Source organism: Macaca nemestrina, unplaced genomic scaffold, assembly GCF_043159975.1.
Source record: "Macaca nemestrina isolate mMacNem1 unplaced genomic scaffold, mMacNem.hap1 Scaffold_59, whole genome shotgun sequence".
Taxonomy (NCBI): domain Eukaryota; kingdom Metazoa; phylum Chordata; class Mammalia; order Primates; family Cercopithecidae; genus Macaca; species Macaca nemestrina.
The window spans coordinates 171,455-311,862 of NW_027257758.1; the positions used below are offsets into that span (position 1 = coordinate 171,455).

At 47.3% G+C, this 140,408-nt stretch overlaps 1 protein-coding gene and 1 long non-coding RNA gene across 2 annotated transcripts; one reads left to right on the forward strand and one right to left on the reverse strand.

Moving 5' to 3' along the window:
- The first annotated feature begins 13,450 nt into the window (after positions 1 to 13,450).
- On the forward strand, positions 13,451 to 101,095 carry LOC139361548 (disco-interacting protein 2 homolog C-like). Its single transcript, XM_071090135.1, has 9 exons — positions 13,451 to 14,826; positions 15,972 to 17,302; positions 17,922 to 18,088; positions 18,191 to 18,279; positions 19,144 to 19,269; positions 33,494 to 33,703; positions 36,196 to 36,330; positions 95,997 to 96,071; positions 101,049 to 101,095. Exons 5-9 carry the CDS (start codon positions 19,248 to 19,250, stop codon positions 101,093 to 101,095), a joined length of 489 nt encoding a protein of 162 aa, XP_070946236.1. The 5' UTR covers positions 13,451 to 14,826; positions 15,972 to 17,302; positions 17,922 to 18,088; positions 18,191 to 18,279; positions 19,144 to 19,247.
- LOC139361542 (uncharacterized) lies at positions 55,194 to 59,975 on the reverse strand. Its single transcript, XR_011619102.1, has 3 exons — positions 59,872 to 59,975; positions 59,255 to 59,611; positions 55,194 to 55,625 (listed from the first exon to the last, which is right to left on the reverse strand). It is a non-coding gene; the product is annotated as an uncharacterized lncRNA (long non-coding RNA).
- Positions 101,096 to 140,408: the final 39,313 nt, after the last annotated feature.

Below are 140,408 nucleotides of genomic sequence, written 5' to 3' on the forward strand. Positions count from 1 at the left end.
TTGCAGTGAAGCTGCACGGAAGAGGTTTCTAGGCTTCCATTTGACGTTTTCAACAATGCCTGAGTGTTACAGGACCGTCTTGCTTGTTAAAAAGCACCAGATGAAAAAGGCTACTGGTTAATAAAGGAGACTTTTTACATTAGCACAGAGAGGGTGGCTTGAGATAAATTCAGCGTAACGTAGGTGTGTTGGTAAGCCATCAAAAGGACCATCTCTCTGCTGGTGACACATGTTTTCCGGTATTGGTTTTGTTCTGTAAAAGGATGACTGGCATTCGGCAGAGTCATTCCAGAATTCACCTGGAAGGCGTCCACATGGTGCCTTGTTTTCTCCTGACATTCTGGGCACCACGAGGGATTATTCCTGTCTTCAGCACTAGCAGGAGACTTTTCCTGAACACCTGCTCCTCTTTGGCGTTGTGGGTGTGAAGGGGTCAGACTGAGCCTGTCTTCATGGAGTTTTCAGACACCATGGGGATAGTGTGGCACGAGTGTCGGGCTCGGGTGGGAGGGAGACTTTCCCCAGAAAACAGCTGCCATTTCCAGGACGGCCCTCGACCCCTCCTCCCTCTGTTCCTCTGCGTTATGTCTGAATTAAGGCTGTTCTATCGTAGCGGGGGTGTCATGTTAACTGGAAGTGTGCTTTTTTACTGGGCAGTAAGTAAATTAATGGTACATTTGCCAAGGACAGCGAGGTTTGATTTGATGAATCCAGTGGGGGAAAGGAGAAGGGGCTTGGCTGTGTGGGGATGTATGTGATGGGAGCAGAATGGAGTAGCCATGCAGGCTGTTGGGATGGAGGGGCCACGCCCACATTTCCATGGGATCCGTCGCTGTTTGTGCCACTAGACCTGAACCTCTGTCTCTACTTCTAACACCCGTATAGTGAGGAAGCCCCTGATGGGCCTGAGTTGTTACTTCCCATGGCCATCGCTGGGAAATGCCCCAGACGCCTCTCCAGGCTGGTGACGGCCCTGGGGCTGGACACTGGCTTTGTCCTGAGTTGTTTCTTCTTGTGGCCATCGCTGGGAAGTGCCCCGGACACCTCTCCTGGCTGGTGACGGCCCCAGGCCTGGACACTGGGTTTGTCCTGAGCTCTGAGAGGGGCTTTGGCTCCACGTGCAGCAGGCATCTGTGCATCCCTTTGGATGTGAGATGTTGGCGCTCGGCTTGGAGGCCAGCGCAATCTGGGTGTGGTCAGGATCCAGTTCATCCTTTGGAGAGAGAGCACCTGCCCAGGGACCCCTCTGAGGTACATAGTCATGCAGTGCCCTCACAGGATGCCCGGTCCCCCGAGAACTTCCCGCCATTCCCCTGGACTCTCAGGTATGGGAGTCAAGTGTGGTGTGTGTGTCACAGGCGGGGGTACTGAGGACACCACGTGCCTGCTCGTGTGAAGACCTGAAGTGCTGCGTGAGCTCGTTCCCAAGGGGCCGTTGGCATCTGGGGGCCTGTGGGTGTCTTTCCACTGGCAGGAAATAATGGGTGGCCCATGTTACCTTTTGTGTCTTTTTTTTTCTTTGTCGAAAAGCCCTAATGCCAACGTCGCTGTCCTGCTATTGGAACCGCCCACCTCAGGCTCAGTGGCCCTCCTGTTTCTGGGCTGCTGCAGTGTTGTGTTGGGGTAACTGTATTAACTTCGTTTGAATTTTCTTCCTGTTCTTTTGGAATAAGTGTTGATAGTTTGTGCTGCTTGTTCACCCCAGAGGCGAGGATGTCCTTTAGGCCTGGAGGAGCACAGCCCCTGGAGGGAGGTGCCGGGCCTCTACCTCTCATGTCATCAGCAGCCCTCTCCACACGTCTCCTCTTCACTCCTCGTGCCCACGGCTGGGGTCACGGGCCGCTCGCTCTGCTGTTTGAGATCCTCGGAAAAGATGTTTGCCCTGAAGGGAGATTGGGGGTGTGTGGCTGATTTTAAATAGGAGGAAATGATTGTAACAGAATGAGCAGTGCCTAGCACTTAGTCTCAGGCTTGAGAAATTGTGTTTTAGAAGCAAGGTATCCCCAACTCCGGTTTCCTTCAAATTAAATCTTTTAAAGAGTCCACAAATATAAATAGTTAAAGCCTAAAACTATGCAACAGAGGGCCTAGAGCCCAAGCCACTGCCACCTCTGACTCCAAGACACCTCAAAAACTTGGCCCTCCTCCTCAGAGAACCCCCCTTCTGCTCCTCCTTCCACACTGCTCCCTCCACAGTGCTCCCTCCACACTCCTCCCTCCACACTCCTCCCTTCACACTCCTCTTCCGCCCCACTCCTCTTCCGCCCCCTCCCCTTCTTCCTTCCCCTTCCCTTCTTCCTTCCTTCCTCTCCCCTTCTTCCTTCCTTCCTCCCCTTCTTCCTTCCTTCCTCCCCTTCTTCCTTCCTTCCTCTCCCCTTCTTCCTTCCTTCCTTCCTTCCCTCCTCCCTCCTCTACCTCCTCCCTCCTCTTCCTCCTCTTCCCCCTCTTCCCCCTCTTCCCCCTCTTCCCCCTCCCTGTCCTTGGGCAACCTCCATGGAACTCTGGTTCAAAGTCACTGGTCTGTGGGGCCGCCCATTTGATAGACGACCCCGCTGGGGATCAGACACAAGTGACTGACTCAGACCAGCTCGCATGTCGTCTCCTGCCTCCCGTAACACCTGGTTGTCCCTAATGGAAGAGAATCAATGATGCTGCTTCACTGATCTCCAGGGAAAACAGGTTGATAACAGGTTATAAACATGGGAATGTTTTGGAAAAAGCGTCGTTCACTTGTCAGCTCCATCTCTCCTGCCCGGAAGATGTAGGGGAAACCTGCCTTCAGCCCACCCTCATCCCATAACAGGACAGAGGACAAAGGGGCAGAGACCCAGGTCCTGTCGGTGCCCTCAGGAAACCCCCCATTTCCTCCTCATGGTGGAAGTGGAAACCATCCCACTGGACTAGATTTTCCCGGGAAGCCCCTTCACCCCGAAAGCAAGGAATCTGGTTTGAGCACACACCATTCTCGGTGCCATGACTTTCTGCTGCTGAACCCTGCATACGTGGCCCATTGATCTTGCTAGTCCAGTGTTACTGGGTCCTGGGAGTTTCTGTGGGCTGATGGCAGGTGTTTACCATTGTGTTTAGAGGGGAGAACAGAACTTTATTTGTCGAAATCAGATGATAACCATTGCCATGTGATTCCTTGGGTTGGTTTGGGTGGGGGGTGCTCAATGCTTTTCCTGAGGGCTAAGTTCTAGTTTGAGACCGTCTCTCTTTGTTGCCCAAGCTGGAGTGCAGTGGTGCGATCTTGGCTCACTGCAACCTCTGCCTCCTGGTTTCAAGCAGTTCTCCCTGCCTCAGCCTCCCAAGTAGCTGGGATTATAGGTGTGTGCCACCACGCTTGGCTAATTACAAAAATATTTAATATAGGCTGGGTTTTGCCATATTGGTCAGGCTGGTCTCGAACTCCTTGCCTCAAATGATCGGCCCACCTTGCCCTCCTAAAATACTGGGATTACAGGCTTCAGCCACTGTGCCCGGCCTGATCCTGACATCTTTTAAAGCTGCCTTCATGTACCAAAAGCCAGTCTATGTTGGAAAATCAGTCTTGAAGAGCCTAGGAGGAGAGGGATAAGCTTCAACTAGGTGAATAACTATGCATATGTTAAAAATATGGGCCAAAATCTACCCCAAATGTTAACTCTTCTGCTTTGCGTATTATATCCATTTATAGTTATTTCAGCACTAAGATTTTTAAAGACTCTTTTGATAATTATGGACAAATTACTATTAAAACTCAGCTGCATTTGTAACACTTCAAAGAACTAATTGGATGACATCATTTTTCCCAGAGGCATTTTGGATTGTTACATAATTAATGTTTATCTCTTTGCCAGAAATCTTTTTTTTTTCTTTTCCAGAACAGATACCTGAAAAGAAAATTTCCTTTGCATTAAGTGTTATTTCACTGTGTGACAATCAATTTTTGAACGTGAGAACAAGATCATCATGTATTTTTGGGATACTTCTTGCTTAATAGTGATAATGCTAAGTGTTAAAATTATGCAACAATTTGTTTCTTTGAAAATTACTATTTGCCTGCTCACCAGGTGGGAGCTGATGAGAACGTGGATGTAAAAATTAAATTGTATTTAGCTTGTATAAAAGAAGTTTAAAAAAAAAAAGCTTTTTTTTTTTTGTTTTGTTTTGTGCTACTACTGAAGTTGCTTCGTTGTGGAAATGAGGTTATTGCAGGCACCTAGAATTTTATCTCCTTCACTTGTACAATGGGAAGAAATTCTCCAACAAGCACAGGAATCTGACTTTCTGATACTGAGACTCCTAGGCATCAAGCCCCGTGGAAAGGTTGGTGATTACGTGAGCGTTGGCGTTGATGTGGGTACCCTCCAAGCCGGACGCAGGGAGCAGGGAAGGGCAGAACAGGCCCCTCAGGAGCCATGAGAAAATCAAGTGTTGGCAGCAGTGGTGAGGGTTGATGTCAGGGGCCAGGAGGAGGTGGTGAAGGGAGCATGTGCCTCAAGGCAGCCCTGGAACCCGCGGTCCCTGCAGTGAGGTCTGATCTGCAGGGGACGTGGACGGCCACGTGGCAAGGCCCACGGACAGCCTGGACTTGGCTGCCTCAGAACTCTGGTGGACGTTGCAAACGGCCCCACAGGGTTGCAGTGCACATTCCTCGGACAGAGAGAAGACGCTTGTAACTGTTCTCGGCACGAAGCCAGCGCCCTGTGAACAGTGGCCACTGCTGTTGTGACTGAGTGCCGTCCAACTGGAGGCATTTGCTCTGCTCAGTTCACTTAATTGGGCCAGGAATGGGGTTGCCCTGCCTTCAACAAGCTTGACGCATTGAACGAGGACTCAGTAAAGTACTCTGTAAATATGCTCTCCTGGCTAGAGTGAGCAAAGCCCAGGGAGAGAGTGGTTCCTCAGTATTAGACAGGTGTTTGGCGGGGCCAGCTGTGTGGCTGCCAGAGCGAATGTGACCAGGAAGCCTCTGTTCCCCCGGAGGTGGCCAGCGTAACTGTTACACGTGCCGTAGGTAGAAAGTGGGCACTGCTGGGAAACTTGCTCATGTTGCTGTTTCCTGATTGGAAATTCAAGGTTTCTGAGCATCCTACATCGAATTTGTACATTGCTGAGACTGTACACCTTTCAACACTTGTTTTTTCCTGCTTTTCGGATCTATACAACCTGATATTTGGCCGTGGCTTCCAGAACAGGCTGGATGCAGAGTGAAGTCCTCTCCTCACTGTCAATCTTTGCAGATGTCTTTCTTGAGAGTCTCAATTAGGTTTTTACTTAACTAGACTTTTTAAATTGCCATGCACATAACTCTACCAGTTACAATCGTGAGCTAACATGGGATTTTGGTTTTACTTTGATGAATGTTTAACATTTGCATGCTGGATGTAGGGGTGGAGGTCATTTATCTGCTTTTCATTTCCTTCTTGGTTATACTTAGTGACTTTTCAGGTACGGTGTGGAAAGCCTGGTACAGGGTGAATTGCAGGCTGCAGTGTGGCGCGGTGGACGAGAGGCGTGGGCTGCAGTGTGCACAGTGGATGAGAGTGAAGCTATTTCCATCCTGGAGGGAAACACACAGGAAACAATTTAAAAAACTGATCATCTAGCTTGAATGAGGTCCAACAAATTCAGTTTGCAAAGTTTAACTTCCAAGTTAACTTAGTAACTTTTCCCCTAAGTCATTAATTTAGTAGCTTATGTTTATTGCCTAAAGCATAATAGTCATAAATTCTAAAATGAATGACTAAACATGTAATAATTTAGGCATACAGCACCTGAAGGGAAAACTGCCAGTATGCTAAAATATTGGATACAGATGCTCAAAAAATATAATGTAGCATTCTTACAATGCATGTGCTTTTAGCATGTAACTTGGTGAGTAGTTTTGAGCTATATTTGTAGGAATGTGTATCTTGAATACTTTAGGACACCACTGGAGATGTGTGCTTGAGAGGTATAAATACTGAATGTTCTTCTCCCTTCCTTTAAATGAAAAACATTAGCTCCCTTGATTTTTATTTTTATTTTTTGAAGTGGACTCTCACTCTTGTTGCCCAGGCTGGAGTGCAGTGACGCAGTCTCGGCCCACTGCAACTTCCGCCTCCAGGGTTGAAGTGATTCTCCTGCCTCAGCCTCCCCAGTAGTTGGGATTACAGGTACCCACCACCATGCCCCGCTAATTTTTGTATTTTTATTAGAGATGGGGTTTTGCCATAGTGTCCAGGCTGGTCTCAAACTCCTGACCTCAGGTGATCTGCCCACCTCGACCTCCCAAATTGCTGGGATTACAGGCGTGAGCCACTGCGCCTGGCCAGCTCCCTTCTATAATGATTTATACAGTTGTTTTTGCTTTTCGTTTTTTTGAGACGGTGTCTCACTCTGTCGCCCAAGCTGGAGTGAAGTGATGCAAATCTGGGCTGACTGCAGCCTTCACCTCCTGGGCTCAGGTGATCGTCCCACCTCAGCTTCCTGAGTTGCTGTGACTAGACACACGTCACCATGCCCAGCTTTATTATTATTATTATTGGTATTTTTAGTAGAGACAGGATTTTGCCATGTTTTCCAGGCTGGTCTCGAGCTCCTGGGCTCAAGCAATCTCCTGGCCTCAACCTCCGAAACTGCTGGGATTACAGGCGTGAGCACCACATTTGGCCCATTTTTTTTTTTCTTCCAGGATTAGGAGTCGACTTTCAGAAAATCCTTCAACCTTGCAAGCTTAATTTTCCATAAAAGTATTCCTCTAGGATAAAAACAAGACACAAAGAAGTACGTGTGGACTGCAGTTAAAAATTTTCAACACAACTTAGCTTAGGAAAGTTGACATTTACAAAGAGCAGGAGGCCCGTTCAGTGCCTTCTAGGCACTGGGAATGGCGGTCTGTGGGCGACCCTAACATGTGCGGCGTCCTGAGACGTGATCGTGGTGTTCACGCTTTTACCGAGGGCTTCCCGGGAGTACCAGAGGCTGTTCTTCTGCAGTCGGCCAGCCAGGCAGCAGCTGCTGGAGAAGGAACAAATAGCAAAAGACAGATGTACACGGTGTTATTGTGGCAGAGAGGTTAAAACCAGGGTCACTTTGTTCTTACAGTTTTAAAAAACTAATAATGAAGTCCTTAAATATGTTTAGGATTTCAAAGTAGTTGTGGGTGTGTCTGTGTCTCTAGCTCCCGTTCGGGTGCTTCCTGCGAAGAGAGCTCAGAGACGCCACCTTTCCTTGATGAGGTGACAGGGCCTGGAGAGGTGTGAACCCCGTGGTGGGGGGATGACTGACCTGGGGTGAGGCTGGGTCAGTGTGGGGATCCAACCCCACTCCACATTCCTGTAGGGAATCCACAGTTCTAAGTCTTTATGATAGGGGTAAAAATAACCTGGAAGAGGTGTTATTTTTTAAGAAGTAAGTGCCATGCTCTTTTTTCCTCATACTTTTCCGTGTTTAAGCAGCATTGAAGGATAAGGCACTAGTAGCATGTTGTTTTGGAAACAATGTTGTTGGTTATTTTACGTTGAATATGGTACTAAGGTTGCCTGGTAACAGAAGTTTTCCTTAAACAACATAGAACTCTGTTGAATCTGTTGCCCCATTGGCTGAGCCGTCTGAAATCAGTGCAGTAGCAGCTGAAGAGGCCTCTTCCCCTTGGAGGAAGCCGCTGGATTGGCAGGAGGCACCGCGCTTGACTGAGGGAGTGAGGCGCCTTTGCAGGGACCCCACGTGGCCCCTGCAGCTCTCTCCTGCCCCCTGCTGGTTGGCCAAGCAGCCTTGCGACAGTGTGCTCAGTGTGAATGTTCACTGGGGCAGGCCAAGGCTTTTGTTCCAGAAACACTGACTTCAGAAATGGCCGGCTGTGTGTGTTGAGCATGGCAAGAAAGACTTAAGTGTGGCTTAAACCTCTTGAACAAAGCAAGTTGATGTTTCAAATGCATCTCGAAGGCTAATGACTTTGCTATGGTCAATATTCAGGAGAAAAGAGGGTTTGATGAAACAGAAAGACAGGAGTGGCAAGGGACGTGCTTGTGCCCCGTATGACTAAGCGATGTCCTGGCCGTTCCACACCACGGCCTCTGAGCAGCCAGCCTGCAGATACTGGGTCAATTTAGATATCCCTGATCTCTGCAGAGGTTTGATCAGGTAGCCCAAGAGCAGATAAACACAAACGCTGACTGGAAACCCTGGCACACGGAGACACTGGAAACAGCAAGCTGCTATTAACATCATAGTAGGAGACAGTCGCCTGCTCTCAGGGGTGTCAGTTTCTTTTGCTTCTAGACGTTCATCTGCGTTACAATACAGTTTTGCTCAGTTTATCCCCATTACTCCACTGTCTTCGCTGTTAAAGTCTCAGCCAGCACTTAGCTCTGACACTGCAGGAGTTTCACTGTGCGGCTGACCAGGCCTACCTGGCTTGGCTGTAAAGCAGGTGAGATTTTCCGGAAGGCAGTGACGAGAACCCGAGGCAGGAAAGAGCATTGCTGGTCTACATAGGGCAGTGCACCTGCAGCAGAGCATGTACGTGCACGTTCAGGCTAAACAGGTGTAGGAGAGAAGAAAACCACCTACAATTAGTCACTTAAAATGCCACACACCCAACCCTTGAGACCCTAGCACATAGAGTAGTAGTGGTCTTGGAGATGGCAGGTGTGCTGAAGTCTGATTTTCTCACTTAGCTTTTCCAACAGCGTTTTCCTCATCTCTAAGCTGGGGCTAACAACTGCCACGCGTATATTTGTGCATGGAACCGTGCGTGTAAAGTGGGGTAGCCCCCAGGACCTAGGAAGGACTCGTGGTCAGTGTCGGGGGTCATGCGTGCTGTACGGGTCCCCCAGGAAGATGATTGCTACAGATAACTCCCTCCGTTCAATGTCACTGAATGTAAAAGGTGGGACATTGGCTTCTGATGTGTCTGGTTTGCTGTAGGCCACGCTGCACCCCGTGGTTCCTGAGCCCTGAGCTGAAGTACATCCTGCTGCATCGCCTGTGTCGCTTTTGCTGTGTCACTTAGAGCTCCTGCCCTGGGAAACTTCCTCGCGCCTGACGAGCACCACAGTTTGCAGCAAGACCTGTCCAAAGCGTGGACTGCGAGAGCCCCGCTGTGGTCCTCTCCTCTCCATGTTGGGAGCGACTTTGTGGGGTTTGTCGGCCCTTCTCTCAGGTGTCCTGTGTCTCATGGATCAGCCGACGAGCCCCGTCTGGAGGAGCACTCTGCAAAACGCTGCCGGCCACCCAGATCTCCTAGCGCAGAGTGAGGCCACATCTGCAGACTTGACCGCACAGAGTCCCGAGGCATTCGGCAAGAAGGGGAGTGGGACGTGTGTGAGATCCCACTGCGGAAGCCGGCTCTGCTCCGTACTCTGCGTGCGGGGTGCCTGATGTTCAGACCTGCTGTGTCTATCGGGGGCCATGGCGGGGTGGTGGGAGTGGGGGCAGGGAGCAGCGTGGATGGATCCAGGAAAGGACTTAGTTGAATCCCAGCTGCCCACATACCTGTTGCTGGTCTTGGACAAGGTCCCTAGTTTCTCTGGGCTTTCGGTTTGATTGTGAGACTAGGACGCCGCCCTAGTCTGAAGATGTCAGTGTGTGCGAGAATGCCTGGCGCAGTCACCATGGGTTTTCCTTCAGCCTCCTCCGTGCCCCTCCCTGGGTCAATCAGTATCCATGCGTGCCACAAGTAAATTACAGTCCCTCCGAAAACCAGTTGACCCGAGTTTTATGGTCGAGCATGGTGAGTGTCCTTGCCAGGAAATGCCACTGGATGTCTTGGGCCTGCTCCTCTACCTCCACAGCAATCCCCGGAACAGGCTGGTTCAGGACGTGGGAGGTGGGAGTCGGTGTTGTACCTAGGACAGGCTGAAGTCAAAGGCTCATTTGCTCTGTGAGGGGTGATCAGGATGACACATCAAGTGGAGCCCCATGGCTGACCCTGGAGGTGGACGGTCGGGTCGGATTGGCTGCCCTCCAGCACGTGTTTCGAGTGATGCCTTCCCTGGGTTACGCAGCCCTGATCTGTAGGGCACAACTTCCCAGCTCCAGCCAATCTGGTCTTGCCGTCTCCTTCCAAGAAGGTAGGTGCGGTGCAGTTGCCTTTAAGCGGCTCCTTCTGGACACCGCAGGGCAGCAGCAAGCAAGCATGGGCGACTTTTTTCTTACGTTGACCACAATACGCGGGGCCAGCTTTGCACGATCCCATTCAGCATCACACGTGTGCATCGGCCACTCACCTGTCCATCTGCCACAGACAGGCTTGGACAGGACCATTGAGTGGCCTTTACGGCAAAGAGCCTAAAGGGCTCACAGGAAACCTGGACCCAGCGCAATGGTAACAGCGCAGCAATACCTGTCATTGATCAAGGGGTATTCTGGGCCCGACATGGTGTTAAGTGATCCAGTTCGGTTAGCACTCTTAGAATTAACCCCCTTTTGCCTATCAGGAAATCGAAGACGGAGGGCATTAACGCCAGGGAGCAGGGAGTAAGGGGACACACAGAGGGGCTGAGGGGCTGGGCATTCTGAGCCCACGGATCTGCCCACAGGCCCCGGCTGCACGGGCACCAGGGCTGCTGCTCTGGAGGGGATGAGGAGCTCTGGGGAAAAGATGGAGCCTGACGTGGGTAAGATTTGGATATTTTCAGAAGAGATTTTCAGCCTGGAATGAGGGTGTAAGTGACTAAATCGGAGTGATGAGCCAGATAGCCCGGCTGCGGGAGCTCCCCTGTGGGGTGAGGGAGGAAGGCCTTGGGGGCGTGTGGCTGAGCAGAGGCGCTGGGTCGCCAGGAGCCGCCGCGGGTTTGGAAAGGGGGAGAAACGCAGCGCCCTGCACTGCAAGGGCACCGAGACGTGGTTGTGGTTCTTCCTGACCGTGACAGGCACAAATGGTGCTGATGGTGGAATGCACGGAGTTTGCCTTCAGAGAACTCCTGCTGTCTTTTAAAACCTGGGCCTCTCATTTAAACTTGGTGGCCTCAGGTGAATGGTCAGAAACAGTTTCTGATGAGGTTGCAGAGACTGCATGGCCTCTGTGCACATCCTGTGATTGTGTATAGTCTCTGATTGTGGCCTCTGGCCTCTTTGTGGCCTCTGATTGTGTGGGTCTCTGTGTGTGGTCTCTGATTGTGTGTGGTCTCTGATTGTGTGTGGTCTCTGATTGTGCTCAGTCTCGGATTGTGCGCGGCCTCTGATTGTGTGCGGCCTCTGTGGGTTGTGTGAGTTTCCCGGGATTAAGTAGATGAGCCTCGTGCTGGAGCAGGTGTGCCTTGTGTTGGGCATGTGGATAAAGAAGTTTAACCCATCCCCTCTTTGAGAATGGCAGGGCAGTAACAAAGGCGGTTGATTTATACATGGCCATCCTCGTGAGGTGAGGACCTGAAAGGTTTACTGCTTTCCCGGAAAGCTGCTCTGGGCGTCACCATCACTGATCATGGACAGCAGCTCAGAAGCCCCCTTAAGGTGCAGGGAGGGACCGGCGCTGGTCCTGTCTGTGCCCAGGCTGCTGGTCACCCTGACGGCCAGGCGATGGCTGCCTGTGCACGAAGCTGGGGTTAGAGTGAATTTGGGCAGTGTCGGCTTTGATTTAGGTCAAGAGTGATCAGTCTTCCTAAAATACTAGCCATGAAAGCTTTCATAGATTGTAGTTCTTTGGGAGATTTATATGTGGTTTTTAAAGCACAGGGCCCATGGCCAGTGTTGAATTACATTTTGTTCAGTGTAACTGACAGGACACTGGACCTGAGTCTCAGGCCTGCCACAGGGTTCAGGGAGCTTCAGAGAGGGAGATGTTTGTGCTCAAGTTTTCGCAGATGGGATGGGACATGGGCATGGGGCTGGAATGCTCTCAACTTCAATCTTCAGTCATCGGTATCACCTGTGCACACGCATATCGTTTTCAAAGATGGACAAGCTTTTGGGAAATATCTGAAGACTTTTCCAGTTTTGAAAGAAGCCGGGATGACACTGGAAACGTCAGGTGTCTTGGCTGCTGATCAGGTCCATCACCACGCACATGGTCCCTAACCTGGCCCACCTCTGATCATGCACAGCGGGTGACGAGGTCCATAACCTCACACTTCTGTGCACAGCAGGTGACCAGGTCCCTAACCTCAAAAGCTTCTGATTGGGTGCAGCTGGTGACCAGGTCTGTAACTTCGCATGGCTCTGATTGTGCAGAGCTGGTGACCAGGTCACTAACCACCCACACCTCTATTCATACCCAGCGGGTGACCGGGTCCATCACCTCACACCTCTGATTGTGCATAGCAGGTGACCAGGTCTGGAACCTTGCACACCTCTGATCGTGCACAACGGGCGACTAGGTCCATGACCTCACGCCTCTCTGCACAGTTGGTGACCAGGTCCGTAACCTCACACCTCTGATCGTGCACAGCTGGTGGGCGCAGGACCCACTTCAGTGAGGGGCTGACTTCCCAGGTGTGAAGGGGGAATGCTGTGTGGCTCGCTAAGCCCCTCCATGCTTTGGGGGCTCCAGGCTGTGGCCGGCAAGTAGGAGGTGGTCCCAGGAGGCTGCTGTGTGTTGGGGATGGGAGGCAGCTGCAGGGTGGAAGTAGGATGATGTTGTAGGGGGCCACTGTGGGGGGGTGGGACGGGAGGCAACTGCAAGTTGGAAGTAGGATGTTGTCCCAGGAGGCTGCTGTGTGGGGGGGAGGGAGGAGGCAACTGCAGGGTGGTGTGGTGGTCCCCGTGCCACTGATTTCAGGTTAAAATAGAATGTGGACCTCTTTTTACCATAGTTTTTAATTACTCCGCTAGTTTGTGTTGCTGTCTCTTGCTATGAAGTCCACAGTCTGATGTCTCTGTGGTCCCCATGTTTCCCTTCTGCTTGTGTTACCCGATCCTGTGGGTCAGCTGTGAGGAAACCACTCTCCACTCCTCATCTGGAGTGGTCTCGAGCTGGGTGTGCTGGTCTCCTTGTGGGCTAAAGTGTTCTTCTGTTACTGTTTTCTCTGTTTCTTGACCAAATTTAGCAGACTTGTGTATGATGCAAACACTTTAAAAAATGTCTTTTGCCTTTATAAAGAAAACACCTGCATTGCTTTAAAATGAACCTTTCCTGTGTCTCCATCCTTCCTCACAGATTGCTCTGTGTTAGAAACTCGGTGGTGTGTGCGCTTCATGGCCTCATTCCATCAAGCACTGTAACCTCTGATTGCAAAAGTGACTACACTCAAGGCAAAAAACTTCGCAAACGTTGGAAATAATGAACAAAAACAATATATTGTTCTCTTGTCACCCTGAAATGGCTACTCTTAATATTTTGATGTACTTCTTTGAATTCTTTTTAAGTAAAGTCGCTTCTAACACAAGCACTTTGATTATATTGATCAAATTATATTCAGGAAATAAGGAGAAAGTAAAAAGAATATCCAGTTTGGGGCAAAAAGGAAGACGACATAGAAAGAGGCTGTAAAACTCCCTGCAACTTGAAAAGCTGGGTTGTGGTGGATGTGGATTTGTTTTTACTGTGAGAGACCACAGGATTCTTCTTGGCACTGAAGGGCAATAAGATAATACCCTGTGTGTGTTCTGGTGGCTGTATAAACCGAGCCGCATGTCCTCTTTCGAAGCAGAGAAAGCATGAGGTTTGAGGTAGTGGTTTGGTAACTTTTGGAAAGTCTGTTTGTAGGACTGCACTGCAGAGATTAGGTCAGTCTGAATTAGAGTCGAATGATCTGTTCAGGCCTTGGGAGCTTTCTACACCGGGTGTACGCCTGTTCTGGATGTGGTGTAGAAGGAACAGGACTGGGAGGGTTTCTTGCTTCCCAGTCATAGAAATGCCTGCAATTATCACTGTTTGTTGTTTCTCGGGAAGCTATTTTGGGAAGGAAGTGTCCGTTCCAAGGCTGCTGGTTGGCCTTTCATCACCCTGGGGGTCTTGGTGTGGGTCACGGGAGCTGTGACTGCTCACGCGTGCAGCTCTGTCTCTCTCGCTGCCGCGCCGGTAGACAGCTGGTCACCAACACAGTGTGTGTCCCAGTGGCCTTTGAGAAGAATTCTCTATATCATTTTTATACAAGGTCCTTTTTCCTTTCAATGTCAACATCGTGCCTTCTAGCCAAGCGATATGTTCTTGCAGAAACAGGAAGTGTGGCCCAAGTGAGAAATGAGGGAATTGATCCATAACTGCTATCAGTTTTTATAGAGTTGAGCCATTGTAATTTATACACAAACATGTTAAATCTGTAGAAGTGAGTCACGGTGCCAGACCCTCACAAATGCCGAATGTCTACGTGGGACCTCTCTTCTATCGGGTCCACATCACAAGAAGAAAAGTCGCTCAAATGCAGGACGGAGTGGACGTGAATCTCCGAAAACTCCATGAATCAGAGTGACTGCTTTCCCAATTGCTGGTCTCCCCATTTGAGGTTGTGAGATTCCCGTTCTGAAGCTCCTTCAATTTCCCAGCATCCATTTAACTCCTTCATGGAGATAACAGACTCACACTGATACCTTGTTCTCAGATTTTCTAATTAGAAAAAGCACATATTTCACAAGAATTGTCCAGCTAACTCACTCCTTAGCCTGGGGTAAGCCACATACCTCTTTTCTCTTTAAAATACTCAACTTTCAGAACTCTTGGTAAATAAGAATAGGAAGGTACCATGACTTTGGCCACAAGCAGTATTATGTATAATGTGCAAGTGAGTGCCTTGAGAGCCATGGTTGCTAAAAACAAATTTTCTCAGAAGAGAAAAATGTAAGCAGTTCTTTACATGATCGTTAATTTTGTTTTGCCTAAATAACATCTTGTCGTTGTACAGGGATACAGGACGTTGCTGAGTATTGACCGGGGCGAGTGGGTCCTGCTGCCCCACTGTGTGATCCTGAATATCGACAGGGGTGAGTGGGTCCTGCTGCCCCACTGTGTGTGACAAGCCCTTTGTTTCTGGCCTGGAAATGTCCTGGCTCTTTCAGTGCATTGGGGTGGTGCTGGCCCCCTTTGTTAGTTTGCATGTGAGGCAAAATCTCACGCCTTTCACTCTTGTTGACATACAGATGCCAAAGCTTTGAACAAATTCTTACTAAATCAAACCCAGAAATATGTAAAAGGGATAAGAATACCATGAACACTTAGAGTTTGTTCTCATGATCTGTAGTTTTGCATTGCACATTTGGCTCATCATTCAAAAATCAATGTAATTCACCACATTAACAAAAAATAAAGCAGAAAACCCATTTTATCCTCCCGGTAGACACTGGAAAACATCTGTTGAAATTTAATAGTTCTTATACGAATTTCCTATCACATCAGGAACAGAAGGGAACTTTCTCCATTTGATAAAGGCCACTCCTGAAAAACAAGAGCTGACCCCCCTCCTCGGTGGTGGCAGCCGGGGAGCTCTGCCCACAGTCAGGGGTGTCGGGAGCATGGCCATTCTCCGTGCTTCAGGTTCGCATGGTGCACACTGGGGCCCTCGTCCGTGAAGTTAGTTAGGAGAACTAAAAGGCATAAAGACTTGGAAGCAGGGGGAGATGCTTGATGTACAGAAGATACAGGGCCTTATTTAGAACATTTTAGGAAATGTACAAACAACCAGAAATGGTGTGAATTTTGCAAGCATGCAAGATGGACTCTTCGCAACAGATGTATACAGATGCCCAGTGGCCCATGAGAGGTGCTCACCAGGGAGTCATTGGGTAAGTACAACTTAACCCCCGAGGTTCCCCTTCACAAGAGTGGAGAAGGGAGGACAGTAGCAGGTGCTGGTGAAGATATGACAGACTGGATCTCAGACTGATGGAGACTTAAAATGGCACAGCCACTTCAGCAAATGTGGCAGTTTCTTTAAAATGTGTACACTTACCATATGGCCCAGCAGGTATGCTGTAGACGTTCACCAAGGAGAGCAGAAAATGTGTGTCCTTGTAAAAGAATGCACATTATCTCCAGAGTAAATTGTCATAGCCAAGAACTGGAAACAACATAAATCTCTCTCATCTGGAGAAACATGAGCAAATTCTGATATATTCATACATTGTCCTAGTTCCCAGCAGGAAAAACGTACAAAATGCTGAAACCAAAACAGACAACGGGGATGAGTTCCAGGAGCCTTGAACTGAGCAGAGAGTGAACACCACGCCGTGGAGTCCATGTGACAATGGAGAATCTATGCGAGTCTCGGGTGACGGAAGAGCGCCAAGAACACTCCTCGAGAATGAACAGTGGCTGTCTCTTGAGGGCTGGGATTGACTGGGAGGGGACTTGTGGGAACTTTGATGCAAAAGATTTGATTAGGGTAATAGATTTCCATTTATCGAAATGCGCCAAGTGTACTCAAGATCTGAACATTTCACTGTGTATACTTTGTACTCCCTACCTTCCAAAAAAACAATGAAAAAATAATTACAAATGAGCACTGAACTCGATAGATTTTTCACCGTGGTATTAGATAGCAATTCTGAAAGCATTTCTGTATCTCCAGGCTTAAGCAAATAAGCTTAATAAATCAGTGAATATATTGAGTGCTGCAGGTGCCAGGTTTCTTTCTTGGTAAGAGGTAGAAATAAGAAAAGGCCAAAGCCTGGAATGGATCACGTGGGATTAGGTTGCAGCAGGAGGTACAAGTATCAGCTGGTGGCTCCTGACAGATGTAGACAGGGATAGAAGTGCCTGTGGATGGGTGTGGGTGCACATGCGTGTACATGCGTGTGTGTGTTCTACTTGCCGGCAATGCCCAGCAGCACCCGGTGCCCACTCTTAGCTTCCAAACTCCGTTCTTCACTAGAAGGAGCCCTGGTCTAAGGGCTGGGGAATCCGGTGTCAAATCTGGGACCAGTTGAGCAACAGAACAAACCATTGTAACTATGAATCATAACCCACGAAGCCAGACTCCGTGAGTATATATGGACATATGTAAATGAATGCTGAAAGATAAAATTATTTTTCAGTGAATATGGAAGATCTAATGATTTAGAAGGAATGACAGGAAATCAGTGGATGCTAAAACTAGTAGTGGAGAATTCATGGAAAACAGAATATGCACATAGTGTCAGGGTGTCTCCTCCCAAATCTTAATTTCAACGCGAGAAGTAGCATCTTTGCTTTGGAGGCACTTAAGCACCACCTTCACTGAGTTGCCGATGTTAACATTGTCACGTAAGACAGACTTCTGCGGTGTCCCTGCTAAAATGCATACTCCTGAGTCTAGTCCGGAAGATACCAAAATAAAGGACAAGCTGTGAAATAACTGACCTGTATTCTTTAACATTTCCAATTTCAGGAAACACAAAACCTGAGAAACTTGGATGCTGGACGGGTAAAAATCACATGACAAATCAATTCATCATCCTGGATTGGATCGTAGAAGAAGACAAAGTAAGAAAATTATGGAGACAGTTGACAGCATTTGAAAGTGAACTTTGTATATGACAGTTAAATTTCCGGATCTTGAGGAAAGTGAATGTGAGAGCATATCCTTGTGTTTAGGAAATACATTGAAACATTTAGGTATGGAAGGATATAGTATCTGATATTTATTTTCATTTGACTTAGAAAATTCATGGGGGAGGGGGGAAAGCAGTGATGTAAGATAGGAGCAGTTGGGCCTAAGTTGAGCCTGGTAAGTTATGTGGGAATTCACTACGCTGGTCTTGCAGATTTTCTGTGTCTTTGAAATTACATCCAAAAAGTTTAAAACGGAGAATATGCAAAACAAAAAGCGATTTGTGGAAGTGAGTGGACTGTCACCTCATTGATCCTTCAGTTTTCGGCCATGAGCCAAGTCAGTCACATAGTGGTTTTTGACCTGGGAATTAGAAATAGTGGCCAGATGACCAGGCTCTTTATCTAGTTAGGGAGAGAAGTGTGCACAAAGGCTGACAAGACCAAGCAGTGTGATGAGCTGCTTGTGGGCGTGATGCTGAGGGTCTGGGTCCTGTCTCAGGTGGCAGCTTGGGGGTTTTAAGCCAGAAAGCCACGTCTGATTCTCTTTCAGTGGGATCATTCTCGCAGCTTCAGAGAAAACTGCCCCAACTCGTCTTCACTCACGCTGGCCATTTTTGGTGGTGGTGGTTTTATTCTGCTAACACCGTTCTCACTGACAGTTTAGGGCCTTTGAGCGGATTTTTGCCTGTGTCTCGAAGATTCTCGTCTTGACAGCCGGTATGTTTCATTCCTGTTGTTCTGATTCTGTGTTAAGAGGGTTCTTCCCTGGCTTCACAGTTTGGAGTTGCTGCTGCCTCTGTCTCTGCTTTAATTCTCTAGCCCATCTATCACTTGTCTCATCCCTTAAGAAGTGGCCTGCGTGAGATGCCATGAGACTGTCTGCCTTATCACCACTGCGACCCCAACCCGTAGGGACTTACAGAGAAGGCATTCAGTGAATGTGTGGAATTAATGTAATGGGTTAATAGCCACAAAATGTCTTAATGGTTGTTTTAGTCCATTTCCATGCTGCTGATAAAGACATACCCGAAACTGGGAATAAAAAGATTTAGTTGGCGTTGCGGTTCCGCATGGCTGGGGAGGCCTCAGAATCATGGTGGGAGGCGAAAAGCACTTCTTACATGTCAGCAGCAAGAGAAAACGAGGTAGAAGCAAAAGCGGAAACCCCGATAAGCCATCAGATCTCATGAGACTTATTCACTATCACGAGAATAGCACAGGAAAGACGGGACCCAGTGATTCAGTTACCTCTCCCTAAGTCCCTCCCACGACACATGGGGATTCTGGGATGTAGAATTCAAGTTGAGATTTGGGTGGGGACACAGCCAAACCATATCCATAGCCAACACAGTCCTGGCCCATGGCCGGTGTTGAGCTGAGCTGCGACCGTGGCTGTGTGAGTTGGGGTGCGAGGCGTGCACACGCCTCTCAACGGTACAGTGAAAGGATTTGGAGGCTCAAACGTGTGACCTACAAAGAATCTCCAAAGATCAAGGTGCATTCACCCTAAAAAGAAAAATCTCAGTGCAGTTTACACCCAGTGTTTGCTTGCGGATATGGATTCTACAGTAATAAAATGAATAATTAAAAGTCTGTGAATAAATTTTAATGTCTTTATGGAACTGTAAACACTGATTTTCTTTCCTCACCCACCCATCTGTTGGTGAGTTTCAGAAGGTGGATGAACCGTGCTGCGGGGACAGAGAGGAGGGTGCAGCTTGGCCTCTGGGACCTAAGCTGAGAACTGAGTGACTGAGCTCTCTCCATTTCAGACGTCCACACGGAAGCTGTCCAGGCGGCTCTGGCCAGACACAAAGAGCAGAAGATGGCGGTGCCTATGCCTTCCAAACGCAGGTCCCTGGTCGTGTAGACCTCCATGGACGCCTACACCCCTCCAGGTAAGGGACACGCTCCCCGACGCTGCCTCCTGAACATGCTGGGCGCCTCAGAATTGACCGCTAGCCCAGAAGTTGGGTTTTTGCCTTCAAAATCATGGTGCAGAAATGCAGATTTTGTGAACCAGAAGTCCGAAAACAGTGCATGAAAAGTAACACTATGTATCTGTATAAATACACATTTTTAACTTTTCATCAAGATTGATACATATGATACATACCAGTAAAATCTCACACAGTTTTATTCATTTAATTCCTTGTAGGGAAAAGGGAAGAGTTTGTAACCCTATGGGTGGAATTGGACTTTTCTTCTGATTAGGCTGTTGCATGCATATTCTCAAATCTTCAGATAAGTGTGCTACATTGTTGGATTGTTTTAGAACAAGCGAATTGGACAGTTTAGGCAGCTACCCGAATCAGGTCATAAACTTTGCCTGCAAGTGCCAGCTAGTATTTTAGTTCCTGCAGGCCATAAGGTCTCTCACAACCACTCAACTCTGCCCTCAGCCATGGGTGACAGCAAGTGCGTATGACTGTGTACCAATAAAACTTTATTTACAAGAACAACGGACCAGATTTGGTGCAGGGACCTGCCAACCCCTGATCTAAATTACTGAAGGTAATAGCCAATTTATATTTCTGCTATATAATACTGCTTTTCTTTAATCTTGAATTTTACGTAACTACCCCAATTCTCTACTTTCTCTGCCCAAATAATTATAAACTAGATTTCATGATCTTCACACCCAAGTAAAGCAGAAAGTTTAGTTATCCAGATACTTGTTAGAGACACGGATTGAACCTATGCTATTTGGTGTTTAGTTTCTGTGATTTTGATTCCAACATTATTCATGCCGTTGTTGCAAGCTTGTCTTCTCAAAGGACCTGAATCACCTTACATCCCACGTTGAAGCTACATATCACTTTAAATGACCCAGTATTTTTGCTCCAATACCAAAGAAACTTAAGGTACAATACGAATAGTTGAAAATGTACAACATTTTCGGGAGTATCTTTACTTCTGAAATTTAGCTTAGTCTTGGCAAGCAGTGAGACAGAAGGACGTGCTTCAGATCAGAGCTGAGGTCAAGCGTACGTCCACATTACTACAGGCAGTTCCTGAGTTTCACCTTTACATACCTTTACAAATGAAGGTACTGAAATTTAAAGGACAGAACTTAGAGTGCATCATTTTGGGTTTTCGTTGCTTTTTGTTTTGAGACAAGGTCTTGCTCTGTCACCAAGGTTGGAATTCAGCATCATGATGGCAGCTCTTGGCTCACTGCAGCTGTGACCACCTGGGCTCACGCGGTCCTCCCACTTCAACCTCAAGCAGCTGGGACCACAGGTGCTCGCCACCACACCCAGCTAATTTTTAAGTGTTTGTAGAGACAGGGTGTTCCTATGTTGTTTCTGTTTCTCATTGACACATAACGTGTTCTTCATCTAAAGAACGCAGTGCCAGCCAGGCAAGGGAGTGAATGCCATGCTAGCAAGTTGTTGACAAGGGAGCCCTTTCTGCCAACGTGCTCCCTTGGGCTCCTCCCTTTCCTTATTTTAATATTAAGCCACAGCACATAATGAAGGACTGGGCACGATAGCTCATGCCTATAACTCCAGTAATTTGGGAACCCAGGGCAGGTGTATGGCTTGAGCCCAAGGGTTCAAGGTCAGCCTGGACAACATGGCAAAATGTACAGAAATGCCTTTTGTACATCTTGTCTTCACCAAAAGTACAAAAAATTAGCTGAGCCTGGTGGTGTGCACCTGTAGTCCCAGCTACTTGGGAGGCTGAGGTGGGAGAATCACTTGAGCCCGGGAGGCAGAGGTTGCTGTCAGCTGAGATGGCACCACTGCACTCCAGCCGGGGCAACAGAGCAAGACCCCCATCTCAATTAGAAAAAAATAACGATAATAAATGCAGACTCTTTAAAAATGATTAGGCCAGGCATGGTGGCTCATGCCTCTAACCTCAGCAGTTTGGGAAGCCAAGGCAGGCAGATTGCTTGAGTTCCCAGCATTTGAGACTAGCCTGGGCAACATTCCAAAGCCCATCCCTGCAAAACATACAGAAATCAGCCAGGAATGGTGGTGTGTGCCTGTGGTCCCAGCTGCTCGGGAGGCTGGAGTGGGAGGATCAGGGTGCAGTGAGCCATGATCGTGCCACTGCACTCCAGCCTGGGCAACAGAGCAAGACCCTATCTCAAAAATAACATGCTTACTCCTGTTTGTTTAGTTAATGGTTATAATTTGCCAAAACTTATGGCAAAATAATTGTATTTGTATGTGTTCTTTGTGTAACTAACAACATGGACGTAAAATATTTCAAGGGTTGAAATATTTTAAACCAAATTTTTGGCACTAACCAGTATGTAAGGCAACGGGCATTTTTCTTGACCACTTTGTATAAGAGAAAAGACTTTGAAATGGAAGAAACAGTGCGGTTACGGTTATTTGCTTATTTCTCGTATTGAATCCAACCGCTGACAAATGTTACTGGGTCATGTGTGATGAATAACCTCCTTGTACAGATGTCTGCAAAATATAAAAGAATATTATTTGAAATGTTATTTTTGTGAAATATTTGGATTTGACCAACAGTTTTATATCAGCCATAAAGCATCCCTTGTAAATTTTCATCAGGAGTCCTCTTGATATATCATATGGGGCAGTTTTGTAAAATCGTAAATGTCAATATCATAAAAATTTTTTACTCCCAGCCTATTTGTGCTTAGCGATAGTTTGCATGTTTATTACCGTACTTACTTGATCCAAATCTTAGCTGCATTTTCTTACCTATTTTTCTTGGTTGTTGGTAACAGTGGTTAGATCTTACTCAGTTTCATTGCCCTTCAGAGAATGTTCTTGAAGTTTATCTTCTATGAAATGACTGGCTGCTGACCTGGATCCTAGTTTCTGGAGAAACTCTCATTAGGATTGTCGCAACGCTAGTATTCTATGGGTGAAACTTTCCTTTAGTTTCCGAATGTAAAGATAAAAGAATAATTTGCCAAAACTACTTCTAGCCATGATGAGAGAACAGGGACCCAAATCACCCATCTGCCCTAAACAACTGTAAAACTGCACAAAACGAATGAGGTGGCTGTTTTTAGACTGTGACCACAGCTGTACCAGCCAGAACCTGAGGGCGAGGGCAGGAGAATGAATGAGATGCACCCACAGTACACTTGCCCTCTGGAGAACACCTGCAGACCGTGGTGCCGAGAGTTCAGGTGTGGGAGGAGTATGGCCATCCTACCACATCCAGAAGGCGGAGCTCGGAGAGAGCTCAGGGGTGGCGGAGCATGGCCACCCTACCACGTCCAGGAGGGGGAGATCAGAGAGAGCTCAGGTGTGGCGGAGCATGGCCATCCTACCATGTCCGGGAGGGGGAGATCAGAGAGAGCTCAGGTGTGGCGGAGCATGGCCGTCCTACCATGTCCGGGAGGGGGAGATCAGAGAGAGCTCAGGTGTGGGCGGAGCATGGCCATCTTACCACGTCCAGGAGGGGGAGACCCAAGTGGGTGCAGGATGGGAGCTCTCCACAGATTCACACCAACAGCGAATCCAACCAAGCCTGCCCATGTCACGATGACCCAGCCGTGCCTGTGCTAACTGCTAAAACAAGAGCTGGAAAGCTTCAGAGGGAGGTTAGGGATCCTGAGTGTGCTCAACAAGTTACCCACAATGTGTAATATTCAGCAAATAATCACCGCATACACAGAGAAACGGGGGGTAGAATCTGTGGTCAAGAAAAAGGCAGTAAAAAGTGCACACACATGCAGGATGGTCTCTGTCACTCACCACATGCGGCGGCTGAGCACATGACGTGTGCCTGGTCTGAACTGGATTTGCTGCGTGAAAGACATGCCAGTTAATATAAAAAATAGAAAATATTGTATTTGTTTTTTTTTTTAATTTGAGACGGAGTCTAGCTCTGTTGCCCAGGCTAGAGTGCAGTGGCGTGATCTCGGCTCACTGCAATCTCCGCTTCCCGGGTTCATGCCATTCTCCTGCCTCAGCCTCCCAAGTTGCTGCCCGCTGCCACGCCTGGCTAATTTTTTGTATTTTTAGTAGGCACGGGGTTTCACCGTGTTAGCCAGGATGGTCTCGATCTCCCGATCTCGTGATCCACCCGCCTCGGCCTCCCAAAGTGCTGGGATTACAGACTTGAGCCACCGCATCCGGCCTATTTGTATTTCTTATTGCAAGTATAGTATGAGCATTTTGAGTTAAAAATATACCAGTAAAATTAATTATACCTGTTTATATATTTATATGAGGCTACAAGGAAGGTTATGAGGCTACAAGGAAGGTTTCAAGTTCTATAACAGGACTCTCATAATTCTGTTGGAAAGTGCCAGTCTACATGTCTGATACAGCAGAAAACTGAGTTTTTAAATCTGCAATTATAAATATTTAGGGAATCAGAGTACAACGTGTCAGAGAATGAAAATATTTTAATTCTTGAGCCAGAGGAAGGGAAGACACTTTTCACTATAATGGAGTTGGGGAATTTCAGGTTCTGTACACGATAATCTTGAGAATTGTCACTCCCTCCTCACAGGTAAAAAGCTGAGCAAACTGAAAAATCAGCAGCTCTTCTTAAACCTGCAAGAGACGTGAGGTCACCGGCAAGCCACTGTCCCCAGATTGGCTGGACAGGTAAAGCAGATGAATCACCATACACTGGAGCACAATGCTCCAAGGAACCCACGCTGGGATTGGAAACCCTGAACTGGAATTGACAAATTGCTGCAGTGAGCTGTGGCCACGTCTGAGAGTTAAAACCTCCAGGAGGCCTGTGCATATGGGTCTCATGCTTTTGTGAGTTGTATCATCAGAAGCTCAATCAGGTTCTCGAAGTAAACATCAGAGAAAAATCCCCTCATACTTACTACAGGGGAAAGAGAATAGGAATCATTTTTCAATATGCAAGTGCACTCTTCACTAGGTCCACCTTCCTGAGAAGCTAGTTAAGTGGAGACTAACCTGGTGGGATTTTATCAGAGCCTTCTGACCTGGGAGAAAGGGAAATACCCAACTCCAACCTCCAGAGCTGAAAAGCAAAAAAGAACGGAGTATCCAAGCACTATGGGACTTCCACAGAGGCATAAAATATGCATAACGGTAATACAAGGGGGAAGAAAGAGGAACAGAAGAAATATTTGTAACAGTAATAGCTGAATTTCCTCAGATTAATGCCAGACACCAAACCATAGATCCAGGAAGCTCAAGAAACACCAAGAAGGATAAATGTAAAAACGATGACGACAAAAACAAAACAAAAATAAACTCTATTTGGGCATAAAATATTGAAACTATGGTGAATCAAAGATTAAAAAGCAAAGAAACCAGAGTAATCTCCTTCCCTATGGAGGATCAAAGATAAGAATTATTTTCAACTTCCCCTCAAAAACCATGAAAGCAAGAAGTGGAGTGAAGTATTTAAACTATTGAGAGGAAAAAAATTCCGTTAACCTAGAAGTCTATACTCTGTGAAATTATCTTTCAAAAGTGAAGAAAAAGAAAAGACCTTCTCCGACAAAAATTGAAAAATTTGTTGCCGGTAGACCTGCCTTGCAAAAAATGTTCAAAGTTCTCTAGAGAAAATAGTAGAGGTCAGTAACTCAGCTGTGCACAAAGAAAGGAAGAGCACAGTCTGTTTACAGGGCTCACAGCTGTCATCCTAACACTCTGGGAGGCAAAGATGGGAGTAGAGCTGGAGGCCGCTTAGTTGAGACCAGCCTGGGCAACGTTGTGAGACTCTGTCTCATTAAAAAAAAGCCAAACGTGGTGGCCAACACCTATAGTGCCAGCTACTTTGAGAGGCTGAGACGGGTCACTTCTTGAGCCCAGGATCCCGTTCAAGGCTGCGGTGAGCTATAATGATGCTGCTCCACTCCAGCCTGGGCAACAGAGAAAGACCTTGTCTGTTTAAAAAAATAAATAGAAAAAGAAAAAGCATTAAAGAAGAAATAGTGAAGGTAGAAGAAAATCTTTCATTTTTCTTAACAGATCTAACTTAACAGTTCATTCATAATAGCGACAGTAAATATACTGTATTATATGCTTATGTATATGTCATATACACACACTTAAATATAAGTGAAATGAATGAGAGCAGTGATACCCAAGGGATGGGACAGAGCAATTAGGAATTAGGGTTATTTTGTTATTATAGTGTGCTTGCATTATCAAGAAACCAGTGTAGTGTCATTTGAAAGTGGACTTGGGTTACTTGTAAATTTATATTGCAAATTCCAAGGCAGCCACTTAAAAAAAAAAAAAAAAGTAACTGATATGCTAAGAAAGGAAAGAAAATAAATCATAGAATATGCTCAATAAAGACCACAAGGAAAAAAAAGTGAAAGACAAAAACAAAGAACAAGGGCAACAAATAGAAAATAGTAACAAATATGGTAGATGTTAATTCAACTGTATATTATTACTTTCAATGTCAGTCCAAATGCACCGAACTATATATTATCTATAAGAAATCCACTTTAGATATAAAGACATACATATAGATCAACAGTAAAGGGATGGCAAAAGATATAAATGTTAACACTAATTTTTTGGTGTGCAATGGCCCGATATCTCACTGCAACCTCTGCCTTCCAGGTTCAAGTGATTCTCCCTCAGCCTCCCGAGTAGCTGGGATTACAGGCATTTGTCGTCATGCCTGGGTAATTTATTTATTTTTTCTATTTTTGTACAGATGGGATTTCACCGTGTTGGCCAGGCTGGTCTTGAACTCCTGACCTCAGGTGATCATTCTGCCTTGCCCTTCTAAAGTGCTGGGATTACAGGCATGAGCCACCGTGCCCGGCCAACACTCATTTTGAAAAATGGAAGTGGTGATATTAATTTTAGACAGAGTCGACTTTACATCAAGGAAAGTTACCAGAGATGACTATTACGTAATAAAGAGGTCAATACTCCAAGAAGATGTAACAATCCTTAAATGTACTTTTGCTAACAAAGTATCAGAATTCCAAAGTAAAAACTGATAAACTTCAAGGAGAAATAATTAACCCACTATTATAGTTGGAGACGTTAACACCCCTTTATCAGAAATGGACCAATTCAGTAGCCAGAAAAGCAGTAAGGACAAAATTGAAATCGGCATCCTCAGTCAACTGTATATAACTGAAGTTTATAGACTATTTCCTCCAACAGCAGCAGAATACACAACATTCACCAAGACATACCATGTTGTGGTCCATTAAACACACCTTAACACATTTAAAAGAATAGGAATCAAACAAGTATGTTCTCAACCACAGTAAAGTAGAAATCAATAATGGACGACTGGAAAATATATTAGGATATTAAACAGTACACTTATACATAATACATTGTTCAAGGAAGAAACCTGAAGATTTCTTTGAATTTTTGAAGTAAATGAAAATGAAAACTTGTTAAAATTTGTGAGCTGCAGTGACAGTAATGTTTATAGGGAAATTTATAGATTTAAATGCATACGTTAAAAATAAGATCTAAAATCAATCAGCTTCCACCTTCGAAAACTAGAAAAAGAACATCCAATTAAATTCTAAGCAGGAGACAAATAATGAAAGAGCAGAAATCAGTACATTGAAAACAGAATATCAGTAGAGAAAAATCAATGAAACCAAAAGCTGGTTCTTTGAGAGAAAATCTGTAAGCCTCTAACAAGAAAAAGAAATACAGCAGATAAATTACCAATATCAGAAATGAAATAAGGGACATAACTACAGATCCCATGGACATTAAAAGGATAATAAAAATTATGAATAACTCTATGGCCACAAATTTGATAACGTGGATGAAATGAACCAATTTCTTTAAAGACAGAATTTGCCAAAATTTGAACAGGAAGAAACGATCTGTATGGGCCTGTATCTGTTAAATTGAATCAGTGGTTAATAACCTTTCAAAACAGGAAGTGCCAGGCCCAGATGGGTTCACTGGTGAATTCTACCAAATATCTAAGAAGAAATTATACCAATTATCTACAATCTCTTTCAGAACATAGAAGCTGAGGAATACTTCTTAACTCATTCTATAGAGCCAGCATCATTTTAATATCAAATACCATTTTAATAACAAAATATTACAAGAAAACTACAGAACATCTCTCATGAACATAGGTGCAGTAATCTTCAATAAAATATTAGCAAATCTAGCAAAAATTGTGCACTAAAACCACATGGAATTTCATGTATCCAAAGCCGGTTTAACATTGAAAAGCCAATTAACGTAATTCATCACATTAATGGGTCAAAGACTAACAGATGCCTCATCTAAGAAGATATAGAGATGGCAAATCGACGTATGAGATGATGCTTCCCATCACGTGTCATAGAGAAATGCAGATGAAAGCAACAGTAAGATATCACTACACCAGAATCCAGAACACTATCAACACCAAAGCCTGTGAAGATGTGGAGCTGTGGGAATTCTCTCTCATTCATGGCGGGTCTTAATAAAAATAGAACAGCCTTTAGGAAGACAGATTGGTGGTTTCTTACAAAACTAACTATACTCTTACCATATGATAAAGCAATTACACTCCTTGGCATTTGCTCAAAGCAGTTGAAAACTTATGTCTACACACAAAAGCCTGCAAGTAGATATTTAGAGCAGCCTTATTCATAGTTGTCAAAACTTGGAAGCAACCAAAATGCCCCTCAGTAGGTGAATGTATAAGTGAGCTGTGGTACATCCAGACAATGGGATATTATTTGAGGCTGAAAATAAATGAGCTATCCATAAAAAGACACGGAGGAAACTTAAAGGGCATATTGCTAAGTGAAAGAAGCAATCTGAAAAGGTTGTTGTATGATTCCAGCTTTACAACATCCTGGAAAAGGCAAGACTATGGAGACTGTAAGAAGATCAGTTGTTGCCAGGGGGGGGCAGGGATGAATAGGCAGAGCAGGAGAGTTTTTAGTATCACGTGATCTCTGTATGATACTGTAATAGTGGATACATGTTATGCATTTGTCCAGAGCCATATATTGTACAACACCAAGAATGAACCCTGATGTGAATGATGGAGTTGGAGTGGTAATGATGTTTCACTGTAGAAGTATCAGTTGTGACAAATGTACCAGTCTGGTAGGCAATGTCCATGATAGGAGACGCTGTGCATATATAGGGTATACATGAGACATCACTATGAAGCTGGAAAATATGACACTGAGATGAAATGGCGCTGATGGGCTTAACAGGTTGGAGAAGGAAGATGAAGTCTGTGGGCTCGAAGGGAGATGAAAAGGAATTAACCAAAGTGAAGCCCAGAGAAACAAAATGGAAAGAAAAGCCAACAGAACCTCAAGCTCCTGTGATACGTCAATATACTTGTAATACAAGAAGGAAAAGAGAGAGAAGAGCAAGAACCTTTGAAAAAAGGAGTCAAAATTTTCTCAGATTGATGTCAAACACCTGTGTCCGGCCCCGAGAAGTTCAGTGAACTCCAAGCAGAACAAGTATAACAAGAAGCACATCCGAGTTCATGATAGCCAAAGTACTGAAATCCCAAGATTAAGAGGAGATCCTGAAAGGACTCAGAAGGAAAAGACACGTTACATACCAGAGAAGCATTTCAAAAACGCGTGACTTCTGTGAAGATACAGTGGAGACCAGAAGACCATGGAAAGACATTTTTTTAAAGCACTAAAAGCAGGAGAAAGGCCTGTCAACTCATATCCAGGGAAAATCTCCTTTATAAACAGGGGTGAAACAACACATTCCCAAATATGAAAGCTGAGAGAATGTGTTATCAGCAGAACTACACTATAAACGTGCTAAAGAATGTACCTGGCTGATTGCAAAGGATATCAGATGAAAGGTTAGCTCTACGGAAAAGAACCCTAGAAATCATAACAGTGCACTCTAAATTTTCTAGAATATAAAATCATAGAATATTTTACTCTGATTTTATGGTTTTTGGTTTTTTTATGATCTTATAATTTTATGATATAAAATCATACAATGTACACACTTCTCTATGCCTCCTTTACCTGTTTTGAAGTCCTTGCTGTACCATGCACCAGTAGTTTATTTCTTATTATTTATTTATATTCTATTTGATAGATATGACACATTCTGTTTATTCATTTACCAGTTGGTTATTCATTGTTTCCATATTCAGCTGCCATTGACATTAATGTACATATCTTTGTGTATGCATATAATTTCTTTTATCTTAAGTGGATGCCAAGTAGCATGATTGAGTCTTATTGTAAGTTTAGGTTTAGCTTTTTAAAAACTGCCAAATTATTTACAAAATAACTGCACCATTTCACATTTCCACCAGCAGCATATGCTCATCCCAGTTTCTCCACATCATCACCACCAATAGTTACTGTTATTTTTATTTTTGTCATTCTAATTGATGTGGAATGGTATATCATTGTGTATTTACTTTGCAACAATGAATGATGCTAAGCATTTTTAATGTGCTTATTAGCTTTTAATGTGCTAATTCCTATTCATAGCCATTTGTATATATTGGTAAAATGTTCAGATTTTTTGCTCATGTTGTAAATGGGTTGGTTGTCATCTTATGGGTTACAGGTGCCTTATGCAATCTGAATATAAGAGTTTTACAGATGTAACGTTTCTCAGTGAAAGAACAAACTACTATGTAGCAGACGGAACAAAGCCTTTCCCCCAAGATACCCAGGTCCTATTCCCCAGAACTTATGAACCTGTTGTCTGAAGTGGTTAAAAGGCATTTTGCAGCTGATTAATTTAAGATCTTGAGATGGGACCATTATCCTGGTTTAAGTAGGTAGACCCACTGTAATCAAGAAGGTCCTTAAAAGAGAAAAGAACTGGAGACTGGATTGATGCACTTTAAAGATGAAGAGGGGCCATGAGTCAGGGACACAGGTGGCCTCTAAAAGTTGGGAAAGGTAAAGAAATGGATTCTCCTTTGAAGCCTCCAGAAGGAACGTAGTTCTGCTGACACTTAGATTTTACACTTCTGACTTCTTCATCAATAGGATAATAGATTTGTCTTGTTATAAGCCACTAAGATCAAGGTAATTTGTTACATTAGTTATAGGGAGATAATCATCTTTTAAAACTTACTAGTTTTCTATTTTAATGAAGTCCATTTCACTAATTTTCATGGGTTGTGTCTTTGGGAGTTTTAGAAGTGTCATGGTCTTACTGTTCTTTCATTTAGGTCTGTGATCCATTTGGAGTTAATTTTTGTGTGTGCAGTAAAGATCTAAGTCGGATTTTTGTTTTCGTTTGGTTTGGGGGATTCTTTCCCCCACGGTTTTTCTTTTTGGTGTGTGGGTACCCAGTTGCCACTGCAACATTTGTTGAAAAAACAAACTACCTTTCTTTTACTGAATTGTCTTGAGACCTTTGTCAAAAATAAATTAATCATAAATATAAGGCTTTATTTCTGAGTTTAATTCTGTTCCTTTGATGTATACATCTATTTTTGTGCTAATACCACTGCCTTAATAACTATGACTTTATGTAAAGTTTTGAAATCAGATAGTGAAGTCTTCCAACATTGTTTCCCTTTTTCAAATTTATTTTGGCTATTGTAGGTCCTTTGTATTTCCAGATAAAATTGAGAATAAGCTTTCCATTTCACACACAGCCTTCTGGGATTTTATTAGGCAGTGCCTTGAATTAATGGAACAGTTTTGGAAGAATTGTCTTGATAATGCTGCGTTTTCGAATTCACGATCATGAATCTGCCTCCATTTATTTAGTTTCCATTTATTTGGATCTTTAATGTCTCTCCGTAATGTTTTATAGTTGTCATTGTACACATTTTGCACCTTTTTGTTAGAAGTTCAGCTGAATGTCTTCTGCTTTTGATGCTATTGTGAATGGAACGATTTTCTTAATTTTATTTTCAGGTTTTTTATCGCTAGTATATGTATATCTTTATCTTGTGTCCTATGATCCCATCAAACTTTGTTTTAGTAATTTTTGGTGTACTTCTTGCCATTTTCTACATGCCAAAGTCAGGTCATCTATGAATAAAGACACTTTTATTCCTTTCTAATCTGGATGTCTTTATTACTAAACTTGTTAATTTATTTCACCAGCTAGAACCTGCCAGATAATGTTGAATAAAAGTGGCAAGAGGGGACATCTTTGTCTTGTTCTCCATCTTAGGGAAAACGCATTCTATTGTTTACCATTAAATACAATGTTAGCTGTGGCTTTTCATGAATGTACTTTAACAGGTTGAGGAAATTGCCTTCTATTCATGGTTTGTTGAGTTTCGTTCTCTTGAATTTGTCAGTACTTTTCTATGTCTCCTAAGGTTAACACGCGGTTCTACTCCGTAATTCTTTACCGCGTATGACATTAATTCAGTTTTGAATGTTAAATCAACCTGACTTCCTGTCCCCATGGTGTGTAATTCTAGTCACCACTGGTCATGCTGTATCATCCATTTCATATGCTGCTTGCTTGGTTTGCTGCTATTCTGTCGAGTGTCTATATCACATTATTCTGCAGGTTTCTTGGAAAAGGTAGGTGGGAGTGAGGAATGAAAGATTGGAAAGGGTTTTGAGAAGACGTTCTGGGGAGATGGTTGTGCTCCAAATGGACACCTGGTTGTGTACCTTTCTCAAAAGTCTCAAGGCTGTGTCAGTTTTACTTTTACTTTTATATAAATTGTGTAAGTTTTCTTAAAAGGCAGGGTCGGCCAGGCGCAGTGGCTCATGCCTGTAATCCCAGCACTTTGGGAGGCCAAGGCAGGCAGATCATGAGGTCACGAGGTCAGGAGATCGAGACCAGCCTGGCCAATATGGTGAAACCCCGTTTCTGCTAAAAATACAAGAATGAGCCAGGCATGGTGGCACTTGCCTATAATCTCAGCTACTTGGGAGGCTGAGGCAAGAGAATCACTTGAGCCGGGGAGTGACAGGTTACTGTGAGCAGAGATCACACCACTGCACCCCACCCTGGGCAACAGAGCAAGACTCTGTCTCAAAAGAAAAAAAAGCAAGATGATAGAGAATTTTCAGGCTCCTAATATTATTGCTTGTCTAACAAGTAAACTTTTTAAAAAATTCCCAAACAGCGTAAGTCATGTGACAGTGGTAATAAGTGTGAATATTGTTTGCCCTTACTGTCTTTTAAGAAGCAAACCAGTGTCTTAAGATTATTTGCTGTGACTCCTTCTCTCACCCAATGATCTGGAGCTGCTCACCTGAGCCAGCGCCTCCCATCACTCACTTGTAGGTAGGATTCTGAGTGTCATTCTTACGTTGAAGTTTAACAAATACAGCAGCAATTTATTCCCAAAAACCTTGGTGCTGCATGAAAAGTTATTAAATGAAAAATGTTCTCGCGAATTATAGTGAAAAAAGGGATGTATTTTCTCATAATCCAAGATATCCAATTTGTACAGATAGAAAAATCAATAATGACAATGTATAAGAAACGAATAGTGTAAAGGTGAATAGATTTGAGTGCAAAATGTAACATGAGGGTTTGTTGTGTGCCCCAGAGGAAAACGGGGAGGTGGAGGGGCCGCTCTATGTGAGGCACATTCTGCTTTCCCTCCTGTTACCATCATCAGCGTCTTGATCCTTAGAGAGCTGCATGGGTATCGAACACACCGATGTAGAAATAAATCAGCTGCATGGGTATCTAACACACTGACATAGAAAGAAATCAGTTGTATGGGTAACTAACACACAGACGCAGAAATCACCTGCATGGGTATCTAACACACCGATGTAGAAATAAATCAGCTCTATGGGTAACTAACACACAGATGCAAAAATCACCTGCAAGGGTATCTAACACACACACCAACGTAGAAATAAATCAGAGCCCAGAAGAGCATCTCAGGACTAACCGGGGCTAAACATAGTCACACTGAGACTCCTGAGAGCTGCACAGGCCCTCCGCCTCCCCTTGCCCTCTCACTTTCTGACTGACACAAGAAAACACTTGGTTTCTTCCCAAACTGCTGTGTAGAGGAAATGTGTCAGTGCATCTTTGAGATGACAGTATCAAACATCTTATAGCATGTTTGTATAAGGTGCTTTGGAAGCAAAATTCATTATGCTAAAATAAATGGTTCATTATCTGAAAAGTGGTTTAAATTCTCAAGAGTGTCTGCGGCAAAAAGTCATTAAACAACTGTTCAGACTTGCGTGAAGTAAATCTGTGTTGCAGGGACTGAGATTGTAGTGCCTGTTTTTGCTGCAACATATAGCAAATTGCCTTTCTTCTTACACAGATACCTCTTATGGCTCAGAAGATGAAGGCTCAGTGCAGGTGGACTCCCAGGGCGCCCCGACCTCCAGCCAGGGCAGCATCAAAGTGGAGCACTGGATCAGTCAGGCCATCCACGGCTCCACCACGTCCACCACCTCCTCGTCCTCCACGCAGAGCGGGGGCAGCAGAGCTGCCCACAGGCTAGCGGATGTCATGGCCCAGACCCCCATGGGTGAGCACGCTTCACAGTGTCTTTCTGTGCCTGTTGTCTAAACCCCTTTGTGTGTGCACGTTTTCCTCTGTTTGTATCTTGGCTGTGGAATCCCTTAGTGGAAAGAGCGCAGAGCCCCTCTGGCCCCTGGGGTGCTTTGGTTGGATTGTTTCTGGAAGCTGCTGTACTGCTTTTCTCATGCCCAGGTTCCTCCCACAGCTGGAATTCCAGGGGCCTTGTTACTGGGGAATCCCGCAGCCATATCCGAATTCCAGGGGCCTTCTGTTTATAAGTCCTTTCGTGTTCCTGGGGAATCCTGCAGCCATATCCGCTTCTATCTTTTCTTCTCACTTATGCTCCTGCGTGAAACCTTAACAGTCCCAGTCAACAGGACAGGGTTTTAAAGTGTGCTCCTCCTGACCACGGGAGTCATTTAAGGAAACGAGGGCTTTAAGCACGGCCGCTTTACGCTGCTGTCTGCCACAGGTGTTCAGATTTCTTGGGCGTGGCGCACTGTTTTGTGTAGGTTCTATGACAAGGGAGATCCTCTGTATTAGAAAAAGAGCAAAGTTAGGATCACTGCCCTACAACGTTTGAAGATGCCGTGGAAAAGGAGTGAAGTGAGAATTACTAGAGCTAGAGTCGACACGTGGGGGAGCCACGATGAGCCTCGCGTCGCTCTGCCTTTGAATGGTTCAGGAGAAAATGTTTTCCATCAAGTATGGGACTTGGGTTGAATAGGTTTTGGTGTGTGTCTCTATTAAAGCAGTAACCGGAGATGACTGTGTACCACGTCGCCGATAACGGAGCACGAGCCGCAGGCTCAGACCCTCCCGGCACCAGCTACCACAGGAAAGCCTGATCTCTGCAAAACCCTCAGTGGGAAGCAGGTGGACGTCATGTGTGATCAGATAGCCGACAGACACCCCAGAACCCCAGAATGTTCACTTCTAGATCACTGACTCCTTCACACCCAGAGGTGTTTGGGATTGACTTGGGTCCCAGCCCCTTCGGTGCTCACTGACACTGAAAGCGTCAACTGTTTTCTGTCTGGAACAGGAGTTTGCTGTCAGGAGAGCTGGGTCTGTCTCACTTTTCCCAATAACTGCTGCTGGGATCTTGAAGTCCCTTCTCCTGCTTTAGGCTTGAGTGAGGGAAAAAAAATTGAAAACAATAATTTTTCTCTCTCAACTGTTGTGAGTATAAAGGAGAAAACAGAAATACTCTTTAAAAGTTTGCAAAGTAGTACTCAAATGCAAAGCAGTGTTAAACTTCAGTTTGACACAGTTTCAGGAACATGTACACTCGTTTATGTGAATTAATAACCCTACCTGAAATCACAGCAGGCTAAACATTGAACAGAAATGTGTGACTGCTACGTATTTTTCCATAATAAAATTCCATGTGTATATTGGATTGCAGGATAGTGGCCAAGGCTCTGCCAGACGTGAACGGGGAGGCCAGACACCGCCTCTGCCACTGGGTGGAAGCATTTGTATCCTCGGATTTTATTCAATTTTAAGAAAATGCACAGAATCTTACCAAGGAAAACACATATTTTTGAATAAATGGATCACTGCACTTGGGCCTTCCTTTGTGGGTTTACCCTTTCAATACTGGAGGAAGTTTTAGTACAAAGAATTAATTTATCCAAACTATGAGGGGCTCCTAACTCATGTACGTCAGGGCTCAGTGTGACCCAAATGTAACTCTCGGGTGATCGCGTTCCGGTAATTTCTAATTGGGCACAAAGATAATCCTCCTAGACTATCTGGAAATTTTCTATAAGTTTGGGAGTTTTTTGGAAAAGCGGTGACAAAATAATGAAACTTGAAGAGCAGAAATATTTTGTGTGGCAAAAGAAGAGAAGTAAAAAGTCAGATGTGCATTTGACCTTCTGAGATAATCAGAAGCCTGTGAATGAGAACTTAGCATCTGTGATCATGTGTGCGTGAGTGTTCTAAGGAGTCCAGGCACAACATAGTCACACTGGCCAACCCCCCCGCCCCGATCCTACATGGTCATAGCCATTACTGTTCCCATTTGATGAAGAAACTGAGGCACGGAGAGCTTTAGGGACATCCCCAAATCCCCAGAAGTTTTCAGAGCTGGGTTTCCATTTCCAGGCCCTGGGCTCCAAAGCGCGAGTAAAGCCCTGGGCTGTGTGGACGGTGGCCGACAGGAAACGGGACCCTTCCATGAACACACACACGCTTCCTGGCGCCCTGCCATTGCCGGTCTAACGTTATTCTAGTTAAAATGCCGCTGACGTGGCTCCTGTTAGGAAATTGAGGTTTCACCGAACTCTACTCCATTTTCGGCAACATGAGTTATGCTGGGGTCCCCCTTTGTGCCAGATGTTTGTGGCAGACGTGGCTGAGATCGGCTTTGGCTTCTCACGGCACCTCCAGGGTGAGCGTCTGCGCTCCCGTCTCTTCCTGAGCTATGGCTTGCTCAACCTGCAGAGCAAACGCCACAACCACCAGAAACACTCACGATGTGCTTCTTTACAGATAATCATTCTGCACCTCCTGACGTAACCACGTACACCTCAGAGCACTCCATACAGATGGAGCGACCACAGGGTTCCACGGGGTCCCGGACAGCGCCCAAGTACTGCAACGCCGAGCTCATGGAGACCGGGGATGGTATGTCCCAAAGCAGAGATGCGTTTTTTTCTGGGAAACGGTTTGTGCTGATGTCCCGTTCTGTGCCCGTGACTGGGTGTGTTTCTTCCTGGGGTGCAATCTGCTGCCATTTTATCTGCTGAATAACGAACAGTGGTTCAGCAACTGAGAAATTCTTGTTCAGGTGTTAAGACCGTGAACAGTCACTTAGAAGGGCAAGATGAAGTTAAATGTACAACAGAATTACTGTTAGATGGGCCGATATGTTGCTTTAGACTTCGGAGGAAAGAGGGTCTTTTTATCCATGTTGGACAGAGATGTCAGCGACTTGGTAACAGGCTGCGGCCCAGGGCTGCTTCTTCCTTCCTGTGGCCTGGTCTTGGTATGTTCTGATTACAGCGGCGGTTTGTATCACCTAGCCGCTGTTCTATTTAAGTCTTAGTCCTTCCCCGGGGTCATAAGAGTCAGTGTAGAACCTAGCAGTGAATGAAATACAATGCCCCCGTGTGAAGCCTCATCGAGCAGCCTTGGAATGGCGTAATCTTGTAGTGCACGGGACTCGCAGGCGGACAAGGCGGCCTATCCGAGCCCCAACAGGTAGACACGGAGGACTATCGGAGCCGCAACAGGCACAGTGGACAGGCACAGTGGCCAGGGAGGACAGCGCGGTTTTGTGGATCCACAGGACACTGTGGCGTCCAAGCACGTGCTCCCAGAGGAGAGGACCCTGTGGGAGCTGATGCTGGGAGCTGGCTGAGATTCCAGCGAATAAGACTCCCTGTGACATGCACAGCTGCCATCTGCGCTGCAGCTCCTGATGCCAAGATGGTCGTGCGATAAATGCACAAAGCGCATCTCCAGCAAAAAGCCGCCGAGTGTCCACATCCAGGATATCCACCACGGTGACTTTTTGGTGTTAATACGATGAATGTGAGCAGCAGGTGGTCTGTGTTGAGTGTGACTGTGCCACTGCAGTTTTGTTCTCATGTCTTGATGAGCATTGAACGGTTCCTGACGAGGGTAGATAAGGATGCTGTGACCTGAGACTCTGCAGTATTGTAGCTTGAGGAACCAAGGAGTTTTTCTGTCTTGCAAAGCCGTCAGGGAGGATGTTCCAGGCTGGTGACTGCTCCATGAGGTATTCAGAGATCCAGGTTCCTTTCAGACCGCTGCTCTGTGTTCCCACGGACACGGCTGTCCTTGCTGTGGTTGGGACTGGGTGATTGCCACGCTGGCAGGGGTAGGCTTAAGGTGAGAGTGGCTAGGATTTACCTAATCTACATAATGACAGGGAGCCTGGGAGTAAAGTGTAGCCATGGCCTGGAGGATGGATGATGGATGTTGGTGAACGACTGTCTGCACTCACCTCAGCTGGCCGAGGGATGGGAAGGACGACTGATGATGCCGTTCAATGGTACCTGGTTCTTTCAGATTTGACTTCCTTATGGATTTTCTGCTGTAAAGAGGAGAGAGCCTGTGGTTCTAGGCCAAGCATCTCACTCATCTCATAACATCTTGTATCCCTTAGCCAACATTTTTGTCAAGTTTCAGAAGTCCTATCAAACTGGCAAGCATTTCTCAGTTTGGTTTAACCATTGGATTTTATATCTGTGTCTGCATCTCTATTTTACATCTATGTGGTTATTTGACACTCTGTAGTACATTTGTAATAGGTTCTATTTGGTGGAAGTTACTCTCAACAAACCTTGCTGCTACTTGAATTTTCAAGGTTGCAAGTAGAAAGGAGAGAATAAAAACCACATCTTCTCTAATTTTAAAATTTGTTGTTCCTCAAATCACACCAGAAGTACAAATATTACAAATTATAAAAGCAGTCAGAATCAAGGTTAAGAGATTTCTGGGTGATTCTGGCTAATCAGCAGTATTTGCTGAGGTGTGTGCAGCAGAGCAACATGCCAAGAAGCCCGGGACGGGGAAGAGTTGGGAGGCCAGGCTGTGACTTCAGAGGTGCTGTTGCCTCAGGAAGAGGAGCTAGATGCAGAGAGGATAAATGACCACAGGTGTGACCATCGCCGTCCTTGCCGCGGTACGGGGGCCTTTGTATGGGGCCCTTTGTGAGCTGAGTTATGAACCAGATGAAGGCTGTGCAGGCGTGTGAGAATCCAGGCCAGACTCGACGGGTGGAGGCTTGGCAGAGGTGAGGGACCAGACAGCCTCGCTAAATGTGCAGTGGCTCACTGCAGACAGTGCCCATCAGTCACCGGACAGACCGGCTTGAACTTCAGCCCCCATGGCAGCTGCCTTTACCTGTCTGCCTCCACCTTCTGAGGCCTATAGGCGTCGCAAATGTGTGGTTTTTAAACAGATTTGGATGAGTTGTTTTCTGCACAACACACTTTGACAGACGGAGGCTGGTTCTCCACAGTGGCCCCAGGGACTTGGCAGGGACTGGTGGGACAGAGCCTCAGAGCACAGCACCAGCTCCCTGGGAGAAGACGGTGCCCGTGGGACGGAAGAAAGAAGAGGCACACAGTGCTGAGGCGTGAACTCTAGTTTGCTCTTAGACATGACACACATGCCTTCTGGAAGTTTGCATGAAGCACTGCTAAAGCCACCAGTGCGGACAGGTCCTTAGATCAGGAGACCCAGAACACAGTTGTATTTGAAATCCTTCACATGCTGCAGTCTCTTCAAAGAGGACTACAAGTCATCTCTAATAATGTTGTAAAATTAATTTTTTATTAAGTGCCATGGCTTTTTTTTTTTTTTTTTTTTTGTGGGGTAGGGCCGGTGTGTGACAGTAAAACAACAGACGCAGTGACACAGCTGGTGGGTGTTGGCTCTGGGCCCCAGTTGGGCAGTTGTATGAAAAGAAACCGAAAAGTCTCTACAGTGGTATGAACCGAAACACCTGGATTATGTGTTTTCATGTATTTGACATAAATGCACACATTCGTACGCTAAACACACATTTTTCTATATGTAATAAAAAATCACACCTTTAAATAGTTAACATATATTTTATTTTAGGACCTCCCCCACGATGTGAGGACTAATAGCCACTCCCTCTCACCCCCGGATATTAAGAGCCACATCGCAGGGCGGTGAGGCACCCCTCGCGAGGTGGGGACTAATCGCCACCCCCTCTCCCCCTCTGGCTATTAGGAGTCACCTCGCAGGGGGGTGAGGCACCCCCACAAGGTGGGGACTAATAGCCACCCCTTCTCCTCCCGCTGGCTATTAGGGGCCATGGTGGACTCACAGCCTGTTTATGATATTGTGAGTAATATCATCTCCCTCTCTGGAAATTATGAACTCTTTCACAGATGGGTGTATACCCTCAGTGTGTACACCGTCAGAGGGTGTACACCCATCTGTATTGGGAGTAATATCCTCTTCCTCCCTGAATGTTAAGAAGAATATCCCAGGACTGTTTGTACTCCCTGCATTATTGGGTGTCATATCTTCCTCTCCCACGTGGAAATTAGAAACAATATCACTGGGGGCATGTACACCTTCTGTAATATTTAAAGTAATATCATCCCCTTCCCTCCAGGATCATGGGAACAATATCCCTGGGGAGTGTACACTTTCTGCCATATATGTCATAATATCATCCCTCCCGCCTTGAAACATTATGAAGGACCATCTCACACGGGGTGTACAACCCTTGGTGCGATATTGGGAATGCAATTATTCTCTTTTCCCCCGGCATATTTGGAAAAATATCAGAGTGAGTGTACCCCTCCTGCCATATGAGGATTACTATCCTCTTCTTCCTTTCTGGATATTAGAAAGAATATCACACGTGGGTTTGCACTTTCTTCGATATCTGGAGTCATGTCATCCTCTCTTGTTTTGAATGGCAAGAACAGTGCCTTGGGGGGGATGTACACACCCTGTCATATTGGGAGTAATATTACACTCTCCCCTCCTTGATAATTAGGAACAACATCCCATGCTCTCTGTCCCTGGATATTAAGAACAACATCACAGGTAGGTGTACACCCCCTGCGGTATTAGGAGTAATATGATTAATTATTAAACATCCATGATCGATATTAACAATTATCAATGATACTATTAATAGGATACTGTTATGGATAATTATTTTAAATATATGATTATGCATGCTTAAAATAATTGCTAATATTGTTATTTTATTACCAGCATCACTTAATATTGATTTAAGTAACAATTGCTGATATCATTATTTTATTAGTAGTGATATTACTACTGATTATTAATGCTAATCGTTAACATTTTTAACTATTTTACTATCTTTATTGTGATTATTAATGTCGATGATTACTCTTAATTTTTCTTATATTTATTAATATTAATAATTAATAGACTTGTTCCTGATATCCAGCGGGGAGAGGATGATATCACTCCCAATATCGAAGAAAGTGTACACCCCACTATGATGTTATTCCTAACAGCCAGGGGGTAGAGGATGACATTATTGAAACTATGGCAGTGGGTGTACATCCCTTCGGTCGTCTTGTTCCTTATATCCTGGGTGGGAGAGGATGATACAACTCCCAATATCGAAGGGGGCGTAGACCTCCCCCGTGATATTGTCCCTAACATCCAAAGGTGGAGAGGATGATATTTCTTCTGATTTTACAGGGGGTGTACACCACCCCTATGATATGGTTCCTAATATCCAGGGGGCGAGAGGATGATATTAGTCTCCATATTGCAGGAGGTGTACACTCCCTAGTGATATTGTTCCTAATATCCAGGGAGGGAGAGGACGATATCACTCCCAGTATCGCAGGGCGTGTACACCTCCTTGTGATATGGTTCCCTATATCCTGGGAGGGAGACGATGATACTAGTGGCAAAATCGCAGAGGGTGTACACACCCACTGTGATATTGTTCCAAATATCCAGAGGGAGAGAAAATGATATGACTCCCAATATCACAGGGGGTGTACATCCTCCTGTGATATTGTTTCTTATATTCAGGGGGAGAGGATGATATTACTCCCAATATCGCAGGGGTTGTACACACCTCCTGCGATATTGTTCCTAATATCCCGAAGGGGAGAGCATATTACTCTCAATATGGCAGTGGGTGGTACACCTCCATTGTAATATTGTTCTTAATATCCATGATGGGAGAGGATATGACTCCCAATATCGCAAGAAATGTACGGCCGCCTGTGATAGAGTTCCTAACATCTAGGTGGGGAGAGGATGATATTACTGCCCATATCGCAAGAGTTGTAAAACCCCTTCGATATTTTGCATACAGTCCTGAGGGGAGAGGATATTATTCCCGATAGCGAAGAAGGTATACACCCCCCTGTGACACTATGCTTAATATCCGCATTGGGAGATGATGACGTTACACCCAATATCACAGGGGATGTACACCCACCCTGGGATATTGTTCCTTATATTGAGAGGGGGAGAAGATGCTATTGCTCCCAGTGACGCAGGGGCTGTGGCTGTACACCCCTCCTGTGATATTGTTCTTAATATCCTAGGGAAGAGAGGATGGTACTACACCCAATATCTCATGGGCTGTACGGTGTCCGCTCAGAGATGTGTGGGGCTCTCTTACACAAGTAACTCCTTCTCTAACTTTAGCCACATGCTGGTCATCCAGGGGCCTCCTAAAATCCAGGAGTATAAAAACAAGTGGAATTTCTGAGAACCAAAGATGGCGCATGGCTCTGGTTGGGCTGCCACAGGCAGTTTTGTGAAAAGACAGAGATGTATTTCTCATAGTCCTGGAGTCTGGAGGTCCAAGGTCAAGGTGGGTTCAGGACTGGCTCCTCCTAAGGCATCTCTCCTTGACTGTCAGATGGCATCTTCTCTTGTGTCCTCGTGCCGTTGTCCCTCAATAGATGTCTGTGTCCTGATCTCTTCTTACAAGGGCATCAGTTCTAATGACTTCGTTACCTTAATCACCTCTTTAAAAGGCCTATCTCCACATACAGACACATTCTGAGGTCCTTGGTTAGGACTACAACCTGGGAATATTGGGGTATGCAATTAAACCTGAAGCAGATGGGGTCTTATAACCTGTGTCACCCAAGCTCATGCCAGAGCCCCATGAGGAAGCCCCAGGTCCCCCCTTTGATATGGTTTAGCTGTGTCCCCACCAAAATCCCGTCTTAAACTCTCATGTGTTGTGGGAGGATGGAAGTGATAATTTGACAGCAGAGAAGACAGTTGCTGCCAGGGAGGGGAGAGGGGACTCCAGACCTCCGAAGGTTGGAGGGTCCCAGGCCCTGGGCAGAGCAGGCAGCCCCACCCCTGTGACACCCCTGAGGATGGCTCAGGAGTCGGAAAAGGTGGAATCATATGTAGAGGCTGGTTGGGGAGATAGGAAGTTGTTGAATGAGTTTTTAAATATTTCCATCAAAATTCTTACTGCACCCTTGGTGTTGGTGGGGACCAGTGGCTTCTCCATGTGCCTGGCTTCTTCCTGGCTCTGACTCTGGGAGCCTGGCCTGGCCTAGGGCTGCTGGTTGGATTCATTGCTGGCAGCAGGTAGAAGGTGGAGGAGGGAGAGGAGCTGTCCTCAGTCCTCTCTTACTCATGCCTGTCCACGTTAGCAGCCCCTCCCCAGGCATCCCTTGCCCATAATCTGGGGAGTGCTATTCTCACTTCCCTTGGGCCCTGCCCACCGATCTCCAAAGAATCCCGTCAGTAACTCCTTTTAATCACCTCTTTGCCTGTGACAAAGTCTTCTGGGACCTCCTGACTGATACAAGGGGAAGCCTGGCTATCTGTGCAACTTGTAAAAGTGAAGAGAGTCATTCACACTGGCATGTATCTACAAGTCACACAGCTTTGCAACTGGAGTGACTTTAAGCTCATCTAACCAAACCTTCCATGACAGATGAGGACACCCAGAATCATAGGATAGAAGTGACTTGCTCCCATCTGGGTCCGCCACGCTGAGACTCAAGCGCAGAGTCTAGCAAAGCACACTTCGTCCTCCCTTAGAAGGAAGATCCTACCCGCACGGCTTACCTCCAGCTACCCTAGGTCCCCCCACTCTCCCTTAGAGGGAAGTTCCTGCCAGCATGGCTCACCTCTACCTACTCTAGGTCTCCCCCACCCTCCCTTAGAAGGAAGGTCCTGCCAGTATGGCTCACCTCCACGTACCCTAGGTCTCCCCACCCTCCCTTAGAAGGAAGGTCCTGCCAGCATGGCTCACCTCCACCTACTCTGGGTTTCTCCCACCCTCCCTTAGAAGGAAGGTCTTAGAAGGCAGCACGGTTCACCCTCTCCTAACCTAGGTCTCCCCCACCCTCAGAGGGGAGTCTTTGGGTCAGTCACAAGACTACTCCGGACATCTGTAAGAACAAATGGTTTCCAGCACAGTCCTTTCCTGGGGTCTGCATTTTCCCTCTGGGATGCTTGGAAGTTGAAGGGGTCAGGCAATTCAAGTTCTCCCTGGTATCTCAGGGGCCACTGACACACAGGAAAATGTGCTGCTCTGCTCGCTGTTTGACTTTGATGGATGCAAATTTGTTCTAAATGAGCCTGACATTCATTAGCATGTAAACATATGTTACTGGTGGCGGCTCGCAGGGCCACATGCTGATGGATTTTATGGGCTGCCCCCGCCGGACATCACCAGGCTGCCTGGGTCTGTGCTGCTTCTGGCTGGGTCTGTGCTGCTTCTGGCTAAGGCTCCAGATGTTTTGGTGCACTGTGAAGTAGACATTTTCGCTACAGGGTTATGTTTTTTTCCAAAAAAGAAACACAGACAAATCTGTGAAAAGAACTTGAGTTTATGCGCCGATCTACTGGAAGGAGACTCTTAGAATGTCAGCTGCTCAGTGTCTGCTTTGACTCCCGGGCAGTTCTCTCTGTCCTGTGGCTCAGATTCTATGGGGCTGAATTATACATTTGATTCCAGTTCTGCTCAATATTTCCCCACAAGTAGTGCTGTGGATGCGACTGATGCCTTTAGAGATATCTGCAGCAGGAACAGTGCAGAGAATACAACACGCCATGCTAAAATATTTTGAGCTGAAAGCAATTAAGAAGCGCTCTGGCCTTCCCTCTAGTTTCTGAAAAGCACACAACATAATCATATTATACAAAGACAAAAGTGCCCTTTCTCCCCTCTCTGCCAGAAAGGACGCAGGTCAATCTCTGTAGACAACTTCAGACCCTTATTCAGGAAACAGCACCAGAGGAATTTACACAAAAATCTATCATTTATTGGCCTTCCCACAATTTGTTGCCCCCAATGACCCAAAGTCCTTTTACTTTGTCTTGGCACTTCTAGAAACATTTATTATCCTTGTTGAAGATGTTACATAAAAGAAAGGTCTGAGCTGTCTCTTTGAGATTCCCTCATTCCCTGTGTATCTCCCATGTGTATATGAAATATACATGCTAATAAGCCTCCGCTTGCTTTTTTGGGGGTTCATCTGTCTTTTGTTATAGGAACCCCAACCAATGAAGCTAAGATGGGTGGAAGAAAAGATTACATTTTTCTCCGCTGTAGTAGCATTATTCTAGCAATAGCATTCTTTTTTTTTTTTTTGTAGATTTCTGTTGAATACACACACACACACACACACACACACACAGAGCAATGTAAAAAGAAAGAAGTGTGGGGAGTCCTGATGAAATTTTAAGTCCCAGAGATACCTAAATATGTTGAGAAGTTGTCTTTAAACATTGATTTTTTTCCCACATTTATTCTCATATTTTTGATATTTTTTTCTTCTGAGATACCATTTCTAGATTGTTTTCTCTACATTTCCTTGCAAGTCCGAGAGAGTATGCTGGTTAGTAGTGTGTCCAATGCACCACCTCTGTCCTTGTCAGTAAAGAAATGTAGTAATAGAGAGGGATGTGACAGTCACGCTACACAGAGATGGAAACACAGATATGAGGTAAATAAAAACACGTGAAAACCCAGCATTTCTGGAACTCTCACCTACTCCTGTGCCGATATTCATCCTTCAGCTCTGCCTCCATTCTTCCCTTCTTTTCTCATGCTATGGGGTCTGCTTTGGAAATGTTATCTACTTTCATTCTTCCAAAGTCAAGCTTCTAGCTTTGGTTGGAACTGCAGACCCATTTACTCATTCAGCAAATACTTTCTAAACACATGGATAGTCACTGAGAATACCGTGGTTCACCAACATGGCCGTGGCCCCTGCTCTCACGAACCTGCGGCCTGATGGGGAGAATGGGCACTAATATGACAATCACTCTAATGGGTTTCTGATGAAGAATTGAGGAAAGCGCACCAAAGAAAGGGAAGCGGGATTCTCTAAATTTATGCTGTAAAAGAATCTGGCGTATCTTGGGATGAGAGGTAGAAAACCGATGCATTCTGGAAAGTATGATCCCCTTGCAGTCTGGAGAGAAGTAGAGGTTGATTGTTGAGGGGGGTGGAGTGTAGGGACACCACGGTCTGAACAGAGATGGGGGTGCGTGCAGAATGCCTCTTGCAGCAGGAATCAGGCACGTTCAAGGAAGTAAACACGGGAGAAAGTGGCACAAGACAAGAATGAAGGCAGGCAGGCAGGGGCTGGGAGATGATGGTAGATGCTTTATTCTTTTAATAACAGCAATAGGATGCTGTTGAAAGCACTTGAGGGAGGTGGGGAAGTGGGTATGACATGTTTTGTGTTTGTAAAATTATCACATTGTCTTACCAAACTATACTCCCTATTTTTTATTTTTAAATTTTACTTTAAGTTCTTGGATACATGTGCAGGTCTGTTACATAGGTATACATGTGCCATGGTGGTTTGCTGCACCTGTCAACCCATCTAAGTTTTAAGCCCTGCATGCATGAAGTATTTGTCCTAATGCTCTCCCTCCTCTTGCCCCCACCCCCCAAGAGGCCCCCGTGTGTGTCGTTCCCCTCCCTGTGTCCATGTGATCTCATTGTACAACTCCCACTTATGAGAACATGTGGTGGTTGGTTTTCTGTTCCTCTTTTAGTTTGCTGAGAATGATGGCTTCCAGCTTCATCCATGTCCCTGTAAAGGACAGGAACCCATTCTTTTTTATGGTTGCATAGTATTCCGTGGTATATACGTGCCACATTTTGTATATCCAGTGTATCATTGATGGGCACGAGATATCCTCTTAACATGTGATCCAGCAATTGCACTCTTCGGTATTTATCCAAAGGAGTTGAAAACTTGTGTTCACAGAAAAACCTGCACGTGGACATTTATAGAAGCTTTAATCATAATTGCTAATTTTATTCCAGCTTTATTCATCATTGCTCAAACTTGGAGGCAACGAAGAAACCAAAATGTTCTTCACTAGGTGAGTGGATAAATAACCTGTGATATATCCAAACAATGGAATATTCTTTAGCACTGAAAGGAAGTGAGCTGTCAAGCCATGAAAAGACACGTAGGAACTTTAAACATGCACGGCTACACAAAAGAGGCCCATCGGAAAAGACTAAATACCGTAAGCTTCCAACTAAAGGACATTCTGAAATACTGTAAGCTTCCAACTAAAGGACATTCCGAAAAAGGCCAGACTATGGAGTGAAAATATTCGTGGTTCTCAGGTGTTGGGAAGAGGGAGAGATGATAAGGTGAACACGGAGATTTTTAGGATTTTAGTGCAACTGCTCTGTACGATGCTATCACGGTGGACACATGTCATGACATATTTGTTCAAACCCATAGAACCAGCACCAAGACAGAGCCCTCATGTAACCTGTGGACTCTGGGTGACAATATGTCAATGTAGGTCCTTCCATTATTACAAATGCTCCTTCTGGGCAGGAGTGTTGTTAGTGGGGGAGGCTGTGCACGTGGGGGAAGGGAAGGCATATAGAAGGACTCTCTGCACCTTTCCCTCAATTTTTCTGTGAACGTGAAACTGCCTAAAAGATAAAGTGTGTTTTTAAAAAATAAAGGAAAAAAAGGAAACAAAAAGTCCTCAGAAAAATCAAAGGAGAAAATGATCACACTGGGTGCTTCAGGTCAAAATGGAAGAACAAGGGCTGTATTTACCATCCCACCTGATGACTTTTTTCTCACTGCTTTTCAGCATTATTTTTGGAGTCTAGTCAGTGCAATAAGGCAAGTTGAAATATATAAAATGCACCCTTATTAGAAAATAAGATTTAAAACTATCTGTATCTGCAGGTGACATGATCACCTGTGTGGAAAATCTGCTGAAATCACAAAAAGCCACTAAAACTAATAATAATAAATTACTTACTAATAAGTGAGTTTGGAAAGTTTGCAAGATACAAGCTAAACACATAAGCAATATTTATTTCTTCATACACTGGCAAAGAAATAATTGGAAATGGAAATTTACAAAGCAATCTTATTTATAGCACATCAAAACATGAAATCCTTCAGACTAAATCTGACAAAAGATGTGTAAGATCTATACACTGAAAAGCAGGCAGTGATGCTGAGATAAATTAAAGAACTAAATAAATGAAGTGATATACTCTGTTCATGGATCAGCAGGCTCAATATTGTTAAGATGTCAGTTCTGCGCTTGTGGATCAGAGGTTTAATGCAATTCCAATCAAAATCCCAGCATGATTTTATTTTTATTTTTATTTTCAGTAGAAATGAACTAGCGGATTCCAAAATATGTCCGGAAATTTAAAGAACCCAAAAGAGCTAAGGCAACTTGGAAAAAAACGGTGGAGGACTTACCTGAACTATAAAGATAGTGTGGTATTGCTATAATAAGAGAAAACTGGGTTAATGAAACCTCCTAGAGGGTCTAGTAATAATCTCACAAACACGTTACATATACATAGTGGATTTTTGAATAAAGGTTCAGAGACATTAGAGAAAGGACGATAATGATGATAGAAGGATTAAATACCGTAGGCCAAAAAGAGAAAAAAGAGCTCCTGTTAAATATCTTCACATTGTTGTCACTCATGCAATTCAATTCACATTTTGTGGGTCTAAAAGTTGAACAGACTTCTTCATTCTCTTTCCCCAATTCACTCCACAGAGATGCTGGTGTCTTTCAGTGGAACTTGGAAGTTTGCTATTCTTCTTAAAATGACTCTCTTAGATCCTGTTTATGCAAGAAGTTGTGGGACTGTAACTTACAAATACTGTTCTAAACCTTGGAATCACACGTTCCCCTTTTTCTCTACTTATCGTTTCTAATCAGTTTCCCATTTCCTCTTTCTTCTTCATATTTACACTGCATTCCTTTTAGTTCAGGCTCTTGTTACCCCACTTGATCTCTTGATGTGGTCACCTGAATGTCCTTCGTGTTCCAGCCTCCTGGAATCCTTCCTTCATGACCCTGCAGAACTGCCCTCCAGACCCGCAGGTGTGACCCGGAATCAAGGATCTCAAAGCCGAGTGGGATCTGAAAGGCTATCTAGACCAATCCTCCATTACAGACGTAAACCTTTTGATGACTTCACTTCAGAGCCCAAAATATTTGCACTGCAGGCAGAATCACCGAAATCACTTAATGTGATGTTCAGCTTTCCCGTGGTATTTTCCTCTCTGCATCTCCCTACTTTCGGTCAGCCATTTCTCACTCATGACACCGAACCCTTCGTTCACATCACATTATTGTTCTTCTCCACACACACTTATTTGTTTTCTGCCTGGGTTTTTTGTTACATTATTCCCTCTACTGGAAATACCATTTTGAAAGATCTGACTACAGAATTTTAACGTATTCCTCAGAATGACTCACATATCACATATTCGACCAAATGGCTGCAGATTCTGTCACCTCCTCTCTTATCCTACGGCAACCTGGAGAACGTTCTTCTCTTAGCCAATAGGATTTATCATGGTCCTTCTTTATCTCAACAATAGTTTAGCAGGACTGAGAACTGGGAAGTAGATTTTTCTCCCAGGGGTGAGAACTGTCTTAGTTTAGCAGCTCTCCCTGGGTCTCCATTCTGGTTGTAGAAAAGCAGCCCATAGGGCACGGTGGGGAGGAGAAGGGGAACTAAGCTGTGTTACATGAAGATGGACAGTTGTGACCCTAACTCCGGGGTTGGGAGTTGAGGCCCCTAGGAAGGAGCAGCTGTAAGGATGAAGACGAGGCATAAAAAGTGATGGAGGCCGGGTGCGGTGACTCACGCCTGTAATCCCAGCACATTGGGAAGCCAACGTGGATGAATCACGAGGTCAAGAGTTCAAGACCAGTCTGACCAATATTGTGAACCCCTGTCTCTACCAAAAATACAAAAATTAGCTGGGTGTGGTGGCACATACCTGTAGTCCAGCTACTCGGGAGGCTGAGGCAGGAGAATCACTTGAACCTGGGAGATGGAGTTTGCAGTGAGCCAAGATCATGACACTGCACTCCAGCCTGAGTGACAGAGCGAGACTTCATCTCAAAAAAAAAAAAAAAAAAAAAAAAAAAAAAAAAAAAAAGATGCATAGTAACAAGACTGCCTGAGGAGAAGAGACAATCAGCAACCTTTTCCAGGGTGGGATGGCTGAAGACCCTTTAAGAACAAAGGTGTCTACTTTCCTTCTTTAGGATGCTCTATCGTGATTTAATGAACCCTCCCAATCTACTGTATTCAGTATTTGGCATGAGTCCATTTAGGGGAATTCTAGAAAACATAGCTGGCTGTTACCATCAGGTTAATGTAGATTGGGAGGTAGGGAAAAACCCCAGGAGACACGTAGGAAGGACAATACGTGAAAACAGAAGAAACTTGGAGTCAGTTCACCCTTCAAACAAAATCCAGTTTCCAGAAGACATTGTGAGGGCTGCTGGGTCTTCCTCGCCTGCAGATGGGGGATTCCAGATAATTATTATACTTGAATCTCACAGGATGGGGTGATCACCACCTGCTCTCAAATGGGATGAGTTACAATATCTTCTATCGGGAGGCGGTAAATAAGAGGTTAGGTACACGTCTGTAGTCATCACAATTTTGTCAAGATTGCTATTTTTACTTCCATGTCAGGAAAGATTCCAACATGTTTTAAAAGCTGCAAACTGAGCTGACTCCCATCCATGCTGTCATACCGACTTTGAGATTTCAATCCTCCTGAAGGCAGGAAACTTATTCCATTTGCTTTTATACCCTCCATAACACTAGTGAGCAAGTTTTGCTCAAAGGAACATGGAATATTTTGCTGACTCAAGGGGAAAAAGAAGAGACTTAAATGACACCATCACAAGTCAACTTTCAAGGAACAGAGACATATGTAGCATTAGCTGTCTCAGTCAAATCAACATAAACATGCACGTTTATCCTTTACATGGGGGTAAGACAGCAAACACAATTGAAAAAATGAGCCAAGTGTAAAAAATGTGTCACAAAGGGATGGATTTAGACAGGAGAGCAGTGAAGTAGGTTATAAAATGGTCAGCATAATCCATTTTAATGAATTATTAGCTGAAACATGCAAAGCATTTAGGATTTCTGGCAGAAGTGTACAAACACACCAAATGTTTGTCCGACATTTTCTTCACTGCCGCTGTCTTTCCACAGGGCTGGAGATGTTGTTGACCAACAGCCTTGGGAGGAGAGGTTGCAGCTGAGCCCACACCCTCTCAAACTCCTTCAGACTGTTTGTTTTTGTAGACTACTTTACCATTAACAAATCCTAAGATTTACTCAAGCAGTACAGCAGTCGTTGGCCAGAGTTCAAATTTCTGATTCGAAGGAATCTGCACTCTGCCTGCCAGGATCGACTATTAATGGCTTCGTCCGTAGAGGAGCTGTGTCTTTGCTCACTACGGAACAGTATTGAGGCTTCGAAAGGGGTATTTTGCTGGTCACCTCCTGGTCATCCTTCTGCTCACCAAGAACAGATACTGTTCTCAGCCCCTTACATTTACAAGGTCGTTTAATTCTCACAAAGCCCTTTCAGATAGATGCGACTATTACCCCCCTTTTACAGAGGAGGAAACCGAGAGGCAGAGGACATAGGTGAATTGTCCCAGATCACAGAGCTGGCCATGGAGCTGGGACTTGCACCCGGCCAGCCTGGCTCCAGAGTTCACTGCCCTCCTCCTGTACAGCACGTGTGACCTGCAGTAATCACCGCCCAAACAGGCAGGCACTGCGGATAGCCAAGCACACCTCTTCCGCCTTCAGCACGGAGGACGGTTCGTTTTCATTCTGGTGTTCAGCTCAGTTAGGACTGTGTTTATCACCACAAGGACACACAACCCAGAAAGCTCAGTTCACGTGCCATTGCCTTCTACGGTCATGGTTTTCTACTTGTTGGCCTCATTTTCCTGCGCACTTGGCCTGCTGGGACGTGAATGATGCGTTACTACTTCTACAGAATGCAGGTGAGCAGGTAGCATGGCAAGGTGGGTGATTAGATAAGATTTCCCGACAGCTGGAAGCTTGAGGGAGACCCACGGTGGCCCCTTGTTATTCGTGGACGAGCCGCCTCTGGGGTCGAGCGTGAGTCCCTCATCGCTGGTGCCAGGCGGTGTCACAGTTTTCAGCACCCAACAGCCAGGGCAGCTTCTCTCTGTCCAGCTCGCCCCGCCCCGCCCCGCCCCGCCCCCCCTGCCCTGCCCCGCCCCGCCCTGCCCTGCCCCTTTCCTTTAGTGAGAGAAGTTCTCTGACTCTTGGGATTTTGCAGTCAGAAGAGTGATCATTACAATTTTCATTCTGAATATTGTGGCCCTGCTGGACTGCGGTGCAACAGGCTCTTTCATGAAGATTGGCAGAGATGCTGACGGCTAGGGCATCGGGACCGAGGGGAGCGAGCAGGACTCATGGGATACAGCTCATAGAGAGAGGGAGCCTTAGAAATGTGAGGCTGCTCTTCACATGGCCGCACTCTCTCCTGTGTCCTCCGTGGAACCTGTGGAGGGGGCGTTAGGCGCTGGCGCTCTCCGGGGCGTGAGCTCAGTCAGCAAGAGAACATCTGCCTTCCCACCCCCATCTCTGCAGCTGGTTCCTTTGGAGTTTTGATTTTTAGAATGAACGCAGCAACCTGCCCCATTCTGCTGATGCTGCAAAAAGGAGCTGGAAAAGAACGTGCACAGCTTCTCCAGTCTTAGCATTTGTTACCTTGTAGTTTGGGAAACTTTGCTGCCCCAGTACAAGAGTGTGCTGAGGATTCTATTATCCTGCTAGATTCTCCCAGGAGGTCAAGTTGAAAACGAGCTAGATGCGCTCTCTGTCTCTGTTTCTCTTGTCTGTCTCGTCTGCCTGTTTCTCTGTTCCCCTTTTCCTCTCTTTCTTTCTTCTCTCTCTCTCCCTCCCTCCCTCCCTGGCTATTGCTGCAAAGAATATTCTTGAATTTGTTTCTCCATATCTTCTGCCTTTCCTTAGAATACATTCCTAAGAGTCTAGTCATTGTGAAAAGCAAACGGCCTTTAGATGTTTTCCAAATCTAACAGATGGGGGTCCTTTCAGACAGAGCTTCATTTTACACTTTTATCAAGAAGCCCGGGGCTCCCTGCTCGCCATGCTGCAGTCGCCCTCAGGAGGTTCATGGAGAGCAGAGGACTTGGGGCTACATCAAGGGCTGTCTTTTTTCCAGTGTCCGGAAGGTATACTTTGGGGGGGGCAGTTGAAGTACGAAAGTGACATCAGCACTTCATGTATGGGATGGGTCGATCAAGTACAGTGTGCACCAGACCCCCAGACTGGCGCTGGGTGGGGACAAAGGACTCCAGTTATTACAGGGTGGGTTGGGCAGGCGGCTGCCCAGCTCTGGGGACAGATGCGTCGGCTCTCAAAGCCCAGGTATCACCTGTCTGAGACTGCACAGCCCTCCTCACCCCTTCAGTTCCTGAAGGGAAAGGCCCCAGGAGACTCTGAGGTGAAGAATGCTCTTCCATTTTCAACTCACCCACCGTTAGGGTTCTGCCCCCTCTACCCTCCAGCCCCCCAACTGTGAAGTTCCCGGGGTCCCTGGCCAGTGACTTGCTGAAGCCTCACTCTCCAGGACCTCTGGAGAGAGGCACCCTACTCGAATGCATGCTTCTCCAGGTATATTTGCTCTGGTAACAGCTGAGAAGAAAAGCCCATCTCTAACAGTTTGATTGCAGGTGGGTGGCCCCGGGGCCAGTGATTTTGGGAAGGTGGGGCTGGCTGGCGCCCTGTGTCCTGACTTTTCTTCTGAGCCTTTGCAAAACCACTTTTGAGAAAAGTAATCGGGGTGGGTACTCCTGGGTGGCATTTTCTTCTAAGTGAAAATCTGTAGAATTCCTGCAGTTGCGGGAGCTGTGGTTTTCTGTCAAGACCCCGTGGGGACCGAGGCTGCCCTTCTGTGTCCTGGCAGTGTGGGGCCTGTTTCTTATCCAGAAGAGTCAGGTGCCTGGCCAGTGAACTGGCCAACTCCAATGTGTGTGTCATCGTATCGACCTAAAATGAAATACAAATAAAACGTCTCATTTCTGGCATGAAAGAGACCTAGGAAGGGCAGGCTTAGGGCCGGCTTCTTCACAATCCAACTGGAAGTAGGGTAGCCGGATCCCGGCATCCATGTCTCCTGCTGGGTGAGGGCCACAGGATCTCAGCACCCAGGGGAGGCAACGATGTTGAAAGAGGCTTCAGAAGAACTGGGCCGGAACAGTGGAATCAAACGGAAAAGACTGTAAATTCAGCCAGCTTGGGGAATGACCAGAAAGCGTCTGTTGCCCCAGCAAGGATTGAAAACAAAGATTCCCAGCAACAGGGCCACAGCAAAGCTCTCTCAGCACACCTGTCCCGGACCGTCAGCTGATGAGAGCTTGTGATTGTACCATCCAAGGAGACGTAGCTATTTGGTCTTCAGCTGGTTCTGGGCACAGAGGGTCTAAGACCCTTGGAATCTTCAGAGTGTCAGAGTGCCTTTGTTTACTCAGGACAGGCCTGCGAGCGGGGGACCCTTAGGCAGCCTCAGGGTGGGTCTGGGGTTCAGACTAGAGGGCTGGATCTGTCAGTCTCCAACCCAATCTCTCACCTGGAGGGAGAGGGCTGGAGCTGAGTCAATCCCCAATAGCCAAAGATGTCATCAACCATGTCTATAGTGACCCCTCTAGAAAACCCTAAATGGTGGGGGTTGGAGAGCTTGCAGGTTGGGGAAAACCTTGACATTCTGGGAGGGCAGTATTCCCACTCCCCAGGGACAGAAGCACTTGCACTTGCAACCCGCCCCCGCCCCCCAGGCCTGGAGCAATGCACCTCTTCATCTGGCTGTTCACAGGTCCTTCATAGTGAACTGGTGACAGTAGGTAAAGGTGTTGCCCTGGGTGCCATGAGCCAGTCTGGCAAGTTATTGACCTTAAGTAGGAGGACATGGCAAGCCTGATTTTTAGGTGGTCGGTCAGAAACAAGGGAGACCTGAAACTTGCCATTGGTGAAGTGGGGGCTGTCTCATGGGTCTGAGACCTTGACCTGTGCGGTCTGCCCTAATTTCAGACCTGAATTCAGTTGTAGAATACACAGTTGGTGTCCAGAGAGGGTGAGAGAAACCGCACACTTGGTGTTAGAAGAGGTGGAATAGGTCATAGGGCCTTCCGTGTCACAGAGGGCGGCCTCATTTGTATTTGTTTCGCCTGTCGTTTATTAATGTGAGAGTACTTTATTCTTTGAAAGGCTTAGAATTAAGAATAGAATAAAAGAAATCAGCTTTATAGAATCCACACTTCTTGGTTTTTAGAAACAATTTGTTTCTAGTTTGCATTTTAAGTAATTGTAATATTTAATATCACAAATGTATTATTACATTGTAATTATAACTATTTTAAATATTACATATTACAATATTTAAGAGAATCTAGGTGTTTGAGCTTCCTGGATCTCTGGTTTGGTGTCTGGCATTAATCTGAGGAAATTCAGCTATTACTGTTACAAATAGTTCTTCTGTTCCTCTTTCTTCCCCCTTGTATTACCGTTATGCATATTTTATGCCTCTGTGGAAGTCCCATAGTGCTTGGATACTCTGTTCTTTTTTGCTTTTCAGTTCTGGAGGTTGGAGTTGGGTATTTCCCTTTCCCCCAGGTCAGAAGGCTCTGATAAAATCCCACCAGGTGAGTCTCCACTTAACTAGCTTCTCTGGAAGGTAGACCTAGTGAAGAGTGCACCCACATATTGAAAAATGATTCTTATTCTCTTTCCCCTGTAGTATGTATGAGGGGATTTTTCTCTCATATTTACACTTCGAGAACCTGGTTGAGCTTCTGATGATACAATTCACAAAAAGCATGAGACCCATAGGCACAGGCCTCCTGGAGGTTTTAACTCTCAGACGTGGCCACAGCTCACTGCAGCAATTTGTCAATTCCAGTTCAGGCTTTCCAATCCCAGCTTTGGTTCCTTGGAGCATTGTGCTCCAGTGTATGGTGATTCATCTGCTTTACCTGTCCAGCCAATCTACAGACAGTGGCTTGCCGGTAACCTCACTTCTCTTGCAGGTTTAAGAACTGCTGATTTTTCAGGTTGCTCAGATTTTTACCTGTGAGGAAGGAGTGACAATTCTCAAGATTATCATGTACGGAACCTGAAATTCCCCAACTCCATTATAGTGAAAAGTGTTTGCCCTTCCTCTGGCTCAAGAATTAAAACGTTTTCATTCTCTGACACGTTGTACTTTGATTCCCTAAATATTTATAATTATAGATTTAAAAACTCAGTTTTCTGCTGTATCAGACATCTAGACTGGCACTTTCCAACAGAATTGAGAGTCCTGTTATAGAACTTGAAACCTTCCTTGTAGCCTCATATAAATATATAAACTAGTATATTTTTAACTCAAAATGCTCATACTATACTTTCAATAAGAAATACAAATAGGCCAGATGCGGTGGCTCAAGTCTGTAATCCCAGCACTTTGGGAGGCCGAGGCGGGTGGATCACGAGATCAGGAGATCGAGACCATCCTGGGTAACACGGTGAAACCCCATCTCTACTAAAAATACAAAAAGTTAGCCAGGCGTTGTGGCGGGTGCATGTAATCCCAGCTACTTGGGAAGCTGAGGCAGGAGAATAACATGAACGCGGGAGGCGGAGTTTGCAGTGAGCCAAGATCACGCCACTGCACTCCAGCCTGGGCGACAGAGCAAGACTCCGTCTCAAAAAAAAAAAAAAAACAAAAACAAAAAAAAAAATATATATATATAAAATATACATATATACACAAATACAGTATTTTCTATTTTTTATAGTAACTAGCATGTCTTTCACACAGCAAATCCACTTCAGACCGGGCGCACTTCATGTGCTCAGCTGCCGCATGTGGTGAGTGACAGAGACCACCCTGCATGTGTGTGCGCTATTTTACTGCCTTTTTCTTGACCACAGACTCTACCTCCTGTTTCTCTGTGTATGCAGTGATGATTTGCTGAATATTACACATTGTGGGTAACTTGTTGAGCACACTCAGGATCCCTAACCTTCCTCTGAAGCTTTGCAGCTCCTGTTTTAGCAGCTAGCACAGGCACTGCTGGGTCATCGTGACATGGGCAGGCTTGGTTGGATTCGCTGTTGGTGTGAATCTGTGGAGAGCTCCAATCCTGCACCCACTCCAATCTCCCCCTCCTGGACCTGGTAGGAGGGCCATGCTCCGCCCACACCTGAGCTCTCGGTGCCACGATCTGCAGGTGTACTCCAGAGGACAAGTGTACTGTGGGTGCGTCTCATTCATTCTCCTGCCCTTGCCCTCAGGTTCTGGCTGGCACAGCTGTGGTCACAGACTAAAAACAGCCACCTCATTCGTTTTGTGCAGCTTTACAGTTGTTTGTGGCAGATGTGTGACTTCAGTCCCTGTTCCCTCATCATGGCTAGAACAAGTTTTGGCAAATTATTCCTATATCTTTACATGTGAAAACTAAAGGAAAGTTTCACCCATAGAATATTAGTGTTGCCACAATCCTAATGAGAGTTTCTCCAGAAACTACGAGCCAGGTCAGCAGCCAGTCATTTCATAGAAGATAAACTTCAAGAACATTCTCTGAAGGGCAATGAAACTGAGTAAGATCTAACCACTGTTACCAGCAACCAAGAAAACTAGGTAAGAAAATGCAGCTAAGATTTGGACCTAGTAACTACGGTAATAAACATGCAAACTATCGCTAAGCACAAAATAGGCTGGGAGTAAAAAAATTTTATGATATTGACATTTATGATTTTACAAAACTGCCCCATGTGATACCAAGAGGACTCCTGATGAAAATTTACAAAGGATGCTTTATGGTTTATATAAAAATGTTAGTCAAATAAATCCAAACATTTCACAAAAATAACATTTCAAATATTCTTTTATATTTTGCAGACAATTAAGTTATCCATCATGCATGACCCAGTAACATTTCTCAGCGGTTGGATTCAATACGAGAAATAAGCAAATAACCGCAATGCTTCTTTCATTTCAAAGTCATTTCTCTTATAACAAGTGGTCAAGAAAAATGCCTGTTGCCTTACATACTGGTTAATGCCAAAAATTTGGTTTAAAATATTTCAAGTGGGTTATCCTTTTACGTCCATGTTGTTAGTTACACAAAGAACACATACAAATGCATTTTTTTCCATAAGTTTTTGCAAATTATAAACTAAAGAAACAGGATTAAGCATTTTATTTTTTGAGATAGGGTCTAGCTCTGTTGCCCAGGCTGGAGTGCAGTGGCACGATCATGGCTCCCTGCAGCCTCAACCTCCCCCAGCCCAGGTGATTCTCCCATCCCAGCCTCCCAAGCAGCTGGGACCACAGGCACACACCACCATTCCCGGCTGATTTCTGTATGTTTTGTAGGGATGGGCTTTGGAATGTTGCCCAGGCTAGTCTCAAATGCTGGGAACTCAAGCAATCTGCCTGCCTTGGCTTCCCAAACTGCTGAGGTTAGAGGCATGAGCCACCATGCCTGGCCTAATCATTTCTAAAGAGTCTGTATTTATTATCGAGATGGGGGTCTTGTTCTGTTGCCCCAGCTGGAGTGCAGTGGTGCCATCTCAGCTGACAGCAACCTCTGCCTCCTGGGCTCAAGTGATTCTCCCACCTCAGCCTCCCAAGTAGCTGGGACTACAGGTGCACACCACCAGGCTCAGCTAATTTTTTGTACTTTTGGTGAAGACAAGGTGTACAAAAGGCATTTCTGTACATTTTGCCATGTTGTCCAGGCTGACCTTGAACCCTTGGGCTCAAGCCATACACCTGCCCTGGGTTCCCAAATTACTGGAGTTATAGGCATGAGCTATCGTGCCCAGCCCTTCATTATGTGCTGTGGCTTAATATTAAAATAAGGAAAGGGAGGAGCCCAAGGGAGCACGTTGGCAGAAAGGGCTCCCTTGTCAACAACTTGCTAGCACGGCATTCACTCCCTTGCCTGGCTGGCACTGCGTTCTTTACATGAAGAACAAGTCATGTGTCAATGAAAAACAAAAACAACATAGGAACACCCTGTCTCTACAAACACTTAAAAATTAGTTGGGTGTGGTGGCGAGCACCTGGGGTCCCAGCTGCCTGAGGTTGAAGTGGAAGGACCGCATGAGCCCAGGTGGTCACAGCTGCAGTGAGCCAAGAGCTGCCATCATGATGCTGAATTCCAACCTTGGTGACAGAGCAAGACCTTGTCTCAAAACAAAAACCCAAAGTGATGCACTCTAAGTTCTGTCCTTTAAATTCCAGTACCTTCGTTTGTAAAGGTATGTAAAGGTGAAACTCAGGAGCTGCTTGCAGTCATGTGGACATACACTTGACCTCAGCTCTGATCTGAGGCACGTTCTTCTGTCTCACTGCTTGCCAAGACTAAGCTAAACGTCAGAAGTAAAAATACTCCCCCAAATGTTGTATATGTAGCTTCAACGTGGAATGTAAGGCGATTCAGGTCCTTTGAAAGACAAGCTTGCAACAACGGCATGAATAATGTTGGAATCAAAATCACAGAAACTAAACACCAAATAGCATAGGTTCAATCCGTGTCTCTAACAAGTATCTGGATAACTAAACTTTCTGCTTTACTTGGGTGTGAAGATCATGTAATGTAGTTTATAATTATTTGGGCAGAGAAAATGGAGAATTAGCGTAGCTATGTAAAATTCAAGATTAAAGAAAAGCAGTATTATATAGCAGAAATATAAATTGGCTATTACCTTCAGTAATTTAGATCAGGGGTTGGCAGGTCCGTGCACCAAATCTGGTCCGTTGTTCTTGTAAATAAAGTTTTCTGGGTACACAGCCATACGCATTTGCTATCGCCCATGGCAGAGGGCAGAGTTGAGTGGTTGTGAGAGACCTTATGGCCTGCAGGAACTAAAATACTAGCTGGCACCTTGCAGGCAAAGTTTATGACCTGATTCGGGTAGCTGCCTAAACTGTCCAATTCGCTTGTTCTAAAACAATCCAACAATACAGCACACTTATCTGAAGATTTGAGAACACGCATGCACCAGCCTAATCAGAAGAAAAGTCCAATTCCACCCGGAGGGTTACGAACTCTTCCCTTTTCCCTACAAGGAATTAAATGAATAAAACTGTGTGAGATTTTACTGGTATGTATCGTATGTATGAATCTTGATGAAAACTTAAAAATGTGTATTTATACAGATACATAATGTTACTTTTCATACACTGTTTTCGGACTTCTGGTTCACAAAATCTGCATTTCTGCACCATGACTTTGAAGGCAGAAACCCGACTACTGGGCTAGTGGTCAATTCTGAGGCACCCAGCGTGTTCAGGAGGCAGCGTCGGGGAGCGTGTCCCTTACCTGGAGGGGTGTAGGCGTCCATGGAGGTCTGCACGACCAGGGACCTGCGTTTGGAAGGCATAGGCACCGCCATCTTCTGCTCTTTGTGTCTGGCCAGAGCCGCCTGGACAGCTTCCGTGTGGACGTCTGAAACGCAGAGAGCTCAGTCAGTGCTCAGCTGAGGTCCCAGAGGCCAAGCTGCACCCTCCTCTCTGTCCCCGCAGCACGGTTCATCCACCTTCTGAAACTCACCAACAGATGGGTGGGTGAGGAAAGAAAATCAGTGTTTACAGTTCCAGTAAAGACATTAAAATTTATTCACAGACTTTTTTCATTTTAATACTTTAGAATCCATATCCGCAAGCAAACACTGGGTGTAAACTGCACTGAGATTTTTCTTTTTAGGGTGAATGAACCTTGATCTTTGGAGATTCTTTGTAGGTCACACGTTTGAGCCTCCAAATCCTTTCACTGTACCGTTGAGAGGCGTGTGCACGCCTCGCACCCCAACTCACACAGCCACGGTCGCAGCTCAGCTCAACACCGGCCATGGGCCAGGACTGTGTTGGCTATGGATATGGTTTGGCTGTGTCCCCACCCAAATCTCAACTTGAATTCTACATCCCAGAATCCCCATGTGTCGTGGGAGGGACTTAGGGAGAGGTAACTGAATCACTGGGTCCCGTCTTTCCTGTGCTATTCTCGTGATAGTGAATAAGTCTCATGAGATCTGATGGCTTATCGGGGTTTCCGCTTTTGCTTCTACCTCGTTTTCTCTTGCTGCTGACATGTAAGAAGTGCCTTTCGCCTCCCACCATGATTCTGAGGCCTCCCCAGCCATGCGGAACTGCAACGCCAACTAAATCTTTTTCTTCCCATTTTCGGGTATGTCTTTATCAGCAGCATGGAAATGGACTAAAACAACCATTAAGACATTTTTGTGGCTATTAACCCATTACATTAATTCCACACATTCACTGAATGCCTTCTCTGTAAGTCCCTATGGGCTGGGGTCGCAGTGGTGATAAGGCAGACAGTCTCATGGCATCTCACGCAGGCCACTTGTTAAGGGATGAGACAAGTGATAGATGGACTAGAGAATTAAAGCAGAGACAGATGCAGCAGCAACTCCAAACTGTGAAGCCAGGGAAGAACCCTCTTAACACAGAATCAGAACAACAGGAATGAAACATACCGGCTGTCAAGACGAGAATCTTCGAGACACAGGCAAAAATCCGTTCAAAGGCCCTAAACTGTCAGTGAGAACGGTGTTAGCAGAATAAAACCACCACCACCAAAAATGGCCAGCGTGAGTGAAGACGGGTTGGGGCAGTTTTCTCTGAAGCTGCGAGAATGATCCCACTGAAAGGGAATCGGACATGGCTTTCTGGCTTAAACCCCCCAAGCTGCCACCTAAGACAGGACCCAGACCCTCAGCATCATGCCCACGAGCAACTCATCACACTGCTTGGTCTTGGTCAGCCTTTGTGCACACTTCTCTCCCTAACTAGATAAAGAGCCTGGTCATCTGGCCACTATTTCTAATTCCCAGGTCAAAAACCACTATGTGACTGACTTGGCTCATGGCCGAAAACTGAAGGGATCAGTGAGGTGACAGTCCACTCACTTGCACAAATCGCTTTTTGTTTTGCATATTCTCCGTTTTAAACTTTTTGGATGTAATTTCAAAGACACAGAAAATCTGCAAGACCAGCGTAGTGAATTCCCACATAACTTACCAGGCTCAACTTAGGCCCAACTGCTCCTATCTTACATCACTGCTTTCCCCCCTCCCCCATGAATTTTCTAAGTCAAATGAAAATAAATTTCAGATACTATGTCCCTCCATACCTAAATGTTTCAATGTATTTCCTAAACACAAGGATATGCTCTCACATTCACTTTCCTCAAGATCCGGAAATTTAACTGTCATATACAAAGTTCACTTTCAAATGCTGTCAACTGTCTCCATAATTTTCTTACTTTGTCTTCCTCTTTTACGATCCAATCCAGGATGATGAATTGATTTGTCATGTGATTTTTACCCGTCCAGCATCCAAGTTTCTCAGGTTTTGTGTTTCTTGAAATTGGAAATGTGAAAGAATACAGGTCAGTTATTTTACAGCTTGTCCTTTATTTTGGTATCTTCCGGACTAGACTCAGGAGTATGCATTTTAGCCGGGACACCGCAGAAGTCTGTCCTGTGTGACAATGTTAACATCGGCAACTCAGTGAAGGTGGTGCCTAAGTGCCTCCAAAGCAAAGATGCTACTTCTCGCGTTGAAATTAAGATTTGGGAGGAGACACCCTGACACTATGTGCATATTCTGTTTTCCATGAATTCTTCACTACTAGTTTTAGCAGCCACAGATTTCCTGTCATTCCTTCTAAATCATTAGATCTTCCATATTCACTGAAAAATAATTATTTTATCTTTCAGCATTCATTTACATATGTCCATATGTACTCATGGAGTCTGGCTTCGTGGGTTATGATTCATAGTTACAATGGTTTGTTCTGTTGCTCAACTGGTCCCAGATTTGACACCGGATTCCCCAGCCCTTAGGCCAGGGCTCCTTCTAGTGAAGAACGGTGTTTAGAAGCTAAGAGTGGGCACCGGGTGCTGCTGGGCATTGCCGGCAAGTAGAACACACACACGCATGTACACGCATGTGCACCCACACCCATCCACAGGCACTTCTGTCCCTGTCTACATCTGTCGGGAGCCACCAGCTTATACTTGCACCCCCTGCTGCAACCTAATCCCACGTGATCCATTCCAGGCTTTGGCCTTTTCTTATTTCTACCTCTTACCAAGAAAGAAACCTGGCACCTGCAGCACTCAATATATTCACTGATTTATTAAGCTTATTTGCTTAAGCCTGGAGATAAAGAAATGCTTTCAGAATTGCTATCTAATACCACGGTGAAAAATCTATCGAGTTCAGTGCTCATTTGTAATTATTTTTTCATTGTTTTTTTGGAAGGTAGGGAGTACAAAGTATACACAGTGAAATGTTCAGATCTTGAGTTCACTTGGCGCATTTCGATAAATGGAAATCTATTACCCTAATCAAATCTTTTGCATCAAAGTTCCCACAAGTCCCCTCCCAGTCAATCCCAGCCCTCAAGAGACAGCCACTGTTCATTCTCGAGGAGTGTTCTTGGCGCTCTTCCGTCACCCGAGACTCGCATAGATTCTCCATTGTCACATGGACTCCACGGCGTGGTGTTCACTCTCTGCTCAGTTCAAGGCTCCTGGAACTCATCCCCGTTGTCTGTTTTGGTTTCAGCATTTTGTACGTTTTTCCTGATGGGAACTAGGACAATGTATGAATATATCAGAATTTGCTCATGTTTCTCCAGATGAGAGAGATTTATGTTGTTTCCCGTTCTTGGCTATGACAATTTACTCTGGAGATAATGTGCATTCTTTTACAAGGACACACATTTTCTGCTCTCCTTGGTGAACGTCTACAGCATACCTGCTGGGCCATATGGTAAGTGTACACATTTTAAAGAAACTGCCACAGTTTGCAGAAGTGGCTGTGCCGTTTTAAGTATCCTTCCGTCTGAGATCCAGTCTGTCATATCTTCACCAACACCTGCTACTGTCCTCCCTTCTCCACTCTTGTGAAGGGGAACCTCGTGGGTTTAAGTTGTACTTACCCAATGACTCCCTGGGTGAGCACCTCTCATGGGCCACTGGGCATCTGTATACATCTGTTGCGAAGAGTCCATCTTGCATGCTTGCAAAATTCACATCATTTCTGGTTGGTTGTACATTTCCTAAAATGTTCTAAATAAGGCCCTGTATCTTCTGTACATCAAGCATCTCCCTGCTTCCAAGTCTTTATGCCTCTTAGTTCTCCTGACTCACTTCACAGACGAGGGACCCCGTGCGCACCATGCGAACCTGAAGCACGGAGAATGGCCATGCTCCCGACACCCCTGACTGTGGGCAGAGCTTCCCGGCTGCCACCACCGAGGAGGGGGTACAGCTCTTGTTTCTCAAGAGTGGCCTTTATCAAACGGAGAAAGTTCCCTTCTGTTCCTGATGTGATAGGAAATTCGTATAAGGACTATTAAATTTCAACAGATGTTTTCCAGTGTCTACCGAGAGGATAAAATAAATGGGTTTTCTGCTTTATTTTTTGTTAATGTGGTGAATTACATTGATTTTTGAATGATGAGCCAAATGTGCAATGCAAAACTACAGATCATGAGAACAAACTCTAAGTGTTCATGGTATTCTTATCCCTTTTACATATTTCTGGGTTTGATTTAGTAAGAATTTGTTCAAAGCTTTGGCATCTGTATGTCAATAAGAGTGAAAGGTGTGAGATTTTGCCTCGCATGCAAACTAACAAAGGGAGCCAACACCAGCCCAATGCACTGACGGAGCCGGCACATTTCCGGGCCAGAAACAAAGGGCTTGTCACACACAGTGGGGCAGCAGGACCCACTAACCCCTGTCGATATTCAGGATCACACAATGGGGCAGCGGGACCCACTCGCCCCCGTCAACACTCAGCAACGTCCTGTATCCCTGTACAACGACAAGATGTTATTTAGGCAAAACAAAATTAACGATCATGTAAAGAACTGCTTACATTTTTCTCTTCTGAGAAAATTTGTTTTTAGCAACCATGGCTCTCAAGGCACTCACTTGCACATTATACATAATACTGCTTGTGGCCAAAGTCATGGTACCTTCCTATTCTTAAATAATTTACCAAGAGTTCTGAAAGTTGAGTATTTTAAAGAGAAAAGAGGTATGTGGCTTACCCCAGGCTAAGGAGTGAGTTAGTTGGACAATTCTTGTGAAATATGTGCTTTTTCTAATTAGAAAATCTGAGAACAAGGTATCAGTGTGAGTCTGTTATCTCCATGAAGGAGTGAAATGGATGCTGGGAAATTGAAGGAGCTTCAGAACGGGAATCTCACAACCTCAAATGGGGAGACCAGCAATTGGGAAAGCAGTCACTCTGATTCATGGAGTTTTCAGAGATTCACGTCCACTCCGTCCTGCATTTGAGCGACTTTTCTTCTTGTGATGTGGACCCGATAGAAGAGAGGTCCCACGTAGACATTCGGCATTTGTGAGGGTCTGGCACCGTGACTCACTTCTACAGATTTAACATGTTTGTGTATAAATTACAATGGCTCAACTCTATAAAAACTGATAGCAGTTATGGATCAATTCCCTCATTTCTCACTTGGGCCACACTTCCTGTTTCTGCAAGAACATATCGCTTGGCTAGAAGACACGATGTTGACATTGAAAGGAAAAAGGACCTTGTATAAAAATGATGTAGAGAATTCTTCTCAAAGGCCACTGGGACACACACTGTGTTGGTGACTAGCTGTCTACCAGCGCGGCAGCGAGAGAGACAGAGCTCCACTCATGAGCAGTCACGGCTCCAGTGACCCACACCAAGACCCCCAGGGTGATGAAAGGCCAACCAGCAGCCTTGGAACGGACACTTCCCTCCTGAAATAGCTTCCCGAAACACAACAAACAGTGATAATTGCAGGCATTTCTATGACTGGGAAGCAAGAAACCCTCCCAGTCCTGTTCCTTCTACACCACATCCAGAACAGGCGTACACCCGGTGTAGAAAGCTCCCAAGGCCTGAACAGATCATTCGATTCTAATTCAGACTGACCTAATCTCTGCAGTGCAGTCCTACAAACAGACTTTCAAAGAGTTACCAAACCACTACCTCAAACCTCATGCTTTCTCTGCTTCGAAAGAGGACATGCGGCTCGGTTTATACAGCCACCAGAACACACACAGGGTATTATCTTATTGCCCTTCAGTGCCAAGAAGAATCCTGTGGTCTCTCACGGTAAAAACAAAACCACAACCACCACAACCCAGCTTTTCAAGTTGCAGGGAGTTTTACAGCCTCTTTCTATGTCGTCTTCCTTTTTGCCCCAAACTGGATATTCTTTTTACTTTCTCCTTATTTCCTGAATATAATTTGATCAATATAATCAAAGTGCTTGTGTTAGAAGCAACTTTACTTAAAAAGAATGGAAAGAACTACATCAAAATATTAAGAGTAGCCATTTCAGGATGACAAGAGAACAATATATTGTTTTTGCTCATTCTTTTCAACATTTGCAAAGTTTTTTGCCTTGAGTGCAGTCACTTTTGCCATCAGAGGTTACAGTGCTTGATGGAATGAGGCCATGAAGCACACACACCACCGAGTTTCTAACACAGAGCAATCTGAGGAAGGATAGAGACACAGGAAAGGTTCATTTTAAAGCAATGCAGGCGTTTTTTCCATAAAGGCAAAAGACATTCTTAAAAATGTTTGCACCATACACAAGTCTGCTAAATTTAGTCAAAAAACAGAGAAAACAGTAACAGAAGAACACTTTAGCCCACAAGGAGACCAGCACACCCAGCACGAGGCCACTCCAGATGAGGAGTAGAGAGTGGTTTCCTCACAGCTGACCCACAGGATTGGGTAACACGAGCAGGAGGGAAACATGGGGACCACAGAGTTGTCAGACTGTGGACTGCACAGCAAGAGACAGCAACACAAACTAGCGGAGTAATTAACTATTGTAAAAAGAGGTCCACATTCTATTTTAACCTGAAATCAGTGGCACGGGGACCACCACACCACCCTGCAGTTGCCTCCTCCCTCCCCCACACACAGCAGCCTCCTGGGACAACATCCTACTTCCAACTTGCAGTTGCCTCCCGTGCCACCCCCCCACAGTGGCCCCCTACGACAACATCGTACTTCCACCCTGCAGCTGCCTCCCATCCCCAACACACAGCATCCTCCTGGGACAACCTCCTACTTGCTGCCCACAGCCTGGAGCCCCCAAAGCATGGAGGAGCTTAGCGAACCACACAGCATTCCCCCTTCACACCTGGGAAGTCAGCCCCTCACTGAAGTGGGTCCTGTGCCCACCAGCTGTGCACGATCAGAGGTGTGAGGTCATGGACCTGGTCACCCGTTGTGCACGATCAGAGGTGTGCAAGGTTCCAGACCTGGTCACCCACTATGCACAATCAGAGGTGTGAGGTGATGGACCCGGTCACCCGCTGTGTACGAATAGAGGTGTGTGTGGTTAGTGACCTGGTCACCAGCTCTGCACAATCAGAGCCACGTGAGGTTACAGACCTAGTCACCAGCTGCACCCAATCAGAAGCTTTTGAGATTAGGGACCTGTTCACCTGCTGTGCACAGAAGTGTGAGGTTATGGACCTCGTCACCCGCTGTGCATGATCAGAGGTGTGCGAGGGTTAGGGACCTGGTTACCTGCTGTGTCCAATCAGAGCCAGGCAAGGTTACAGACCTAGTCACCACCTGCGCCCAATCAGAAGCTTTTGAGGTTACGGACCTGGTCACCCACTGTGTGGGATCAGAGGTGTGCCAGGTTAGGGACCATGTGCGTAGTGATAGACCTGATCAGCAGCCAAGACACCTGACGTTTCCAGTGTCATCCCGGCTTCTTTCAAAACTGGAAAAGTCTTCAGATATTTCCCAAAAGCTCGTCCATCTTTGAAAACGATATGCGTGTGCACAGGTGATACCGATGACTGAAGATTGAAGGTTAGAGCATTCCAGCCCCATGCCCATGTCCCATCCCATCGGTGAAAACTTGAGCACAAACATCTCCCTCTCTGAAGCTCCCTGAACCCGGTGGCAGGCCTGGGACTCAAGGTCCAGTGTCCTGTCAGTTACACTGAACAAAATGTAATTCAACACTGGCCATGGGCCCTATGCTTTAAAAACCACATAGAAACCTCCCAAAGAACTACAATCTATGAAAGCTTTCATGGCTAGTATTTTAGGACGACTGACCAATCTTGACCTAAATCAAAGCCGACACTGCCCAAATTAACTCTGACCCCAGCTTCGTGCAAAGGCAGCCATCCCCTGGCCGTCGGTGTGACCAGCAGCCTGGGCACAGACAGGACCAGCGCCAGTCCCTCCCTGCACCTTAAACGGGCTTCTGAGCTGCTGTCCATGATCAGTGATGGTGATGCCCAGAGCAGTTTTCCAGGAAAGCAGTAAACCTTTCAGGTCCTCACCTCACGAGGATGGCCATGTATAAATCAACCACCTTTGTTACTGCCCTGCCATTCTCAAAGAGGGGATGGGTTAAACTTCTTCCTCCTCCACATGCCCAACACAAGGTACATCTGCCCCAGCACGAGGCTCATCTACTTAATCCCGGGAAACACACAACCCACAATCAGAGGCCGTTCACAATCAGAGGTCGCGCACAATCAGAGACCACATACAATAAGAGGCTGCACTGAGACCACACACAGAGACCCACACAATCAGAGGCCACAAAGAGGCCAGAGGCCACAATCAGAGACAATACACAGTCAGAGGCTGTGCACAAGCAGACGCCACGCACAATCTCTGCAACCTCAACAGAAACTGTTTCTGACCATTCACCTGAGGCCACCAAGTTTAAATGAGAGGCTCAGGTTTTAAAAGACAGCAGGAGTTCTCTGAAGGCAAACTCCGTGCATTCCACCATCAGCACCATTTGTGCCTGTCACAGTCAGGAAGAACCACAACCACGTCTCGGTGCCCTTGCAGTGCAGGGCGCTGCGTTTCTCCCCCTTTCCAAACCCGCGGCGGCTCCTGGCGACCCAGCGCCTCTGCTCAGCCAGGCGCCCCCAAGACCTTCCTCCCTCACCTCACAGGGGAGCTCCCGCAGCCGGGCTATCTGGCTCATCACTCTGATTCAGTCACTTACACCCTCATTCCAGGCTGAAAATCTCTTCTGAAAATATCCAAATCTTACCCACGTCAGGCTCCATCTTTTCCCCAGAGCTCCTCACCCCCTCCAGAGCAGCAGCCCTGGTGCCCGTGCAGCCGGGGCCTGGGGGCGGATCCGTGGGCTCAGAGCACCCAGCCCCTCAGCCCCTCTGTGTGTCCCCTTACTCCCTGCTCCCTGGCGTTAATGCCCTCCATCCTCTATTTCCTGATAGGCAAAAGAGGGTTAATTCTAAGAGTGCTAACCGAACTCGATCACTTAACACCGCGACCGGCCCAGAATACCCCTTGATCAATGACAGGTATTGCTGTGCTGTTACCATTGCGCTGGGTCCAGGTTTCCTGTGAGCCCTTTAGGCTCTTTGCCGTAAAGGCCACTCAATGGTCCTGTCCAAGCCTGTCTGTGGCAGATGGACAGCTGAGTGGCTGATGCACACGTGTGATGCTGAATGGGATCGTGCAAAGCTGGCCCCGCGTATTTTGGTCAACCTAATAAAAAAGGAGCCCATGCTTGCTTGCTGCCGCCCTGCGGCGTCCAGAAGGAGCCGCTTAAAGGCAACTGCGCCACACCTACCTTCTTGGAAGGAGACGGCAAGACCAGATTGGCTGGAGCTGGGAAGTTGTGCCCTACAGATCAGGGCTGCGTGACTCAGGGAAGGCATCACTCGAAATACCTGCTGGAAGGCGGCCAATCCGACCCGACCGTCCACCTCCAGGGTCAGCCATGGGGCTCCTCTTGATGTGTCATCCTGATCACCCCTCACAGAGGAAACGAGCCTCTGACTTCAGCCTGTCCTAGGTGCAACACCGACTCCCACCTCCCACGTCCTGAACCAGCCTGTTCCGGGGATTGCTGTGGAGGTAGAGGAGCAGGCCCGAGACATCTAGTGGCATTTCCTGGCAAGGACACTCACCATGCTTGACCATAAAACTCGGGTCAACTGGTTTTTCGGAGGGACTGTAATTTACTTGTGGCACGCATGGATACTGATTGACCCAGGGAGGGGCACGGAGGAGGCTGAAGGAAAACCCATGGTGACTGCGCCAGGCATTCCCGCACACACCGACATCTTCAGACTCGGGCGGCGTCCTAGTCTCACAATCAAACAGAAGCCCAGAGAAACTATGGAGCTTGCCCAAGACCAGCAACAAATATGTGGACAGCTGGCATTCAACTAAGTCCTTTCCTGGATCCATCCGCGCTTCTCCCCGCCCCCACTCCCACCACCCTGCCATGGCGCCCGATAGACACAGCAGGTCTGAACATCTGGCACCCCAAAAGCAGAGTAGGGAGCAGAACCGGTTTCTCCAGTGAGAACTCACATGCAGCCCACTCCCCTTCTTGCCGAATGCCTTCGGACTCTGTGCGGTAAGGTCTGCAGATGTGGCCTCACTCTGCGCCAGGAGATCCGGGTGGCAGGCAGCGTTTTAGAGAGTGCGCCACCAGACAGGAGAGAGGCATCTGACAGGGCTCGCCAGCTAATCCATGAGATACAGGACACCTGAGAGAAGGGCCGACAAACCCCACAAAGTCGCTCCTAGCCTGGAGAGGACAGGGCCACGGCGGGCTCCTCCCAGCCCACGCTTCCGACAGGTCTTGCTGCAGCCTGTGGTGCTCGTCAGGCGCGAGGAAGTTTCCCAGGGCAGGAGCTCTCGTTGCACAGCAAAAGCGGCACAGGCGATGCAGCAGGGCGTACTTCAGCCCAGGGCTCAGAAACCACGGGATGCAGCGCGGCCTGCAGCAAACCAGACACATCAGAAGCCAAGCTCCCACCTTTTACATTCAGTGACATTGAACGGAGGGAGTTATCTGTAGCAATCATCTTCCTGGGGGACCCGTACAGCACGCATGACCACCGACACTGACCACGAGTCCTTCCTAGGTCCTGGGGGCTACCCCACTTTACACGCACGGTTCCATGCACAAATCTACGCGTGGCAGTTGTTAGCCCCAGCTTAGAGATGAGGAAAACGCTGCTGGAAAAGCTAAGTGAGAAAATCAGACTTCAGCACACCTGCCATCTCCAAGACCACTACTGCTCTATGTGCTAGGGTCTCAAGGGTTGGGTGTGTGGCATTTTAAGTGACTAATCATAGGTGGTTTTCTTCTCTCCTACACCGGTTTAGCCTGAACGTGCACGTACATGCTCTGCTGCAGGTGCACTGCCGTATGTGGACCAGCAATGCTCTTTCCTGCCTCGGGTTCTCGTCACTGCCTTCCGGAAAGCTCTCGCCTGCTTTACAGCCATGCCAGGTAGCCCTGGTCAGCCGCACAGTCAAATTCCTGGAGTGTCAGAGCTAAGTGCTGGCTGAGACTTTAACAGCGAAGACAGCGGAGTAATGGGGATAAACTGAGCAAAACTGTATTGTAACGCAGATGAACGTCTAGAAGCAAAAGAAGCTGAACCTCTAAGAGATCAGGCGATTGCCTCTCACTATGATGTTAATAGCAGCTTGCTGTTTCCAGTGCCTCCGTGTGCCAGGGTTTCCAGTCAGCGTTTGTGTCTATCTGCTCCTGGGCTACCTGACCAAAGCTCTGCAGAGATCAGGGATATCTAAATTGAGCCACTATCTGCAGGCTGGCTGCTCAGAGGCCGTGGTGTGGAACGGCCAGGACATCGCTTAGCCATACGGGGCACAAGCACGTCACTTGCCACTCCTGTCTTTCTATTTCATCAAACCCTCTTTTCTCCTGAATATTGACCATAGCAAAGTCATTAGCCTTCGAGATGCATTTGAAACATCAACTTGCTTTGTTCAAGAGGTTTAAGCCACACTTAAGTCTTTCTTGCCATACTCAACACACACGGCCGGCCATTTCTGAAGTCAGTGTTTCTGGAACAAAAGCCTTGGCCTGCCCCAGTAAACATTCACACTGAGCACACTGTCGCGAAGCTGCTTGGCCAGCCAGCAGGGGGCAGGAGAGAGCCGCAGGGGCCACGTGGGGTCCCTGCAAACCAGCCTCACTCCCTCAATCAAGGGCGGTGCCTCCTGCCAATCCAGCGGCTTCCTCCAAGGGGAAGAGGCCTCTTCAGCTGCTACTGCACTGATTTCAGACGGCTCAGCCAATGGGGCAACAGATTCAACAGAGTCCCATGTTGTTAAAGAAAAACTTCTGTTACCAAGCAACCTTAGTACCATATTCAATGTAAAATAACCAACAACATTGTTTCCAAAACAACATGCTACTAGTGCCTTATCCTTCAATGCTGCTTAAACACGGAAAAGTATGAGGAAAAAAGAGCATGGCACTTACTTCTTAAAAAATAACACCTCTTCCAGGTTCATTTTACCCCTATCATAAAGACTTAGAACTGTGGATTCCCTACAGGAACGTGGAGTGGAGGTGGATCCCCCGCTGACCCAGCCTCCCCCCAGGTCACTCACCCCCCCTACCACAGGGTTCACACCTCTCCAGACACTGTCACCTCATCAAGGAAAGGTGGCGTCTCTGAGCTCTCTTCTCAGGAAGCACCCGAACGGGAGCTAGAGACACAGACACACCAACAACTGCTTTGAAATCCTGAACATATTTAAGGACTTCATTATTAGTTTTTTAAAACTGTAAGAACAAAGTGACCCTGGTTTTAACCTCTCTGCCACAATAACACCGTGTACATCTGTCTTTTGCTATTTGTTCCTTCTCCAGCAGCTGCTGCCTGGCTGGCCGACTGCAGAAGAACAGCCTCTGGTACTCCCGGGAAGCCCTCGGTAAAAGCGTGAACACCACGATCACGTCTCAGGACGCCGCACATGTTAGGGTCGCCCACAGACCGCCATTCCCAGTGCCCAGAAGGCACTGAACGGGCCTCCTGCTCTTTGTAAATGTCAACTTTCCTAAGCTAAGTTGTGTTGAAAATTTTTAACTGCAGTCCACACGTACTTCTTTGTGTCTTGTTTTTATCCTAGAGGAATACTTTTATGGAAAATTAAGCTTGCAAGGTTGAAGGATTTTCTGAAAGTCGACTCCTAATCCTGGAAGAAAAAAAAAAAATGGGCCAAATGTGGTGCTCACGCCTGTAATCCCAGCAGTTTCGGAGGTTGAGGCCAGGAGATTGCTTGAGCCCAGGAGCTCGAGACCAGCCTGGAAAACATGGCAAAACCCTGTCTCTACTAAAAATACCAAAAATAAAAATAATAATAATAATAATAATAAAGCTGGGCGTGGTGACGTGTGTCTAGTCACAGCAACTCAGGAAGCTGAGGTGGGAGGATCACCTGAGCCCAGGAGGTGAAGGCTGCAGTCAGCCAAGATTTGCATCACTGCACTCCAGCTTGGGCGACAGAGTGAGACACCGTCTCAAAAAAACGAAAAGCAAAAACAACTGTATAAATCATTATAGAAGGGAGCTGGCCAGGCGCAGTGGCTCACGCCTGTAATCCCAGCAATTTGGGAGGTCGAGGTGGGCAGATCACCTGAGGTCAGGAGTTTGAGACCAGCCTGGACACTATGGCAAAACCCCATCTCTAATAAAAATACAAAAATTAGCGGGGCATGGTGGTGGGTACCTGTAATCCCAACTACTGGGGAGGCTGAGGCAGGAGAATCATTTCAACCCCGGAGGCGGAAGTTGCAGTGGGCCGAGACTGCGTCACTGCACTCCAGCCTGCGCAACAAGAGCGAGAGTCCACTTCAAAAAATAAAAATAAAAATGAAGGGAGCTAATGTTTTTTATTTAAGGGAAGGGAGAAGAACATTCAGTATTTATACCTCTCAAGCACACATCTCCAGTGGTGTCCTAAAGTATTCAAGATACACATTCCTACAAATATAGCTCAAAACTACTCACCAAGTTACATGCTAAAAGCACATGCATTGTAAGAATGCTACATTATATTTTTTGAGCATCTGTATCCAATATTTTAGCATACTGGCAGTTTTCCCTTCAGGTGCTGTATGCCTAAATTATTACATGTTTAGTCATTCATTTTAGAATTTATGACTATTATGCTTTAGGCAATAAACATAAGCTACTAAATTAATGACTTAGGGGAAAAGTTACTAAGTTAACTTGGAAGTTAAACTTTGCAAACTGAATTTGTTGGACCTCATTCAAGCTAGATGATCAGTTTTTTAAATTGTTTCTTGTGTGTTTCCCTCGATGATGGAAATAGCTTCACTCTCATCCACTGTGCACACTGCAGCCCGCGCCTCTCGTCCACCGCGCCACACTGCAGCCTGCAATTCACCCTGTACCAGGCTTTCCACACCTTACCTGAAAAGTCACTAAGTATAACCAAGAAGGAAATGAAAAGCAGATAAATGACCTCCACCCCCACATCCAGCATGCAAATGTTAAACATTCATCAAAGTAAAACCAAAAACCCACGTTAGCTCACGATTGTAACTGGTAGAGTTATGTGCATGGCAACTTTAAAAGCCTAGTTAAGTAAAAACCTAACTGAGACTCTCAAGAAAGACATCTGCAAAGATTGACAGTGAGGAGAGGACTTCACTCTGCATCCAGCCTGTCCTGGAAGCCACGGCCAAATGCCAGGTTGTATGGATCCGAAAAGCAGGAAAAAACAAGTGTTGAAAGGTGTACAGTCTCAGCAATGTACAAATTCGATGTAGGATGCTCAGAAACCTTGAATTTCCAATCAGAAAACAGCAACATGAGCAAGTTTCCCAGCAGTGCCCACTTTCTACCTACGGCACGTGTAACAGTTACGCTGGCCACCTCCGGGGGGACAGAGGCTTCCTAGTCACATTCGCTCTGGCAGCCGCACAGCTGGCCCCGCCACAAACACCTGTCTAATACTGAGGAACCACTCTCTCCCTGGGCTTTGCTCACTCTAGCCAGGAGAACGTATTTACAGAGTACTTTACTGACTGAGTCCTCGTTCAATGCATCAAGCTTGTTAAAGGCAGGGCAACCCCATTAAGTTCACTTAAGCCCAATTAAGTGAACTGAGCAGAGCAAATGCCTCCAGTTGGACGGCACTCAGTCACGACAGCAGTGGCCACTGTTCACAGGGCGCTGGCTTCGTGCCGAAAACAGTTCCAAGCGTCTTCTCTCTGTCCGAGGAATGTGCACTGCAACCCTGTGGGGCCGTTTGCAACGTCCACCAGAGTTCTGAGGCAGCCAAGTCCAGGCTGTCCGTGGGCCTCGCCACGTGGCCGTCCACGTCCCCTGCAGATCAGACCTCACTGCAGGGACCGCGGGTTCCAGGGCTGCCTTGAGGCACATGCTCCCTTCACCACCTCCTCCTGGCCCCTGACATCAACCCTCACCGCTGCTGCCAACACTTGATTTTCTCATGGCTTCTGAGGGGCCTGTTCTGCCCTTCCCTGCTCCCTGCACCCAACTTGGAGGGTGCCCACATCAACGCCAACGCTCACGTAACCACCAACCTTTCCACGGGGCTTGACGCCTAGGAGTCTCAATATCAGAAAGTCAGATTCCTGTGCTTGTTGGAGAATTTCTTCCCATTGTACAAGTGAAGGAGATAAAATTCTAGGTGCCTGCAATAACCTCATTTCCACAACGAAGCAACTTCAGTAGTAGCACAAAACAAAACAAAAAAAAAAAGCTTTTTTTTTAAACTTCTTTTATACAAGCTAAATACAATTTAATTTTTACATCCACGTTCTCATCAGCTCCCACCTGGGGAGAAGGCAAATAGTAATTTTCAAAGAAACAAATTGTTGCATAATTTTAACACTTAGCATTATCACTATTAAGCAAGATTTATCCCAAAAATACATGATGATCTTGTTCTCACGTTCAAAAATTGATTGTCACACAGTGAAATAACACTTAATGCAAAGGTAAGTTTCTTTTCAGGTATCTGTTCTGGAAAAGAAAAAAAATATTTCTGGCAAAGAGATAAACATTAATTATGTAACAATCCAAAATGCCTCTGGGAAAAATGATGTCATCCAATTAGTTCTTTGAAGTGTTACAAATGCAGCTGAGTTTTAATAGTAATTTCTCCATAATTATCAAAAGAGTCTTTAAAAATCTTAGTACTGAAATAACTATAAATGGATATAATACGCAAAGCAGAAGAGTTAACATTTGGGGTAGATTTTGGCCCATATTTTTAACATATGCACAGTTATTTACCTAGTTGAAGCTTATCCCTCTCCTCCTAGGCTCTTCAAGACTGATTTTCCAACATAGACTGGCTTTTGGTACATGAAGGCAGCTTTAAAAGATGTCAGGATCAGGCCGGGCACAGTGGCTGAAGCCTGTAATCCCAGTATTTTAGGAGGGCAAGGTGGGCCGATCATTTAAGGCAAGGAGTTCGAGACCAGCCTGACCAATATGGCAAAACCCAGGCCATATTGAACATTTTTGTAATTAGCCAAGCGTGGTGGCACACACCTATAATCCCAGCTACTTGGGAGGCTGAGGCAGGGAGAACTGCTTGAAGCCAGGAGGCGGAGGTTGCAGTGAGCCAAGATCGCACCACTGCACTCCAGCTTGGGCGACAAAGAGAGACGGTCTCAAACTAGAACTTAGCCCTCAGGAAAAGCATTGAGCACCCCCCACCCAAACCAACCCAAGGAATCACATGGCAATGGTTATCATCTGATTTTGACAAATAAAGTTCTGTTCTCCCCTCTAAACACAATGGTAAACACCTGCCATCAGCCCACAGAAACTCCCAGGACCCAGTAACACTGGACTAGCAAGATCAATGGGCCACGTATGCAGGGTTCAGCAGCAGAAAGTCATGGCACCGAGAATGGTGTGTGCTCAAACCAGATTCCTTGCTTTCGGGGTGAAGGGGCTTCCCGGGAAAATCTAGTCCAGTGGGATGGTTTCCACTTCCACCATGAGGAGGAAATGGGGGGTTTCCTGAGGGCACCGACAGGACCTGGGTCTCTGCCCCTTTGTCCTCCGTCCTGTTATGGGATGAGGGTGGGCTGAAGGCAGGTTTCCCCTACATCTTCCGGGCAGGAGAGATGGAGCTGACAAGTGAACGACGCTTTTTCCAAAACGTTCCCATGTTTATAACCTGTTATCAACCTGTTTTCCCTGGAGACCAGTGAAGCAGCATCATTGATTCTCATCCATTAGGGACAACCCGGTGTTACAGGAGGCAGGAGACGACATGCGAGCTGGTCTGAGTCAGTCACTTGTGTCTGGTCCCCAGCGTACTCGTCTATCAAATGGGCGGCCCCACAGACCAGTGACTTTGAACCAGAGTTCCATGGAGGTTGCCCAAGGACAGGGAGGGGGAGGAGTTGGAGGACGGGGAAGAGGGGGAAGATGAGGAAGAGGGGGAAGATGAGGAAGAGGAGGGAGGAGGAAGAGGAGGGAGGAGGAAAGGGAGGAAGGAAGGAAGAAGGGGAGGAAGGAAGGAAGAAGGGGAGGAAGGAAGGAAGAAGGGGAGGGGCGGAAGAGGAATGTGGAGGGAGGAGTGTGGAGGGAGGAGTGTGGAGTGAGCAGTGTGGAGGGAGGAGTGTGGAGTGAGCAGTGTGGAGGGAGCAGTGTGGAGGGAGCAGTGTGGAGGGAGCAGTGTGGAAGGAGCAGTGTGGAAGGAGGAGCAGAAGGGGGGGTTCTCTGAGGAGGAGGAGGACCAAGTTTCTGAGGTGTCTTGGAGTCAGAGTTGGCAGTGGCTTCGGCTCTAGGCCCTCTGTTGCATAGTTTTAGGCTTTAACTATTTATATTTGTGGACTCTTTAAAAGATTTAATTTGAAGGAAACCGGAGTTGGGGATACCTTGCTTCTAAAACACAATTTCTCAAGCCTGAGACTAAGTGCTAGGCATTGCTCATTCTGTTACGATCATTTCCTCCTACTTAAAATCAGCCGCACACCCCCAATCTCCCTTCAGGGCAAACACCTTTTCCGAGGATCTCAAACAGCAGAGCGAGCGGCCCGTGACCCCAGCCATGGGCACGAGGAGGGAAGAGCAGACATGTGGAGAGGGCTGCGGATGACATGAGAGGTAGAGGTCCGGCACCTCCCTGCAGGGGCTGTGCTCCTCCAGGCCTAAAGGACATCCTCGCCTCTGGGGTGAACAAGCAGCACAAACTATCAACACTTATTCCAAAAGAACAGGAAGAAAATTCAAACGAAGTTAACACAGTTACCCCAACACAACACTGCAGCAGCCCAGAAACAGGAGGGCCACTGAGCCTGAGGTGGGCGGTTCCAATAGCAGGACAGCGACGTTGGCATTAGGGCTTTTCGGCAAAGAAAAAAAAAAAGACACAAAAGGTAACATGGGCCACCCATTATTTCCTGCCAGTGGAAAGACACCCACAGGCCCCCAGATGCCAACGGCCCCTTGGGAATGAGCTCACGCAGCACTTCAGGTCTTCGCACGAGCAGGCACGTGGTGTCCTCAGTACCCCCGCCTGTGACACACACACCAAACTTGACTCCCATACCTGAGAGTCCAGGGGAATGGCGGGAAGTTCTCGGAGGACCGGGCATCCTGTGAGGGCACTGCATGACTATGTACCTCGGAGGGGTCCCCGGGCAGGTGCTCTCTCTCCAAAGGATGAACTGGATCCTGACCACACCCAGATTGCGCTGGCCTCCAAGCCGAGCGCCAACATCTCACATCCAAAGGGATGCACAGATGCCTGCTGCACGTGGAGCCAAAGCCCCTCGCAGAGCTCAGGACGAACCCAGTGTCCAGGCCTGGGGCCATCACCAGCCAGGAGAGGTGTCCGGAGCACTTCCCAGCGATAGCCACAAGAAGAAACAACTCAGGACAAAGCCAGTGTCCAGGCCCAGGGCCGTCACCAGCCAGGAGAGGCGTCCGGGGCATTTCCCAGCAATGGCCATGGGAAGTAACAACCCAGGCCCATCAGGGGCTTCCTCACTATGCGGGTGTTAGAAGTAGAGACAGAGGTTCAGGTCTAGTGGCACAAACAGCGACGGATCCCATGGAAATGCGGGCGTGGCCCCTCCATCCCAACAGCCTGCATGGCTACTCCATTCTGCTCCCATCACATACATCCCCACACAGCCAAGCCCCTTCTCCTTTCCCCCACTGGATTCATCAAATCAAACCTCGCTGTCCTTGGCAAATGTACCATTAATTTACTTACTGCCCAGTAAAAAAGCACACTTCCAGTTAACATGAAACCCCCGCTACGATAGAACAGCCTTAATTCAGACATGACGCAGAGGAACAGAGGGAGGAGGGCTCGAGGGCCGTCCTGGAATCAGCAGCTGTTTTCTGGGGAAAGTCTCCCTCCCACCCGAGCCCGACACTCGAGCCACACTATCCCCATGGTGTCTGAAAACTCCATGAAGACAGGGTCACTCTGACCCCTTCACACCCACAACGCCAAAGAGGAGCAGGTGTTCAGGAAAAGTCTCCTGCTAGTGCTGAAGACAGGAATAATCCCTCGTGGTGCCCAGAATGTCAGGAGAAAACAAGGCACCACGTGGACGCCTTCCAGGTGACTTCTGGAATGACTCTACCGAATGCCAGTCATCCTTTTACAGAACAAAACCAATACCGGAAAACGTGTCGCCAGCAGAGAGATGGTCCTTTTGATGGCTTACCAACACACCTACGTTACGCTGAATTTATCTCAAGCCACCCTCTCTGTGCTAATGTAAAAAGTCTCCTTTATTAACCAGTAGCCTTTTTCATCTGGTGCTTTTTAACAAGCAAGACGGTCCTGTAACACTCAGGCATTGTTGAAAACGTCAAATGGAAGCCTAGAATCCTCTTCCGTGCAGCTTCACTGCAAAGTATTTTGACGTGAGCCAAATCATGCTATTCCTACATCTCCACAGGAAACTCAAGGCTTCATCAAGGAAACGCAGCATGATTTCTGCTAGGCACGGAAATTGGTGGGGTGGGCATAGGGTTGAGGAAACATTACATAGAAAGAACACCGCGATAATCACCTGCATGAGAGCCACACCGGCCGGCAAGCCCCGGTCGGCTCGGTCTCTGCACAGTCACAGACGTGAGGCCTGGAGGGCAGACACCTGGCACTGCTGACCACCCCAAGGTCATGGCCTCTGCCCCTTCTCTGCTGCTCATCAGTTCCAAGCTTCTGGCAACACCGCCTGCTGCCCCCACTACGTCATCGACTCTTCATGAAAAGCAAATGTTGCCAGGATAGCTTATGAGTACATTTGCCAGGAAAGCAGCTCCGATTGACGCTGAAACCCCGTTCTCACACCCCTGGCAGCTCCCTTGCCCCCGATGTGTACATGCTTGCAGCTCTGACCTTGCTCAGTGTCCACACAGGCTCTGTCCCCTGGAGAGCCGAACGCAGACTCAATGTTGAGTCAGAAATACACAAAGAGGGTGAAGGTTACGAACTGCCTGCCTGCCCCTCAAAACACAGGTTGAAATCCTCAGCCTCAATGTGATGCTGTCAGGTGGTCTTTGGGAGGTGATGAGTTCCCGAGGCTGGAGACCCTTGAATGGGATATGTGCCTCAGAAAGGGGCCCAGCAAATCCCTCACCCTCCCATTGTGTCAGGGCCAGAGAGAAGGTGTGTGCCAACCAGGAAGGAGCCCACACCAGAATCCACCCGTGCGGCACCCTGATCCTGCCTTCCAGCCGCTAGAACTGTGAGAAACAAATTCCTGTTTTTCATAAGCCACTCAGTCAATGGTGTTTCGTTACAGCAGCCTGAGCTGCCTGAGATGACGATGCTTACCGCCCTACAGAAACAGCTACTCCCCTCTCCCAGAAAGAGGGGTTTAATTAAAATCCCTGTCTCTCCTCGCGGCCACCACAGATCTCACTCCCCCACCCTGTAAGCCAGCAATTGCTAGGATTAAAGGAAAATAAGGATCGTTTTAGACCAGCCCCTCCATATCGGTCTGAAGCCTGTAACTTTGCCCACTTCCACGGTGGCCGTGTCACTGCATTGCCCATGTCAGCTCTGTGTCTGCAATGGGTCCCAGGCTCTGCACAGACTCCTCTAGCTGCCCATCCAGCACAGCCATTTCCCCTTCTGCTTTGCAGGTTGTCCTTCAATATCCAACCCCCACCCCTCTGCAACACAAGGCCTTCCGATCCAGGCATTTAGGGTGGGCTCAGCCATGTACCGCAGTCCTTGACTCAAGTAAACCAGGCCCAAGGCGTTGGCACCAACGGTCTACTGGCTGTGGGGTCTGCACAGCTACTAGCTGCCCCAGCCACACCAGGGCCCGGGAGGGGAGGCAGAGGAACCTGTGAAGCTGCCAACAGCCATATGGGAACAGGGGCCCCTGGGATGAGGAGGATGCCATGGAAGGAAATTCAGAGAAAGAAAGAGCCCCAAGGCTGGACGGGTCATGCCCAAAGCCTACACTGCTGAATTTTCCAGGTTTCTGAACTCAATCGCTGACCCACACAGCACGTGTTTCCTGAGTGCTGACCCCGCGTGGCATTGGATACGGCAATAAAGTAGGACCCCCACCTCTCCCCTCCCCCGACACATACACAGGGCCTCCGTCCTAGCGGGAAATCAGACCTGGGGGCCCAGTTGGCACCGCGAGCCAGGGAAGGGGGCCATTTCAGACGGACAGTGGGTGCAGCCTTGCCAAAGCCTAGCAGTCACCTGCACTGCCACAGCCAGGCTGAGTCCAGATCAGCCGCACAGAAATCTGACCCTCTCAAGGGCACGCCTGAGCTCATTAGGGACAGACACCGTCTCCTGCTTATCTCCAACATTTTCTCTGCATGTTTAGTTACACACCGACGACGCAGTCTCGGAAGCACAGCTGTGACTCTGGAGACAGATCCCAGGCCTCCCCCTGCGCCTCTCCGTGGTGCCATTGATGGGGAGGGGCCGGTATGGCCGCGAGGCCGCATACCCACAGCCACCCTGCCACGGAGACACGGGCCTTCGACGGTTACTTCTGCCAAAGAACCCTGCTGCGTCTTGGAGCACACCATGGTGGGCGGGAAGCTCCACCCGGAGAAACAGCCATGCTTCTCCCCAGAGCCAACGGAGGGCACTTCCCACCCTGCATTCAGCAGATTACTTACATTCTGGAAAACATCTGAGTTAATGGGGAACAGTAAAATGAAAAGGTCACGCTAGAAAGTTTAGAAGGTTGTGTGGAGTCTCAGGAGGTCCAAAGATTTCTGAACCAAGACTGCTGCGAGCAACGAGCTTACAGGGAAAGTTTCCACACGGGCCTTCAACAAGCAACGCTCAGCAGGGAGGAGCCCCGTTCTGGGCAGAACCTCAGAACCAGAACATCGGACACCACAAAGTCACAACAGAGCCAACAACAACTGAAATACAGCGCTCTCCTAAGATGTGTGCGTCACCTGCAGAAAGTCACCACACATTAAGATGGGGGAAGAGAAGGATAAGGTTAGAAACAAATTTGAAATAATTTCTGCATACGTAAAATTTCTACATCCACTGGCTTTCTTTCTGGGAGTAACAACTTTTACAGGAGATGCACATCCCCGTTGGAAGGAGTTTGGGTTTTCCGTGGGCAGAGTCAAGGGCTCTCCAAGAAATGTGAACCTTTTCTCACTCACTGAGCCGCGTGCCCTGAGGCCGTCCTGGCCTGTCTGAGCACCTCCCTGGCTCTGCCTCCAGCCAGCTCCTTCCAGCACTCACCCCGCTGCTCCCAGAGCCTGCACTGGCCCAGGATCTCCTCTTCTGCTGCTGTCAATCTTCCACTTTAGGGCAAATAAGTTGGAAACTAGAAAGTTATAAGACCCCTTGGCTTTTTAAAAATTTGTCTTCTCAGAAAACAAAGAATACTAATTCTACTTCCATGGTTTAATATGTTGCCCACACCTGCATGTTCATGGATATGTGTTTTTATATATATTTTAATCAGTACTTATAAAAGCATGCACTGTTGGCTACATTCAGTTCAATTACATTTGATGTAAGAAGTTTTAATTTCAGTGAATTCAGGCACTCAAAATTTAAGCCCTCTGACATCTATTAATCAAATGGAAAAATGACAGGTAGATATTACAAAAATCAAGAGAATTGTTTAATATAAATCCTGGACTTTTAGATATTTCCACAAATGTAATGTATACATTAGTACATGACCTTGAGCATTTTCACAACTCTTTGAACTAAAATTCTATTCTTAACTTTTATAGGTAAATCGACATCCATATGTGATTTTAAGCAGCTCAAACATCAGCTCTTAAAAACAACCAGAAATCCTGCGGGCAAATCCCACCAAGCAGCAAATAACGGAACTGTACCCAACAACCCAGGTACCTCCCCTGAGGCATCTGGAACTTGAGGATTACGAGCAGCCTTTGGTTTCTGAGGCACCCGAGAGTGGGGACTCCAACTCCCCAAGTCTAGGAAGGCCTCAGCGATAAGGAAAACTGATCAAAAAGTCATCCCTGCCGGCCCCCTGCCATGGGCTACCCCCTGCCGGCCCTCAGCCACGTGCTTGCAGATCTCACTTCCTCTCTGTCCCGCAAAGCCTGACTCCTGATTCCAGCCCTGCCGCTTACTGGGATGTGGCCATGGACGTCAACTGCACCTGTAAGGAGAGAAGCCTGTCAGGATACAGGATCCTGGCCATCCTGGCAGCTCTCAAGCTGATACTGTAACTTTGTAGTGAGTTACTTAATGCAAAGGTTTAACTTTGAAAAATTTAGATGTGTGTATTCTAACGGAAATTCTGAATGTAGAACACAGGCCACACCCTCACACAGATGTTGTCTGGCCAGCACTCTTTTGTCTTTTCAATAGACGTTTTTAAAAGCAGTTTTTGGTTCATAGCAAAATCAAGAGGAAAGTACAGAGAGTCCTCACCTATCTCCTTTCCCAGCACAGGCACAGCCTCCATCATTCTCCTGCCCTCATGAGACCAGCATGTCTGTATGACGACAGACCCGCATCAACACGGAACCACCACCCACAGTCCACAGCTCACACGAGGACTCGGCCTGCTGCTGCTCACTCTGTGGGTTTCACAGACGTGGAACGGCATGGATCCCCCATGAAAGCCCCACCTGGAGTTGTTTCCCACCTTCCATATCCCCTATGCTCCTACCATTCATTTCTCCCTTCCCCAACCCCTGGCAGCCACTGATTGTTTGACTGTCTCCACAGCTTTGCCTTTTCCAGACTGTGCTGTGGTTGGACTCAGACAGCAGGCAGCCTTTCCAGATTGGAGTCTCACTTAGCAACATGCGCTTAAGATCCTTCCTTGTCTTCATGGCTTAGGGGTCCAGTTCTTTTTAGCGCTGAATAATATCCCAGTATCTGACATACCACAGTTTATCCATTCACCTGCTGAAGGGCATCTTGGTTGCTTTCTAGTTTTGGCAATTATAAAGCTGCTGTCAACGTCTGTGTGCACATTTCCGCATGGAAGTAACTTTCAGCTCCTCCGAGTAAACGTCCAGGACTGTGATTGCTCCTGTGGTCGGAGAGCTTAGTTCCACGGAAAACCGCCACGCTGCCTCCTACAGCAGCTGCCCCACTTCCTCCAGTGATGAGTGAGGGTCCTGATGCCTACACACCCACCAGCACGCGGCGGTGTCGGAGTTCGGGTTTTGGCCAGGCCGATGGGTGCACAGTAACGCCTCGCCCTATGACATAAGACGCGGGCCATGTTTCCACGTGTAGATTTGCCATCTGTGTATCTTCTTTGTTGGGGTATCTGTCCAGGTCTTTGGTCCATTTTTAATCAGGTTGTTCATTTTCTTGTTGAGTTTTGAGAGTTCCTTGCACGGTTTGGATAACAGCCTTTCTCAGATGAGTCTTTTACAGATGCGTTCTCCCCGTCTGTGGCCTGCCCTCTCATGCTCCTGAGACACTATGTTTTTTAGTTTGAAAAACACTTTAGACAGAAGATGGACCTCCCAGCCCACCACTGTACTCAGTTTGGCCGTGGTCACCACCCTCCCAGCCCTGGTTCCCACCTTTCCACCATCTGCTGGTCCTATGGGTGTCAACCCATACTGAGTCCCTAACATATCTCCAATGATGGCAACGTCAAAGCAGGCCGTTTGCAGGTAGAAAGGAGCTGATGGAGGCCGGAGCAGAGTGTGAAGGCCAGCGGATTCATCCCTCGGGGACCGGCAGGCCTCTCAGATATCCCCCTGGGTCACATCCCAAATGAAGTACCTGCTTTGGCCGTGGGCAGGAAGCAGGACCTGGCCCAGATCTCAGCATATTTGACCTGGCACGGCATTTACAGGTGAGCCTCCATAACCGGAAACTCGACTCTCTGGGGAGAATGCATTTTCATTATCAAGGCTTTTAGGCTTTTAATTAAGAAACCAAAGAGCAGTGACTGGAGTGAGGATGCAGGGACTCTGGGTGACCCACACGCTCGTTTCCACCTGGCACGAAGGACCCTGGAGTGAGGGTACAGTGCCTGCTCTGAGTCACCAGCACACTCATCATTTCTACATAAAGAACCCTGTGAGTCTGTCCCAGGACTTTTTAGCCTAGACCTAAAAATTCACAGCTTTGGAAACCTTCATCATTTTAGGAACCTGACAGGTGGGCCAGGGGGATCTCACAGAGTGAGGTGCTGTCTATGGGGTCAGCAAAATGCAGCTGGGGCTTCCCGCAAGCACTTCAGGGAGGCCGTGCACTGGCCCTAGGCTGGTTCCGCCTCCTATCCTCGGTTCTCATGCCCAGCCGTGAGGGGAGCCCCCCGCTTCAGGAGCGGTCCCTGGCTCCAGGCCCTAACGTCCATGTCCAGGCCCCTGGTAGGGCAGCTTCTACCCCAGGGAGGCTGGAACTGGAGACAGCCTGGAGCTCTAGGCAATCCTGGCAACCACATGCTTCCCGAAGTGGCTGCAGACAAACTCCTGCTTCCAAAACCTGGCACGGTCTGTGTGAGGCCTGGAACGCGGGAGGCGCGATTACCCTCTCATGGTTATCAAGTCAAGTCATAGTCTCTTAGACCTATGTGTGACTGGAAGTATACACATTATGGAAGTGTATATAAATGTGAATACAGACACGCTTATTTTCCTTTTATATACCTTACATATATGTGTATACGTGCATATGTATAAAACATGGAAGAAAAAACCATACTTAAGATTTCAAATCTCAGTCACAAAGATCTCAGAAGCAAATTATTATTCTTAAATTCTAAACAAAGATGTAACATTTTACATTCTTACAAACAAAACGTTCTCTATTAGCATTTTATTTTAAAAACTAAGAATGCATTGCACTCTCTCAATTTCGATTTTTAACTCAGCTCACAAAGGCCCCTGTACAAAGGCCTCTGTACCTCGGCAAGAATGGCGGTGGTCACACCTGTGGCCATTTATCCTCTCGACATCTAGCTCCTCTTCCTGAGGCAACAGCACCTCTGAAGTCACAGCCTGGCCTCCCAACTCTCCCCCGTCCCGGGCTTCTTGGCATTTTGCTCTGCTGCACACACCTCAGCAAATACTGCTGATTAGCCAGAATCACCCAGAAATCTCTTAACCTTGATTCTGGCTGCTTTTGTAATTTGTAATATCTGTACTTCTGGTGTGATTTGAGAAACAACAAATTTTAAAATTAGAGAAGATGTGGTTTTTATTCTCTCCTTTCTGCTTGCAACCTTGAAAATTCAAGTAGCAGCAAGGGTTTGTTGAAAGTAACTTCCACCAAATAGAACCTATTACAAAGGTACTACAGAGTGTCAAATAACCACATAGATGTAAAATAGAGATGCAGACACAGATATAAAATCCAATGGTTAAACCAAATTGAGAAATGCTTGCCAGTTTGATAGGACTTCTAAAACTTGACATAAATGTTGGCTGAGGGATACAAGATGTTATGAGATGAGTGAGATGCTTGGCCTAGAACCACAGGCTCTCTCCTCTTTACAGCAGAAAATCCATAAGGAAGTCAAATCTGAAAGAACCAGGTACCGTTGAATGGCATACTCAGCCATCCTTCCCCATTCCTGGGCCAGCTGCGGTGAGTGCAGCCAGTCGTTCACCAACATCCATCATCCATCCTCCAGGCCATGGCTACAATTTACTTCCAGGCTCCCTGTCATTATGTAGATTAGGTAAATCACTGCCACTCTCACCTTAAGCCTCCCCGCCAGCATGGTAATCATCCATTCCCAACCACGGCAAGGACAGCCGTGACCCTGGGAACGCAGAGCAGGGGTCGGGAAGAAACCTGGATCCCTGAATACCTCATGGAGCAGTCACCAGCCTGGAACATCCTCCCTGACGGCTTTGCAAGAGAGAACTCCTTGGTTCCTCAAGCTACAATACTGCAGTCTCAGGTCACAGCATCGTTACCTACCCTCGTCAGGAACCGTTCATGCTCATCAAGACATGAGAACAAAACTGCATTGGCACAGTCACACTCGACGCAGACCACCTGCTGCTCACATTCATCGTATTAACACCTAAAAGCCACCGTGGTGGATATGCTGGATGTGGACACTCGGCGGCTTTTTGCTGGAGACACGCTTTGTGCATTTATCGCACGACCATCTTGGCGTCAGGAGGGGCTGTGCAGGTGGCAGCTGTGCACGTCACAGGGAGTCTCACTCGCTGGACTCTCAGCCAGCTCCCACTATCAGTGCCCGCAGAGTCCTCTCCTCCAGGAGCACGTGCTTGGACGCCACAGTGGCCTGTGGATCCACACAACAGCACTGTGTGCCCCAGGAGCTTAGAAAGTACCACTGCATCAATGCCTCCACAGGTGAGGCCGGGGGCAGAAGCCAACCTCAAGCAGTTACGGTCCTCCGTGGGGCTGGCGTCCAGGCAGGAAGGTGGCTCAGCGGCTCTCCTCTCACTGTGAAACTTCCTAGGTCCCCACATGAACAGAACCCTAAATAACACGCAACAAACAACAGGAACGAGAATACGACCAGCAGCTTCCGAGATGAGCAAGCTGGACTGATCATGAGACACCTGACGGTGATGGTGCCAGAGCCCCTCCCAGTAACCTGTGAGGACAGCGCTGCCAGCATCTCCCTAAAACCAGCCCAAGTCAAGTTAGACTTGAGGCTTTCCAGGAGTGGGTAGATCCATTCAATCCCACAGTCTGAACCTTCCAGGCCGTGTCTCATGGCCCTCATCTCACATATGGGAACCCGGACGCTGCACCATAAACGCAGCCCCAAGCCCTCGTTCCTTCTTCAACACCACACACCAGCACAGTGAACACTTAGGATCTGGGCATTCACATAAAATACTGCTTAACTAAAACTTCTGATTTAGAACATGTTTAATTCCTACTCACAGAGCTCAAAGTGTTCTGTCCTAGGAGGCGGTAGCTGTAACTAAGCATGAGAGAAGAAGGGATCAGAGTGGTGCCAAGTATTAAATATTCCTCTAAATCTATTCACCAGGTTGCCATGCTATTGTCACCTGCTTCATTTTCTGTCCTTAAAAGACAAAATAGTTACTTTTCAAAATAGACAACCTGTTTTACTGATGCTTAGCTATAAAGTAGCGAGCTACGTATCCAAAAGGGAGATATGGGAAAACAGAAAATGTTCACAAGCGATCGGGGTTGGGGGGCAGTTGCAGCAGCACCTGGCTCTGTTGCGCTGTGAGCCAGCCACGTGGGCTGGACAGCTCACTTAGCCACTGAAATTACATCATCTAAGATTTTGTTTCAGTTACTTGGATAAATTCTCCCTCTTGCTATGAAGAGTAAGGTTTGAGGGGTTTTTTTGTGTTTTTTTTTTTTTTTGACTTGGAGTCTCGCTATGTCACCCAGGCCGGAGTGCAGTATTACAATCATGGCTCATCGCGGCCTTGACCTTCTGCCTCAAGCAATCCTCCCGCCTCAGCCTTCCAAGCAGCTGGGACCCAAAGGCGAGTTTGATTTCTTTGCTAACGAATTCCTAATTCACCTCGCAGTGGGCCCTGTCAAGGCCATATGCCCGGACATCCACCTTGCCGACCGTCCATGTGGTCTCTAAGGTGGATGCCCTCCGGTTGCCTGGGCTCTGCACGCGATACTGAGTCTCCAAGTCTGCCGCTGTATAAGGGACTGACAGCCCCAAGCGTCTCGACGCGCCACCTTGAGCCGGGCTTTATTCCACAGGGCGACTCTGCTTCCCGTGATGAGATGCAGCACGTGAGCACAGATCAAAGGGTATCAGCAACTAACCCATTCCCCTGGTACTAAGCAGAGGACCAAGAGTTTAGTTCCTTACTTATTTGCTACGGGCTTGATTCAAAACAGCTTTCTGGAATCCTGGGGACAGACACCTCTAACTGGTGAGAATTCTGGCTTTAGTAACGGAAGGATCACCTAAAGCCCATTTTGTAACTGCTGTTCTCATCAGAATTTGAAGCCAAAGGGAAAAATAAAAGGGGGGCTAAGATCGTGACACCCCAGTTTGCACAAGGCCAACCAGCCTGCTTGAGGGGGTAAAAGGAATAGGATTTTTAAACTGCTGAGTTTTAAAAACGTGGCTGTAGGCTGGGCGCACTGGCTCACGTCTATAAGCCCAGCACTTTGGGAGGCCGAGGTGGGAGGATTGCTTGAGGCCAGGAGTTCAAGACTGGCTTGAGTAACACAGCAATACCCTATCTCTTTAAAAAGAAAAAAAAAAGTTATTAAAATAGTAATAAAAAGGTTAATACAATAAATTACTATGTCAACATGGCACCCCCTGCTGTCAGACGAGGTGCAATCTCTGTGGCTGTGAGGTCCGGAGAGAAATGTAACCGGCATCATAGGGAAGGTGGACCCCAAAGCCCCACAACATTACTCCTGTACAGTGTGTTAACCAGCATGAAGTCTCCTCCACAATCAGAAGCCTGGTTTAGAGGAACGCTGCCCACTGGACCTGGGTGGACTCCAGATGCCGGTCGACCAGACAGCCCCACCCTGGGACCCTGCCGGCAGCCCCGACTGGACAGAATGGCCTCATGAGTGTCCTTTCCTGCCACAGGCTGCAGACCCTGAGCCAGTCTTGGCTGTGACTGATGCTGCGCATAAACGTCTGCGCCCAACAGCTCACCTTTGTACATGACACGCCCAGTCCACCTCATTTCAAATGTTACACTTGCCCCAAGGCGAACATGGATGTTACAGGTTAACTCACTGCATGTGTGCTAGACTTTCCCTGTAAGTGTTCAGACATCGTACGAACCGGATGAACAAACCCCACTTTCCCTGTAAACGTTCAGACATTCCTTGAGCCCGATGAACACACACAGCCAACAAACCCCGGAACGTGTAATGCCGCGGCCTCCTCCCCTCCTGAGGGGCGTGTGCTTACAGCTCCCCCAAGACCACATTTCCCAAAGCACAGAGTGTTACTCTGAAAATAAAACCTCCTTTTTCCTTCCTCTGTACATCTCGTGGTCGTGTTAACAACTATTGCTACAAATGCAGAGAAACGGGGTATTATCCGTGCTGGTCACCGAATTCCTAGCACCAAAGCTTCAAGGCCCCCCAGTCTGAAGGAAGCTTCTATCACCCTAAAGCCAACTCTGGAGACGAAGGCCAAGCTGGGGAAAGGCTGTGTCTCTGCAAATCCACGCCACGGGGCCCTCTGCAGTTGTGTGTAAGGAACTCTTGGTCTGTCCTGGGGTTTGGGGAAATCAGGATGCAAGCAGATACCGTACGCTCTTCCACGGGACCGTGAAGTCTGCGGAACCTCAGAGGAACACGGAGACAAACGGTGGCACGATTCTCACAGGCCGAGCCTCGATGGGCGCCCGTGTCAAGAACACAGACACGCCGGGAGGGGCAGCCGATGCAGGCAACGCCTGCAACTCCAGCAAGCAACAGCGTCTGAGTGTGGGGGTCTCTGGCCAGGCTCCACCACAACTGCCATATTCTGTGACAAAATTTTAAAAATAGGTTTTAACTAGTTATAACTCTAACTTGTTTTACACATAAACAGAACACAGGGTACCAACAGGCTCCAAAATACTTTGCCTAGAACCAAGTCTAGAATGCAGATGGATGCTGCTCCGAGTGTGAGGAGTCCCCTTGTAGTGCCATAAATCCTAGATCTAGGTGACTAAGCGCTCTTCCTAAACCAGACGGCACCATGAGGCTCTGAGGGCACCCTCTGTCCCCAGGCCAGTCCATCAGGCCCTGCAGAAGCTTCTAGAGTAAGAGCCTGTGGATTTGTATTGGACGGATGTAAACCAGGCAAAGTCACAGGGGCTCGTCCTGGAAGCCTATCCATTTACCCACTCATGCCGTGGAGAGCCCTGCCCCCAACTCCACACCCGCAATCACGCTCAACCACAAGAACTGGCTTCTAGGCCCTCAAGCTACTCCCTCTCGACCCCGGACAGACGCTTCTCAAACCATGAGACCCAGAGTAGTCTTAACAGGTGGTCCCAGCAGAACTGGCCACTGCATTAATTGATATTTTGTGTGTGGGGGGGTGGTTGTTCTTCTGTCACTCAGGCACAGTGCACCATAAGTACAGTGGTGCTATCATGGTTCACTGCAGCCTCAACCTGCCAGGCTTGGGTCATCCTCCAGCCTTAGCTTCCCGAGTAGCTGGGACCACAGGTGTACATCACCTGTCCTATTTAATTTTTTGTAGAGTCAGGGTCTTGCTATGTTGCCCAGGCTGGTCTTGAATTCCTGGGCTCAAAAGTGAACTGCCCAACTCAGCCTCCCAAGGTGCTGGGATGACAGGTGTGAGCCACTATGCCCAGCCTAGAATTGGTTTTTCTTAAACCTGAGTTTGACACATGAACCCCACTTACATAGATATCAGCACACTCTCACAGCTCGAGAGTTTTCCTGAATCTCGATTCTGTCCGTTCAAGGTCAATATCTAAGAAAGGGTCAGAACTGACCCTCCCTCCGTGAAGCCTAAGGGCAAATGCAGCAGCATCTCAGTGTATGAGGAGACAAAGTAAGAAGGGTGGAAAATACACACTGAAATTCTAGTGCTAGAATCATAATCACCAACACTTTAAGAGGGAATCTGCTTTCCAAAATATGTAGCTGCTGGATTAACTTCAAAGTCACCAGATTCCACAGGCAGTAGCTCACAGGGGCACAGCTTTCTAAGGCCGCACAGCCCGGGACAGCGTAACAGCCTCAGGGCAAAGCAAACTAAACAAAGGCTTGGTTCTCTCAAGGACGAAGGTGCTCAAGTGTTTCCAAATATTCTTCTTCTTCTAAGTAAGTTAGATGCCTCCTACAACACTGTTTAGAGTGCCAGTGTGTTCAGAAACATGAAGTTGAAAATACATCTCAGGACCCCAAAATCACTACGCTAAAGGGACATCAAGGTGAGGAAGAGCTTAGAGCAAACCTGCCTCCCATGCTCTTCCTAACAGAGACAGCTACTGGGGGTGGAGGGAAAAGCCACGTACCTCCCTCACAACCGATCCACAAGGAAATTCCTCATGGACAGAGGACAGAACTCAAAGTCACCATCTGCACACGGAGATAAATGCGGATCTGACTGCTTCCTCTGGAAAGATGCACCAGAAATGCATTTGTCTGATCTACCTGTGACCTGGAAATCCCTCCCCGCTTCGAGCCGTCCATCCTTTCTAGACTGAACCAACGTACGTCTCACATGTATTGATGTCTCACGTCTCCCTAAAATGTGTAAGACCAAGTTGTGCCCCAAACACCTTGGACACATGTTCAGGACCTCCTGAAGCTGCCGCAGTGTGTCCTCAACCCCTCCTAAGGCTGTGTCTATAACCTTGGGAAAATGAACTCTCTATGGATCAAGGACTGTCGCAGAGATCCTTCTGGTTTACAGGAAGCATTCTCTCCTGCGAGTATATCAATGAAATCATGTGGAATTACAAAATGCCACTTTAGTAAAAGCCAAAGGAATTAGGGTTCTATGTGCTTCAAAAAAAAAAAAAAAGTAACGTTCTATTTGTCAATGGACCATGAAGCCCACACCCCCTTTTGCAGTGAAGATGTCAAATGGGACGAGAGGCCCCTCCTGCGGATGCTACCCTCTGACCCCACTTCCCAGAGTCCAGTTTCCTGCTGCTCAGGGAACAGCAACCCCAGCTTCACGGGGCTCAGGCCTCCAAACCCAACTCCCACCCATGCTGGAGAATCACCCCAGGGACTAGCTAAGTGGCAGGTGCAACTCTCACCTCACCCCCTTAAAGGGGAAAAGGCACCTTCCCGCTCCTCTTCCTGCTGGTGGGAACAGGGGCAGGAGCTGGAGGGTCAGGAGTCGGGCGGCAGAACCGAAGCAGCCTGGGTCCCTGCTAGTCAGAGTTGGCAAATGCCAACCATCCCCGACATTCACTTTGCAAATAAATCCTTCTCTTTTGTCAGGTCCCTGGTTATAAGTTTGCACCCATAACTTAAAAAGAAAAAAAAAAAAACTCAGATAAAAAATCGGTGTTTGGCTGACAATATTTCAATTATCTTGGGGCCTTGGGTCAAATGATGGCAAAACAGGAAACTGAACGCTGTTATTCAGGAAACTACCTTCCAGCGCCGTCTACCCTCCCAGGCTGTCACCTTATGGTTGTTTGTCTGCTAGATGATTAACAAAACTGTTCTGAAAACCTAGGTGTACAGAACAGACAAGAAGTCAGCTCGGGTTGAGGGGAAGCAGGATAAGACCCCCTTCCCCGCAGGATGGTGGAAGAGGAGGAACCTTCAGCACCTGGGTTTTCAGGATGCTGGATCTCTGAGAGCATCTCTCACAGCTCAAGTACAGCCAGACCCTCCTCTGACACAGCCTGTTCAGGCGAAGGTGGGCACCTGCCCTAGAGACCCACAGCCCTGTGCGGGGCTCAGCTGGAGCTGAACTTGCCTCCCTTGGTAAGAGTCAGGGCCAGGGGTGGGGAGAGGAGAGAAGCAGCAGGCCTGAGGGCCACTGTGGAAACTCCATGCCACGCTAACTCTCGTCTGATGTGCTCCGGCCAAAGCCACGCTTCTCGGAGGGAGTTTCCCTTCACACATCCGGAAATCATCAACATCTAGTCTCCCCACAGAACAGATCCTTCCCCAGGAGGCAGACGCTTGGCTGTAACACGGGGTAATGAGGGGCGCGCCTTCGTGCCCACTCTGTAGTGTTTCCTGTTACCTATTTTACCTTAAGCTACAAATGATTCCCGTTTACACGGGACACAGTGACACAGACAGCAAAACACATGAGATTCAGTGTGATCCCACACCCGTCACTGCTGACCTCAAGTGCTTTGTTCGTTTTGCTTCTAGAGTTTGTATTCTCTCCCCGGGTTCCAGGCCTGTGGATTCAACCAACCATAGATCAACATATTTTTTAATGTGTTTGTACTAAGCATTCAGACTTTATTATTCATTAAACAACTACTCGCATGGTATGTCCATGGTATAGCTGTTACGAGCAACCCTGACATGACTGTCTGCAGGAGGATGTGCATATGTCATATGCAAACACGATGCCATTTTATTGCAGGGACCTCAACGCCCAAAGACCTTGGATTCCATAGGCAGTCCTGCAGCCCACCCCCATGGGCACTGTGGAATGGCTATAATAGAAAATATGGAGGTTTTAAACAGTTATGTACTAAATCTAATCTTTTGTTAAGAAATTAATGTGTATCACTTGTATTATTTGGAAGTCCTTCCTGGCCCAGAGACTTGACATGTTCTTATCTTTTTGTCCACGGATCTAGCCATTCCAGTAAGCTTGTTGAACACAAATCAATTTTACAATTAAATTCTTACAAGAATCACACTCAATCTGTAAGCTGCTTTGGTTTTTAAAGTGAAATAACCAATAGTTTTGCCAACCTGCTATATCATAGAATAACAGGATAAAGCAGCCCCATGGCATGCAAAAACATGGGGTTTCAAAGCTAACCAGTATAAAACACGTTACAAATCCCTAAATATGAAAACGTTTTACACCAAAACAGATATTCCAGAAAAAAACAGGATGTTCAAAAAAGCCCTTTGCAGAAAAGCACTTTCCCCTTCATTTTTCACACGGTTTCCTGAAGCTTGTGTTTGGTGATGACCATGAACCAGAAGTAGCGTCCGCTGCAACTACTGTTACAGCAACACAGAATATTAAGGAAAAAAAAAAAAAAAAAAAAAAGGCCGCGCGCGGTGGCTCAAGCCTGTAATCCCAGCACTTTGGGGGGCCACGACGGGCGGATCACGAGGTCAGGAGATCGAGACCATCCTGGCTAACACGGTGAAACCCCATCTCTACTAAAAAAAAAAACAAACAAACAAAAAAAAAAAACCTAACCGGGCGAGGTGGCGGGCGCCTGTAGTCCCAGCTACTCGGGAGGCTGAGGCAGGAGAATGGCGTAAACCCAGGAGGCGGAGCTTGCAGTGAGCTGAGATCCGGCCACTGCACCCCAGCCTGGGCGACAGAGCGAGACTCCCTCTCAAAAAAAAAAAAAAAAAAAAAGGACACAGCATATTTCCTACTGATGAGAACAGGTAGAGTGTTATAAAATGAGTGTGTCCTAAAGTCAACAATGTTCAAATTCTAGGTCTCCCACAGACACTAGACGGTAACCGCCAAAGCTTATGTACCTGGCAACGTTCAAGGAGACCAAGTTCAGAGCTGTCACAATGCAGCACCATCCTCACGCGATTATCTCAGGCAGGTTTGAGGGCAAGTGCCCCCGTCACAGTGGGAAAGCTGCCCAGCCCAGCACTTCCTGAGATCACAGACCTTCGCCTTCCCACGTCTTCAATAGTTCCTTTACACCGGGAACCACACAACAAAACCTAAAACACTTCCTCAAATCTCAAGACAGTCTTTAGAGCTCTTTTCCTTGCCCCTTCTCTTACTGAAAAAGCTTATTTTGTAAGCAACCTGTAGTGCTTACCAGAGCTGGGGCGGGAGGAGAGCTAGTGTTTGGTAGACCGAGTTTCAAGCGTGGGGAGACCAGAAAGTTCTGGAGATGGATGGCGGTGATCGCAGCACGACAGTGTGAACACACTTAATGCCACAAAACCATACAGTTAAAAATAGAGTGCTGTGTAACTTTACCACAATCAAAAAACTGAGAAAAGTCATCTATAATTACTGTCTCCAATATCTTCCATCCTGTAAGTTACATTTGCTTTCGGAAATCCTCAGAGCAATCATGAAAAACTAATACCCTGTCGTCTCTGAAACGCAAAGTCGTTCAAGGGCTTTGGTTATAGGAAAGTAGCTGGAAAGCAAAGCATCCGTTAGGCACAGCAGCCGTGATAGGACAAACACACGGTAGGAAGGTGGTGGTCATGCTACACACAGATGGGAAGGGTGTGGGGAGCCACAACACCCGATGCTTGGGAGGCACCTGGGCAGGAGCTGAGAATGTACCAAACACGTTCGATCATGCAACATTCACGGACCCCGAGTCCAGCCACCACCGCTGACATCCACTGTGGCTGGGGTGTCCTCCCAGCCTGTGATGGCTCGCTCCTTCGGTTAACTGCCTTGAATCTACTGGTTCCTCTCCTCATGGGCCTCTTTCCTGTCGTCTTCCTGTCATTTTTCTGTCAGCAAACACATTTCCTGTCATTTTCCTGAACTGACATGACATTTCCTGTCATTTTCCTGAACTGACATGACATTTCCTGTCATTTTCCTGTCAGCAAGCACATGCGTCCAGCCTGACCTTGCTGATGTGCTCCAGCGGCCCTGGACTCGAGCCGCACTGTTCCATCAGTGTGGCATTCGCGAGTTACCTCCTGGGAAATGCCAGGTGATGGTAACATCAACCAGGAGGCACAGCTGAGAAGCAGAACGCATGGTGCGGTGCCCAGAACGTCACGTCCTTGAACAGACGCTCCGTATCTTCTCCTCTCCTGCCAGAGCTTCACTGTAGGAAGGCGGCCATTCTTCCAGTGCTGCTACTTCCAACACCGGGGAAAGCAAGCTTCAGAAATGAACGGTGTCAAAGAGGGAGGACCCACCAGCAGGGCTACCGGCAGCCAGACAACCGCAGCCCCAGCATTCCCCAGCCACCATGACTGACAGCCCAGGCTCCAGAAATGCACGGCTTCAACCTTAGGAGTAAAAACCCTCCCAATCCAACTATTATTTTCAACAATGGGATTGAGGAATGAGGTGTTCTAACCCTGCCTCTCTCGACAGCACAGATCATCAGATCCCAGTTCTTATAGGATTGGGGAGTGGGGTGGGGTGGGGTGGTTCCTAACCCTGCCCGCCTTCATAGAAAAGAACTTGGATATGATGACCTGTGCTAGATTAGCACTTTGCTTCTGCCATATGCAGTCATCCTCAGCACCAGGAAAAGTCAGAATCGTTGAGTGATGACACCAATACCAACACACGCCGTTCTGCGGCTCTGGTAACTGGCTGCACAGATACAACCCGATAGTGGTGAGGTCTAAAGACATCACCAGTCTTCCCAAGGATTGTGTTCCTGAATATTTTGCGTTTGGAATAACGGTCTTCTTTGCCAGGGCTGAGCCATGCTTCCCTCTCGCCTGTCCTCTGCCTTCACCAGCTTCGTGTGCGCTTCTGGACAAGTGTTTGTGCAGGTGCTATCACTTATTTCCACAGCGAGAATATACACAGACACCACACAGAAATGGGCAACCCCGTTAGGAGCTGTGCAGGGAGATCTAACTCATCCCATGTGCCAAATTCCTGTTGCCATGGAAATTAAACTAACTAAACTAACGTTGCTATGATCTCATCTCTTACTGTACCACTAAAGATCATCCGGGTAAGAGGAATGTGCCTCTGCATAGCATTCAGCTCACATTTACATGTCGGTTTTTCCTGAATATGGTTATGTGAGATAGAAATCAGTAAGATGGGGTGTAACATACAGTATAGGATCGTTGTGTCTCCTAGCCTCAAACACTTCAAGATCCTCAGAAAATGAAGTTTAACGCTGGGGACGTGAGTTACATAGTAACTTGTTTTGGATACTATCATATCAACACCAAATAACTTCTTGAATTCCTTTTTAAATTGAAAAGCAATTTACAAAGCACAAAAGCCCCAATATTAAAGAATACAATTCAGTCTTTTTAGCGTATTCTAAAAGCTGCACATCAACCACTAGTATGTAATTCCGGGACTTTTTCACCACAGGCCAAAGAAACCTTGAACCCATTAAGAGTCAGCACCTGGCTCCTTCCTTCTACCAGCGCCTGGCAATCACCAGCCAACTTCCTTTTCTCTGGATTTGCACATTCTGGACACCTGTTGTGAGGAGAATCGTACAGTGCATGACCTTTGGTGTGACCTTCGGTGCTGACATCTTTCACGTCTAAGGTGAGTGGAATCTCAGTGAGTGACCGGTTGACAGACACCTGGACTGTTTCTACTACTATGAATAATGCTGCTGTGAAGATTCAGGCATGACATACTTTTTGGAAAAATGTTTTCAGTTTTCTTGAGCATATGGCTAGGAGTGAAATTGCTGGGTCGTACGGTGATTTCATGCTTTTCTGAGGAACTGTCGGACTTTTCCAAATCAACTGCACCATTTTACTTCCCCTCCCACTAGCAATATATCAAGATTTCAGTTTTCCCCAATTCACCAACATGTCACTGTCCAATACTGGGGTTTTACCCACCCATCACGGTGGTTGTGAAGTGTTATTTCACGGTGGTTTTGATTTCCATTTCTAAGATGACGAATTCTGCTAAACATCTCATGTGCTTTTTAAGGCATTTATATGTCTTTCTTTGGAGAGTGTCTATTCAAATCCTTTGTCCATTTTTAAATTGGATTTTTATTAAGAGTTTTTGAATATATTCTTGATATCAGGTCCTTATCGTGATAATGTATCCTGTTCTGTGGGTTGTCATTTTACTTTAATAGTATCCTCTGAATTGAACGTTTTTAATTTTGATACCGTCTTTTTCCCTTCAGTTGCTTGTTATAGCTTTAGACGTCTCAGCCAAGGAAACATTGCCTAATCCAACCTAACAGTTTCTCCAGGATTCTCCCCTAAAGGTGTTATGAGCTGAACTGTCCCCCTCCCCCAAGATTCCATGTTAAAGTCACAACCCCGGAAACCCAAAATGTCACTGTATTTACATACAGGGCCTTTAACTTGGCAATTTAGGTCCCATAAGATCTTAAAAGTAGGGCCTGATCCAGTATGACTGGTGTTCTTTTAAGAGAATTTAGACACAGTCCTCAGTGCTGCATACACGTAAGAGAAACCTGTGAGGACACAGAGAAGAAGCTGTCTACACAGCATGGGGTGAGGCCCCAGAGAATCCAACCCTGCCCGCACCTTGATCCCAGGCTTCCAGTCTCCAGAAAAAAGGAAATAAGATGCTATTGTCTAAGTCGCACGGTCTGTGGTGTCCGTTATGGTACCCAGCAGACTGACAGAATGGGTCTCAGTCAGCTCCTTACATTGGAACCATGTTGAGCTTTGCGTGTAGGGTGAGGAAGGGTCCAGTCCATCCTTTTCTATGTGGATACCCCAGTTGTCCCAGCACCATTGAGTTGTGAAAGGAAAAAAGTAAAGCAACCCTTGCTGTCCTCTCTCCATCAACAGATTAGAAGATACACTGAAGAATCATGGACAATTTTGTCGGTTTAAGCCAGTGGTTTTCAAACTTTTGGGTCTCAGGAACCCTTTGCACTTTATTAAAGAGCACAAAAAAGCTTTCTCATCAGGCCGGGAGTGGTGGCTGCTCATGCCTGTAATCCCAGCACTTTGGGAGGCAGAGACAGGTGGATCACTTGAGGTCAGGAGTTCGAGACCGGCCTGGCCAACATGGTGAAACACCGTCTCTACTAAAATACAAAAATTAGCCTGGCATGGTGCTGAACACCTGTAGTACCAGCTACTAGGGAGGCTGAGGCAGGAGAATCGCTTGAACTCAGGAGGCAGAGGTTGAAGTGAGCTGAGGTCACACCACCGCACTCCGGCCTGCGTGGCAGAGCAAGACTCCGTCTCAAAAAAAAAAAAAAAAAAAAAAAAAAAAAAAAAAAAAAAGAACATAATTTAGTTTCTTTTACAAGGATAAAGTCATTACATCTTAACACAGTCTTAAAGAAGAAACCATTTTCCAAAATAAGCAGCAGCGTGGCAACAGTTTGTGCTACTGTGAAAACACCTAACATCTCTGCACCTCAGACAGCAGGATTCTCATGCCTGCATCTGCGTTCAGTGGGCTGCAGAGCCATGGCTGAAGTTTATGAAGAAAGTCCGACCCCATACTGATATACAATTAGGAAGCAGTATTTTCATTGTGTTTTCAGATCATTTTAGGTATTCTCTGCTGCCAAATGTAACAAGTGGCACTTCCGTACAGGCTGTCTGCAACACAGAGTCTGTGCTCTGGTCGACGGGCCTTTCTGCCCCAATTCCTTCTAAGTCGACTGGTCCGTCTTGCACTTGAATGGCTTTTACCAGCACACGATTTTGTAATCACACATTGGTTAGAAAATACTGGTTCAGAGTTATGAGCGGCTTCCACATTTCATTATATGTCCAAAAAACAAAACAAAACAAAACAAAACAAAAAAAACAAAAAAAAAAACCCCACATCAGTATCACCATTGGTCACATGAGAAAGTGGTGGACACAAGATTTTTATGTTTTAATATTCACTGGAAAGCTCAAATGTCTATCATTGGGAAAAATGTAAGGTACTTTCCTTGAGATGAAAGTCATTTTGTTCATTTTTCAGGCCACACCTGCAAATACCTCCATCTGAAGTGGCATCTTTTGTAAGTCATTCTTTATATAAAGGCGGCCGTTAGTGGAAGAAGTGGTTCTGCAGGTTCATAGTTCAGAGGCACCAGTGCTCTCCCAAGAGATAACCATAAAATCCACAGAAGACGCACCTGTGCACACTTCCTGTTTCTCACTCAGAACATTCCAGAAGGAACCCTGAATCCCAATGCCACAGCGGGACTGAAGTTTGCTCTCACCCACACAATAAACCCAGGGAGCTCCCCCAGCCCCCACCCCGAGGCCACAGCCTTGGTCCTCTATCTGGTCTAGGGGGGCTCCTGCAGCTCCAGCCTAACAGGGAACAGAAGGCACCCACATGTCAGAAAGCCCTCCCAAGGCCCAGCGAGCACTTCTGCTTATGTGCCAGCCAAGTGCGTTTGACAATTCTACAGCCAGCTGTACGGCAGGTAGCGAGGTACCCAGCAAATACTCAGGGCTCACGTTACTAAGGAAGGTGCACAGCGAGGTACCCAGCAAGTACTCAAGGCTCACGTTATGGAGGAGGAAACCAGGCAGATAGTGAGGTACCCAGCAGGGTTCACGTTACTCAGGAGGAAAGGAGGATAGAGACAAGGGGGCTGGAACAGTCTGTCATAAGCTTTAGCATTTACAAGGCTCGCTGAAGATTATCTGATTTGATCGTCACAACAGCTCACAAGATAGGCAGAGGCAAGACTATTTTCACTTCATAAAAAGAGATCCCGAGAACTGATGATGACCACGTGCTCTTCCCACAGGCTCCCAGAAATCCTCCTCAAATCATCTCTCAGTTGTATACATGTGATAATATCTCAGTCACGTCCCCTCTCTGCAGGGGGATTTAACTGCCGCCCTGCCGTTCCTTCGCACCCCTGCCCTCTCCTGCATTTCAGCCATGCCCACCATCCATGGGGAGTCTGCACCACCCCACCCCCGCTGCTGCTGATGGCTTGGGTCACGCTTACCTTTCATTTCCACCTACAGGGACCTGTTCTTCCTTCAAATGCAGCTCAAACTCACTCATTGTGTGAAGCCTTTCCAGCCATCTCAACCGTCATGTGTAAAATCAGTGTGTGGAATGCTTCATTTAGGAGGTGCTTATGTTGGCTGTGATCAGGACCAAATTCTGAGCAAACCAGGTGGTCCCCTCTCCCCATCTCTGCTCCAGTGCACTTAAAACAAGGATTCCTGGAAGCATCTTTTTAGTCCAATTCATGCATGAGTCTGCCCCACACACTGCAGAAAAGCCCTGGTGGTCGGTGGTCAGGGCTCAGGGCCCCCCAGGTAGGTAAGGAGAGCTTAGTGCCCTCTCTGGAGTTGTCGCTCAGAGACCCACGGCTGGAAGGGAAGAAAGTTGCATCCTGTGAAACATCTAGGCCCCGAGACCCACTCAGGAGTGGAAAACGGGGAAGGAGCCTTGAACAGACCCTCGGGAGGGCAGACAGTGGGAGCCACGGAGGCCACCAGGAAGGAGGGAGGCAGGCAGTGAGGCCACAGGTGATGTGGCCGGGAGGGAGGTGTTGTGACCAGAGGTGAGGTGGTGGGCGGATGACACGGCGTGGTTTGGGGAGGAGATGTGGCCAGGGGCAATGTGGCCAGGGAAGAAGACACAGCTGGAAGGAAGTGACAAGAGGGGTCTCCAGGCCCCAGACTGTGCCTGATTTATAGATGACATTTTACTTAAGATGTTATATCTAACTTTAAAGAAAAGTAGCAATTTCGACCATTGTGTACATTTAAAGCACGGTACAAATTGAGCACATTTCCCAAACCAAAGAACCGGGCATTGAAGAAAAAATTCATTTAAGATCAGAAATAAAGAGATCCTACAGCTCTTCCAGTCCAATCCCCACCCTAACGTGAATGGGGGGAAAAGGAAGTAGATTCTAGTCAGTCAGCATTAAAGGCAAAACCGATCCACTTTACTTTCTAGACAGAAAACAAGAAGCTCATCAAGGAATCCCTACAAACAGTAGCTTTAGTAGTTCCCGAAATGCAAAATTCACCTACAAAGTCAATCATCTGCTAAGTGTGTATAGAGTAATTTTTTTCATTATTGCCTTCCTCATCTGCAGGGGCTTTTTTAGACCTTGTTTCCCCTTAATTGCCTCCAACACCCAGGAAATTTAAACCCCACAAGTAAACTGTGTCTCGATTCATGCCCAGCGTCCTTTGGAGCAGACAGTCCGTTGCTCTAAGACGTTCTTGTCACCTAAGCACCGAGTACAGCCTGAGAACGCACAACACGCACTCACACAAACTCAGACAGTCAACAGGTGAGATACGGCACGTGAGGAGGAAGACAAGATAAATGAGCTTCACCGTCACCCCAGATCCGACAAGAAATGACACACGCAGCCTGCTCTGGTGCAGGTGACTCCTGGAAAACAGCCAAGGACAGCATTTGGAGAAGCAGCACCGCAGGCCAGGAGGGTCTGGGGGCTTAAGAAGGGAGGGGCGCCCCGACCAGGTACTGGGGGATTCAGAAGGGAGGGGCTCCCCGACCAGGTGGCTGGGGGATTCAGAAGGGAGGGGTGCCCCGACCAGGTGCTGGGGCTTCAGAGGGGATTGGTGCCCCGATCACTTCCTGGGGGCTTGAGGCAAGGGGTACCCTGACCACGTGCTGGGACTTCAGACGAGAAGGCACCCCGACCGGGTCCTGGGGGCAGCAGGACAAGCCCAGGGTTCCGTCGTCACTTTTCACTCCCTACTCCCGAATCTCGCCCTGAAGTTGCAGCCAGTCCAGGTATTTATTTACCCATAAAATTAAGTATCTGTGAGTAACACAAGTCACTAATCCACACAGATCTGAGTCTACAGATACCTCCCAGAGACGCCACCATCCCTTCTGGTAGAAGAACAGCCCAGGGGCCCACGCTGCTAGGAAGGGAGACTGTCTCCAGCCTGACGCTGCAGAGTCCTCAACACAAAGTCTACCTTCTGGAACCATGCCGTCTCCTACAGAGGCAACTAGGGGCATGTAGGGTTTTTTAAAATCTTTTTTTTTTCTTAAGACAGAGTCTCCCTCTGTCACCCAGGCTGGAGTGCAGTGGCTCGATCTCGGCTTGCTGCAACCTCTGCCTCTCGAGTTCAAGTGATTCTTCTGCCTCGGCCTCCCGAGTAGCTGGAATTACAGGCGCCTGTCACCGCGCCTGACTATTTTATTTATATTTTTAAGTACAGATGGGATTTCACCTTGTTGGCCAGGCTGGTCTTGAACACCTGACCTCACATGATCCACCCGCCTCGACCTCCCAAACTGCTGGGAATACACGCATGAGCCACGGTGCCCGGGCCATATAACTATTTAAATTTGACTAAAATTAAATAAAATTAGAAGTTCTCATTTACACTTCAAGCATTCAGTTACCCCCAGGCGGCCACTGACCAGAGGCTGGTAGAGATGTCACACTCCACACTGCAGAAGGATCTAGGGACGAAATGGCTCTAAGATCATCTCAGAATCTTTATGTTGAAGCTACTGAAGTTTTACTCTGATTATTATAGACATCAGCATTCTCCCACTTAAAAATGTCAGTGCTATTGCAATGATCAGATCTGTGACTTCCCATCAGCTCTTCTCTTCCTGGACAGAGAACTGTAGAGCATCTGCACTCTGCCTCCACACTAAGGGGTAGTAGAAGGCTCCGTGTAAAATCAGGGGGAGAAAAAAAAATGAATCCCTAGTCCGCCTCTCCCCCTATGATTTTGTGAAACTCCTCTTAATATGCAGAATAACTGCCAGAGTTGCAATAAAGAAGCCGAGACGGGCGGATCATGAGGTCAGGAGATCGAGACCATCCTGGCTAACACGGTGAAACCCTGTCTCTACTAAAAAATACAAAAAAAAAACTAGCCGGGCGAAGTGGCGGGTGCCTGTAGTCCCAGCTACTTGGGAGGCTGAGGCAGGAGAATGGCGTGTACCCGGGAGGCGGAGCTTGCAGTGAGCTGAGATCCGGCCACTGCACTCCAGCCTGGGCGACAGAGCATGACTCCGTCTCAAAAAAAAAAAAAAACAAAAAAAAAAAAACAAAAAAAAAAAAAAAAGAAGCATCCGTTGACCAGGAAGCAGCAGGGAAGCAAGAGAAGGGAGATGCAAAGACCCTCCGTTCCCTCTGGGACCCCAGGCCCAGCCAGGACTGAGAAGGGCCGCACAGCCCAGCAGACCTGCACACCTGATGCGAACCATACACACGGCTTCCCTGGGCCTCGGTCCCCTGCTCTGCCCTCACTGGCCACTGTGGCTCTGGGTAGAGGCAGCTCCCTGAGCCCCAACACCCACAGCCAGTCCCCTCCTTGCAGGTCTCAGCTGTGCTCTCACTGCCTCCCTGACGCTTCTCATCATCCGCGTACCGTGTCCACTCTACCCCACAGCCCTTGCTACCGCCCACCCCACCACGGAGCCTAGCACACAGCAGGTGCCCAAGACGCCCCAGTGGGCGGGCATGCCAGGGTAGGGCTTGGAGTTCCAAGGGCCTCGTCCTGCATAACACCACAAACGCCACGGAGGCTGTGGAAGGGGTCCAGGTTTCAGGCCTGTACTCAGCTTCTCCTGGCCCCCGAGGCCAAGAACCTAGCAAGGGAGCGCAGCCGGAAGCAGGGTCCCAAACCCCCTTCATGCTCCTCAAGAGGAAGGGGGCTTCGGGGCACAACTCCACGAGCGTCTTCCTCCTGCCAGGCTGCCTGTCACAGCCCCGACACCTTCACAGCAGGGAAACCCACTCCTGTGAGGAGAAAACCACCAAGTACAACAGGAGCCACGTCCCCCGCAGCGTCTGCTGAGCCCAATAGCGACAGCAGCAGCCGGGCCCCCACTCAGCACACACCGACTCCGAACCCGCCACGCACACCACAAGGCCGACCATCTTGAAGCTCAGCTTCCGCTCGTCAGGGCCCTCTTCCAGGAGAGCTCGGCATGTCTATCTTCCCTGGGCTCACAGAAAGGAGTGGGACCCAACCCCGAGTGTGCACAAAGTTAAGCTCCCACTAGCTGTGCAGACAACCTCCCTAGCCCTGGACTGAGAAGGGGCCAAGCGCAAACAGCCATATTTTGCCCGCACAGGTACGGAATTCAGTCAGCTCTCTCAATGAAGTCGTGACAGGTCAACTCCAGGCTCCTCAGTGCTCTGGGGTTCACCTCGGGCCACTGCACCTTTGAAACGTGGCTGTGGACTCCTCTAGGGTGCTCACTTTCACGGCCCATTTCATTCAGACACTGCAGGCCCCTACCGTGGTGTCACTACCCAGGACACCCCTGCTGGCATCCTCTGAGATGCTGCTGCAGCTGCTGTGATCTGAGAACAGCCATGCACAGGCATCAAAGGGAGGAATTCTCAAGTCTCCTCCAGGGGCAGTGACTACAGCTTTGAAAGACGTTGCACTGAATCCTGGGTGAGCCTGGCTTGGTCCGCAATCTAATCCGGGTTGCTGGGGAGACACACTCTGTTGTAATTGACAGAGGCTGTGGGTTGCAGCTCTACCAAGACTGATAATTGCAACTAGTCTGAGATTTACTATCCATACTTTCTATTTGATGTTTCAAAGGAAAGCATCGTGAAGTTCCAGTAGCAAGGAATTTTCTACAATCTATCACATTAAGATACAGCAGAAATGTAGCTAAAATGTTCATAGGGTCTATGCAGAGGAAGAGATGGGTCTATTTCAGGAAAAGTGCTTGCTGGCTTTTTAGAAACATAGTGAAATCCCTGACAAGTAAAAGGTTGTTTATACTTTTTCTTTGGAACAGAGGGAAAGTTCTTTCTTATTATTTGAATACATTAACTATATTTAAGTGTTCTGGTAGACTGAGTATTAAATATTCAAAAGGAAGTAATTCTGTTCGGTCTATTTCATTCTTTAAATGTAGCTTTCAAAAACTGACAAATACCTGGCCGGGTGCAGTGGCTCACGCCTGTAATCCCAGCACTTTGGGAGGCCGAGGCTGGTGGATCACGAGGTCAGGAGATTGAGACCATCCTGGCTAACACGGTGAAGCCCTGACTCTACTAAAAACGCAAAAAATTAGCCTGGTGTGTTGGCGGACACCTGTGGCCCCAGCTACTCGAGAGACTGAGGCAGGAGAATGGCGTGAACCTGGGAGGTGGAGCTTGCACTGAGCCGAGATCACACCACTGCACTCCAGCCTGGGCGACAGAGCAAGACTCCATCTCAAAAAAGAAAAAATAAATAAAAAGTGGAAAACACCCCATATCTGCCCTGGCTCCGGCCATCTCCATGGAGTGGACAGAGCTTGAGAAAAGCTCACTGTGGAGGCGTAGAAGGCCAGGCCGGGCCGGGCCGGGCCGGGCCTTTGCTCAGCAGATGAGCAAGAGGGTCAGCCACCCTAGTGAAGAAGCCCATGTTTGCTATGTTACTGATGATACCCACATAAATTTCTATTTGCCTCCCACACAGACCTGGGATCTATGTTTGAGCAAGCGACTCATACCAACAGTCCCTCCATGCCATCATTTCCCTGACCTCCCCCAGAAAAGCCAGGCCAGGCAGCGTCCCCACACGGGCACTGGGGCCCAGGAAGATCCTGGTCCTGCCCCTCTTCTCTCTCGTCCCTGCAGCACCCTGGCTTGCTGTGGAAGCCCAGCAGTGCTGGCTGAACCCACGTTCACCTGGGGCATTCAGAAGAAGCCTCTGTGCAGAAATCAACTGGGAAGGAGGGCTGTGTGTGCTGGTGCTGGCAGGTCACTCCAATGGATTTGCAGAACTCAGTTTTCAACACAGGTGCGCCACCAAGTCCCTCAAGCCCTTTGTGAGCCTAGAGCCACAGAGCCATTTGCGGCATTCTCACAATCTCTAACAACCCTGCACAGAGGCCCTGTTTTTCCAAAGGACCATAAAATTTTCCGTGTAGACAAAGTTTGACATAATGAAATAAAGTGAAGTCACCACTTCTATTTTCTATTAATCCATTCATTCAAACAAGTATCTCTTGAGTATGTGCATCGAATACTGTGGAATTAGGATTTAGTCCATGCCTTCAAGAAATATACATCACAGAAGAAAAGGTATAGCTTGTAACTAACAGTGCTGAACAGGCAAGAAATAAACATCATAGAAGGAAAGGTAGAGCTTGTAAGTAACGTCATAGAAGGAAAGGTGTAGCTTATAACTAACAGTGGTGAACAGGACAGAATTTCACAGGCTCATCAGGAGCCACCGAGGAGGAAGCCATGATTCACATCCACCTGCAGTAGATAAATGTTTCCCGGAGAAAGTAACTTTTCTACAGTGATATCTGCTCCTTATTGTTTAATCCTGCTCGATAGGGTATTAAATTACCACTTTATGTGCTGCTTATATAAAATACATCATTGTCAGGGGAGGTTATAAAATAATACTTCACACAAGCTTGGGCTGTGAATGGTGTGAGGCAATGGGACGATGTGTTCCCGTGTTCTCGAGACGCAGAAGGGTCAAGACCCTGCTTCCCTTCTCCTCCCCACCGCCCTGTTCCCAGATGAGGGGTGGAGGCAATGCCGCCGGGCAGTCCTAGAGCTGGCTCCAGGGCCAGGACAGCACGCCCAGACTCTCTGTGCCCCATGTGACAAATACAGACTGTGGGGCAATCACCAATTTACCTGGCAGTGGGGAGAGTCCTTCGTCAAAAGCCTGTGCTTCCAGGAGCCAGGACAAAGCAGGAGCCCCTAGGAAAACAGTTCCGGGTGCTCCTGAAACCTGGGCAGAGTCACAGTCTGGCAGGAAGCACCAGTGATGCAGGTGTGCCCAAGACTGGGAGGATGGCCAGATGCCTGGAGACCAGACCGGCCTGTAGGAGATGACCACCTCTCTCTGGCTCATTAGAAACAGACAGTCTGGGCTTCACTTTTGTATGTGGAGTCTCACAGTACAGAAATATCACAAAGGGATTAGACTTCGTATACCCCAATTTTTTAAATTAAAAAAACACAATTATTTCAACTAATTCTAAATCCAACAAAGAAAAATAAATAAGTATATAAACGCATACATCCAAAATGTAAACCACAATCTCTTTACCCATAGGAGACCCAAAATTTAGTTTACCTTTTCTTCAGTATTATCACTTTTTTTTTTAAGCCATTACTGAGGTGTCTCCTCACCGCCCCATGAGGAGGTTCATGGGCTCTTCAGGGCTGTTTGCTGTTTCATCGTTTTTTAGATTTAAGGGCAGGATCATTTTCCCACACTTGCTTGCTTCCCTGATCACCAATTTTTCACAAGGACATCATTGTGCCTCAGAAAACCTAGTAACTGAACTTCATTAAAAGTGAAAACAATAAGGACATGTTGGCTGCTATGACAGCATCCTCAGTCACCGAATCTCCCTGGGGGACCCGACACACCCCCAATCTCCTTGGAACTCCAGCATGCAGGTATCGCTGTGGCGGACAGGACTGACCTACCCTGGGGGGGCATGAAAGCAAAGAGAAGAGAAAGCAGGTGACTCATTTAGGAAACTTCGGTGATTCTCTCGAGTCACGTTTCTCAAGGTGTCAGGGGAGAGCCACATGCAGGGAACCTCCTTGGCCTGGCAGGTGGCAGACTCCTGGGACCCTCCTCAGACACGTTAATCAGAGAATCTAAAGGCGGGTAGACTCTGAAAAGTATCTGTAAAGGAAGGACTTAGCTCTGCTGTGACCCCACTACACATGGGGTCACGCAGGATGCTGCTTCCGGCGTCCAGTCTCCATTTCACCCTCCTGGGAGGAACACCCGTCAAGTCACAGAGCACAGTCTTCAGCGAACACCTTCCTGCGCGACCTCCACTGTCTCCCAGCCCTGCAGGAGTAGCCGCCGAGTAGGGGAAACAAGTCTTTGCTCCTGACCTGGCCACCTTGACGCTGGGCATAAGACCAGCACTGCTACGTCTCTGGGGAAAGGAGCGGCCCTGGGCAGGAATGCACTTGGCAGCCCCGGGGAGTGGCCAGGTGTGGACGACCAGGCCTCTGCCCGCAGACACGTCAGCACGGCATCCTGGAGCAGAACTTCCAGCCCAGCTGAGCCTACAGATGGCTGCAGCCCTGGACAGCATCTTCACAGTGACCCGGGGGACTGGGCCAGAGCCGCTCAGCAGGGCTGCCCTGAATTTCCAACCTGAAAAAGCTGTACAGTCGTACGTGTATGTTGCCTTAAGCCCCTAGGTTTTGGGGTCACTTGTCACACAGCGACAGACAGTGGATGTGCACGGACTCCCAAGGCCACGATGGCCTCTGCCGGCCTCACCCGGGCTGTCTCATCTGTTCCCGTGACATCACGTTTCTCAGAGCCAAAGGCTGCCAGGGCCCCCTCTTTTCTTCACGACGTCGTTACAAGCTCACGATACAAACTGAAAATACCCAATATGTAAAATACAACGTATGACGCAATACAGGGTGAACGCGCAGGCACATACACAGGCGAAACAGGCGCATGCGCGAAACAGGTGTATGAACACAGGAACAGGTGTACATGCATGAAAGAGGTGAACGTGTGAAGGTGTACACGCGTCAAACACGTGTGCATATACACATGAAAGCACCAGACATGAAGGGCTGTCTTTGGGAGCCTGGTTTTTAGACATCTCCCTCACCCTTTTACATCTGCACGATCACAAACACAGCACACCACACTACTGAGGGGAAGCCCCAGCTTCTCATGGGGGCACATGAGGCTTTTTATTTATGCCACAGGTTGCATCACTACATCCTAGAACTGCAAGGCCCCCCACTGCCAGGACTGAGTCAGGTACACCCTGTGCTCCAAGGACCAGGCCGCCTGCCAGCCCATACGGACCTGCCCCTCAGATGGTGCAGCTGCTTCTAAAACAGAGGCTCAGCCCCACCCAGAGACCTGAAGTACCTGTTATTAAATCAAGACTTGGCTGTGGGTAAACGTGAAGATTTTTATTAAACATGACTCTGGAACATTCAAAGGACCATAACTGAATGCTCCTTTCACAGCCACGGCGTGTCCAGACGCTCATGGAGAAGGCCAGGGCGTGGGAACCCATGGAGCCCCGACAAAGCAGACTCGGAGCTGAGTGGTGCAGTTAGCACCGATTTTGTTTGACACTTGCCTTTTATATTCAGATTAAAATAAAAAACAAGACGCAAAAGTAGCTCACATTCTATTTCAATTCTCTATTTTTGTAGTAACTGGGCCCCTTTCCCTCTGCTTTCCCAGCCAAGCGATAAATAGGCCCAGCTGGGATTTGTCAAAGTCTGGACCTCTGTTGTAGAGTAAGTGAGGAGGGTAGGGAGGGGAGCAGGAGTGGTGAGGAGGATTGGGGGATAGGGAGGGACAGAGGGAAGGAGAGAGAGAGAGAAACCCCCGAGGACTGGAGGCAGGAGGGATGCTCCCTGGCAGCCTCAGGTTCCCCATTCCAAGGTAACTGAGCTGGCATCACGCACGCGGTACCGTCATATGACTTGGCTGACACACGCCAGAATGACAACAAAATGCTTGAGGAGAAGACTAAGCACCAGCATCTTCAGATTAAGGTAGTGTCCCCGTTTCACGCTTGCCTTGTATGACATTGTATAAATTGTAAAGATAACACATTTTCTTACCAGCCACGCTGTTCCCCAAATACTAACTATAACAAAGATCAGACAGTATCTGAGTACTGAGCATGTGTTAAGCCCGGTGAGGAAGGCATCATTTACTTTGCTAGAGAAAGAAACAGGCTCTGAGAGAAACTTCCTGAGGCCAGGCAGCTGTCTCCAAACCCACCTCGTGCCTCCTGACCCTGAAGGTGGAGGACCCAAGTCATTCACGTCAATAATTTACCTACATGCATGTCCGATTGAGATTCAGCCCCCAGATCTAATCATCTCTATGCAGGAATGTGTCAGGAAGGTATACAATTCTATGAGTTCGACCTGGGGGAACAAAGGCAGGCACCCTCGACACAGATGTAGGGCGGAGGTGGGCGCCCAGCGCAGGAGCATGTCCAGCCCTGCCCAGTCACACAGCCACCCTGCCATGCCAGTGCAGGAGCCGCCACCGCGTCTCGGGGAAAAGCAGCTTCTCCTGCACAGGAATCTACCCCTGAAAGTGTGTTCCTGAGAAGGTGTGGACCAACATCTCAGAAATTAGACACCGTGTAACACGCTTATCTATACAGGCTGCCTATGTCAGGGAATCACCAATAATTCCCATCTCGCCATCAATTATTTCTGGTAAATACTGGTTATTCTAAGTTAACTGAGGCAACACAAGAACAACATAATGGAAATGTCAGAGTCAATCAGCTCCACCTGCTGAAGAGCTGGGACTAATGATGAAACCTAAGGAATCCTGGAGAACGCAGCAGGATCCCAGACCCCGCGGACCACCCCAGCCTCCTTCCACAGGAGAGTTAGTCGTGGGGCCAAGGAACGGCTTTCCAAGGAATCTCAGAGGATCTCAAGGTCTTGAAAGTTTAATGGGAATTGAATATTTGCATCTGAGTCACACGAGCACATTAAAAGTAAAATTTCCTCTTTCCACTAGAATTATGAGCTTGCGGCGGCGACACTGGCTGTATCTCATGCTCGTGAGATGTTTGGGCACAGCCGTGCATCTCTGGTGAATCATTTATAATAATAGGAAAGAAGTGCTTGGGCCCTCGATCCAGGACCACAGACCCCACCAACGAGGGTCTAAACAGGACAAGCCTCGGCCTGGAGAGGCTGGTGTCCGTGGGGGCTGGGAGGAGCACCAAGGAAACTCAGGGGCAAGCCCCACCCAAGCTCGGCATGTCCTACCCCACGCAGTCGACATCAGCCAGAGGGATCTTTTGTTGTTTTTTGTTCAGGAAGGAACATATTAAAAAGCCCGGGGCCCAGGGCCTGGACTCCTCAAAGCTCTCCACAGAGCCGGGTTAATTGGCACCTTCCGTCATGTTAAAATCAACTATATATGGCTGCTGAGGGCATCTCAGAGCAGGTGCAACGCTGAGCTTTCTTGCTGTCTGGGGAAAGCAGGAATTCCAGGCCTCTGCCTTCCTACCTCCCCAGAGGCTCTAGCCCAGATGAGCTCAACTTCTCCCAGGTGAGGAGCACAGAAAAGCTTCCCACATGCCCCTCAGGTCACACACGAGCGGTGCAGACCCTTGCACCTTGGCACGAGCCCTCCCAGAGGCAGAAGCCCAGCCCTGTGGCCCCGGCCTGGCAGGAGGCAGCTGCTGGGGCCCCTGCTCAGGGTTCAGCACAGCGAGGTCCAGCCACAGCAGGTGAGACATCCACCATCCGGCCATTCATCTTTAACCTAAAACAGACACAGGAATTTGGCAAGGGGTTCCTTCCCCTGACAAACCCATCCTTCCTGTTCTCATCTCTCCCTCCTGCCCCAGTACTGCGCCCAAGGCCACCCAGCACTGCGCCCAAGGCCTGACTCCCAGTTTCACAGGGAATCCAAGACAATTAAGATTTTGAGAAACTGGGAGCTACACAGAAAATGAGTCGGTAAAGCCAGTGTCCACTGATCCTCCCCCCTCCCCACAGCGGAGAACAGTCCTCGAGATAAAACCCACGGGGCAGGGAAGACGCGATCAAGGTGGGCAGGACAGAGGAGCCACAAAGCAGGTGGTTCGGAGAACAAGGCCACGTGAACACAAAGCTAAAGTGCTCAGCGGCTGGAAGACAAAACACAGGAGACAGAAACACTGACCATTTAAAAAGAAAAGAAAAGAAAAGCCTCACTCTTAAGAGTCCATCAAGATTTAAGTTCTCAAGTCACAATGTATCAGCACAGACTTCTCATAATGCCTGAAACTTGGCACAGTAAACACGTGAATCAGTTCTCCCAAGTCCATCGTTTTCTTTGATGAGCCTCTTGAGTCTCAGGCTGGTTTCAAAGTAAGCCCTTCTCTGTTTGTTGATGACTTAATAATTAACATACTTGAAAACACATTGACTTCCAAATTAATCTGCTAATAAAATATTAATTACTACACTGGCTGTCATCCACAGAAAAAAACACAATCACTTTCTGGTTTTAAAAACATTAGAATTCGAAGCCCCTTTGCCCATCTGAACAGCCCCTGCTTTTGACAAGGGCATTCCAAAGCTAATCTGAAAAACTAGTCCAGGCCATGATCGCTGGGGGGTCGGACTTGCCTCATCACCCCACCTCCCTTCTGGAATTAGACAGAACTTAGACGCTTAGTCTGATGGGAAACATTTACAATCTATTCTCTCCAAAGCTACCTGGAGGATTTCCTCCACATGACAAAGCCTTGGTCTCCACAACCCCTTATCTGACAACTCTCTTAACCAACTGTCAATCAGGAAATTTTCGAATCTACCTATGACCTGGACACCCCTGCTTCCAGTTGTCCCACCTTTCCAGACCAAACCCATGTACATCTTACATTTATTTGATTGATTGTCTTATGCCTCCCTAAAAGCTATAAAACCAGGCTGGGCTCTGACCACCTTGGGAATACGTTCTTAGGATCTCCTGAGGGCAGTATCAAGGGCCATGGTAACTCATTTGGCTCAGAATAAATCTCCAAATGCTTCACAGAGTTTGACTCTTTGCTGACACGGTACCTTTCATGGGTATTCATCTGGGGGACTCACAATCAACCGGAGGCATCAGTTGCCCACTGTGCAGAAGTCTCTGCAGGACTGAGCCTCTGGCACGGGGACTCCAACCCCTGAAGCAGCAGCTGTCTCACGTCGCATGGCCTGATAGACCTGCACCTCCCGGGCTTCTCATTTCAGAGCCTCAGCAACAAATCTACCAAACGTGATCAACATCACAGAATATTCCTCGGGGCTTTTGGCTGTTGTTTCTCCCCAAGTTTACTCTAGAACCAGAATGGCAACACTCGGAACAGGATGGTTCTCAGTCACCGACCCTCCTGGTAAATACACTGTCTCCAAGGCCCTTTCCCGCCAGTCACAGCTTCCTTCATGTCAGGCTCGAAGGCCACCTCCCCAAGAAGGAAATCTCTTCAATCCAGCAATCACAGCTCCTGTTCCCATCTAGAGCTTGTCTGCCAGGAAGGGAAGACTCCTCATTCCAGAGACAGCAGGTGCCACAAACTCAGGGTATTAGCCATTGCGAAGGCAAACACTCATGAAATTAATAGACTTTTTCCTCCTTGGATACTGACGTTTTCTCTTCTGGAGGTCAGCCAAGGCCATCTGCACGAGTCACGAGCGTGATGGCTCCAGCCCCTCCTTCAGTGTCAGGAGTGTGGCTCCACTCTGAGACCCTCCTGCATCAGCCAGGCCATGCACCTGTTCCCACGACTGCTGTCAGCGGACTACAGCGATTCTAAGATAGTCAGCAAGCTGACGTTCCGAAGGAAGCATTTTAAAGAAAAATGTGTAAGTTTTATTGCATGAAATCAGCTACATCTTTTGCTACTCCAGAGGCTTGTTTTGCTTTCCTCAAGGTTCTCTACAATGATCCTGACAGTCAAGGTTCCCAGTTACAGGCAGAGGGTTGGGCAGGCCGCGTCTGATGTGTAACACACACAGAGGATCCACGTCAAAGGATTTTCCCTGTTCACCAACATCATCAGGACAAACTTTAAACAGTAATAATCTGCCTGTCTGGAAAACTGAGCTCACTTGAGGACTAATGCAACAAATGTATTTGACAAAGTTGCAGGTGGACGTTTTAGTGAATGAGTCACTATTTCAAGGAGGATAAAGGCTCACTATTCAAAGGCATGTTTTTGTCAAGTTTTCTAATTTCAGCTTCATGCATTTAAATCATGAAGTGAGACTTGTACCTGATACATTACAGAATCTCTACAAAATAGACAAAATTCCAATTCTGTACCTTCACTCTCATTCTTTTCCATATGTGTACAGATGGTCGTAATTTAAGTTGGCATTCCAACAGGATTTCTAAATTAAACTGTCTTCTACTTTAAACACTACGTGTTAAACATTACACGTGCCATTGTTCAACATTTATAGCAGGGTCGGTATGGCCCATTTTAAAGATTTCTTCCTCACTAAAAACAAGCGTTTAAACAATAAATGGTCTACTCTAAAATATTCTAGAGACAGAGATACATTTGGAGAGTGGACACACTTAACACAGAAGTCCGCAACATCAAACAGGCACAACCAGCAGTGAGGGTGGAAAGGGCGCCATGTGAGTGCCCCTAAAAACACACACAAGCCTGGCTGCTTAAAAGGAATGAATATAGCTCAACACTCCTATGTGAACATTGATGTGTCTACTGCCTTACAGAATCCTCCTAGCTGAGCTGCAGGAATCTTCTTTGGAACCTTTTCTCACCTACACTGCCTACAGGTGCCCACTGGGCTCCCTGGGCAGTATCATGTTTTTGTTTAGAATATCACACTATTTGGAGGCCTGTTTAATCCCAAGTCAGAGCCTTATCATAACTCAGACACCATCCCTCAGGGCTTGTGGGCTAACTTCGGCTAATGCAGGCTGCTCCACAGTGCCCTGCAGATGGGCTTGGTGCATCCACACGATTTTAGGATTTGGGGCTGCCGTTTTCTGCAGTCACAGATGCGGACTTACATATTCATCATGACTGAAGGCAGCACGCATTTTTATGTTCCTTCTGTAATGGTAATAATCATGGCAACATTTCCTCGATCCTTAGAAAAGCCTCCTAACAGCAGTTGCATTCCACCCCCTTCCTTAAAATTAATAGAATTTACCAAACTAGGTGAAATCAGTCTTCATGAGAAAGTGAGAAATCAGTGTTCACACAATGGCATAGTAGCTGGGCATAGAGTGTACGTCAACATCCCAAACTAAGTACCCATCACAGTTATTCCCAACTCGCAGGAAAGCTAGAAAATTTAGAAGGCTTAAAACATAATTATAAATGAAAATAACAAGAAATCAAAGTTTTTGAGGAGCAATTGTTAGCCAAGCAAGGAAAGCCATTAACCAGTGCTGATTACATTGCATTTGATTACAGCAGCCAAAGACGTGTCAAGAGGAAGAGACTTTTAAAGATTAGTCTTTCGGTAAGAATGGTTGCTTAACAAGTTCAGACTACTGGGGTACACCAATTATCAATTAAAAAGCAAGGCAAACTAGTGTGAGTCATTTTCCTTAATCCTTAATGCGTCAAAAATTACCACATTGGCCAAGCTGGTCTCCAACTCCTGACCTCAGGGGATCTGCCCGCCCCGGCCTCCCAAAGTGCTGGGATTACAGGCGTGAGCCACCACGCCTGGCTGAGAACTGTTTGACAGAGGCTGAGGGGAGGCTCCTGTCCCTTCCTGGGACATCCACATCCCACCCAGTTTCCCATATCGACTATGACACTCGAAGCATCACAGCAAGGGCAGCTGCATCCCCGCAGTTCTCTGCACTCATGCCACAGCTGCGTGAGCAGCCGCAGCCCTGGAGCTGCCACTCAGCCTTATCGTGCTGGCACAAGCACATCAGAAACTACCAAGCCCCCAAGAGGGAGGATTCGGGACCCAGGGGAGTGAACCAGGAGGGAGGAATGTGGCCCAGGAGAGTAGAGAGGAGTGGGGGCTCTGGGGAGTGAACTATGAGGGAGGCGTGGGGGCTCAGGGGAGTGAACCAGGAGGGAGGAGGGTGGAGTTCGGCCCAGGGAGTGAACCAGGAGGGAGGTGGGTGGAGCTCGGCCCAGGGAGTGAACCAGGAGGGAGAAGTGTGGTCCAGGGGAGTGAGTCAGGAGGGAGGAGGGAGGAAAGCGGTCCAGGGAATGAAGCAGAAGGCTCTGGGGGTAGCAAGTTCACACACCACAAATACCTCCCAATCCATCCGCGTGCAGGGAGGGGATGGAAACCACACAGGACCTGCAGCGCTTTCTGCTCGCAGATGAAGAGTGAGGATACCGACTCATGCACAAAATCAGAGCTAAATTTCTACCACGGTGGGGAGACGCTTCATAGACCCAAATGGGTACAAAAAGAAACCAATCATACAAGATCAGTGGATGGAATGGGATCAGAAATTTAAGCCTGTAACGAGTTTTCAGAAAAAACTTCACTTGATCTGCAAGATGACTGCAGCTCTGCTTGATCATTTCTGCAAATGTCTAACTCGCGATGAGCCATCTCAGAGCCGTTCAAGAGGAGTAACAAAATCAAAACGCCACGGCATCCTCCGTATTTTAGATAGCCTGCAACAGTATGGAAATGAGCAGCGGTGCCAGAGCTTTCAAGTTTGTTTGAAGTAAATTCCAGCATCAGGGCAGCATCTTCCTGGCTGAAGCCATGAGGTAGGCTCCTGCTCACCGCATGGGAGACCAGCTTTCAGCTAAGCTGCTGTTAAGGGTCTGCAAACCATGATCCCCGACCGAGCCTTGGCCAGGGATTTTTACACGTTGAAGTTTTCACAAAAGAAATATATGCAGAGACTTCTGTGGCCCTCAAAGCATAACACGTTGCCTACTCTGCCCTTTACAGGAGCTTCTAGCTTTGCTGTCAGTTACAAAGTGTTTCTATAAAATAATGTCACTGATTCTCAAGCATGCCAGCAAAAGTCACACTTCTCAACAATCCTCAATGGAGATGCACCATCCTGTGTTTCACACAGATTTTAGATTTTTAAAAGCCAAAATAAGGGAGGTAATTCAGCTAAGTATTATAGTAACACAATTTGAGATACTTAATGATGTGTGACAACAGAATACTTGGCATTCCTGTGAGGCAATAAACTAGCTCAAACACAAAATAACAAATCAAAGCATGTTTTGGCCTCTCAATCAGTGAAATTGGAAATAACATTCAGTTAAATGACACTAAAAAAAAAAAAAAAAAAAGCACAAACAAAACAAATACTACTACACCATCACTCCTTAAATTTATTTAACTACTGCTGCCAAATAAAATGGAGAGACTTCTTACTGCAGGGTAATAATCGGCCATTGTCATCATGAAATAGACCGCTGTGCAGGCTCAGGCCCTCCAGCCCACAAAGGCAGGGGGAGGGAGGAGAAACGATGGCCAGAAACAAAGGGACAGGGCAACCATGACCTAGTCAGCAATTGTATCCTCCCACCTTTCTTCTGGACTTACAATTTTGGAGCCATCTGGGTTTACCTTCCTATGTCCATAAGTCAGCCAGTTCTCGAAGCCAGAAATCTACAATGCTTCTGGCAGCCAAGTCCTCTCGGCCTTCCCCCCATGTTTTAGGGCCTCATCAGCTCACCCCTGGATAGTATCAATGGCCTCGGAGCTCCAGTCAACCTTGCACTCCACAGACTCAAGGATGCCAAGAGCCACTCCAGGCTGCCACCACCATGACCAAAGGCTTTCAGAGACAGTCGCCAGCACTGCACAAATCCATGTGGCTTCACCAGGCGCAAAGCGGCTCCAGCATTCCATCCAGTCTGTCGCTGCTACCATAGCTGTGAGTCTAGGATGTGTCAGGAAGGGAAGGAAGACACCACGTACATCATCTCATTTAAGCTTCAGTGTCACAAGGTGGATTTTGTCGTGCCCGTTTTATGGATCAGGAAAGTTTTAAGGAGGGCAAGCACAGGGCCCTGCTGACACAAGAGCAAGACCCGCAGAGGCCTGGGCATGACCCCCGTCCCACGCTCCCTGGATCCTGATATCCACTCCTCCCCCGTGGGAGCCTGATCCTGGGTCTGCCTGAATTGCTACCATTCCTAAGACACGACTCACGTCTGTCCACCTCCTCCTTTATCTGTTTCCCGCAGCCCAGAGGCGTGTGTGCTCTTCCATCCAGACAGACATCACACTTCAGCACCTGCATCTGACATCACTTCAGCCAAAAGCTTCTCTCAAACCTCCCCCCACACCTGCCGGTCACACAGGTCTGCACCCATCACCTTTCTCACACGAATTCTCACATATTCCTGTGTAGCACCATCCAACTGATGATAGTCTGAGAGGAGGAAGCTTTGTAGATAAATCCACGTTCTACTTTGCTCCCAGCCCTCCGTCTTGCGTCTTGCATGAGGCAACCGATTAACAGCAACTTCATTTCAGCACAACATTTCCATTTGAAGAAACGCAGAGCATAGGGCTCTGGTCATAATTAAAAGCTTGTTTCATTTGTCACTTGAAATTCCATGTACTGCTGCAACAGCAGCACCCCCTCCTCGCCAGGCTCTGCCCTAAGGACATCTTTCCTGGCAGTGAGAGCCCCGCAGGTTTCCCAGCGCCTCGGGCTGCGGCTTCCACGCTGGGCCGGCACTGACAGGACCGGAATGGTGCCCCCAACAACTACAGGATTGGAAGCTGGTCGACTGCTCTGTAGGATGGAGACATGTTAGTAATCCCCGACATTTCCACTGACAAGTTGCTCAGGTAAACTGGGAAAAATCCACAAACTAGAAAGAATCCATGGGGAGGAGCACTTCTGTCTCCAACCTGGCAGCAAACGGTGGCTGTGCAGACGATCTCTTCAGGAAAACTATCGACTGTATCTCAGGTCAACAACAGCCCCGCTGAGGGCCAAAAAATCAGCTCCCCCTGGCCCTCACTTCCTAAGGGTCAGCCCTCCCAGGCCACCTCTCCTGGAAGATCAGCTCTGACGCACCCACGACGGTCAGGAACCGGCTCTGGGACACATTTCCCAGGCTCCTGCCCACCGCCCTCTCTCTTCTTCCTCCTCCATCTCCCTCTTCACTCCCATCCGCCCTCCCCCTTTCGCTTCCCTTCTCTCCTTTCCTCTCCCTCCCTCATGTCCTTTCAGCCCTCACCTTCCTCACTGCACTTCCCTATGCAACTCAGCGGACGCATTCTCAGGTCAGTAGAGTTTTCTTTCACTCTGTTTTTATTGCAATGATCATTCTTAATGAACAGAAACCTGTTTCGGACCATGTGGATGCCACCTCCTGACCAACTGCTGCCCCGCGGCTCCGTGTCCACTCAGTGACCTCACGGCGCAGGTGCCCAACAGTATGGCTGTGACCAGGGGTAGCAACATGGGACATGAGAGAGGTATCCCAGCCAAGAGGCCCTGCAAAGCCTCCCCGGCAAACCGGAGCAAGGCCCAGGGCGGTAGGGAGAGCGCCGTGCTCACGATGTAGGCAGTTCAGCTTCCGCAAACTGTCCATCGACTGCAACTTATTTTGTTTCCATGGTTACAAAAGAACCATAAGCATTCTGAAATATGTTCTTGGTTTCATGTGTTGCGAAATCTAAGCAACATTATAAGAAAAATCACTGAATTCTGCCCGAGGCTCTAGGGGTGTTTTCCTCTCTGAAAGGAGCCCCCTTCCAGGACTTGGGATTGAGTGACAGCCTTCAAAATCACGGTTATCCTGGTGGTAACAGGGAACTCCTCAGCCCGCCAGGAGCTGGGGCCCTCGACAGCCCCCATGGCTCCAGACGCCAGTGTTCTAAGGATCACACATGTGCAGATAGCAAAGCTTGCTGCACACACGCCAGGTGCTAACAAGCCCCAAACGTCTCACTCATACTTGCTAACCACATCGCTTCTCTCAGCCTCCACGGCGTTTCACACTCTGCCTTTATATAGAGATGAACCATGCGTCCTGAGCGCTACAAAGATTCAACTCCTTCCGGGAAGAGGGGTGCATCTTTCCATCACGGGGTCCTCACTCCAGCTGGCACAGGATTTGCAGAGTGGGCGAGTCTAATGTTGATGACACTTTCTCAATATTCCCTTCACACCCCTCCAAAAACAAGAGTGCTGCCAGCTTCTTACCGACGTTGTAATGAGCAAAATATTTCTCTCTTATTTGTCACTTTTTAACGTAATACTAGTGAAGAATGTGACTCTGCATGTACACTGTAAGCACCCACACCGTGAACATTCTGCTCTCCTGTGACTGTATTCACAGGTCACAAGGACAAAATTTCTCCATAGTAGCCAATATATATATATTTATATATATATATTTTTTTAACATGACTTCCACTCATCTGAAAGTCACAGATGTAGCTTTTCCTTCATAAAAAGATCCAAATGATACACAAACCAGGTTTAATAAACACATTGGTCCAGGTGGGAAAATGACCCCTCAGTCTCCCTCCCCTCAAAGACCAGGGCAGCCAGGAAACTGCGCTCTCCAGTAAATGACAGCCGGCAGGATTCCCTAAATAAGCAGCCGGAAGATTCCCATCTCGCAGAGCACACCTTTCAAGACTCAAGATGCCCCCGGCTCCCTGAATATCCGACGAAGAACAGGGCTACCCAACGGAGGACTGAGGCAGTAAACAAACATGTATTTGGCCGGGGGCGGCGGCTTATGCTTGTAATCCCAGAACTTTGGGAGAAGGAGGCAGGCAGATCACAAGGTCAGGCGATCGAGACCATCCTGGCTAACACGATGAAACCCCCGTCTTTACCAAAAATACAAAAAATTAGCCAGGCGTGCTGGCGGGCACCTGTAGTCCCACGTACTCGGCAGGCTGAGGCAGGAGAATGGCGTGAAGCCAGGAGGCGGAGTTTGCAGAGAGTAAGATCACACCACTGCACTCCAGCCTCGGCGACAGAGCAAGACTCCGTCTGAAAAAAATAAAATAAATAAAATTTTAAAAGTTTTCAGCAAATAGCATCATCGACCCACAAATGAGAGGTACCGTTTTCATTCTAGGAGGGAAACACTACAAAGCACGTATATTTTAGCCCTGTAAGTGAATTCTTCGGGCATTCCTGTGTCCGCTATCAAATGCAGCACATCACCTCAAAAGGCAAAGTTCTATAAGTCACATCCAAGGAAGGGAAAAAATCATTCTAAGTTTTAGCCATCCAGTAAGAACCTGATCCAGAGAAGCCTACTTGTTCCAGACTCTAAGCGGCAATATATTGCTACAATGTAATGAAAACAAAGGGATAATTAAGAAAATTTCAATGCTAATAAAAGGCAAAAACATAATTAGATTTATTCTACTCTAGACAGAGCAGCCGGGCAGTTCACCCATACGTTATGAACGTTGCTGTTTTTCAGACAGGGTCCCAACTCTGTCAAGGCTTGACATCAGGGGCGTGATCTCCACTCACTGCAAGGTCCGCCTCCCAGGCTCAAGCGATTCTCTTCAGCCTCTGGAGTAGCCGGGACTACAGGTGTGCAGCCATCATGCCCAGCTAATTTGTGTGTTTTCCGTAGAGATGGGATTTCACCAGGTTGCCCAGGCTGGTTCCCTGGGTCTCGAGTTCCGAGCCTCAAGCAATCCGCCCGCCTCGGCCTCCCAAAGCGCTGGGATTACAGGCGTGAGCCATCACGCCTGGCCCTTTTTTTTTTTCTTTCCTTTTTAAGCGATTAATGTGCTTCAGAGTCTTGTAGGCATTTAAAAAAAAAAAAAAAAGAACAAGCAAATTCTGTAAGGGAAAGAAACCATTAACATGTTTTACACACCTCAAAACTCAAAACAGAAATACTAAGAATAAAATGTATTTTATTCACAGAGGCATTCTTAAAGTTCTGTAAAAGTGACACCATGGACACCACCACATCACAGACGAGTGTGGCAGGACTGCTTAGATTCAGAACACAGTCTAAACAGTCCTCCTGCCACTTTCCTCAGTGGGAACACTTTATTCTGTCTTTTATTCAAATTAAGTATCTTGCAAGGGAGTTGAAGAAAACTGCAGAGCAGATTTTAAAACTTCAATGCTTTTCTCAATTTTCGTCACATTCTGATGCATTTTTACCTACTACACGGCCAATAAGTTTCAAGCTTTTTGCATCGATAAAGACAATGCTCCTTGTAGCAATAGGCTTTTTCTTTTCTATACAAAGATCTATAACTTAAGCTAGTAAACTGGGCATTTCACAAAGATTTTGCACAATTCCTAGCACAGATTTTAGCAAAATAAAACCATTATCTTTCTGCAATTAAATAACCAAACATAGGAAACTGCACAGTTAAAATAACCATTCCATTATTTTATATAAACACAAATGATAAAGGAGAGTATGCTTTGGAAAACAGTGTTTCCATAAGCTAATGATGAAGCAGAAGACAGTTCCTCAGCCTCATATGACATTTGACAACCGAAGTACTCTGGCCCAAGCCCAGCCCGGTTAAATGGAGGGGAAGTAAACATGTGACCGACCGTGGTGGGGCACTGTGTTAGCCACAGTCCAGGAAAGAACAGCTGACATGTTTCTTCTTCATGGGAAAACTGAAACATACTCGAGACACCTTAATTCTTTAAAACACAGTCTGCCCCAGTACTAACCTTAAGCTCCCATTGATAAAGATTGCGATAACCAGAGGTGTTTATCCAGGCCCTCGAAAATCACGGACATGGTACATACACAACATTTTCAAACGCTCAATGCTGCCAGTATGTTAAATGCGCTGTGATACCGGAGGTCTTGTGCAGGACCAGAAGCATCGCAGCCTGGTTACCTTCCTGGTGTTCAATGCTTTGTATGTGCAAAGTCTGCTGTTACAATTTACTGGGCTTAATGTCATTCAGTTTGTCACAGAAGAGAGCTATGACATTTACTTAATTCCACACACAGATTCTCAAGTTCATCTTCCACCAATGACTGCCCTGTCCACAAGACAGCGGAGGGAAGACCCAGGAAAGGCCTGGGAGATGCCAGGTGCTCACAAACTGGTATCAGTCTGCTGGTTCTGGCTTAAAGGAAAACAGACATAGAAGAAACTAAAAGGACTCACTACATCTAATATCACAATGTTCTCAACTTTACCTTAGCCAAAAATAAAAGCGGAATAGCAAAACTACTCCAGGGCATGATTCCAGGGCTAATCTGAAACATGAAATATTTAGAAGACAAAGCTTATTGTGAGTGCAATTAATATACACATAAAACGCTGGTTTCGCAAAACCTAGTCTTTGCGATTGCTTTTATAAAAAGTAAAATTCTCATGAGGATCACATACACTAACTGATTTTCAAATGAAGGGACTGGTAAACTTCAGGGCATATGATTTCTGCCACACACGAGGGGAGCAGTGAGAGAGAAGAGCTAGGATCAAGTGTGCTGAAGCTGTCCTAGGACTGAAATTCAGTTTCTGCCAAAACAAAAACACAGGAGGCTGTCAACTTCGATAGCAAGCTCTGCTTGAGAGCGTCAAGATGTTAAAATTGCAAAGGGGCTTCTCCCTGCTATAGGCACGCGTGATCCTTGCAAAAACATAGCTCAGCATCATCAAAAATCAGGAAAGAACACAAGCTTTCCAGACAGGAAATCCAAGAGCAGAAGGGAGCAGAGTCCAAGCTTGCTCGGCAGAACTGTTCCCGGACAACAGCACAGAGGACGTCACAGGGAGGGCAGGGCAAGCAACAGCAGCTTCCGTGATGCCGCAAGCAGGGCCTGAGCCAGGAGAGCAGTCTCCTCCAACCTGACAAGGAGGCGCGAGGAGCCACAGAGAAGTCAATTCAGGGTCTTTTTCAGAAAGGGGCAACAATGAGAAAATCTGGTCTTACCCAACCACCCCCCATCCACGGTAACAGCTAAACTCGCACGTGCGTCTGTCACCTTCCCCACCCCCTCTTGCAGATGTTCTTCCTGCACCCGGGTGCCTGTCTCCGTGCGGCTCCTGAGGCCACACCTGTTGCCATCCAGTAGTGACCACGAATTCACCTTTGTCCGGGCGAAGCAAACGCAGAGTTCACACACTCTTGTACAGGTTTGCTGGCCGAGAATCTAACCGAGCTGTCCAATTCCAGATGTGCTGGTACCAAGGAGAACGCTCGATGTCCGGCATTTATAAACGGTATCAGTGGGTTCTCCTGGGACTCCCAGGCAGCCGAACGAGGGAGGGAGCTGTTGCCCTGTTGCCCCGAGCCAAAGCAGCGCTGCGAGGCAAACACCACAGGCCACATCACACTCGAGCACCGACTCTTGACAGTTGCTCGTTTGTGTGTTCAGAGTTCAGGGTACAGGCGACAGACAGGCCTGATCTCAGCCTTGGGACAGCAGTGATTGCCCACAAGTCCCGTATCTAAGCCCCGACTTGCCCATCGGCCTTCCTTCAGGAACAATGCCCACCTCACAGTGCTGCCATGAACGCTAAGTCAGCACGTATATACACAACCAGATTCATTGCAATTGTGCTTTCTACCCCAAGTTAATACAACCAGGTGCTATCATCGAGACTGAATAACCAATATTAGAACAGGTCAGGCCAGCGATGGTGGCTCAGACCTGTAATCCCAGCACTTTGGGAAGCTGAGGTGGGTGGATCACTTGAGGTCAGGAGTTGCAGACCAGCTTGGCCAACATGGCAAAACCCCATCTCTACTAAAAATAATTTATCCAGACATGGTGGCACACACCCTGTAACCCCAGCTACTAGGGAGGCTGAGGCATAAGAATCGCTTGAACCTGTGACGTAGAGGTTGCAGTGAATGGAGATTGTACTCCTGGGCTCCACCCTTCCAGCCTGGGTGACAGAGCAAGATTCTAATAAAACAATAAAAGGTCAAGATGAGAACTGATTGCCAAGGTCCACAGTCCATATACTTAAAACATAAAATTCATTAGCTAGTACTTGATCAAGTTGCTGCTTTCTTCATTACAATCTTGTATATCCTTCTAACACGGCTCAAAATGTTTACATTTGAACACACCTCGAGTATAACAAAAAATAAAGTGCCTGTATTTCACAAACGAGCAATTTCCAGTAAGGCTGCATCCTGCTCTAGTTAATCCTTTGACAATGTAAAACTGAGCCATCCTGACATAGCACTGACACATGGTGCAAGAAGAATGACCTCCAATTAAATCGCTAGATTTAGAGAACACGTGAATATAGTTTATCACTAATTCACTAGCCATTAGCAAGATTTTAAAGGAAGAAAAATTATCAGGACTGTAACTAGGAATAAAGGCAAAAATAAACATGAAGAAATTAGTCACGTTTAAATCAATACCCTTTCTGTGAGGCCGTAACAAAATATACACAGCAGGGGCACAAACTGTCATGCTAAACTGTCACCAAGCTCTCTATGAAGGTAGTAAGAGCGTCCCAAGTCGCAGAGCCTCGTCTTCCTATTTAAACCCTAAACAGCCAACACCACTCAGCATGCAGTGAGAGCTCTGAAAGCTCAGAGGAACGCATGATGGGATGAAGGGCCCTAGCCCTGCCATCACCCTGCTGCTTATTAAAAATATAAAACAAACCCCTGCCTTCAAGGTGCCCAGATCTAACTAGTACAAAGTTTTGCTTTTAACAAGTTAACTACGAATGATGAAGACTCTCAACAGCTGTGCGAAATGTAAGGCAACCTCATAAGAGGAACTTGGCTGAGACTAAACCCAGAGATGGTTTTTTAACCACAGAAGAGGAAAGAACTGAAGAACCTTACAGAAAGTTGACAGCAATTTCTATTTCTCTATGGTACAACCTGGAATTTACCTTTGAGACAGACTGCCCTTCTGTTCTGAAAAATCAGATTATTCTTGCAATCCTCCATCAGGACTGAAATTCCCAAAGGCATGGAAAACCAAGTACTAATTTTAACCACCCCCCCCCCAAAAAAAAAACTACCTACGATCTTAGATGTGAGATTTAATATTCTCAAATTCCAAATTTGGAAATATTTTGCACAAAGTCCTTATTTTCCCTGTTTACTTGAAAGCTCTCTATTCTTTTGTCCTAAACATCTTCCTTCTCATCCTTCCAAACAATATCTGAAGATGAACTTACATATCGTTTTCAATGTTACAAAGAAGATACTACATTTGTCATGAACTGTTTATATTCACAGCTCTAGGAGGGATTTTGCTACATCGTGAGGAATAACACGAGGCAGTTAATACGCCACGAATAAAGAACAGTAGAAAGTGGACACATTTCCTGATGAGTGCCGATTTCTCATTGAGCTGCTGACAAAGTTATAATACAGAAAGCTAGACAGCTGCTCTGTTAGTTCTACCTCACTTAAGTGACCGAGTCATTGTTGTTTCGGTTCCCTCTCTCGTCTGGGGATGAGACACACCTCACAGAGCTGTTTATGATTTCAGGAACACACACATCAATGAAGTGACTGTTCCTAAATCGTTGCAAAGGGTAGAGTAACCTGCCAAATTTCAACTAGGTTGTAACAAACAACTGTTTTCATCCTACACGCTCCGGTGCCAGCGAGATGGTGCGTTCTTGGATCCCTGCGGGAGCCCTATTCCTGGTGCCACAGAGCACACACACATTTACATCCACATAGTGTACATATATGGCACACTGTAACACGTGTACCTGCATAGAGTGTACACACATCCGAATACGTAGAGTGTACATAAGTGCACTACGTGCGTACAGAGTGCACACACATCCAGATCCATGTAGGGTACATGCATAGAGTGTACACACATCCAAATATATATAGTGTACAAACAAGTTCACTACGTGTGTACAAGCATAGAGCATACACACATCCATATAGCAAATGTACATAGGTATGCTAACATGTATGTACATGCAGAGCATGTACACACGTCTATATGCATACAGTGTACACAGGTATACTATAACCTGTATGTACATGCATATGGCATACACAAGCACATCCGTATGTACACAGGTATGCTATTTGCTATATGTATACACATGCATATAACATTCTTATCCAATGTACGTAAGTGCACTACAGCATGCATACACATGCGCAGTGTACACATATGCACATGTATACAATGTACATCAGTACACTAACATATAAAACGTATACACATATGCAATAGTGTACATACATATGCAGCATGTATACGTATTATTGTGTACATATCCAGAAGTTTATTCAGTGTGCATAGTGTACATGCATGCTTGTGTGCACATATGTATATATACATCTGCAGAAATAATGTGCACATACCCACATGGTGCACGTACACAGGTATGTATGTGGCATGAAATACATGCATGTATGTACACATGTAGAACAGATAGGTGTCCAACTAGTGTGCATATAATCCCCATACACACATATACACATGTACATGCATGCCTACAGCATGCACGTGTGTAGGACACAAATGTAGTGTACATACCTATACATTGTAAATACATGCACAGTGGAAATACACGTAGTATGTGTACACCACATACACACATGTACATTTATACAGTACACATATACCGAGACCCAGAACGGGTCATGAGTATTAACACGGCGCAAACGCTTCCAGTTCTACCTAAGTGAATTTTTTTCAAACTATAATAGAACTCATATAAAAAGGGTTTTAAGGAAATCAATACAGCTAGTGACAAAAACAGTGGGAAGGGCACAACCACTTTTCCCTCAGAGTTCTGGGCCTGACCGTGGAAGTTCAGAGGTTTCCTAATGCAGTACACGTCAGAACTGACTCACAATGAAGCACTCCTTAAAAATTAAAAATGTGTCCTCATATTTTGGCCTTTGAGACAAAGCCTCTTATTTAATCGATTTCTGACTGAATTTGACTCACAGTACTCTGGCAGATTCTTCATTTTCTGGTGAGACAGACGAATGTCCCAGGGTGAGGACAATGCCAGCCGTTTCAGGGTCAGCTTTTCGAGGAGCGATATCTGGCAGAACACAATCCAACACCATAGGAGGATCCCCCCACCCAGCCACTTAGACGCTTTCTGGTACTTACACTGTCTGCTTGTTTCCCTTTCTTGAATTCAGCTGGGGGGAGAAAAAAAACCAAAAAAATCAAAACCAAAAACAAACAGCCCATGTGTTTGTGTGTCTGAAAAGTGAATACATCCACATCCAACTTTCTAAATGATACACGGCAGGTGTGATGGTCACCAACCAGTGGCCACTGTTGACAAAATACAAAGTCATCTGCAAACATGAACGAGTTTCTAGGAATACAAAAGTCAAGGGAATTTACTTCACATATTAAAGCTCTCAAGGGTGCTCATCAAAAATATATTTAGAGGTTTTCCTTTAAAGATATTTTTGGGCCGGGCGCGGTGGCTCACGCCTGTAATCCCTGCACTTTGGGAGGCCGAGGCGGGCGGATCACAAGGTCAGGAGATCGAGACCACGGTGAAACCCCGTCTCTACTAAAAATACAAAAAATTAGCCGGGCGCGGTTGTGGGCGCCTGTAGTCCCAGCTACTCGGGAGGCTGAGGCAGGAGAATGGCGGGAACCCGGGAGGCGGAGCTTGCAGTGAGCCGAGATCGCGCCACTGCACTCCAGCCTGGGCGACAGAGCGAGACTCCGTCTCAAAAAAAAAAAAAAAAAAAGATATTTTTGAAGATTTTTAAGTTGCAATACTTAAAAGCCTCTGGGAAAAGAAAGGATACAGGTATCTGGAAGATTTATACTAAATGATTTTCATGTCTTTTTGATAAAGTTAAATAAGGTCAGCCTTGAAGTAATGGGTTCCACTACTCTGAGGCTGTGGATGGAATCCACACCACCACCAGACAATTGAATGAACAGCAAGGCTGCACACACAGGACACAGGCAGTGAGCCAGCCTGACTAGTTGTCAGCTTCTGGGTCAGTTCTACCCAGTTCTGGCCAGGCCCCACTGGAGATGAAAACCTGCCCTTTAGAAGCCTTCAAACCCCACCTTTCAAAATCTAATCCTCTTCAACTGAGGCCCGAGTCCAAAAATCTACTGACATCTTAGCCCGCGTTAGGCCAGCTGTCCCCCAGCCTTTTTGGCACCAGGGATGGGTTTCATGGAAGACAGTTTTTCTGGGGGGTGGTTTTGAATTGCAACTGTTCCACCTCAGGTCAGGCAGCGGATCCTCATAAGGAGCACCTCCGAGATCTCTCACAAGCAGTTTACGATAGGGTCCCAGCGCCTAGCAGAACACACAGCTAATGATAGGGTCACAACACCTAGGAGAACATGCGGCTTATGATAGGGCTCCAGCACCTAGGAGAACAGGCGGCTTAGGAGAGGGTCCCAGCACCTAGGAGAACAGGCGGCTTAGGAGAGGGTCCCAGCACCTAGGAGAACAGGTATTAAAATGAGTTGTCAAAGCCAAAATCCACCGGATCTACCACTCCAAAGCAAACATACACCACTGCCCAATATTGATGTGAGCCAAAAACAGGGAAGTCCTGAGGGCCCACACTGACCACAGCCAGACACCACTTCTGCAAGAAGCAAGCACGCACCTAGAGATCACCAGTGATGACCCAGGAGAGCAGCTTTGAGCAGAGACAAAGGTGAAGGAGAGGCACATGGGCCAGGGTGCTGGGTGTGCCCGTCTTTGTGACCTCACTGAGATTGCTGACCTCTGGCCCTTGGTGTCCTTCCTGTGGAGGAGGTAGCCCCCAAATCCCTGCCTCCCTTCAGCACTGACTGAGGCGGCCATGAAGTCTCCCCAGGGCTGAGACTGCTTCTAAATCCTGTTAACTGCACACCCACATGAAAAACAAAAAACACAATATCAAGTATGCAGACAGGAAAAGAAAAATACGTGAATCCTCCCTTATTCAACAGGCATTTAAAAAGTAACAGGAAAATTGTGATAGTCTTTAAACAACCACCAGCTATCACGTCCTCTTGAAATGTTTTAGCTAATCAGGAACATCTTTACCAAGCACTTGCGTGTTCAGGAAATCAGTTGACAGGTCCCAAATAACCTCGGAGCCTGCGACCTGACCCCCACTCACGCACATCACCTCTCCAGAGAAACGTGTCCTGGACACCTTTCAAATGGTGAGGAACAGGAACAAGGGTAGCTTTCCCTCAACACCACAAAACAAGCTCGACCCCGAGGAGCCCGGAGAACAGCGACGTTTGTTTAGATGCTTTCCCACTGTCCTTGTCAGAGCAAACATTCCCATCCCACACCGCCCAGTGTTTAACTCTCCCTGGGATACCAGCAGCCGTCAACCCTCAACAAGCTGGAAACAGAGGCCAAGCTGGTAGGAGGCCTCTCTCCATTCCTTACTGAATTCGCTCAGGACACGGATGTTCCCAAACACATATGGCCCCGAGTATTCCACACCTGGGGAACATTCAAACAGCAGACTTTGCAAAGACGTTCCCCTCAAGAGAAACTCAGTTTCTAACTTCCCTTAGGGAAAAATATGAGACCCAGAACTTTCCAGAAAATCAAGTGTGAGAGGAAGCCACTCACCTCTGGCACTTCCTAAACCTGCCTTCCCGCGGGTGCTCAGGGATGTCCCCGCGACAGCCCCGTCCACCCAGGACGGCAGCAGGGCTCAGGCAGCCAGCACCTGGGCAGCTGGCGAAGCGACCCCAGGGTGAAAACGCCATCCCAGGCACCACTTCCCGGAGCCCCTCAGCAAGAAAAACAGAGGTGGGACAGAACCGAGGGCTGACTCGAGGCTGGGGAGCCACAGACCCGCACAGCTCAATCATCGGACATGCTCTTCTGTGGACAGAGCCCAGGGAGAGGCCAGCACAGAGACCCTCGTGCCGGCTCCACAGGCCAGCGTCCTCCAGGGCTGCAAGTTTGTGATCACAGCTTCAGAATTTGGTTCCAGAATCTTCCAGAATCAAAGACGCACCAAACTGTAAAGCTGCCAGGACAGCAGGGCCCAGGAGCAGGCTCAGGGGAGGACCACTTAGAAACCCCACACACAGCATACACGTGTGCATGCTTACTCCACACATGCCACCGCTTCACCCAATAGTATACACGCAAACGCATGTATGTACTCCATACACACCCTCAAATACACTCACCAAATATGATTCGTGTACACACTCCACACACACCCTCAAATACATACGACACACATGAACATGCTCACTCCACCCACACCTGCTAAATACACTCAACCACACATGCACAAACGTGACACACGTGCACACTCATTCCGGACGTCACACCCCTCACCAAGTACACAGGTGCACACACCTCCAAGTTCAGAACCTGTAGACTCCACAAGCTTTGGTTTCCCCCACTGTTTCTCTCATCACATGAGATCCACACACAGGTGTCATTTACTGACATCTAACACCCGGGGAGGCCCTTAGACAGAACTGCAGTCACAAGTCGGCTTCATTCAGGCACTCATCACCAGCCTCCTGAAGCCACCTCCTGTCCCCACGGGGAGCGGGGGCCGAGACCGGAGACGTCACTGGGCTCACAGATCCCCAGGCTGGCAACCCAGCGAAATGAGGAGGGCTGGGCCACGGCCCTGGAGGGAGACGGGTACTGGCTCAAGTATGCGGAACATGAGTCCTCATTTCCAGACAGTGTCACCTACGACAGCGTCAGGTGAAAGCCAGTGGTTTGGCATTCCTGGGATAGACAGTTCTGGAAATACAAGGGAAGCTTTTTACTCCTCCCCTCTGAACACATGAGGTCCATGGTCCCCTCACATCTAACACTGGGAATCCGAATCGGTGACTCCTTGTTCACCTGAGGACCACCCAAGAGGATCCACACACCTGCTACAACAGCAGCACCGCACCTGGTCTGCAGGGGAGCAAAGCAAATCCCACCTTTATGACTAAAACTGGATTACCCTGACACTGGCAGCCTGCAGTGTGTGTATCGTCAAGCCCCCACGTCTGTGCCACCTGCAAGAGGAACACAAGCCCTTAGTCCCAGGTTCTCAGGACGGCCTGTGAGGTGGATGCTGGCACCTTCCCATCTCCCAGGGGAGAGGAGAGAAGGCCACGGTCAGGGCTTGCATATCAGGAGGGTCGGGATTCAAACCCCATCTGCCTCACAAAGCAGCCCTTACCATTCAAGTGACTTCTATCATCAGCCTTAAAATGTACCACAGTTACCAGCAATTCTGAGTGCTGTTCCTTGGGACATCATAAGCAAACATTTTGTTAGAAAGGTTTTGCCAAATCTGCTTTCAAAATCCTATGGTATGAAATGACTAATGAAAATTTGAGCTATGAAATAAAGCACATAGTTAAATGAATCCCAAAATGACTATCGCGAAGGAAGTTTTAACTTGAAGTGAAAAATATCCTCCAAATGACATCAGCCAGAATTATCTTCAATCATTACTGATCCCATACGCTTCAGGAATTATACAGCATCATCTCAGATATGAACTTAAAACCATTAGCTGAATGCACATTTCAGCACAACCAAAGTTCTGCTATAATAAGCAGCACAGGCGTCTTTGGAGAGGATTTTAATTGGGACTACAAACGATGTGCACGATCGTGGTAAGAGGTTTCATGCTGGCTGTTCTCCAAGGTGCGACACAGAGAAACACCACTAACCTCAAAGACACCTGCTGCTTTGTAATGAGATGAGAGACGATGTGGACGGACTACTGTAGATATTCGAAAAGGAGAAACAATGCAAGGAAAGAATCGTATCAGTTACCCTTTACATTCTTAGAAAAAAACGATTTTTCTTTTGGGATGATTTTAAAAGAAAATGACATTTCTGGATTTTTTTTAACTTTTCTTTCTGAGACAGGGTCTTGGCTCTGTCGCCAAGATTGGAGTACAGTGGAGCAATAGCAGCTCACTGTAGCCTTAAGTGATCTTCCCACCTCAGCCTCCAGAGTACCAGGGACCACAGGCACGCACCACCACACTCAGCTAACTTCTGTTATACAGATGGGGTCTTGCTATGATGTCCAGGCTGGTCTTCAACCCCTTGGCCTCAAGTGATCCTCCTGTCTTGACCTCACAAAGATTTAGCCTAAGCGACCATGTCTTATCGGAAAACAGACATTAGAGCAAATGCATTTCTGTAAGATTTTCTACCTCTTTTCACTGGGGATAAAGGTAACTTGCCTCCAAGGGTCGGAGACAAAGACGTTACTGCAGACAAGAGCGCTGTGCATCCCGGGAACCGCTACACCACGAGGCACGGCCGTGCACACTGGACGCAGGAGTAACAAACGAGGCTAGCACAGGCCGATGCTGGCCCTCTCCAGAAGCTGGCCTATCCTTCCTCCTCTCATCAGCCCCCTCTCCCTTCAGGCCTCAGTGGCTGCTGACAGCGGAGAGGCCACAACTAGAGGAGGCTCTCAACTCCACCAGGGACAGGAGTCCCGGACGCTGGGGACTCAACTGCTGTCCTCCGCATCCACCTCCTTCTGGTCCAGCCTTCTCAGGAGCCAGGCGTGGCCACTTTGACCCTCTTTTCCCTTCTGTGGCTCCTACAAAAAACCAGTTCAGAGAGCCCAGGCTGCCTCACACTCCAGGGACACCCGGCACAGGCCCCCTCCATGTCCTTATCCAAGCTCCTGGGGCCAGAAGGGTCTTGCAATATTTCACTTTCCAGTTGACCATCCCCAGCCTGAAATCCAAAGTGCTCTAAAGAGCATTTCCTTCGAGTGTCATGAGGAAGCTCAGAATGTTTCAGGTTTTGGAGCATTTTGGAGTAGGGACTCTCAGCCTTAATTTGAACCTCTTCAAGGAAGCCACACACTGAAGCCCCCGATGTCCACCCTACACAATCCCAGCACACCATCTGAAGTCCTCAGCAACAGATTTTCTTTCTTCAAAAATAACCACAAGTCACAAACTCACATGCAATCACAGAAGGGGGTTGTGGACACCCACACAGATGATGAAATTTAACTGTCACATTTTTACCTAGGTAATTTAAAGTCATTCCGCAAAACACACCTGTTTTACTGAGTTGCATTTTAAGGTGAACACACACAAATCATTTCAGGGAAACAAACGTCACTTTGGGCTGCGTGTGGTTTCTTGACTCCCGTGAATAACTCAGCGTTCACCCTCACTTCTGGATAAGGGAGATGATGCAAAGAAAACTGTTAAAACAAAGACATGAAAACAAGTTTAAGAAGGGTTTGAAAGGTTCCTCCTGTCCTCCTGGAGGGGAGACAAGGATGCCTGGAAAGCTCACGGGGGACAGGAGCACAGCCTCCTCGGTGTGTCATGGACGCTGCCTCACCAAGGGGAGAGGATGACGCCTGGAAGGCTCACAGGGGTGGGAGCACAGCCTCCTCAGTGCTTTCTACACTCAGCAGCTTCAGAAATTCCTGCAGAAGCAGAACACATCATGAGAACTGAGACTGGAACACCCCAAAGAAAGGGATGAGGGGTCAAAAAAAGCATTCGATCATTACCAAGGAGCGCGGGCATGAAGCCGCTTCAAAGACCGTGTGAGAAGTCACTCATAGGCGTTTCAGAAAATAAGGGTAGTGCGAGATTGCTCGATCAGCTCAAACAGGCTGCCGTCCCTCAGGCCATGAAGTCCCTGAGATGAGCCTCTCACTGAGCAGAAGTCACTCGCATCTCTGCCAGAGAAAGTACTACAAGCTGACACATAACCTCATGAAACCTAGGCTTCAGCCGGTCAACAGTGAGTCTGACATGGTACATCCCTCCAGATAGTTAAAGACCCCAGGGGTTCATCGGACAACCTCGAAGGGCTGTGTCTGTCCAGCTCCTTTTCCAAGTTCTGGATGATTTTTCCTAATGCACTATAAGCAGCATGTTCCAATAGAGATGTAATTAACTGGATGGGTGTCCTCTTAATTTTGAAATTAGAAACACACTTGGCCAGGCACGGTGGCTCATGCCTGTGATCTCAGTACTTTGGGTGGCTGAGACAGCTGGACTGCTTAAGTCCAGGAGTTCAAGTCCAGCCTGGGCAACATTGCAAAACTCCATCTCTACAAAAAATACAAAACTAAGTCAGGCATGGGGACACATGGAACATGTGCCTGTGGGTCCTGGCTACTCAGGAGACTGAGGCAGGAAGATCACTTGAGCCTGGGAGGTTGAGGCTGTAGTAAGCTGTGCTCACACCACTGCCTGGGCAACAAAAAGGTTTTTTTGCCTGTCTCAAAAAAACCAAAGAGAAAAAGAATTTTATACCTGACTAGGCCAAAATAAAAGAGGCCTTCGCTGCCTACATAAAGGGCTTTCAGAATTCACTTCCATCCTTAGGAAAGGCGGCCAACACCAGGCTGTGTCCCTTAAGATGCCCTGTCTCATATGGGAAAAAAAATCAAGAGAAATCAAATAAAGGCCATAAAATACATCAGTTTCAACACTAAAATTTAATAGTATGCTTTAAATTGAAGATGAGTTAAGTCACATTTCCAAACCTCTGAAAGCACGGTTACTGGGAGGGAATGGTTTGCAACACACAAACGCAGCTCTGTAAAAGTGCCCAGGCTGGATGAAGGCTCAAACGTCAGTGCAAGGAGAAAGTCTGAACAAACTCTCTCCTGCCCTGCTGCTGTCCTCTTCCAAAACACACTGTTTATCTGTCAGTTTAGAACAAGGCCTAGGGAGGTGGGAGGCAGGCCTGGGAGGGTCACCTAGCATCCAAGCTCCTCAGCCACACAACTGCACGAGGCTGAGCTGAGCAGTACACACAAACACAACTAATTCTCCCCAAAAAGAAGACGGAAGGCAGCACACTGCCATGCCAGGCACCCTGCAGATGAGAAGATTGAGGGGAGCCAGAGGTACCTTTAATCTTGCTTGCATGGTGGAGGGAGAGGAATAACGCCACTCACTTGAGTGTTGCACAATTCTTTCTAGCACTGAGTGGCAGAAAACAAAAATTATAGATGCTTCCTCAGATAAATGTTTCTGAAGAACTGAACATAAATTACGTTCAGGAAATAGCATTATGAATGCCTCAAGTGCTTCTGTTTTCAATAATCCCAGAGTAATTCTATAAACCCGGGAATCAGTCTCACCCAACTCCAGGATCACGGCCCAGGTGACGTGGGCACACATATCCTGAAGCTCCAATACTCAACTAAAGTGGGGCGAGTGAAAATGATCCTGGGTATAATTTACACGGACACAGGAAGGTGGCTGAGCCCCAAACCCCTAAACCAGGAAGACCAGTGTCCTTCAGGGGCCTCACCTCTGTCCTTTCGCAGCCTCTGGGAACCACCACTCTGCTCTCTACTGACACAAACGCCCCTCCCAAGGTACAACACCAGGAAGATCATCATTCAAAACTGAGGAACGTGGCAGAACAAAGCTGTCAGGAGATTTTAATCACCAACACCACTTGTTACATGACCCAAAGATGATTAAAATCCCAGGCCCTTCAAGACTGAATGCTATCTATACTTAAATGCATTTCATCACCATATTGGGGGGTTATTCCTTTGTTTTGCTGCAAATATATCCAACTGCTGTAAAAGGAAAAGGCAATTTGTTAACGAAGCTTCTTGGAGTGTCTCAACAGGCCTCGAGGTAGGATAAAAGGCAGGACTTCCTGGCAGAAACGCTCAGCTCTGAGGTCAGGTGGAGTTCTTGAGCACCAACCAAGGCAAAATAAGGTCGAAGACCACACCACACTTTCCTCAATCACATCTTCATTCCACCTTTCCTTCTATTTCTCACGACTTCACTGGGAGAAATTGTGCTGAAAGAAAATGGAAACACACACATACATAGGAGACCCTACAGATGCTGAGAATGGGTGCAGCCATCACAGTCCGAATGTCCTTTCAGGGCCATCTGACCTGGCTGGGATCCAAGTATCCGAGGGCAGGATTGTATGTCAGACCCGTGAAGCCAAGATTACAGCCACTGAACGGCAGTTTTCCATCCCACGGAAACCGGCCTTGGTAGGGGCTTCCTCGGGGACCACCGACCTCAAGCCACCACCCGTCAACTACTTCAACTAACCTACATCATGGCAGACGCCTCCCTAGGCAGACCAGCCCTGCCCAAGTCCTGCTTCATGGCAAACCCTCCAGACAAACCCTCCAGAGGTCCTTGGCCTCTTCCGGGAGGCTGTGCTCGGAAGGTGCCCTCATTTACTTCTGTGGCTCTGAGACATTTAACTAGAGCCCAACACATTTCTTCCTGTTCACATAGTATTGAGTTAAAAGACTTTTATGAGTAAACTTTCACTGGGAAAAATACCATTTCCGGAGCCCCAGTGACCACAATGAAAATGTTTTTACCTTCCCTTACATGACATCGGCAACGCCAGGTCCAGGAAACGTTCTGGATCTCAGATAATGGCAAATCCACTCATAGTAAGTCTTGGTCTTGTTTCACAAGCTATCAAATGCTGCCCAGAAGCAGGAAAATCCCCACAACGTGGCAGGGAGGGGCGACCAGCGTGAGTTCTAAGGCCAGACCACCCGGGTCTGCTGACAGCGTGGTGAGGGGCAAACAGTGCAGGGTCTAAGGCCAGACCGCCCGAGTCCCGCTGACAGTGTGGCTTCAGGAGTTTCCTAAACCCTCTGCTCTCCAAGTTTCATGTCAGAAAAATGCAGTGATAACCGTGTCCACCTCGTTTAAATATGTATATATATACACACACATATATATATACTCCAAACCTACAGCCCTATAAAGGTCATTAATCCTAGTTATCCTCAAGGCATTGAGCGATCAATAATGAGCCATCCCCCTGGCTGCTGACCTGCCACAGCCCCACCCTCCGGAAACCCCGCATCCACACCAGCCACACAGGATGAGGCCAGGGAAGGAGCAGGACTGTGTCTTGGGAACTTAAACTCTGGAAGCTGAGTTAAATCAGTGCCGCTCAAATCTTGTCACCAACTATCTTGTTAAATTGGGAGATTCCATCTCTGGGGATCTTGAAGGAACCTGAGGTTCTACATTGAGTGAGATGAGCACTCGTGCTGCAATGAGACGGCAGGGAAAGCAACCGAATCTGGGGTCGCAGCTGCCTGAGGCTTGGGTCCCACCGGGAAAGTGGCACCAGGGCCCTCAGGACAGTGGCGGAGGTCCCAGGAGGCAAGTCCCGGTGCAGAGACTCATGGACCCAAAGATTGCTCCAGGGCCAGGAGGGGTTGCTGCGCTGACAGCCACGAGGCAGGCAGCCTTCGAGCTCCTCCAGCTGCCATCCTGCAGGCAGGGAGGACAGTGCCCAGACCACCCTGGGGCTCCCCCCAGCCTGCCAGGCTGGTACTCTTACTCCAGCCACTGACAAGAGTCCCCATGTTGCAAGCTAGGTTGAAACAGTGCCTCAGGCCTCGGGGCACATGCACCCCCCTGCAGGGCTGGGATGGCTATTCCCACACATCCCCAACTCACAGCAAAACTTAAAAATGAAAGTCGGAAGATACAGCCAGGAAACCAATGCTCAAGAAGCAACTCCAGGGTGACTCTTCCTAGAGCTATTGCTATTGAACATCTTTAAAAACATTTCCAGGGTGACTTCCTAGAGCAATTGCTGTTGAAAATCTTTAAAATTCTTCATTTCAAAATTAGCTTTTATTACACTGTCTTCCCTATTCTACCAAGACTCTAGAAAACAAAACCATTACAATTTCCAATTCTATCTTATAGCAAGTTAGAAATACACGTTTCCTCAAAGGATTCTACATGTTTCCTTGGCAATATCCTTTCCACGCCCCATACTACTGCCCACAACAGAGAAGGCTTTTCCAACTCAACCCAACCCAACCCAACCCAACCCAACCCAACCCAAGGGCCCTGAGATAGGCCCCTAACGAATCGTCTACAAACTCTTGAGACAGGCTTGCCCTGACAAATCATCTGCAAACTCCATCTTCCATTAAAAACAGTACCGAAAATGAGCATATTACCACTTTTTAAAAATTACTGTAAAGTGGACAGTGTTCAGTTCTGTGAATTTCGGCACAAATATTCCCATAATCATCATCACACAAGCAGAACAGTCCAACAGCCCCAAACCCACTCACGGGGCCTCATAAGCATACCCTCCCATTCTCAGCAACCACCCCCTCCGTGTCCTCCCATGACTCGGGTCTATCTTTTGCGAGCGTTGTGGCAAAACACTCGCAAAATCACAATTTCCTGGGCATCGTGCTTGGAGGTGCACCCAGGGTGTCCTGTGATCAACAGCCAGGCCTCGGGACTGCTGGGTATTTATTATTCCACATATGGCTGTGGCACATTGTAACCTGTTTTGGACAACTATAGACAGCGCTATTAACATCTGGGCACAGTTTTTCTTAAACATCAGATTCTGTTTCTCTAGGGTAAATACCCAGGATTGGGGTCACCGGGCCCCACGTTTGTGTGAGTTCAGTTTTGTAAGAAACCGCCAAGCTGTCTGCACCGTGCTGAACCCCAGCATCGCACAGGAGTCCCGACTGCCGGTCCTCACCAGCACCTGGGGCTGTCGGAAGACCTTAGTCAGGCGCTCCAGCAGGGGTGTGAACAAATTCACTGCGGCTTCGGTGCACATCTCGGTGCAACCAGTCACGCTGAAGGTCATTTCAGATGCTTTCGGGCCATCCTCCCGTCCTTCTCAGCGAAGCATCTGTTCAGGTCCCTTCCGCTTTTAAGTCAGGTGGTTTGTTCTCTGTCATGAGCCGTGGGAGTCCTGTGCATTCTGGATACGAGTCCTTTGCCGGCTGCATGGTTCGTAGACATCTTCTCCCCATCTATCGAAAATGTGTCTCTTCAATTCCCTAGGGGTGTCTTTTATATTAGAAGTTTAATTTTGATGAGTCTTACCTACTTGTTTTCTTCCTTGATTATGGATCATGGTATGGCTAAGAGCTCTCACCCTAGGTCTCCACAATTTCCCTTTCTTCTGCAGGTTTTGTAGTTTGGTATTTTACATTCAGGGCTATGATCCACCTTAATTTTCATACAGAAATTTCTCCCTGTTTTCACTCTTTTGCATATGGCTGTCCCATAAT

What these genes read in the sequence shown, in the direction of transcription:
- LOC139361548 (XM_071090135.1), top strand. Translation starts at nt 19,248, where the DNA reads ATGGACGCCTACACCCCTCCAG. An exon ending in GCTCATGGAGACCGGGGATG is followed by an intron (nt 36,331 to 95,996) that starts GTATGTCCCAAA and finishes TTTTCCTGTCAG; the next exon opens with CAAGCACATGCGTCCAGCCT. An exon ending in AGCCGCACTGTTCCATCAGT is followed by an intron (nt 96,072 to 101,048) that starts GTGGCATTCGCG and finishes TTCCACCTACAG; the next exon opens with GGACCTGTTCTTCCTTCAAA.